The sequence below is a fragment of the Mercenaria mercenaria genome, chromosome 1 (assembly GCF_021730395.1).
Source record: "Mercenaria mercenaria strain notata chromosome 1, MADL_Memer_1, whole genome shotgun sequence".
In the NCBI taxonomy this organism is placed as follows: Eukaryota; Metazoa; Mollusca; class Bivalvia; order Venerida; family Veneridae; genus Mercenaria; species Mercenaria mercenaria.
The window spans coordinates 69,564,919-69,709,097 of NC_069361.1; the positions used below are offsets into that span (position 1 = coordinate 69,564,919).

The following is a 144,179-nucleotide window of genomic DNA, read 5'->3' on the forward strand; positions in this document are numbered from 1 at the left end:
GGGCGTCAATTTCAGTACGTTATGATGAAAATAAAATACTAAGTTTGCAACTCGTTCCTAAACAGTTCTACGAGTTTACAATACATTCTCAGTACGCTCCGTACATTTTAAGTATGTTTATTACGTTAATTCACAGTTCCTACAACGTCGATCCCGTCTGCAGTACAATTACAAAAGTTAGGGTATAAATACATGCCATTGCCGAACAGGTTCAAGATTTGGGCACAAGGTTTAGCCAAGTTTATGCCTTTGCTTTTTTTCTTCTTTGGTTTCTGACTCTGTCCTCCTTCCTCGAACTTGGAGAAAAGAGTCGTCAGTAGGTGCAGGGAATTAATTACGATGCTCATCCTCTCGACTTTCACATTCAGGGGCTGACTCAGGAGACTCTGTATCGGCTTCTGTGAGACATTGGTCTTTTACTGCGTTAACACTTTACACCCCGTCTCTGTTTGGCTTTGCTTTTCTTTGGAGTCATATTGATACTTGCCTATTGCTGTGGACTTTTTGTATGTGTGTGTGTCTTGAGAGGTTTAAGAGACAAACGAGAATGAGAAATGGGCGAAACGTGATGGCTTTTAATAGCCATCTGGCCAGAACGTGCTTGCAATTTACGTTCTGAACGTACTAGGGAGAGATGAGGACATATCCAGAACAAGTTGAACTGTCTGTGAACGAGTTGGTTGAGTTAACAACTAGTTAGAACGTGTGTCGACATACTCGGAACAAAGTAGCACTAGTTACGACTTTCTTTAATCTGATTACAGACGGACTTGGACTGCCTACAAACGGTGTCCACATGAGGTGAACGGGCATTTTTTTAGCTCGACTATTCGAAGAATAAGTAGAGCTATCCTACTCACCACGGCGTCGGCGTCGGAGTCACACATTGGGTTAAGTTTTTCGTACCAGTCCACATTTTGACAAAGTCTTTTGAGATAAAGCTTTGAAACTTTCAACACTTGTTTACCATCATCATGGCCAGTTATAGGCAAGAGCACATAACTCCATCAAGGATTTTGGCTGAATTATGGCCCCTTTTGACTTAGAAATCATGGTTAAGTTTTTCGTACCAGTTCATATTTTGACAAAGTCTTTTGAGATAAAGCTTTGAAACTTTCAACACTTGTTTACCATCACCATGTCCAGTTATAGGCAAGAGCACATAACTCCATCAAGGATTTTGGCTGAATTATGGCCCATTTTGACTTAGAAATCTGGGTTAATGTTTCGTACCAGTCCACATCTTGACAAAGTCTTTTGAGATAAAGCTTTGAAACTTTTAACACTTGTTTACCATCACCATGTCCAGTTATAGGCAAGAGCACATAACTCCATCAAGGATTTTGACTGAATTATGGCCCCTTTTGACTTAGAAATCATAGTTAAGTTTTTCGTACCAGTTCATATTTTGACAAAGTCTTTAGAGATAAAGCTTTGAAACTTTCAGCACTTGGTTACCATCACCATGTCCAGTTATAGGCAAGAGTACATAACTCCATCACGGATTTTGGCTGAATTATGGCCCTTTTTGACTTAGAAATCTGTGTTAATATTTCGTACCAGTTCATATTTTGACAAAGTCTTTTGAGATAAAGCTTTGAAACTTTCAACATCTGTTTACCATCACCATGTCCAGTTATAGGCAAGAGTACATAACTCCATCAAGGATTTTGGCTGTATTATGGCCCTTTTTGACTGAGAAATCTTGGTTAAGTTTTTCGTACCAGTTCATATTTTTTGTAAAGTTTAGACATATGGCTTTGAAACTTTTATCACTTGTTTAGTATAATAGTCTCTATCTGTAGGAAAGAGAACATAACTCTGTCATCTATTTTGGCTGAATTATGGCCCATTTTGGACTTTGAAATTGGTTCTTTTTCCATACAAGTCCATGTTTTGTCAAAACTATTTGACATATGGCTTTAAGACTTTGAACACTTGTTTATCATTATGATTTCCATCTGTAGGCAAGAGTACATAACTATTTTGACTGAATTATGGCCCTTTTTGGACCTTGAAATTGGCTCATATATTGCCATTTAGTGCAAGACTTATCGAAATCAAAGTAATACAGGAACATTGTTTGTCTAATCTATTTATTTCTTTTGTCTGAATATCCGTGGAAATATTTTGACACCATTCTTCAATCAATTCTTCGAATAGTCGAGCGCGCTGTCATCAGACAGCTCTTGTTTCTGATCTGAACTTACTATAAACGGACTTCAAACGTGATAAAAACGCGATGGACGTATCGAGAACTGTTTATGAACTAACTACGATCTCGTTATAGATATTTTCCGGCCAAAGTACAAACGTTCTAGCCAGATCGCAGCCTGTTTTACATTTTTTAGGACGGATTTGGATGTTTTGAGAATTAGTTTGGTGTGATGGGGGCTTAAAATACGCATATATACCATGTTCCAGCTGTTGCTTTTGAAGCACTAAAATATGCAGAGCATGGTTATCTATGGTACTCACAGATACCATGCTCCAGCCGTAGCTATTAAACTACGACAACAGTTGGGGCATTGTTTACAGTCCTGATACAAAACCATGCTTGTCTGCACTTAACTTACTCTTTCTGACTAGTTTTGAAAACAGTTTGTGAATGTTTACTCTACTAATACAGAGCAATTTTTTGTTATAAAGCAGTTTTATTTCAATTCACTATTGCAGTTAAAACCACTTATCAGCATACTTCATTACTTGTGCGGCTTCGGGTCTGACACTAGTGAACATTGCACTCTAACAATAATTTCTTTATTTACCTTCTAGACAAAATTGTCCAAACTGTTTTTCGAAAATGATGTACATGTTGAATATTCGAAGTCATCAATGATATTTTTTGCTTGTTCCATTGACACAATTGAACCATATTTTGAATCCCTCTTCCAAAAGAATTCCTCATCCCATTCCATGATGATCGAAACCAGAAACGAGCAAGTTATCTAAAAATAGACTTTTTAATGGGATCCTACGTACGGCTAATTTTAGATGGGCTATTTTTACACGATATTTGCACATGCGCACATTGCAACCATGCGCCGCCTGTTGTCGTTATCCCTCTCAAGTTGCTTTGCATCAGTGTTAAATTCTACTGCAGTGTTAAGCAGTTCTTGCTGATATTTCAATGACTTAGATATGGTTTTTCAGCATTCCTTACTGATTCTGTTTTACCATGTGTCAGAGGTCTCTGTTTTGCTTAACAGTGGTTTCTTCTAATGTTTGTATCTTGCTGCAACAACAATGTTTAAATGTTTGATACTAAGTCATATCATAATGGTATTTATCGTTTCACTTCAGGGAATTGTTTGTCTCAAGCGTACTATTATTTTAATAACTTTATGAATAAATATTAATTCATAAGCATCGTTTGTAGTTGCCTTACAAGAAGCGTTTTCAACAGCACTGTATGATTCCGAGCTATGTGCGTTGGAAGTTTCTGTTGTTAGTTCTAGAACTCGAGGACAATGTTTATTTTGGTCTTGCCCTTTTCCTTTTGTGTGGATTTGGTCACCTTTTCCCCTCTATAAGATGGAAGATTAGAATTAGCCAATGCACTCATATTTGGCACAATATGTTTGCAATTAAATAAGTCCAGAAATGTTTTTAGTCTGTTCTATTTGGAATGTTGAAAAATGCATTCAGTTATGGTTTCTTTCAATTTGACCTGAACTTTTAACACTGAGGACACTGAGTCTTATACACTTGATTATATAATACATCGTGGAAGTTGGGATTAGAGCTTTTACTATATCGTCTTCATTTTGCTTTAAATATGCTGCCTTGTGAAGTGTCTTCAGAACAAATTATTTTACTTTTTTCAGGTGAGATAGAGAGACTTCATGAATTTTCATTATTTACAACTTTCTTTCACATTTTTGACTTATACGGAAAAGAACCGTTTCTCTAGTTTTTCCTTTTACAATTTTGTCATTTGATAGTATCTGACTTCATTGACATGGTGTTCAGTGTATTCATCCAAATATCTGTGCTTGTTATTCATGTTGTCTTTAACTGTAGGCTTCAAATGTTGCACAATTTCCATTGCTGAAGTCTTCTCTGTTTCAACCCTCTTTACAACACTGTTGATACATCCATTGGCTTTTTGATAATACATTTTGAAAGGAAATCGTAATCCTGCCATTGACCTTATATCGGCTGTCATGGAAGTTTTATTGTCATGGAAGTTTTATTTCACTTTTGTATGTTATAAATCATGTAAAAAAAAAAGAAACTCCTCACCATTTGGATGTCTATCTACTCAGCTGTCTTTTAATTGCTTCTGTTTTTTGTGTCTGTAGTATATAAATCTGGTATGATAATAATCATAATAATAATAATGATAATGATAATAATAATATATCTTTGCAGTACTGTTTTGAAATATCAGAACTGATGTCAAGAAACTGCAATTTACTTTTGATATTATCTTTCATGTGAATATCACACAACAGGTGCTTTATACCAACAAAACATTGGTTAAAGGAGTCAGTTATACATTTCTCGCCATCACTGCCATACGCAAGCATCCTCTTACATAGAATTCCCAGCCGACCTTCAAATTGAAGAGCAAAGTTTTATCTTTAATTCCATTGGTCAGTTTTATCCAATATATCGAGGGATTCCAGCGCAAACCTCTCTAAATAGCGAGGGTGTTGCCAGAAAATATCATCGACGCACGTCATGATTTCATTATCGATACGCAGTGTTTATATCTCGCGCTTAATGTCACGTGACTGAGGCATCACAAAGGATATGATAGACTTGAATGATTTTTGTTGTAAGCATTTATTGAAAATGCAAATTCATACTATTTTCTGTCAAGCACCTGGCTCTTTAAGAGCCTCCTTCATCCCTACAAATTCTTCCTCAGTTTTGGCTGTGTCAATTTCTTCAATTTCTCCTCTTGTATTTACATTAGGACCAATACCACCTCCTGCTGCAAGACTTCTTATTTCTACGCATGATATCACTCTATTCTGGAATCCTGAAAATATGAAAATGCTTCATGACTTTTCTTGCAATTACTGTAAATCACCAGTCTTGCAAGGACCATGAACTATAAAACAAGCTTTATGAAACTATAGGTGAAGCACAAAATATTCAAACAATCCCATCACATGTTAGAAACATAACGTGACAAGGAAAGATCATGTAAATTGTATCAGCATCTAGTTATTAATGTCACATCTAACTAAATGGTTAAACTGCAGTCTAATACTAAAATTACTTAGCTTCTGGCATCGGATAGAGCGAAGGTTGAGGTTGGTGTTGTTCTCCCTCAAGCTCGAGTTCGAATATGGGTCATCTTGGGTCAGAACGTAGGTCACTATGTCAAATGCCACAGTTGTAACCAAATCTTTATGAAATTTAGTCAGAATGTTTGTCTTGATGATCTTTGGGTCAAGTTCAACTCTTGGTCATGTGGGGTCAAAAACTAGGTCAGTAGGCCAGATCAACTCTGGTGAGCGATGTATAGGGCCATGATGGCCCTCTTGTTCTTGAAAAAAGGGGCATAATTTGATGAAATTTTCTAGTTGTTTGAGTAAGCGACTATAGAATAAAATTCGTCCCATGGAATTTCTGCAAATTTTGTACAGTTGAGGGAAATAAAGTAACAAACACGAATTGGAAATCAAATAAAGTGTAACTAACCATTACCTTAGTTATATGCCCTTGAAAATGACCTAAAAAAGCAAAAAACTCGCATTCAGCGGCAGATAACTCAAAAGGTAGCATGGGGACCCCCAATTGTTTTCTCATAAATTTGTTTCTAATATGATCATGCAGAGTTTAAGAAAATTCTCTCTGCTTGGTAAAATTTTCCTTCTTTGCCTATATAACAACTCCCAGATACGTCTAAGTTTTTGTTTATTCTTTAGCATGCTGGTGGCAAGTGACCTAGATCAGTCTAAACATCCATTTAAGTTTACATGATTTTGAATGTCATGGTTTGAATAGAATACTTCAGTGAAAGTGATTTTAAAGAAATTGTTTAGAATGTAACATATTAACCTACATAATCTTGTAAGAAGCTCATTTGATAATGAAAATATAATTTGAATAGCTGCAAATAATGATTTGGACAACCTATGTATTTTCTTATTCAATGTGTAAGAGGAAATTTCATTGAATCATTGAATGTGTAAGCCACATAATGATCACAGTAATCACAAGTCCCATGTATGAAGTTATTGTTTTCTATTTACACATTTATAGATAATATGATAGTTCTAATGTTAGATAATATTCAGTTGTCTTTTCAACTGAAACAACTTGCACTGTCTGGATTGAACATTGCAAGCTGTAGTTGATAATTAGTTCATTGGCATCGCAACTGAAAAGAACTGATTCATAAAATCGGTAGATAAATTATGCATTTTGACATGCATCTTTAGTTACAAATAATACCCTATGATACAAAGTATTTTTGGGCTATTTTTTGGTCAGCATGTCCATGATCCCCTCTTTAACTTCAACAAGACAACATGCATAGTGCATTCTAATGTAGAAATGACTAATCTGAATATGTTATAAACATCACCAGAAGTTAAATCATAATGTGTCGGAAGTAATCATTACTTGAAGATTACAGCAAGACTGTCTTCTTTTCACTTAAAGTTTGTTGGGTCGGCGCCATATAACCTATACTGTGCTGGTGCGCCGTAAAACCCAAATAAATAAATAAAGTTTGTTGGTGTATACTTGTTACTCTGATTCTATGTACTATCTACAAAATTAGAAACTGAGAATGTGTGCCAATGCTTGCATAATCGTATAATTCATTTGATTGGTAAACTTTTTATATTACTCTTGTTGCTTTCACCACTCTTTCATTTTTGTCACTGTAGTAACACTTCACAAGGTAAATAATCTTACCGTCCATTTTGCATAATATTATCCTTTTCCTTACATGATAGTGTCTTTTTGCCTGTAAATTTACCCTTAGAAATAATTGCTTCTGCCAAAACTGAAGGAGATGAGTGTTGGCTATATATTCCTGAATCATCACACGTTAAATCTTATGGATCAACGTTTTTAAAATCCGCAGCAAAAAACAGCAATTCCTTTTGGTGATGGTACCTTGGAAGAATTTCTTGGACAATCTGGTACATTCTGTACACAAAGATTGATTATTTCTTTTACATCAAGTCCTACATGCTTTGTAGCATAAACTGGACAAGGAACATCTTAAAGTATACAGAAAAGAAAACAATAACGTCTGTAAAACTTGGGACAACATTTAAACCAATACTGATTGGGGTGTTCTAATTTATAGAAGTTTCAGCTGATTTTAATTGTGTAAAACCTGTCCAAAAGTGGCAATAATAAATATTAATCACCATTAAAAAGCTGATCTGATGACCCTACTTAAGGTACTCATTATCGCAGTTTGACCAGAATACTTACAGCGACTACCATGTACCCAAATAACTGAATGCTGTTTCACCTTTTGGTGTTAGTTTATGCCCCCCTTCGAAGAAGGAGGGGTATATTGTTTTGCAGATGTTGGTTGGTCTGTCAGTCGGTCGGTCTGTATGTAGACCAATCCATTTCCGGATGATAACTCAAGAACGCTTGGGTTTAGGATCATGAAAGTTGATAGGAAGGTTGGTAATCACCTACAGATGACCCCTATTGATTTTGAGATCTGTATGTCAAGGTCAAGGTCACAGTGACCCTGAACAGTTGAACAGTTTCCAGATGATAACTCAAGAACGCTTGGGCCTAGGATCATGAAAGTTTGATTTGGAGGTTGGTCATGACCAGCAGATGACCCCTATTGATTTTGAGGTCAGTATGTCAAAGGTCAAGGTCACAGTGACCCGGAACAGTTAAACAGTTTCCGGATGATAACTCAAGATTGCTTGGGCTTAGGATCATGAAAGTTGATAGGGAGGTTATGACCAGCAGTTGACCCCTATTGATTTTGAGGTCAGTAGGTCAAAGATCAAGGTCACAGTGCCCAGGAACAGTGAAACGGTTTCAGGGTGATAAATCAAGAATGCTTTGGCCAAGGATCAGGAAAATTCATAATGCTCTTATTTGTACACATTTGAGTCACTCTTGAGAATCTACAGTAAGTGTATCGTAAAAATTGTGATAGTCAACAGGAATTACAGACTTCAGCTGCTGTAAATGTGTGAACTTAGTACGTTTTATACTCTGTGCCCTCGTATAAAACCGAGGTATCATTTCGTCTACTGCCATATCTGCTTTCTTCCTCTGTGGTAAAGGAGAGAACTGATCTCCAAATACAAGTTTGAATTCTATATCCCCTTTTGGATTGTAGCTCAGACATGGTATATCAGTAACGACTGGGTCACCTACTCTATTGCCTGGTCTGATACTTTCATACGACTTCAAACTTCCAAAGTCCTTGAAGAAGTCATGCTGTATGTATTTCACTTTATAAGGCTGATTTGGGCGTGTTTCTTTAAAACATTCTACATAGTTTGCTGGAGAGTATATAGGTCTTTTTCTAAGTTTACGTTCAGTTTGACTATGAACTGCATCGACCTCCATTTGAGTGTGGCCTTTCTCTAAGTATTTTTGCAGAATTTTCACATTGTATTTTACAGCAAGCCTTATCAATGTCTTTGAAAGCATAACATTTCTGTTCTGGTAGCAACATCCATCACTAAATAAAACAATTTCCTGAATTTCACTGTTGCCTGCAAGAACACCTAAGTAATCATTTACGCAACTTGCAAAGGAATTAGCACTTAATCCTGCTTCCCCTTCATGCCATAAGTAACAGGTAACATCTCGTGTCGTAAGATCATACACCATGAAGTTGTGGCATGCAAGCTTTTTCTTGTAATAAAGTGCACTTGCTTGAAGACTAGGACTTAAAAGTACAGCCTGTACATCCATTGTAATTATGTCTCCCCCAGGAGACATATTGTTTTTGCCCCAGCCATCCGTCCGTACGTCACACTTCATTTCCAAGCAATAACTGGAGAACCATTTGACCTAGAACCTTCAAACTTCATAGGGTTGTAGGGCTGCTGGAGTAGACGACCCCTATTGTTTTTGGGGTCACTCCGTCAAAGGTCAAGGTCACAGGGGCCTGAACATTGATAACCAGTTCCGATCAATAACTTGAGAACCACTTGACCCAGAATGTTGAAACTTCATAGGATGATTGAACATGCAGAGTAGATGATCCAATCAATAACTTTAAAACCTCTCGACCCAGAATGTTGAAACTTCATAGGATGATTGTTCATGCAGAGTAAATGACCCCTATTGTTTTTGGGGTCACTCCGTTAAAAGTCAAGGTCACAGGGGTCTGAACATTGATAACCAGTTCCGATCAATAACTTGAGAACCACTTGACCCAGAATGTTGAAACTTCATAGGATGATTGAACATGCAGAGTAGATGACCCCTGTTGATTTTGGGGTCAGTCTATTAAAGGTCAAGGTCACAGTGGCCTGTTCATGTAAAATCATTTTTTGGAAATAACTTGAGAACCACTTGACCTACAATGTTGAAACTTAATAGGATGATTGGACATGCAGAGTAGATGACCCCTATTTATTTTGAGGTCACTTGATCAAAGGTCAAGGTCACAGAAGCCTGAACAGTGACTTGAGAACCACTAGGCCAAGAGTGTTGAAATTTAGCGGGATGACTGGACATGCCAAGTAGATAATCCCTATTGCAGCCAACCATCAGTGTCTCTTTGACTTTCGCTCCTGACCCCTATTGACTTCTTGCCTATAGGACTTTGCATTGGGGGAGACATGCGCTTTTTTACAAAAGCATTTTCTAGTTACTTTTATCTTTGGATCGTCTTCTGCCCTTTCTTTATCTCTTGCCTTTTCTGATCTAGCCTCTTTTTGCTTGATGTGCAACAGCTATTTATCCTCTGTGATATTTTTGGTTTCATAACCAACACAAATGTCGCATTGATCCTTTTTTGGCTGAAATACAGCTAGATCAAGTGACCGAAATATTCTAACAAACAGAGTTCTTCCAACAGGTTCATTTGTACAAATTGTACAAACTAGTCATATCTCTGAATTCAGGTTCAAGATAACTTTTGTTCAGCGTAGACCGACAATAATGTGATGGCATTTTTGGAAGTTTATTTAGGAATTCTTTTACTTTCATAGCTTTCTCTGTTGTGAACTTTTCTGTATTTTGTTCTTCGAGAACCTTCTCGCTCGGCAATCCATGCTTTGGCATATTGCAAGACAAATGTTGAAGGATTTTATTAAAAGGAATGCATCCATAATTCACTTCTTATTTAGTACAGACATTACCTTACTAATCAGAGAAAGCTTCTATAAAGACTCCAGCCAGACTGAAGTGACACCTCGGGCCTTTGTCGGTTTTGCTTTTGCGGTACTTGCTTCGCTTGGGAACTGAAAATATAAACAAAATCAAAAGTAAGAAAATTCATAATTGGCCATAACAAAGACTTTCGTTATGCGCACAGACACTTGGGGGTCAGCACCCTCATCCTCCAAGGCCGCCCCTGACAACCCTAAGTCAATAAATTTTCCTTTTTTACAACAAACTGAACACATGTCAATATAATTTCGTTTTTTAAAACAAACTGAGCACATTGTCTCGATCGTCCAACGACTTCTGTTTCCATTTCAACATGTTAAAAAAATTCCCATATTCTATAATTACTAAAAAAACTATCTTTATATGTGGCCTGGGAGGGGAAGGGTGCTGACCCCAAAGTGTCTGTGGTAATGCGTAGTGCACAGAAGTTTTTATGCAAAAACATCGTATAAGAATTTCTTAACGTCTGCATGAGTATGTGAAAAAGTCATATATCAAAATTGGGAGTTATCAACACCTCATATCAAGCTAGTAATAGCCTTAATCGTTAGAAATATGCATCATTGTCCGTTTACTGAAATATCTGAATCAAAAAAAATTTAATGAAAAAATGACAAACAGAATATCTGATTTGTTCAGTTCTACTAATCAGTTTAAAATTATCTTTAAAGCCTAAATTATGATTGAAAACAAGATATTACCATTGTTTATAAATGACGAAACACAATTTAATAATGCTGAAAGACTATTTGAAGCAAAAACTTACATTAATTCTCGAATTTGCAAAACTGTTCATTCCACTGAAACATCGACGTTGATTCTGAGTCCTATACAATATTTTCGCGTGACAAAATTTTAACCAATTATCATACGATATTTTCTCACGTGACGTTTTTCAAACTTTCTGATTGGCTATTTTAACTGGTGTTTTCGCACCATATACGAAATATCTACGAAAATGAATTAAAAGTTTTTCCGCCAAAATTCTGATACGACATTTTCGAGTGACACCGACGAATAACTTGTTCATGCATGTGAACTTGTACATGGTTTGTTCACCAACATTTTAGCTCACCTGAGCTAACAAAAAAAAACAACATTTTATTTGCAGTAACACATCCTACTTGTGAAAATCACTGCAACCCATATTTTTGGCCAGTCAGATGAAAATATTGTTTCCCTATAATATATTATGATTATATGCAAACAAAAAATAATTCACCTACCTAGGTACCCACACCAAAAATTTGGTGGCATTACTGCATACAAACAATTTTTCAGTTTAGCCAAGGATGAAAGGTTTTCCTCTTGAACAGATACAAGTATTCTTTATTTACCAGGTCACAGTTAGTTAGGCACTGAGACATCATTACAGTAATTGTTGTTGGGGAACTATTTCTTGTGGATTTCGTGTTTGCAATTAATTTTCTGTATATTTTTAGCAGTGTAAGTTAGAATTGTTTTCATAGTAAAAATCACATGGTAATTTGTTAACTGATACTGCACACTGGTGAATAATAAAATGCATCTTATTTTCACTTTAAATTGATATTGAAAATGTATGTTTTATGTTAACTAGACTGTAATATTATGCTGATTTTTATGCATGTTACTTAATTTTCATTAAAATAGTAAAAAGTAATTAGTGTTGTTCAATTTTTTAACTGTCTGACATTTGTTCCCATTTTGTTGGCCCGTGTCCATCACAGTCCAGTGGTTAAGCTCCTTGACGCAGTAACTTACTTGCCTCCTACTACTGTAGGCTTGAAACTCCATCTTAAATGGTCATGACTTTCTGGGTTGATATCCAGTAACATTCCACAGTAAATTTGAAACAACATTTCTAATGGCCAAGTGACATTAATGTTTGACAATCAGTAACTTGCCACGTAACACTAGATCCGATACCTTTGGCTACTATGTCTAAGCCATTTCATTATGTCTCTCACATGAAGTGGGGTTAGACGTATTAGGATGGATTTACACTGAAGTTCACTTGATTGATCTTTGCAAAGCTTAGTTATGCATATCTTGTGCATTTTCTGGTTCAATGTTTTTTTGGTGAGTTAAGTCCCTTTATTTATCAACTTTCATGTTTTGGCCACTTCTCTTCTATTATTTACCATTCCACCAAACCTTACAGGAGTGATCAGTGCCAAGCCTCATTGTACATATTGTCAGCATGTTCCAGTTAAGTGATTTTCAGGGGAGTTATGGCCCTTTATCTGTCAAATTTTATAATACTTTAACACTTCTCTACACCATTGGGAAGATTTCCACCAAATCTTAACAAGTTACCAAGTCTGATTATACAAGTCATATCATTGGCATGTTTCTTTCAATGATTTTCAGCAGAGTTATGGCCCTTGATATGACATATTTTACAGTGTTTACACCACAGATGTATTTGCTGTATGCAATAATTATAGGTTATTAGCTTTGTATCGGGAAATATGCACGAGTTCTCAGCGGAAATATTGCGCGACTTTAGGAGCGCAATATTCTTCCGCTGAAGAACGAGTGTATATTTCCCTATGCAAAGATAATAACCTTTTTATTACATACAGATCTACACGTATAAATATAATGTAAATATCATAAATTTGTTCGGTAGACTGAATAGGATTGACAATACTGAACTAAATAGAAAAAAATAGTGCAAGAACAAACACTGAATTACGTCACGCACTCGATATGGAATTCAGGTGTCAGTGTATGGAAAAATATTGACGTTTCCGGTACCAGTGTAACTTAACGGGGAATAAAAACGTGTATGTAATAAGGCTGAATTTCAGCAAACCTCCCAACTGATTAGTGTGAAATGTGATTGTGCATATGATCATAATGTTCTCATTCAATGATTTTCAGCGGAGTAAATATGCTTGATTTGTGTGACTTCTTTATCACTACTTGGAATTCAATCAAACTTCGCAGGATCCAAGTTGCATGTGTTATGATCGAAGTTTATCAGTACAAGTTGAAACCAATGCAACACAAAACTTCATGGCCATTTTTCCTGTAAGGTTGCATAAAAGTAACCTAGATGAGGGAGACATTGTTTTTGCCTTCGCCATCCTTCTGTCCATCAGCATTACGCAATGGTCAAAGTTACAGGTTACCCAGTGGTTAAGATCACAGATTGCTGCATGGTTAAGGTCATAGATTACCCAGTGGTGAAAGTCACAGATTGCCCAGTGGTTTAGGTCAGATTACTAAGTGGTCAAGGTCACAGATTTTAAGTTCACTGATTGCCCTGTTGTTATGCTCAAAGATTACCAAGTGGTTAGTGTAACAGATTACCCAGTGGTAAAGGCTGCAGATTGTCCAGTTGTTGATGTCTAATTATTATCCCCCGATGAAAGTCAGAGGGATATAGTTTTGGCGTTGTCCGTCCGTCCGGAGCCATATCTAGGAAATGGTTGGGAATATTTACATATTACTTCAAACACATGTTCACCACTCAAGTTTTTGCGGCCCGCCAAGTTTCAGTCAGATTGCCCTAGTAACATTAGAGTTATGGCCCTTAGAAGTTTCTAGTGTTAACTATATAGGGTACTATAAATATGGCAATTTCTGCATCATAACTTTTGATATATTTGATCTAGAACTATGAAACTTAAACAGACTTAAAATCACCATAATGTGGTTGTGTACACACAATTTCGTTCAGATTTATTTTGTAAATTAAGAGTTATTGCCCTTTAATTGTATAAAAATCCACATATTTGCACATAAACTTACCATTTGGTAGAATTTCATTAAATTTCTTTCATTCTTTTCCATGAACATTTATTGTAAACATGTGAAGTTGTGTACCGACACCTGGTCAGCCAGGTATCATAACTTAGTGCCCTCGGATATGATAAAAGAATATCTGAATGCAATGAATTTTACATTACATATACCATACGCCTACATTCATCCCGTAAGGCACATAAATAGCAAGACTGTATTCCAGCATCCTTTTTCATTATTATGTCAAAATAGTGTTGAATATCAGCAAACTGGTATGCAGACGCCTTCTGAAATACAGAGTCCGAAGCACAAAATGCAACCTTTCCAATGTGGTGTCAGTATCAATATATGCTCAAAAACAACCATTCACTTTGCAACCTGGAAATTATGATCAGTTTCAAAACTGCTAAAAACAACCATGCAGAATACAATTTTGACCTGGTCAGTTTCAAAACGTTACTCAAAAAAAAACCATTCATAATGCATCCTTGACATGGTCAGTTTCAAATTTTGCTCAAAAACAACTATAATTCAGATTGCAACCTTGCCATTAAGGTCAGTTTCAAAACTTTGCTCAAAAACACATTCAGAATGCAAATCTACCATTATGGTCAGTTTCAAAACTTTGCCCAAAAACAAATATTCAGACTGCAGGCTTGCAATGGTCAGTTACAAATTTTGCTCAAAATTTTTTTTTAAAAATATTCAGATAGAAACCTTGCCATTATGCTCAGTTTCAAAACTGTACTCGGAAACAAACACTCAGAATGCAACTCTTCCATTATGGTCAGTTTCAAAACGTTATTCAAAAACGACCATTCAGAATGAAACCATGACAGTATGGTCAGTTCCAGAAGTTTGCTCAAAGACAAATATTCAGAATGCAACCTTGCAATGGTCAGTTTCAAATTTCACTCAGAAACAACCATTCAGACTGCAACCTTGCCATTATGCTCAGTTTCAAAACTGTGCTCAGAAACAAACACTCAGAATGCAACTCTTACATTATGGTCAGTTTCAAAACTTTATTCAAAAACGACCATTCAGAATGCAACCATGACAGTATGGTCAGTTTCAAAAATTTGCTCAAAGACAAATATTCAGAATGCAACCTTGCAATGGTCAGTTTCAAATTTCACTCAGAAACAACCATTCAGATTGCAACCTTGCCATTATGGTCAGTTTCAAAACTTTGCTAAAAAAAAAAACAAAAACAAAAAAAAAAAACATTCAGAATACAACTCTGCCATTATGGTCAGTTTCAAAACTTTGCCCAAAAACTAACCATTCAGATGACTAGCAACAAGTTATACCCTTAATACAATCACAGAGCACTTTTAAAAATATGAGCAAGGAGCAAGTATTGTGAAATCTTCCTCAAGCAAACAAACTCGAAAAACTTAAATTTGTTTGTTGTATAAAGGTTGTTTTGTGAAGAGGTTTATTTACTGTATATTCCATTATAAATGCCCCTGGAGGTATAATTTTGCAAATTAGGGGTTTTATTAATTAAGGTCCTCCTTTTCACATTTTTTTCAAAATACTAAAAAAAAACTAATTTCTAATTAAAGTATTATCACCATTATAGCACTAGCACTACCATAGTGCCAGGATCCACTTACGACCTACAATAATACAATGTTGTTTTTTGTAGGGATGTTCATTAGGGAATATACATTACTATGAATTTTCTATAATTAGGTGTTTCTCTTCAGTTGTAATTAATATAAGTTTCAAAGTTTAACATAAATTCTGGTTTCCTAGCATTGCAGTAAAATGGACATAAAAGAAAATAGAGCAAATGACCGATTCAATTAGACCCAAACCTTTGTGGGTAAATCAAACAAGATTTCCCTAAGACACGTGTCATGAATAATGAAGTAAATATATTTTGTGGAATTTATTCATCAACTTGTAATACCATATCCATTAACAAATGAGGTCTTGAACAAAGCAATAGCTAATCAGGTAGTAAAAATTTAAATTCTTGCTGCATGTTTTTCACTGCATAGCACTTGACTGATGCAATATCTCCAATTGATGAGATTACTGACATAAAGATAAAGAAAAAAACCTGCCTCTGATAAGCTGATTGAAAAATCTCCTGTCAACAATGTCTTAATATATCTAAAAAAACTTACGTTTTAGGAGTGTATCTTCATCAAAACAAACAACATCTTTACCAACTATCTACCTGTCCATAACATGTTCTACCATAATGTCTCTTTAAGACTGGATACTTAAAATAGTCTCAAAAAACTGTTCCCAATTAAAAATGAATGCCATTTGAAAAGAAATAAATATAATTCTAACATGACCCGATTTGTTTTCCTAATAAACAAAGGAGGCTGAACACTGTGCTTTATTATTCAACAATTCATTTTTCCGACGTCACAATTATTAAGTCATAGCGTTAGACGGCATAGCAGCACGCTGGAAAAGAAATCAACAGAAATCAGGTAAATATTTGATGGATATCGTCAAGGACATACATAATAATCCTTGATAACGTGTTAAAATTTAAATAATAAGTCTTAAACAGTGATTCACACATGAATAAAATCACTGTCGTTCAGATGCGTATTACCGTATAGCGGGTTATTTCTGCGGTCAAAATATTCTGCGTTTTGGCCCCCAAAAATGTGAAACAAATTTCTGCGTGTTTTATTTCTGCGTTTTCACTTAAAATGGAAGAGAAATTTCTGCGTTTTCGATGCCAAGGAGGAGGTAATTCCTCGCATGATCGGACGTTGTGAGAATGATAGCGTATGAAAACAATAAGCTAAATTACTGTTAACTGCAGTAAAGTATCTTTGTATTTAATGAATACATTGTAGGATATAATAATTTGTGAAATGAAAAAATATAAGTCCAACAACAATAAATCATTGCACAAACAGCAACTGCAAAATACGGTATTTATATAACGGTTACACTTATATAAAGGTTAAAAACGTTTTCTGAAGGATTAACAGTTAGGACTTTGACTGACCATCACACCTAATTATCATGATTATACCACTATCGGTAATTGTTAGATGGCGACGGTAATTTTCAATAATTAGACCAGGCAATTGTGAACTTCGGATTACCTCGGATAACATAGCGTGAAACAACGTTGGTGAAATTAAAAAAATGCAGATTTTTTGAGTTTTAAATTTTTGCTGGATGAATATTCTGCTGGAAATATTTTTGCGATTCTACCGAGAGACCGCAGAAACGCAGAAATATTGCCCACGCAGAAATAACCCGCTATACGGTATTATATCACTCAGGCTGCACCTTTGTGGTATCATTCTTTTGCATCTAAACTCTAAACAATGATAAATCACTATTTGGGATATATTATTTCTTATACAATTTTCAGCACTGGGACATTACTGCAAATGCATTAAAACAAAGGTATGTAACATCAAATGGTGACCTTTTAAAGGCTTTGAACTGTCCAAAAGTGTGGCCCCTTTATGAAGTACTTTTCCTGAATTCAATACATATACCAGTAAATTGACAATTCTTTTATACAGCAACATACATGTTTCATATTATGCTGTTCAATTTTCATGCAAAACAACCCTTTATTTCCATGATTTGATTTTTTCTTATTTTTCCTGAAAACATGGGTAAACCATTAATTACAATTTTATGTCTATGGCATTTACTTTAAAAGTTTTCTCTGTGCTTTTATCAATGTGATACTACTGTTCCACAAAATATATAATTTTACAAATGAAACTATTGTTTCAGAAAATACTATCAATATTGCAAATTTGAGACTGGCATAACTTTGCAACTGTTCGTGCTCTGAAAGACATAAGAATTTAAGAATTTAAAGAAGCCAGGATATGTCCATAAACATGTACAGCAATCTGTCACAATCCTTAAAGCCACACTTCATATCATCAAATCTACAATCTACAGCTACATGACAAATTAATTAGTTCTTAAAACTGTTTTTCCCCACAGACTTGCACACATTTCCAATCTGATGTATACCTCTGAGCATTGTAACATTATAATGTTAATATCTAAAGCTTAGTAATTATACAAAATAACAGCAATTTGGAAATACCACAATTTTACATTAAAGTGCTGTTCAGTTAAATAATAATCTTCATATTTTTTTTCCCTTCAGTTTATGACTGACTTCAATGGAACTATAGAAATTTCCGAACTTGTTCTTTACAGACACCTAAAAATATGTTATTTTGATAAAAACACAAGAATGCCAAACTCGCCACATAAGCCCATAATACTGAATTTTGAAATACATATTGAGCAAACTGGTTGCCATTTTCCTCAATTTTGATTAATTCATGGGCAAGAACTCTGGAACATGCCTAGATATTATGCCCATAATCATTCTGACCAAGTTTGGTGAACACTGGGTAAGTTATTAAGTTTCGCAATTTAAAGAAATTCAAGGGCCCTAACTGGGACAATCTGACTGGTTAAAGAACTTGGCAAAGATTTAATGCCCATAAACATTGTGGCCCAGTTTGCTGAGCATTGAGCTTCTCAAGATAGAGAGCAGATACAATCTATTTTCCAAATTTCATGTAATTACAGTGCCATAACTCCAAAGTGACTTACAGGATCCAGCTATTTATCTAAACTGGCCGAGATATTATGCTCATAAGCATTATGACCCTGTTCAGTAAACACTGGAATTCACAGAAACATCCTGTTCAAAGAGTTATGCTATATCATTGCTAAGGTCAGCCCGTCAAAAGTTCCTTTAATCAAACTTTACATGTTTTCCTTTTCCTCCAGAACTAGTAATTACGGGACTGTCAAAGTTTTTCTTGTTAAATCCAGGATTCTTTCCAAAATTCCCGCCTTTCTTTTCGAAAGACCTATTTGGGGAATTTTGACCTTTAGGGAATGGTTTCTTTTCAAATTTTTTGAAACCAGTATTACCATCCTTTCCAAACTTAGAACCTTGTGTTCCAAATGATTTGTTTGGTGAGTTTGGACTTTTCTTGAAATCTTTGTTATTATCAAATTTCTTATTTTTGTTAAAACCTTCCTTCTGGAAACCTCCTTTCTTCTCAAATTTTTTCGGCGACTTCGTACCACTAGAATTATCCTCTCCAAATTTCTTATGTTTAGGAGTCTGACTGTCTACTTTATTTTTGCCAAAGTCACCTGACTTTTCCTTATTAAAACTATCATCAAATTTCTTTGATTTCTGTGCAAAATTATCTCCCTTATTTTTACCACCAAAGTCCCTTTCATTTTGCTTAGTGAAACTCTTATCACCAAATTTCTTAGATTTTGGCGTTTGTTTACTGCCTTCTTTATTCTTCTCAGCTTCTGCTTTTCCTTCATTCATTATTTTCTCAATGTCATTTTTCAAGGCGTTGCTGCCCTGTAGTTTTTTCTCTGCCTTTTCTCTCTTAGCTTTCTGTTTCATCATTTCAGACTGGTCTTTCTCTTCCTGAAATGGATTCTTGCTAACATTGCTTGGTGTTACCTTGTTCTTCTTTTTCTTTTTCTTCTTCAATTTATCTGAGTTCATTTGGTCAAGGTTAAACAAAAACAAACATGAAACATCATAGCAAGTATTATCAACATTCAAAATACGGTAATGCTGGCTCGCAGGTTTTAAGGTAAGCAAAATAATTCAGGGTACATATAACTATGTTGTTTATCTTTCTGTCATTTATGATGAAAAAGAAACGAATTCAAACATCGATTTTAGAATGAAAATCAGCTTGCGCAGCCATATTGCCTCAAGCTCTGTTAAGCTCACATGCTTGACAGAAAACTAACCCATCCTGTATTATAATGACATCTGACATTATTTGATCTCTGTCAGTGGGTATTAAAAATGGCCAGTCCATAGTTTGTGCTATTGACCAGTCTATTAGCTACAACTAGTCAGTCTCAGTTGAAAAGGACATACCTGCAACTTTTCGGAAGACACAAAAAAACGAAAATTCAAAAACTGCGTATCTGCAAACAGAAGTATACAATTTGAAAAAAAGATGTATTTGCAAAAAACTATCTTAAAAACCACACCATTCCACTGCATTAATATGATTTAGAAGAATTCCAAATAGCTTCATTTATTGCATTTTATTTTAACAAACACTCAAAGCTATTTACTTTTGTGCAAAGTGGCAATTCACTGCAAATACATCTTTTTCGCCCGCCAATGAAATTTATTTTATGTCCTTTCCTCACGTGACAATTTTTGACCTTAGCGATTGGCTATTGTATCCGATATCTTTACAAAAGACGTAGGAACACTCCGCCTTTTGAAAATGACTTAAAGATATTTTAGCAATGCAGGTACATCCTTTTCAACTGAGGCCGCTAAATGATACATTTTGCTGGGTAATGCCAAAACTTGAAAAGAAAAAAAAAAAATGAAAATGTAATTCTGATGTAATGCAATAAACACCTATTGAATAGCTTGTATAATAAAAGAGTAGTGAATGGTCAAAAGTATTTAAGATTTATGCTCTATAATTTTACCAAGAAAAACCCTACAACATGAAGTGTAAGACCCAAAATACTTAAAGCCAGACCTATTGCATTATTTACTGAATGACGCCCATATTATGCCTGAACTCAACAAAACACCTTTATGTATGCAAAAAGCATTATGGCTACTCAGTTTTGGTCTGGCTGAATACATATTACTACTGAACTGTTATTTAATACATTGGTTATATATTTTTCTTATTAAGCATATAAAAATACTTATTTCATGTGTACCATAAAAATCAATAACAATAAAGGATATTTTAGGCTTGGGTGACCCTTCTTCATCTGGGTTGGTTGTGTTACTTGGTTGTTTGTTCTTAGCAGCCTTGTCAGACTTCTTTTTTGATTTTTTACCCTCTGCACATTTTTCTATCCTCAGTTTCCGACCATTTAATTTACTCTCTGTTAATTTCAGAGCAAATGAAACACCATCACTTTCCTAGCAAAGAAACAAAACAAGGGAAAGTTGTTAGAAGAGACAAACTGTTTGTCTCGAGTCCCATAAAGTTCAAACTAACATTTTGACAAAACTGAAAATCGGGCATGAATTAACACAGACAGTTTTAACCCATACCTAATCAATTTTTGTTTGTGTAAGGTTAATCTCACCTGACTCATTACAAGACATACAGCAGCTTTCCAGCTTTTAATGATGGAGGAAAACCCAAAGTACCCCTCGAAGCATTACTTTAAGGCATGGTCAGGCACCCTGAGTAGAACCAGTGACCTTTCCAAATCCAACTAGATTGCTTCCCCTGATGAAAGAGTTCTACATCCTAAGCAAGGTCTTGAATCCACGGAGGTGAGATTTGCCAATGTGATTCGAAGTTCAGAACCTTAAACACTGTCACAGAGAGATCCTGTTTTCCCCACAAAATGCATAAGTTTAAATATTTATGTAATTGTAATTATTTGCAACATTGCTGTTGTGCAAATTCCTTTTTTTTCAGTTATAATAAAAAAAAATCGGGCGACTTGAATTTCGCTTTGATGTTAGATTAGAGCGAAGTGGGGAGCTACAAAGCGACTATTTCGCTCAAGTCGCTCCCTAGCTCAAGCCCTGACATATTCACAGGAGTTAAAAGTAATGACAATGTAACTTTCTGGTTCTCAAAAAGAAAATGTACTCCGAACAGATGCAACAAAGAATGAATTGGAAGTGTATTTCAAGGTGGCATTCAAATACAGATTATTTCTGGAAAGTAGCTCTGGTTCCTGACACTGGTGAAGTATTGGCTTCAAATATCATCAGAAACCACATCAAGTCAAAAGAAATCAAAAGTTCAGCTCACTTTCTCGGCAAATAATTTTATACTAATCTTCCTACTGTGCAGATGAAGATACATTTTTACCTTAAATGTAACAAAACCAAATCCTTTGCCAAGACTTATCTTCTTATCTCTGACAACACGAACATTTTCAATCTCTCCACAGTCATCAAAATGTTTCCTTAAAGCTTCTTCCTCTATATCTACAAATAAAATCATATCAAATAACACATCCATTCTGTAAGTTTTTGTTTTTTTTCATAAAGACAGAGGAAATGTATTAGAAATGCATCATTAGAAGATCTATACATGACAGTTCCAATTTCACCTACCACTAGCAGGCCTCAATCAGACAGCAGCATGTCAATGCCTGCAATCAGGTGTTTAAACAGAATAGAACAAGGAGCTGCGTTCAATAAACGCTTGATGCCCCCGGTGGCATCATTGTTGATACAAAGCAACCCAAGTCCAAAACGAGGTCAAGGTCAAACTGAGGTCAGGTGATGTTTGAAGATGAGGAATGGTCACAGGTTACATCTGTATTAGTATCAATTCATTTTTGTATGCGGTATTGATGCTAGACGAAACGGTCCCATTTGGTTAACCAAGAGATGGCCCATATAAAGCAAGTCCAAAATAAGGTCAAGGTCAATGTCAAACTGAGGTCAGGTGATGAAGATGAGGAATGGTCACAGGTTACATCTGCATTAGTATCAAGTCATTCTAGAAAGGGGTATTGATGCTAGACGAAACGGTCCCATTTGGTTAACCTCGTCATACGGACGGACGGACAGGACAATCACTATATGCCTCCCGCATCAGTAGATGCCGGGGGCATAAAAATTTGACTACATCACCAGACCTGTGCTTTACTTAAAGGATGTGAATACACTGCAACCTCTTCACATATACAACACTACAAAAACTAGAGATGCTTTTGAGAAAAGCGCATGTCTCCCACAACTGCCCCTCTGAAAAATGTTAGTTTCTCTAGATGTTTTAGACGAGTGGATCCAATTAGATGGTCTGGATGAGTGGATCCAATCAGTAATTCAAGGGCCATAAATCGAAAGTGCCTGGGCGGATTTGGCTAGTTATCGAACTTGGGTAAGGTCTTATGGCCAAACACATTTTGTTCAAGTTTGGTGAAGTTCGGATGAGAAATGTTCGACTAAGAGAGCGGACAAAAGTAAACAGACGGATTTTTTCGGTAATTCAAGTGCCGTAACTCTAAAATGCCTGAACCGATTTGGCTAGTTATCAAACTTGGCCGAGGTCTCATGGTCAAACACATTTTGTTCAAGTTTGGTGAAGATCGGATGAGAAATGTTCGACACAGAGTGCGGACAAGAGTAAAAAGGTTGATTTTTCGATAATTCAAGGGCCGTAACTCCAAAATGCCTGGACCGATTTGGCTAGTTATCGAACTTGGCCGAGGTCTCATGGTCAAACACATTTTGTTCAAGTTTGGTGAAGATCAGATGAGAAATGTTTGATTAAGAGTGCGGACAAGAGTAAAACGGCCAATTTTTCGATAATTCAAGGGCCGTAACTCCAAAATGCCTGGACTGATTTGGCTAGTTATCGAACTTGGCCGAGGTCTCATGGTCAAACACATTTTGTTTAAGTTTGGTGAAGATTGGATGAGAAATATTCGAATTAGAGTGCGGACAAGAGTAAAAAGACCGATTTTTGGTAATTCAAGGGCCATAACTCCAAGATGCCTGGACCGATTTGGCTAGTTATCGAACTTGGCCGAGGTCTTATGGTCAAACACATTTTGTTCAAGTTTGGCAAAATCGGATGAGAAATGTTCCACTTAGAGTACGGACAAGCTTTGTGACAGACACACACACACAGACACAGACTGGAGTAAATCAATATGTCTCCCACACCACTGTGTGGTGGGAGACATAATGACTTTGTCATAAAGGTTGTTGCTCTGAAGAGGTTAATGATGTTTTCTCAAAAGGAAGAAACTATCTGCCAGAGGTTATGCAGTAGAACCTTTTTGCAAGTCGGCTGATTGTCTTCATAACACCATCAATCATTCCAAGATTATAATCCACTTTTTCCTTACACCATCAACCCTGGCAAGATTATAAAATCACTTTTTCCTTACACCATCAACCCAGGCAAGATTATAAAATAACTTTTTCCTTACACCATCAACTCTGGCAAGATTATAAAATAACTTTTTCCTTACACCATCAACCCTGGCAAGATTATAAAATCACTTTTTCCTTACACCATCAATCCAGGCAAGACGATCACCTACGTCTTTCCAAAACCATCAATCTAGGCAAGACTATAACCTACGTTTTTCTTACACCATCAACCCAAGCAATACTACAGACCACAGGACAAGGTTCTGCGACTTGAACAGTTAGACCTCAGAGACTCTCTTCCACATTGTAACTTTTTTGAGATAAGTGACAGTGTACCTTTTAGACTACTTTTAAAATTAACCAAGAGCTATTATTGTGTATATAGTTACATATTTGTTCAATGGGATTCAATGTCATGGAATGATGACATCTATAAATATTTCTCCCCCATGAATATCAATGATTTCACAGTACACTGCACTGGCGATTTCAATAATGTAAATGCAGATGAGTACAATGGCCTATAAACAAAACTCCTGTTAGAAAAATAAAAGTTACAGTTTAACTGTGAAATATATATCTACAGAAACTTAACCAAAATTTTGTCACTTAGCGCCCAGGCATAACCTGTCTGGTTTCGGGCCTGTATGAAATTTATTTCCGCAAGCAACTGACAACTTCTCTACATGAATCTGAGGTAGAGGACCAACGAATTTTTGGTGTTGTCTTCAGTTAAATTTTATCTAGTAAGGGGCCAAACACAGGACTAGATATTTGTCAATTTGTACAATTATACCTTACCTAGAGGTAGATTTCCCACAAAAATTGACTTCTTTGGATCTTTCTGAAAATATGACAATCACACAAAATATATGTACTAAAACTTTTACTTGAATAGTCATTAATGAAATTATCCAGATTTAAAAAGTTATATGCAAGTTCAAAGAAGACACAGCAAGAAATGTTTACGAGAGCAATCTTTTCCACTATATAACTTGACTTACTAATAGGTCAAATTATGGACAAGTTCCATTAACTTAGGTCAAATTATGGACGAGTTTGGAACTTCCAATAACATCAAAAATTGTGGTGTTTAATATGTTAACACGAAAACTGCTACTAGGTGAAAATGGATTCAGAGTGATACAAAATAATTAGAAACCTGAACTATTATCAAATGATTTTATTGCACACTGTTTTTTAGCTCACCTGTCACAAAGTGACAAGGTGAGCTTTTGTGATCGCGCGGTGTCCGTCGTCCGTCCGTGCGTCCGTCCGTGCGTCCGTCCGTAAACTTTTGCTTGTGACCACTCTAGAGGTCACATTTTTCATGGGATCTTTATGAAAGTTGGTCAGAATGTTCACCTTGATGATATCTAGGTCAAGTTCGAAACAGGGTCACGTGCCGTCAAAAACTAGGTCAGTAGGTCTAAAAATAGAAAAACCTTGTGACCTCTCTAGAGGCCATATATTTCAAAAGATCTTCATGAAAACTGGTCAGAACGTTCATCTTGATGATATCTAGGTCAAGTTCGAAACTGGGTCACGTGCCATCAAAAACTAGGTCAGTAGGTCAAATAATAGAAAAACCTTGTGACCTCTCTAAAGGCCATATTTTTCATGGGATCTGTATGAAAGTTGGTCTGAATGTTCATCTTGATGATGTCTAGGTCAAGTTCGAAACTGGGTTACGTGCGGTCAAAAACTAGGTCAGTAGGTGTAAAAATAGAAAAACCTTGTGACCTTTCTAGAGGCCTTATATTTCACAAGATCTTCATGAAAATTGGTCAGAACGTTCACCTTGATGATATCTAGGTCGAGTTCGAAACTGGGTCACGTGCCGTCAAAAACTAGGTCAGTAGGTCAAATAATAGCAAAACCTTGTGACCTCTCTAAAGGCCATATTTTTCATGGGATCTGTATGAAAGTTGGTCTGAATGTTCATCTTGATGATATCTAGGTCAAGTTCGAAACTGGGTCACGTGCGGTCAAAAACTAGGTCAGTAGGTCTAAAAATAGAAAAACCTTGTGACCTCTCTAGAGGCCATATATTTCATGAAATCTTCATGAAAATTGATCAGAATGTTCACCTTGATGATATCTAGGTCAAGTTCGAAAGTGGGTCACGTGCCATCTAAAACTAGGTCAGTAGGTCAAATAATAGAAAAACCTTGTGACCTCTCTAGAGGCCATATTTTCCATGGGATCTGTATGAAAGTTGGTCTGAATGTTCATCTTGATGATATCTAGGTCAAGTTCGAAAGTGGGTCACGTGCAGTCAAAAACTAGGTCAGTAGGTCAAATAATAGAAAAACCTTTTGACCTCTCTAGAGGCCATATTTTTCAATGGATCTTCATGAAAGTTGGTCTGAATGTTCATCTTGATGATATCTAGGTCAAGTTCGAAACAGGGTCATGTGCGGTCAAAAACTAGGTCAGTAGGTCTAAAAATAGAAAAACCTTGTGACCTGTCTAGAGGCCATACTTGTGAATGGCTCTCCATAAAAATTGGTCAGAATGTTCATCTTGATGATGTCTAGGTCAAGTTCGAAAGTGGGTCACATGCCTTCAAAAAGTAGGTCAGTAGGTCAAATAATGAAAAAACGTTGTGACCTCTCTAGAGGCCATATTTTTCATGGGATCTGTATGAAAGTTGGTCTGAATGTTTATCTTGATGATATCTAGGTCAAGTTTGAAACTGGGTCAACTGCGATCAAAAACTAGGTCAGTAGGTCTTGAAATAGAAAAACCTTGTGACCTCTCTAGAGGCCATACCCTTGAATGGATCTTCATGAAAATTGGTCAGAATGTTCACCTTGATGATATCTAGGTCAAGTTTTTGAAACTGGGTCACATGCCTTAACAAGAGCACCGCCTTGCGGGTGCTGACGCTCATCTGATTTTTTTTGTGTAATAGAAATATTGTCCTACCCATGATTTTCTAAGTCTAAAAAGGGCCATCATTCTTGCAAAAAGCAGGATAGAGTTATGTTTCTTGATGTACAGTGTCCACTTATGATGGTGAAAAACTGTTGCAAGTTTTAAAGCAATAGCTTTAATAGTTTATGAGAAAAGTTGACTTAAACATAATACTCAACCAAGAAAATGATTTTCTAAGTCCAAAAGGGGCAATAATTATTGCAAAAAGCAGGATGGAGTTATGTTGCTTGCTGTACAGGGTCAGCTTATGATGGTGAACAAGTGTTGCAAGTTTCAAAGCAATAGCTTTGATAGTTTAAGAGAAAAAGTTGACCTAAACATAAGACTTAACCAAGAAATCTGATATTTTCTAAGTCAAAAAGGGGCCATAAATCTTGCAAAAAGCAGGACGGAGTTATGTTTCTTGCTATACAGGGTCAACTTATGATGGTAAACAAGTGTTGCAAGTTTTAAAGCAATAGCTTTGATAGTTTAGGATAAAAGCTGACCTAAACATAAAACTTAACCAAGAAAACTGATTTTCTAAGTCCAAAAGGGGCAATAAATCTTGCAAAAAGCAAGATGGAGTTATGATTCTTGACGTACAGGGTCTGCTTATGATGGTGAACAAGTATTCCAAGTTTCAAAGCAATAGCTTTGATAGTTTAGGAGAAAAGTTGACCTAAACATAAAACTTAACCAAGAAATCTGATATTTTCTAAGTACAAAAGGGGCCATAAATCTTGCAAAAAGCAAGATGGAGTTATGTTTCTTGCTATCAGGGTCAGCTTATGATGGTGAACAAGTATTCCAAGTTTCAAAGCAATAGCTTTGATAGTTTAGGAGAAAAGCTGACCTAAACATAAAACTTAACCAGGCAACGCCGACGCAGACGCCGACGCCGACGCCGACAACCGCTCAAGTGATGACAATAACTCATCACTTTTTTTCAAAAAATCAGATGAGCTAAAAAACTAGGTCAATAGGTCAAATAATAGAAAAAGCTTGTGACCTCTCTAGAGACCATATTTTTCAATGGATCTTCATGAAAATTGGTCAGAATTTTTATCTTGATAATATCTAGGTCAAGTTCAAAACTGGGTCACATGAGCTCAAAAACTAGGTCACTATGTCAAATAATAGAAAAAACGACGTCATACTCAAAACTGGATCATGTGGGAAGAGGTGAGCGATTCAGGACCATCATGGTCCTCTTGTTTGTTGAACTGAAACAAACAGTTGACAACCGAAATGTTAAGTTACCTGTGTCTGTCTTCCAACCATATCTACTCTGATATGCAAACCATCTACCTCTGTACCATTCCTGAAAAATTAAGGTTGATATAAAATTGCACTTTTAAAAAACGAACCTTTGTCTTTTTTGCATAAGATAAAATACTGTAAGGTAATTTCATTTTTCTAACCTTAAAAGTGTGTGTTTGATAACATTCATACAGCTTTTTTGTCTAAAATGAACAGCATACTATGAAATCATTTAACTTCCCTATCTAAAATTGTTTTGGTTTTTGCCAAAAAGCCTGTCTGGTTGAGAACTAAGTTTCTGGATTCCAAATTCTAAAGACCAAAATCAATTTATTGACATCTAATACCACTGATTAATAAAAATCGATGAAATCCCCCCAAAATTTACAACCATTCGTACTAAGTCTCAACCAGCATGCAACTTTAGTGCAAATTCTTACATCTAATTAAAAAATACGGTAAGATATTCATACAAGTTTAAAGGTACAAATGTACATGTCTTTACATTAGGTTAAAGTCTTTTTACTGCTAATGAAAGTACATTATTGTAAATGGTTGAGAAGTATATGCATACAACAAACATTTCAAGGTCAAACTCACACTTTGTAGATTGTATTGTGGGGTTTCAAGTCACACCAACAAAATTTAGGTTATATATAGCAACTTTTCAGATTTAAAGGCACTGTCTCCCTTTACACTAGGTAGTACATACAAGAATTCTACAACTCAAGTTGGTTCTAAAACCATCAGCAGTGAATGGCATGTGATCTTTACTCCTTAGCCACAGAGGCCCACTGGATAATTACTAGACAGAGGCTCGACTTAATTTTATGATGACAGATATCAAAAGTCAAATTCAAGCACAATGTAGCTGATTCAAACAAACCTACATTGACAATGCCTTCTTTGCCGACTCATCTTCCTCGAAACAGACATAAGCATTGAAGTTATTACGCTGCGGATGAAAATCTCTCCTGAAAAATTTGATAAAAGCATCAAAATTTGCTTCCAACATCCTTTTTTTATAATAAATTCTTCACTAGCATAAATAAAGTTGCACAAGTTAACACATTTTCAGAAACAGTATTACAAGTATCCATATCACCTACATACTCTAATGATGACATTTTGTATAATAACCTCTAATATAGCATCTGAGCATATTTTTCAGTCACACACTTATATGAACACTAACTGCTTCAAGTACTGATTACAATGAAACATAGAGCTGGCAGAAATTTTAGCAAGCTATCCCTCTGGCAAAGTAACAATTCAAAGCTGTTTAAAACTGTAGTAAAAGGTAGATTTTTTTCAGTAACTTAAAGCAAAACAAGTAGCTGCGTTCAATAAACACGTGACGCCCCCAGTGACATCCTTGTCGATACAAAGCAACCTAAGTCCAAAACAAGATCAAGTTCAAGGTCCAGGTCAAACTGAGGTCAGGTGATGTCTGAAGATGAGGAATGGTCACAGGTTACATCTGCATTAGTATCAAGTCATTCTAGTTAGAGGTATTGATGCTAGACAAAACGGTCCCATTTGGTTAACCTCGTACGGACGGACGGACAGGACAATCACTATATGCCTCCCGCATCAGTAGATGCCGGGGCATAAAAAAAGTCTGCCAATTTTCCTAGTATGTAACTACCTGATAAGTATAAAAATTTCAGAAATATACTGTTCTTCAAAATAAAGCCTTATAATCTTCCATGCAACATGTTACGCAACCAATATTTCTCATATGTGATACTGCTGTTACACAATATTTTGTAAGATTTAGAGCTTAAGTGACTAGGTTTAGTACAACTTACGTGATGGCAACGGCTCTTTTTGGCAATTTGGGGTCCTTGACCGGCTGAAACAAAGAGGTATTAACCCTTAGCCTGCTGGTGGCGATTGGTTGTGCCTTTGCGACCAGTGCAGACCAAGATCAGCCTGCACATGCGTGCAGGCTGATCATGGTCTGCACTGTTCGCTATTCAGTTAGTAAATTTTCAGTGAACACCCCTTCAAATACTAAATGGTATTGCCCAAATTGAATGATGGAACAGTCCATTTTAGAAATTTAGCAGGCTAAGGGTTAAACTACAGAGTATAACCTGTGGAAACTATAATACACTCATACAAAGGCTGTCATTTTGTTTCCAACTGAACTATGTAAATCACTGTCTGAGATATAAATAAATTAGGTAAATCACTGTTTGATGTATAAATAAACTATGTAAGTTAACCTCTCCTGACCAACAATATAATAATACACATCTGAATGAGGGCACAGCCAGAGTGATATAATAATACAACAACCAATGACTTTATCAAAGAGCAAATCACTATTTTTGATATAATTATTTAAACCATGTAAATTAATCTTTCTGGACTAACAACCCCTGTACAATGAACAGTTTTCAACAATTTTCAACAAACAATTTTCACTCTTCTAAGCAGTGCTCTGACACAGAGGTTGCACTGTACTAAGAAATCATTATTTGTAAGCGCCTAATATCTATGAGTTTTATTACTGGTTTGCAACTGACAAGTAAAATCCATTTTCATATTATATTTTGGCCTTCTGATTTGGGTTAAGCTTTGATTTTCAATAATATGTCAGTCATACAACAAGTTACAGTTAACCTTCCCTGTTCTGGATTCTGTACTACCATTAACCTGTTCTCTGCATGTAACTGCAGACTTCTCCCTATGAATCAGATGTAGAGAACCAAACATATTCATTTCTACAATAAAATTCAAGTTAGACATAAAAACTTACCACTGTTCTAAATCTCGAAGACTCGATCTCACCAAATGTTTTGAACAATCTTTCCAGTTGCTGAAATATACAAAAAAAAAATTATACCTAAATTTGGAAAGCAAAAACATATATTTTTCTATTTTGAGTTACAAGCAAATGCCTTTAGTTTATTGTTACTTGTAAGAATTCTCCTAGTTATACTTATAACGAATGTCTCAATGGTTCCAAATACAACCAACATTGATGACCTAGTTTGTATGAATACATTTAGAGGTATATATTAGGACACACACAAAGACACAATAATTAAGTAAATCATGAAAAAACATGAGGACCATGATGGTCCTGAATCGCTCACCTCTTCCCACATGATCCAGTTTTGAGTATGACATCGTTTTTTCTATTATTTGACATAGTGACCTAGTTTTTGAGCTCATGTGACCCAGTTTTGAACTTGACCTAGATGTTATCAAGATAAAAATTCTGACCAATTTTCATGAAGATCCATTGAAAAATATGGTCTCTAGAGAGGTCACAAGGTTTTTCTAATATTTGACCTATTGACCTAGTTTTTTAAGGCACGTGATCCAGTTTCAAACTCGACCTAGATATCATCAAGGTGAACACTCTGACCAATTTTCATGAAGATCCATTCAAGGGTATGGCCTATAGAGAGGTCACAAGGTTTTTCTATTTCAAGACCTACTGACCTAGTTTTTGATCGCAGTTGACCCAGTTTCAAACTTGACCTAGATATCATCAAGATAAACATTCAGACCAACTTTCATACAGATTCCATGAAAAATATGACCTCTAGAGAGGTCACAACGTTTTTTCATTATTTGACCTACTGACCTACTTTTTGACGGCACATGACCCATTTTCAAACTTGACCTAGATATCATCAAGATGAACATTCTCACCAATTTTTATGGAGATCTATTCACAAGTATGGCCTCTAGAGAGGTCACAAGGTTTTTCTATTTTTAGACCTACTGACCTAGTTTTTGACCGCACATGACCCTGTTTCAAACTTGACCTAGATATCATCAAGATGAACATTCAGACAAACTTTCATGAAGATCCATTGAAAAATATGGCCTTTAGAGAGGTCACAAGGTTTTTCTATTATTTGACCTACTGACCTAGTTTTTGACCATGTGACCCAGTTTCGAACTTGACCTAGATATCATCAAGGTGAACGTTCTGACTAATTTTCATGAAGATCCATTGAGAAATATGGCCTCTAGAAAGGTCACAAGGTTTTTCTATTTTTAGACCTACTGACCTAGTTTTTGACCCCATGTGACCCAGTTTCGAACTTGACCTAGAAATCATCAAGGTGAACATTCTGACCAATTTTCATGAAGATCTCATGAAAAATATGGCCTCTAGAGAGGTCACAAGGTTTTTCTATTTTTAGATCTACTGACCTAGTTTTTGAACCCACGTGACCCAGTTTCGAACTTGACCTAGATATCATCAAGGTGATCCAATTTTCATGAAGATCCATTGAGAAATATGGCCTCTAGAGAGGTCACAAGGTTTTTCTATTTTTAGACCTACTGACCTAGTTTTGGACCGCACGCAACCCAGTTTCGAACTTGACCTAGATATCATCAAGGTGAACATTCTGACCAATTTTCATGAAGATCTCATGAAAAATATGGCCTCTAGAGAGGTCACAAGGTTTTTCTATTTTTAGATCTACTGACCTAGTTTTTGACCGCACGTGACCCAGTTTCGAACTTGACCTAGATATCATCAAGATGAACATTCTGACCAACTTTCATAAAGATCACATGAAAAATGTGACCTCTAGAGTGGTCACAAGCAAAAGTTTACGCACGCACGCACGGAGACGACGGACGCCACGCGATCACAAAAGCTCACCTTGTCACTTTGTGACAGGTGAGCTAAAAACCATTGAAATGTAATCAGAAGAAACATTTTTAAAGAAAAAAACTTTCAAATACTTCTATTTCAGGAAATTATAAAGAATAGTTAAGAGTTGAAAAATTCTTAAAAATTCGGTTTGTTTTACCAACATATCCTTGCTTCCATTGTAGAGAAAAGAACTGCAATTTTCTCTCTTAGAGTCAATATATCATAGATCTACACTGTACAGTTAATCTATCAAGCATTTCAACAAAAATATTATTATTATTTAGGACAAAGTTATTGTTTTAACAATTTTAACAAAAAATACCTTTTTCGTAGTACTGTTTGGCAAGTTGCCAACAAATATGGTCCTATCATTTGTGGCTTTAGCCAATCTATCTTTCCTTGGCCTGGTTCCCTTGTCAGTTTCAGCATCATCTGATTTCATTTTCTTAGAGGGAACCATATCTTCATCTGAACTGTCTGAAGCTGGTTTCCTGGTGATTTTAAAAACACGACTGTGAAATCATTAATATTCGTGGGGGACCAATTTTCGTGGATTTCGTGGTTGAGTCAATCCACGAAATTTAATCCCAACGAACAAGTAAAATTCCCATTAATTTTATGTTCAAAAGTAGAAATCCACATCCCCACGAAATTGCCATTTTGACCAAAACCACAAAATTTCATGCCCACGAAATTAAATGATTTCACAGTATTGGTATCAAAATTTCTATTCTGATTCAATATATCATTTATAAAAGAAAATTTGGAAATAACTTCGACATCAGTTCTGACCATTAAATTAAGATAAAAGCATTTCAAGCATACGTCTCTGCAAATTTCTTGTTAAAACTGTATGAAGAAATCTCTCAATCCCAAGTATCAAGCATTATTCAAGTGGTATTCAGCAAACAGATTAAGAATTTTCAAATCTGAGTTTCTAAAGTTTCAGGAATATGAAATTATTAACGGAATTCCAGCTGGATCTACATCGTAGTACATGACTGTAGTAAAGATCTCACTTCTAATTTTTTTCTACAAGTTACTTTGAAATTCCTTACCTTTTTTCTCCCTTTTTCTTCAATGACTCATGGACGATTCCTTCTGGTGGACAAAACCCAGCTGAGTTGCCCCCTTTATGTACATTTTCTCTATCTGATGCCTCAGAGGAATCATCATCTTCTTCGTCTTCTGCTTCATCATCATCATCATCACTTGAATCAGAGTCAAGAGCTTTTTCCTCATCCATCATATTGGTATCGCGTTTATAACTAAGATCATCTTCACTCTCTTCATCACTGTCATCATCATCATCATCACTGTCATCATCATCATTACTGTCATCATCTTCTTTTTCCTTCTCTCCATCACTACCAGAACTCTCATCACTGGCAGTAGCTGTGTTTTTTACCATCTTTGTTTTAACCTCATCTTCTACACTGTGAACATCACTGTCATCATCTGAGCTTGTACTGTCACTAGAACCGCTGTCGTCATCACTGTCACTGTCAGAGTCCAACTTGTCCTGAACTTTTACTTTTTTTATATTTGGTTCTGGTCCTGCAGCAGAACTTACATTTTTACGTTTTCTGTTCTTTGAAACCGGCGTCTCTACTGCATCTTTTTCCATGTCATCCTGTTTCATCTTAGGTGTATTAGGACTACTTCCATTTTCAGCTTTGGTTTCTTCATCAACAGATTTCTTTCCTTTTGAGCGTTTCTGTTTTTCTTCTTTCTATGAAATGGATCAAAATAAGATTTTAGACTATGAAATATTCATCTGTTAGAGTTCTTAAATATAGTTAAAACTGAAATTCTAGCATAAAACTGCTGTTCTTGTCATTTTTCTTTGTCGTTTTACGAGAGAAAACGTGTGTTAACAGAGAGATTCTTGCCCTCACATGCAGTTAAAACACCTTTTTATATATACATGTATGCACGTTCTATGGCAAAGCATAAACATATTACGGCCCGAAAACAGATAATTCAAAAGGAAATGACGTCAACATAAAAAAAAAACTCAGATATTCCCGTGCATTTCATGGAAATTTGATGATGGGCACCAACCAACTCGAGCACCAACCAATCCCCCAGGATTCTGCTGAATGATGTTATAACATGAAAAAACATGCGTTATCCCTACAGTTTTATTCATCTGTTAAAGACTTCTTAAATATAGTTTTAACTGAAAGTCTATGTGTTTATAATCTTTAACCTTTACCCTGCTAAATTTCTAAAATGGACTGGTCCATTTTTTAATTTGGACAGTATTACTGGGGTTTTTTTTTCCCTTCTATAATTAACAGGCCCCTTTCCTATAGAAAATTTCTTTTAAATCATACATTTTCCCCCCAAATTGACTCTCCATCAGGTTTTTTATTCCTCTTTGCCCAAATACTGAGCTATTTTTTTCCCAAATCACAGGCCTGGGCCCTTTCCCCTCTTGGTAAAAAAAACCCCTGTCACTTGTTATTAAAAGGGGTGTTCACTGAAAATGTATTGACTGAATAGCGAACAGTGCAGACCAAGATCAGCCTGCATGTCCATGCAGGCAGATCTTAGGATTCACTGGTCGCAAAGGCAGAATCACTTGCCACTAGCAGGTTAAAGGTTAAAACATGAAAAACTAACAAATAAACTGAAATTTAAAATCCATGCAAAACGCTAATTTTGCTCATCTATTATTCAAGAATGATGCAATGCTTTTAAACACTTTTACATAATTCTACCAAAGACAGGCAGATACAAAGAAAATTATACATGTATATCCAAAAGCATGCATGCTAAAACACAAATTTGTCAATGCATTTGTAATAGGTTCTTTGTTTACTTATTTCTCAGTACTGTTTTTGTAGATATCTTTTACTTGAAGGCATTTACAATTATTAGTATTAACAAAAATATAATTACCTTTCTTTCTAGTCTCCTATAAAAGCCAAAAGAATGTCTTTTCTTCTTCTTTTTCTTCCCTTGTTTGTCAGGGCTTCTTTCAGAATTGTCCTGTTTCTCTACATTTTTCTTCACAATGTCTTGTTTCTCTTTCATGACTGATGGAGAAAAATTGCCAGCAATGCTTTTTCTGGCCTGTCCAACATTTTTATTAACAGAATCTTCTGTAGTAACTTTACTTTTCTTTTTATTACTTCCCTTCTTATTGCTCCCCAATGCCCCCACCTTTTTACTACCAGAATCATCTCCTAACTTTACGTTTCCATTTGGACTCATTACTTTATTCTTAGGTGTGTTCATCTCTCCCTTGGCAAAAGACTTGTCAAGAATGGACTCTCTAGCCTTCTTGTTTTTCTTATCTGAGAACACATTTTTCCCTGGGCTGGGCTTGGATGAAGGTGTGGCAGCTTTAGGGCTTGTAGAAGCCAGTAGCTTTGACAAATCTCCAGCTTTATACTCAGTCTTCATTTTTATCCTGAAGGAAGAAACAATTGTTTAACTATGGTATTATCATATATAACCAAGCCTTTTTGATACACAATTATTCATAATACTTGGCTGTCAAAAGGAATAATTTATAGTGTGTGCGTGTTTAAATCTATTATATAGTCTCAACCAGAAACATATGCATGGGCGACTCCTCCAGAAGACTGTAGAAAGATAGTGCAAGATAAAAAGATGATTAAATACCATAAGCTTCTCCGGTTCTTTAGTGTCCCAGGTGCAAAGCACCCATACACAGATGTGTTATCCTAATGTTAGTAACTTTTATAAAAAGTGCATTCCTATAGTCCCCGAAACTGGTTTTCAAACAGTAGGGGGCTAATAACCTCCTATTGGTCTTATTTGGAATCAGTCATCTTTACTGGCAACTTCAAAAAAGTTCTACTCGTTTGTTAAACATAACAAAACAGAGTTGTGGTGTAAACACCAGTTTAACTCATACCACCCCGGTCACAAAGGCAAACATTCTTAATAAACATGATAAACAGTTTGAATCTGTCTTTGCAAAGCCCCAACCCCTAAGCCTGAAACAACTCAGCAAAAAAGCCACAAATGCCAAATCAGCACCGAAGATGCCGACAATCCTCATAGCTATTGAGGGCATGAACAAGTTACTAATGGGGCTAAATCCAAATAAAGCCTCTGGTACTGATGAAATTTCACCAAGATTACTAAAAGAACTTCACCAAGAGATGGCCCCAATCATAACAAAGATATTATCTGATCGTGAACTTAGATCTAGAGAAAATGATGAACTAGTAGTACCTATGCCAAAAAAGGAATTTTTTCGCAAATCTTTGCACTATTCTGGAACAGTTATCTGGAATAACATACCTAAATATATACGTACTTCAGACACCCTGGAGAAATTTAAAAGATCGTACCTTCAGTGGCAATACTCTGACAGTACAATAAGTCATAATTGCAATTAAATGTCAGGAAATACTGTCTCTACCATCTCTCTCCATTTTCATTGTAAATAGTTACTTCAGTTGTTAAATTAGTGTCCTGTATTGTATATAATCTTTCATTCTCATATTATTTTTCTGATAACATTAACTTTGTGTGTTTTATTTTGTCATATTTTTATCCATGTTTGTATATAGCCATGTATATGTGGACCATATTGTAAATTGGCTTAGCCAAATATGTTATCCACTATAAATAAAGTCGTTATTATTATTATTATTATTATTATTATTCCAACTATCTCTTGAAACAGGTCAAGTCTCAAAAGACTGGAAAAGAGCAACCGTTGCACCAGTCTATAAGAATTTTCTGAAAGGTCCAAACTATAGGCCCATATCCCTAACTTGTATTGCCTCTAAATTAATGGAACATGTTCTTGTCTCAAATATAATTCCTACTTTGGCAGAAATGATCTCCTTAGCCAATATCAACATGGCTTCAGGTCAAAGCATAGCTGTAAAACACAACTTATAAGTATCACACAAGAGGTATTTGACAATCTTGAAAATGGCCAAGTTGCAACAAACTGACGCCATCGTAATGGACTTCAGTAAAGCCTTTGAAAAGGTTGACCACAAACTAATTAATAAACTTGATACCCTGGGAGTCCACCCATTAGTATCCCAGTGGATCAAGTCATTTCTCAAGGACCGATCCCAAAGAGTAGTTGATGATGGCTTCACCTTGGATGAGCTTCCTGTTCTGTCTGGGGTTCCACAAGGGTTAGTCATAGGCCCCTGTCTCTTCCTACCCTACATAAATGACCTCCCAGAGTCCATTAAAAGCAAGTCCGAATTTTTGCAGATGACAATATTGTCTATCTGATGGTTAAATCCTCCCTTGATTCCCAATCCCTACAAAATTATCTCCATTCCCTTGAAGCCTGGGAGAAGGACTGGTCAATGGAGTTCAATCCGGATAAGTGTGAGGTATTGAGGATTACTTGAAAGAAAAAACCTATTATCTACAATTATACTCTCCATAATATAGCACTAAAATCTACAGAAGAGCTCTGCAAAATACCTTTCGCCACATGAAGTAAAGATCTCAGTTGGTCAAAACATACATCAAAAGCAAACAATTCACTCAGATTCTTCAAAAGAAATGTCAAAACAAACAAAAGAAAAGTAAAAGAAACAGCTGACAACACCTATGTCTGCCCACAGCTTGAATATTGCTCTTCTATATGGCACCCTTGATAAAAATCCCTCACATACAAAACAGAACGAGTGTAACTACCTGCAGCTCGATACATTGTAAAAATTATGTCCAAACAAGCAGTGTCACTTAAATGCAATCCCTTGAACATCGCCATATCAAAAATTACCTTATTATACTTTTCAGAATAATTTAACAGGTCGGAGATCATCACAAATCGGTGTGTTATCTACAAATCTGTAGTTAACAAAGACACCAATCAATAGTTTTCAGTAACTACCGATCTGTAGATAAATAAGAATAAAAAAATAAAATACCCTTTTAATTTTGTAAACAAGAAAATCCGGGTGTTGAAGAACGCTTGCAATAAATGGTATCAACTTCCGCTATCGGAACAAAGTTATTTCAAACAGTTCTGAGGAACAGTATCTTCCGTTTTTTGCATTTTTCAAACATCATAATTTCAATTTTACACAAATGCAGCCATTTAAATCAATTGAAACCACTTTATAACGCTTAAATTTGCATTTAAAACACCTACAGCATTTCCATGCCGTTGATCCATTCTTTGCAGTGATCATGAGCGCTTTCCCATTATGCATTTTATATAAGGAGTTATTTTTGGATGCTGTTGCAAGTAAAAGTATGGTGTACAAACAGGAGCATACATTAGTAATACCTTTACAGTATGAAATACATCATTTATTTGATGTACAAGTTTTACATATAATAGTTGCAATGCAGTATTATCCACTGTTTATTTTTAAGTTTTGGGGGAATGGTGGCCGTGCCCGTAAGGAGGTGAAAACCGCGCCGTAACCAAAATAGGGGAAAACTTGCGTCGTGATAAAAGCAATATTTTTCATAGATATGTTGCACAAAGAAAGATAATTACAGTAAAACACCGCTCGCTCGAGGTCGCAATGGGATGAGCAAAATGCTCGAGTTATCCATGGTTTCGAGCGACCCAAACATTGACCAACATACGAAGAAAACTAAAGTTTGTTTTACCAACTGTCATTGGGACCGTTTGCAGAGTAAACGGTGATGCGTAATAATAACATACTTGTGACATATTTCAAAAACAAACGTATTACAAACGTTATCTATTGATAGACGTTTCAATATATAATTTGTAAATGGCACATGTGAAGAAACAACTAAGATTTTTTTATTCATCAGCAAGTGCATATCATAATTATCGTCTGAATTTTATGAAACGGCTATATTATTTCCTTCATTTGCATGCAGACAATTGCTGATTAAAATACTAAGATCTCATAACTATCTTCTCGATCCCGCAGACAAGATGCTTTAAGTAATCAGTAATTGATCGATATTTGATCAATAAAACTTTTCTTTTAGATTTTATCAATAATTATTCTCATCATAAGATCAACTATACCGACAAACAAACATTTAAGATATTCTGGGAATAGACTACGCAATTTTAACGGTGTTTGAAAATGTTTAATTAACTGACATATTCTGACCGCCGAAGGTGTGAAAAATTTTGACACCTCTGCTCGAGTTAGCCAGAAGTAACAAAGAGTAAATTAATACACAGGGACCAGGTGTCATGCTCGAGCGATCGAGTTATCGATGCTCGACCCAGCCATGGTTATATCACATAGAAATTAGAAGGAAATCGGCCGGGACCACATGAACTGCTCGAGCGAGCCCGGGTGCTCGAGTCATCGATGCTCGAGCGAGCGGTGTTTCACTGTATTTAAAAGTACATTGCCTCATGTTTTAAATGGTACAATTTACATTATCATGTCGATCTAGAAAGGTGGAAAGGGTTTTGGTGGTTGGGATAATATATGTATTTTTTTCAGTGGAATTTCTTTGAGAAATATGGGAAAGGGGCTATCTATCTTCCAGTGCTGTTGATGGAGGGTGGAGGGTGGGGCGGGGTGCAAAAATGGTTGATCAGTCGAGAAAAATTTAGACATTCTTGTCAATAAATATGGTATAAGAACCAAGTTACAAAATGTACCAATGCATTAAAATCCCAAGATGGCGGACATCGGATAGGAATGGAAATTGCAAAGTGAAAATAAATAAAATAACAGCTTTTTGCTTGAGATTTTTACAAGTAAAATGCATTAAGTAGTGAAACGTCAATTTATTTTCTGCTTCTGTATCTTTAATATTCGTTGTTGAAATTAAATTTAGACATATTATCGGAGACTTGCCTCCGATAAAACTTGTTAAAGGATAGACATTTTCCGGATGATGAAAACAAACCTTTGAAATGAAAATTTCTAGATTTATGTATTGTGTATCTACAGATCGGTAGTTACTGATAACTATTGATTGATGTGTTAACTACAAATTTGTAGATAACACACCGATTTGTGATGATCTCCGACCTGTTTAAGTACAGTCTTATTGCAGTTAGGCCAAATAAAAAAATATGCATGTTTCCGGTGACCCGACCGACCCTAATTTTAGCCCCCGACCCTAAACTTTTTTCGGACGAAAATTTGCGGGTACGAAAAAAATCATATGCTCTCATTTAGGAACATCGGATCGATGTACATTTACCAAGCTGTTTGAACAAGTCCACCCGCCGACAGGCAGTTTCTTGTGAAGGATCTTCCAGTTCTATATTCTTATTCATCGTACATCGACGAGTTAAATTCTGGATAGGACGAGTGGACTCCGCTGTATACTCTACCGATCGGGCGAGTGGTTTTTACGTCGTAACTTTACCAAATTCAGAAATTATATCACGAAAAAATACCTGGATTGACTGGAATTAACCCGCGAATCGTAAAGACATCAAAACGTCATGCCGGTAATTTTCCATTCGACGAGCACGTGCGACCTATCGTTATATCTAATTTACATCGCCATTACTTTTGTTTATCGACACGTACACAGAAAACGCGCTTAGTGCATTTATTTTTTAATATAATTGCTTCAAGTTTTCAACACCGCTTGAGAAGTAATACAGTTTGAATTCTATAATAATTTTAATAAGACATCGGCAAAAATGTAGGCAAAATTCTATAAAAAACGGCCGAATTTTCATATAATCACTTGTAAAATTTCAAACAGCACGATCTTAATTACTTATTTCTTTCTTAAAGAAAATAATCGATACATAATATGGTCATAAAATTCAGACTTTTCACCAGAAAGTATAAAAAACAGAATTAAAAAATCTTAAATAATGAAAAAGCGGCAGCAATTTAAATACAAGGAGTAAAACGTTTTTTCGCAAACAGATATCTGTTAGCACGGCAGAATAGGTTACGTGACCTCGTGAATGTAAATAGAAATGTGGCTTTAGAATAAAGCAGTATGATGTTGTTGTGGTTTTTGATTATTTTTTAAATGAATCTTCGTACAAGTATTATTTTTGACACGACACTTTGTAAGATATTCTTCTCTAACAATAATGTAACAATAATGTAAATTCTTTGAGGGCAAACAGGTCACAGAGGTAGGATCAGTATAATTGTTTGACACATTTACCTGTCAGTTCATTCGTGATTTTGTACATTCGCTTTTAAAAAAAAAAAAGAAGAAACTTATTTTATTGATTTCTTCTCAACAATTTAAAGAAGCGAGGTGGTACAATCAAACAGTGATGTTTCACATGGCGCGAAAACATGACGTAATGCCATGACAATCTCGGGCAACTATACCGTGCTTTGATCTCCACTTCAGATGCCATGATACCGACACACTTCTTTTAGCTCTTTGGAGGGTGTTAATTAATGATGAAAACAAGACCAATTACTTAGCTTATAAACAGAATAATTTCCGATAATTGTTTTTTTTTCGCGTTCCCAACGGGTGTGTGGATGATCATTATGTCCATATTTTGGGGACACTTTTCAAAATAATTATTTTCGGGAAATAAGTCTTGAGAAAATGAAAATAACTAAATATTTTATGCTGTCCTAACACTTTAGGAAAATACGGTAGGGGATAGACTTTAATTATTATTAATATCGCTGCAGTTGTTTTGGAGAGCAACTGGCTGGTGCTGCTGACAAAAATAGAGGAAAGAAAAATAAAAATGTCTGCTGTAAAAAGGAAATTTAAAAAGAACAAACATGCCACCTTAAAAAGGAAATATGGTGTACAAGAGAACAGTATTTGTCTACTGTGTGTTTCATTTAAAATTTACTTATTGTACATGTATAATACTCCTTTCATTAAAGTGACAATATTAAACATGTCAATTAAAAGGACAAGTGACTGTTCACTAAGTGCGAGTAGATTTTAGTGGTTACTAGTCCTGCAGGGCGAGTGGTGTGAAAAAAAGTTACACCCCTGCCTTAAACTTGACATAAAAAAATCATGATTTTAACTAGGCTTGAACCAACGGAAAACCAAAGGTGCATCTGTCGAAATATTCTGAAGGCATGTATTTAATAATTTGACTAAAAGCCAAAGGGTATATAAAAAGCTGTGTATTTAAAGTGTATAGCATCTACCATCTAGTACAGACATATATTTATTGTTAAGACAATAGGCAAAAGCGAAGACAAGGGAATTCTACTACTGTGAAGATGCGTGTTCTGCTCTATCCTAAAAAAAAAAAAAAAAAAAAAAAAAAAAGAAAAATCGACCTACCTACCCTATTTTTTTCTGGCATGTCACAGGAAACATACATATATTTTTTTTTGGCCTTAGCCATAACCATCTCATACTCACAAGGAACCTAAACTACTTGATCCCACAATCTCATATGAAATACCACTCCAACACCTATTTTCCAAGAATGATTTGTTCCTGAAATGGTCTCCCCCTATACATACAGTCCAGCCCCAGCTTGATTCTATTCACCGAGACTAGAGTGAGAGGTTGGCAATTAACTGTAACATTCTAATCTATGTATTTAATCTTAGTAAATGAAGTTCTTTTTTAACTTTGCACCTAATGAGCTTGCTTGTCTTTTAACAGTCTGTCCCAGACAAAGTGCCTCCCAGTTATAAACAGTATTGATTCTTGGGCAGAACACTGTAGATGTACACTACAAGATATCCGAATTCTTCATCTATCCGAAAAACAGAACACCAACACACGTGTCAAATTTATGACTTATCGATCAACATTTGCAACACAACCTACTTGCAGTAAGTGCTTATTACCATACCTTATTAATAAGAGTTTGTAATTGTCTATCTTTTTTTCAATAAAATGAAAAGTATAGATTTCTCTCAGCTCAACTGTTTTTCCTAGTTTGTTGTTGTTGTTGCAGGTATCAGTACCGAATGACTTCATCTTAGCATCGCTGTCGTCATAGATGCACACACGGCTTGCACAAGACACAAGATACCAGATACAACTTTTATTTAAAGTCGGTGTTACATAACAACATTAGCTATGTATAGCGATTGATCACCATCTGCGAAAGAGTAAATGTATCTATCTCAAAGATGTATGCTAGGACAGAGCATTAGTACCAAGTGTATGTTTTTCATCAACTCAAGCTATATCAGTCGAACTTCCGAGATACTAAATGTTAAACTATTGCGCTTGGAATTCGTTGATCCCGATGAATCTTATTTTGACCCTTAAGTTACATCTTAAAATTATAACTAGACAATCATTTATTGCAATTACATTTTTATTACCTACTCATCCATTTTATAAAGCTTATGATCAATATCTGATAATATTTGAAACTTTTGTCTGTGGTACCTAATTCAATTGTTTGTCTTGTTTGTGTTATGTACTATGTCCTGAAATAAATAAATAATAATAGATATTAATCTAGTATTTAAGTTACAAGATTAATCTAGTATTTATGACTTATAGAAGATTTGTAGTAAGTTCTGTTTGTTACAAATACAAAACCCGGTTACAAATTTACTGTTGAAGTGCAATAAAATTGTCTCAGATTTAGATGTGCAGCTTAAATAACATTCCAGTCAAAATATATATACTATTATCAACCGGTCGGTTATATTATAACTGGTGATTTAGAAATTATTGAGGACAAAATAATGTTTTTCTTAGATATAGAATTACTTCATGTACTTTTAGACATGTCTCTCTGAAATAACCCAGTCAGTTGATGGCCGTGGTAGCAAATGGTGACGGAAAGTATCCAAGGCATTAACTAAATGGAGTTTTTTTTTAAAAAATAACCCACACTCACATACAACTTAATGTATCAAAACTTTTCTTGTTACCTCCTAAATCCAAGTTCACTCCGAATATCAAATATATATCTCAGTTCCATGCAAATCTTATTTTTAGCTCCTGTAGATTAATCATCAAGCAATATTACCATAACAACACAAATACATTACAAAATGAATTGAAAACATGAAAAGTTATCAGTTATATTTTGGGAGACCCTGTACATAAATACATCAATTTTAAAGGCAGAAATGATAACGACCAAATAAAGCTCATAACTACTGTGTCCCAAAATTACAAAAACCCAATATCAAAATCGGTACTTTGCTTATTCAACGTTATGTAATACTATTGTTTTGACTTTGTATAATGCTATAAAAGACCATGTATAGGTGTGCATGTATGTATATGAGAACACTGTGATGTAAATCCATTTTTGTCCCTTATGACTTCCAACAGTGTTATCAGAATACTACTTAACAAACACTACAAGTGTTCAATTATAAGCACGTACCATTTTTTCTATCTGTTACACTAATTCATCAGTACCACACAATCTCGTAAAATTATAACTGATAACTTTAACTCAGAAATCATTTGCAAGAGAAAACTCGAATTACAAATTTATTTGGCATGTAATGAAACGGGAGCATTTTTCTAAGAGTTAATTTAACACATAAATTGTGGTCTAGTGATCAGACACGTGAAACGTAACGGTTTCTATTAGATTAAATATTTACTAATTTAGCAATAAAACACCTACGTAAATAACTGGTGTCCCTACAGGAACTAGCAGCGCTCAACTCATTGCTGATTTATTGTTTTTGTACCATTATGACCGGGATTTCATGATTTATCATTTAAGACCCAGTTTGACTTGACGTTATTGAAGTTTTTAATGAAACCTGAAGGTTACTTGATGATATTTTTAGTATAGACAATTTACATTTTTCGAAAATGGTGAAACAAATTTCTAAAATGATTGCAGCTTATCATTTAAAAGTGCAATGTAGCAGGTGGTTAAATGTCTCCATGTACTTGGATTCAGTGTTGTTATATTTTCTTTTCCTTAGACATTAATAGAAATCCGCTTATGCCGTTGCTAGGAGGCGTACGAGGTGTTGCACTTACCATTTTCTCTCATGAATAGACTCAATCAAATCGAGCCTGCTATTATATTTCTTGATTGGTTGCATGATATGCTTCCAAAGGAACTTCTTATAGATTTTATTTAATGTCACAACAATTTTAAAGTGTTGTGTGGTGGCTGTAAAAACTCTCCCCGAACTTGGATTCAGTGTTGTTATATTTTTGGTTGTTTTGGATCATGAAATACATTGATTATCTATGTAATAGGATTCTGCTTGAGTCGGTGCTAGGGGCGTGGGGTGTTTCACTTTCCGTTACCCCTCATGAACAGATTAAATCAAGCATAGACTGCTATTATTTTTCTTGGCTGCATTCTATGCTTCCAAAGGACTTCTTATACATTTAATATCTCTGAATTAGAAGCGTCATTTTCCGACTTGCATTTGACAACTGAGCCGCGCCATGAGAAAACCAACATAGTGGAAAAATTTGCGACCAACATGGATCCAGACCATCCGCGCATCGGGTCGATCAATCTGCTCGCAAGGGTTTCTCTAATTGCAATGGCTTTGAAAGCGAACAGCAGGGATCCTGCCCCAACTGCGCAGATCGCAGAGCGCGGGCGGGTCTGGATCCATGTGGTCGCAAACGCCTATGTTGGTTTTCTCTGTGGGGCTCAATTGTGAATGTATCTAGATACAAAACTAACTTAAAAACAGAGACGATTTCAATTTTGAAATCCCCACTTCCCCTTTTTGGGGCCGAGATGTCCCTGAGTAACATCGCACTGTGTCTATGAATCACAACTATTCCGTTTTTCAAGAGCTTCCTCAAAGTTATTTGGGTACTTTTTTGTGGAAATTGTTATATCAAAAAGAAGTTTTTACAACAGGATTACCATGATCACAAACTACGGGTGGAGTGTTGCACATTTCATTACATCTCATGAAAAACTTAGTTAAACCGAGTCTGCTATCATTTTAACTGGCTGCGTTCTGTTCGTAGTTACAAAAAGGTCGTCTTATAGATTTTATTAAGCATCACAACAGCAGTCGTTAAGTGCCGTGTAGTAAATGTAAGGAGTTCCTCGTAATTGAACGCAGTGTTGTTATATTTTCTCCTCCTATTTGTCCCGCTTATGGACCATAGCTGTAGAGGTCCTAACTTAGCTAGGTGGTTTTTATAGCGTCCTCGCTGTAAATAAAACAAAAGAAACAAAAACAAAAAAAAACACTTTAAGGGAACATTTTGGGACCCCCCTTAACATCGTGATAAAAACCCCCTTGGTGGTTTAAATCGGTAACGCAAAAAGTCCCACACAATGTTCCAAAATTACGGGACAGAGCGGGTAATGCTTTGCGGGCAACAAATCCATAAAAAATTTAAATGAAATCCAAACTGCGTTTAAAAGATTCCGTGAATTTTGTTTCGGTAATTATTATGTGTTTTTAACATATTTGGTCAAGGGAATTTTAAAAATAATTTTTTATTGAAAGACAGTGGTTGTACATTCGTCAATAACTTTGCCGCCCAAAAGGGGGGGGGGGGGACTAAAGGGTGTTGCTCTTCAAAAAACTTTCCAGTCAAATTTTTTGTAAAAAACGCCTTAAAGGCATAGTTCTATAAACAGTGTTTGGAGAGCCAAATGCTTTTTCTTATCGTTTATCAAAACTTTTTTTTTTGATAATCATAATTGACAACAAACGTTTTAAATTATAAAAAAACAAAATCAAAGACACAAAAATATCATTATTTTGCTTTTTAAATTTTTTGAAGTTGTTAAAAAAAAATTTGAAAAAATCAAGCTGTAATTACATTCACCCGGGTAAAAGGTTCTTACTTTTTACGCAAGAGCTTTTTAAAACGAAAAGGAAAACACTTACAGTTGCATGCACCCCACCATGCAAGCTTTAGCTCCCGATCAATGAATTATTAAACTACGGGCAACCCCAATGACCACCAACAGAAAAGGGACAACATCTGGTTGAGGGGCATACGACTCCTAAGAAGTACATTCATTGGTTTTGTTTTGTATTTAACGAAAACGTGCATTTGTTTAAAGAAAAAAAAGATTTATACCTTTATAACGATTACCGTGTAAATAAATATTCACGAAGCGATAAACATTCGACAGATACTTTTGTTTTTTATTTATCTAACAAAAAAATACTGTTTCTATCAGTTAAATTTTTTCATATCTCTCACTCCACTGGAAAAATAAAACCTTTTTTTACATGGAGAAAAATACTCCGCCCTCCATTCATTGTGTATGAATTTTAAATTATTTTTTTTAAAACAGGATAAAATTTTAGTCGCACTTTGTTTTTTAATTATTTCGATTAAAATTTTTTTACTTAAAAAAAATTTCATACCGTTATGCAGCAAAAAATAAAACAAATGGAAATTTTTTTTGTTGCATCGTTTTTTTTAAATCACAACACTCTACTCTTCCGTTACGCGCTCTGTTTCCCCCCTAATTAAATATTTTCAAAAAGCACATCTTAACGAATGGGGCATAAAAAAAAAAAAATTTGTTTTGTTTTTTGTGAAAATGGAAAATTCTCACCTCGAATGGAAAATTTTTACTTTCACTCGGCTACGCGCTCGTGGAAATTTTGAAAATTTTTTCACTTCTCATGAATATATTCCATATTTTACTCAAGACAAACAAAATCCTCATTTATTTTACTAAAAAAGCATGGGAAAAAAAAAAAAAATAAAACACCTATTTTACAACTTTATGGTAAAGTTTTCATCATTTCCACACGGCCCCAACTTTTAACACGCAACTTGGGGGTTATTACATATTTCCCCTAATTGATTACTTACAAATTTCTTCGATATTTTTTTCCAATTACAATTACATTTTATATTAAATTTTCACAGTTATTGATTACATTTCAAATTTAAATTTCAATCTAGTAAACATGATACATTTTATTACTTTTCAAATAACCATTTTTTTACGACAGAAATACAGGGAAAAATAACTAATATATGGGGGTTTTAAATTTTACAGATTTTACCATGCAATTAATGATTCTTTAAAGTGAAACGAGAAACTTCATTTTTGGGACGTCTCTCCTTAGGGTATCATGCACCTTATTTAAGCTTGGGAAACAAACTAAAAACATAATTTCCTTTTTTAATATTCGGTATTTATGCTTCCAATATTTTTATATAAAATCAATTTCATTTTGTAAAAGCTGTGTAAAAACTTACTTTAAATGGGTGAAAAGTTAGATATCAACAATCACCCACAGAAATTATGGATGGGCACACTTTACGGGCCCCGACAACCCCTTGGGTAAAAGAAAAATTACACCCATTTTGACATCTTTCAGCAAAAGGGTTAAAGGAAAAGGTTGTTGCTGATAGGACTGCTCACAAAAATCTCTGACTGCACTGAAGTAAAATTGCCTAAAACTAATAATAAAATTTGATTTCAATTCAGGGTGTCTTTTTCTTTTCCCAGGTGCATTTTTAAATTTTGGTATATCAAAATGCCAAATGTCATATTTTCCACCTTTCCAAAACCTGAAACCGCTGTAATAATGTAGGGACACAGTGGGTTATGATCCTTAAAAGTTAAACATAAAAAGATGGGAAACTGCATTTATCATACCTCTCAAATTTTTTAGGGATAATAATGAAAGAAAAGTTTTTGAATACATTGAACTTATTTGAATATTCCAATGAAAAGTCAAGCATATTAACACTTACATTTAAATTTATATATTTATACCCTGGTTCCTACATTTCTCCATAACAAGATAATCAAAATTTAAACATAATTACAGCAAAAATTCACTGTAATTTTATTAAATTACATTACATTAAACAGATTTAGGGTAACAAATACATTTGAATACTTGTATTTGAGTAATCAATTACAGGTGATTACAATACTGTATTCGATTACCCCAAGCCTGAACAGGCGCAATCAAACCAAGCCTGCAACATGTTCATGTTTGCAGTCTTGGGCAACCTGGGATTTACCAACCTCCGCGCAGGAATATTGTCAAGCAATCTGCTGTCCCGATAGGGGAAGTAACACTGTGTTTGTGTTTGGGGATTTACATATTTTATGTATAACGAAGGCTAAATCTGAAAGCAATATGATAAAACAATTTCTATCGATAACTGAGTCTTTCTTATATTTAAACAATGTGAGTGTGTTTTCACTTTTTCCATTTAACTACACTGACTAACAATTTTCAACTTACGGGTGAGTAATACTAATTAAATAGTGAGGAGTGTATACTTAAAGTAACTAACAGGTAAACAATAACTGATTACGAATTTATGCCAACCACATATCCACTTATTTATGTAGACAATTTTTTCTAAAATTGTCTGTCATAATCACATATCCAGCTATTATCTGGCAAGTGGCAACATTGCGTGTTATCCAGATAATTAATACAATGTATGTTAACAGGACAAAACTGCCTGTTACTGCCATCCACATTTTAACATAAATAAGTGGGTTGTTAAAGTCTTCTTGATACCCAGTTAATATACGTATTTAAATTGCCGATTCTCGGTTAGACTTTTCGTAACAATTGTTCTCAAAATGAACAAAGGGTCATACTTATTTAAATTTCTTGACAGTGGTGTTAGATGTTGGATCTCTTTACTTTTAAGCATCTTTCATGTCATTGAAATGCCTTTTGATTTTAACAGTTTCAGAACAATTTTCTCAAAATATGAAAAAGGCCTATAAAACTTCCTACCACCATTTCCTTTTTATCAAGAGAAATATTTACACAATCAAACTGTTTAAAAATATCTGCTCTTTCATTTCAACTTAATTTATTTCAGAAAAATCTGTGACAACATTAAAACGGTTTTGTTTTTCGTCAGTTATCCATTTTTCTATTTTTAGGGTGTAACATATAGGGTCATTTTTATTTTTGCTTTTTTTGTATCTCCACTTGTCCTATTATACATCTTACTGGCATATACTGACTGCGAGGTACATTTGTGGTGCATGTTTGTGGTGTTTTCTTTCACAATAATCTCATAAAAACCAAAGCTATCTGCTGAGGACTAAATCAGTGAGTATAATATCAACGGCAGGCAAGCAGTGTTCAAAAGCATTTGGAAGAAATAAAAAAAAAAGCTAACTGATTTGGGAAAAAATATTTATTTTATCCTTCTTATTTATATACAAAAACATCTGTCAATGTAAATTGTTTTCAGTTTTCATCACAATTAATCAAATAAAGACCAAAATTACCCATTTTAAAAATCAGTGTGTATTTATAAGCAATGACAGACAGTGAAAATACGTTTATTTTGAACGATATTTCAGAAGCTGGATGTTTTACAGAAAAGTATTTGTTATTCTGATTTATAGTTAGAATTCCTAATATATCACATTTTCTCCAGTATTTTACAAAATGATTAGCAGCAATTGCAGCCGCCATCAGTGCTTTGAGCGCTTTGATGTAGAGGAGGACCGAACAGTGTTTCTTTTTAAATATCTTAATCATAACTGACTAACTGACAAAAATCAAGATACTTAGTTAACGTAAGTGAATATGTGGATTGTAGTAATGGGCACTAACAGGTAAGGAAGATACTTAAGTGGTAAGTTTTGTTACTTGCCAGAAAAATGTGTACGGATTTAAAACGACCATCGCGGGTTTTAGAGTAAAAAAAAATCAACGAAATATATAAGTTACTTTATTCTTTTGGTTGCAGAAATTAATAATTGGTTAAATTCTAATTACAAATTTGCGTCAATTGAATCTAAATAAATATGTTTTACACTTAAATTCTTTGGCTCGATGTAAACTATTTCGTTTAAATTTACCTGTATGTCGCCACCTGGTGGCTGAGGGTGACACAAAAGCCCGGATGTAAATCACAAATATGGCGTTTAATTGACAGGAAATTGGGTCAAAAACATCTTTTAATTTTACAGTATCAGGTAATTTATCTGCCACTTAAGCCATATCTGTTTATATATCCGATACATAAAATGATTAACCTGTTGAACAAACGTGAGATTACACCTGAACGGTGATGCACACCTGTACTGAGGTAGGGCTCGGTGACCGGGTGACAAACATTGACAGTGGATTTGTCATCCTCATAACTTTAAATCCTGTGCCTGTCTGCATCAATCGGGCATTTTTAATAGTGTTTGAATGCACCAAATACATCACACCTGGTCTGTAACATCAGTATCAGATAGTGCCAAGAACCAACAGGTCTGTTAGTCAAAAATTGCTTCACTGTCAGAATATATAGAGTTGTAACAGCACAGATTTTGAATGAGTTCAAAAACATTTTGACAATTTTGTGGATGACAGTAAATAGATAATATGAAAACAGTTGTTGCCTATCTGACTGGAGATGTACTTGGTGTTGTGCTTTCCACATAATTTTTTCTTTCTGTTATACTAAGTAAGTGGATAGGGGTCCAACCTATTTTAACAGGGTATAAGGTAATTGTTGGTAAAAGTTATGGTTAGTTGTCATAAAGTTGCTGTTACAACATTTTTTTTGTAAGTATTTTACATGTATAGTGAGCTCTCACTCTTGGTTCGATGCATATTGAATATGAAATTTTAACAGCGGTGACTGGCGGTACTCATTGTTTTTTATTTTCTCAAACAGTAAAACGAATTTCATAATTCATAAACGCAATCCATATCTTAAATAATAAAGAAAACAAATTATTAATGAGTTTATTGCTTTAATTCATCAGTCCCGAGATTAACAAGAGTTTGATAAAAGCTTTCAATTACGGCGTACAAATTGCTATTTATTATTATCAAATTTTCAATCTTAATTTTTATGGGATTAAAGAATTGTACATATTTTTGTTTCCTGTCACTTACAACGTATTTAAAATTGCGACAAAAATACGAGAGCAAACTTTGAATTCGTCTTCAGTTTTTAAAGATAAATTAAAAATAATAGTCTCATCTTTGTAAGTACCATTCTCAGTATTCGTATTGATGACCGGACCTCTAGACAGCCCTGTACAGGTTGCCTAAAGGTCTGGTTACCAGACCCCTAGCCACTGCCTTTATTCAATAAGCTGCATGTTTCTGCTGTTGTTAACTAGTGTTAAGAAAATTAAGCATATACTTAGGTAAATCTTTCACAATGTCAGTGTTCTTACTTCATTTTTTGGCCAGGGGTGTTTCCACCTCCAGCCAAACAAAACTGGGGGTGAATCATGAAAACTGGGGGTGACAAAATTAAAGTGCTCAAAAAAAAAGAAATAAATGATTTTCTAAGTATATCATTTCTTGTTTATCACAATAATGTGTAATAAGAAGTGTTTGACATCACTGACTAGACTTCAATGAAGGAGAGGTCATTTCAAGTGTTTCTGGATGCTTTACTGTTACACCCTTGGTCATTGGGGGCAGGGGGGGGTGGGGTATGAGGGTTTGCAGGTCAATTTCGTGTTGATGGACATTCCCACTCGCAGTTCCAAACTTTTCAGAATTTTTTCGCTGCGCCATTTTGTTGCAGACAAATGTGGCCTCAGAATCTCGTGGACGTAAGTGAATAATTTCCGTACATTACTGATACCGCATTATCGAGTTTTAGTACCAGTCCACTACATCATGCAGCCGGGTTTCCAAAATGAATTGAAAAAGAAAGTAAACTGTCAACTCGCATCAGAATTGAATAAATATTTATGCCCCCCTTCGAAGAAGGAGGGGTATATTGTTTTGCAGATGTCGGTTGGTAGGTATGTAGACCAATCCGTCTCTGGATGATAACTCAAGAACGCTTGGGCCTAGGATCACGAAAGTTGGTAGGGAGATTGATCATAAACAGCAGATGACCCCTATTGATTTTAAGGTCAATAGGTCGAAGGTCAAGGTCACAGTGACCCAGAACAGGTAAACGGTTTCCGGATGATAACTCAAGAACGCTTATGCCTAGGATCATGAAAACTGACAGGAAAGTTGGCCATTACCAGCAGATATCCCCTATTGATTTTGAGATCAATAGGTCAAAGGTCAAGGTCACAGTGACACGGAACAGTTAAAAGGTTTCCAGATGATAACTCAAGAACGCTATGGCCTAGGATCATGAAAGTTGACAGGGAGGTTGGTCTTGATCAGCAGATGATCCCTATTGATTTTAAGGTCAGTAGGTCAAAGGTCACAGTGACCCTGAACAGTTGAACAGTTTCTGAATGATAACTCAAGAACACTTGGGCGTAAGATCGTGAAAATTGATAGGAATGTTCATCATGACCAGCAGATGACCCTTATTGATTTTGAGGTCAGTAGGTTGAAGGTCAAGGTCACAGTAACCCGGAACAGTTAAACGGTTTCCGGACGATAACTAGAGAACGCTTGGGCCTAGGACAACAAAACTTGATAGGGAGGTTGATCATGATTAGCAGATTACCGCTATAGATGTTGAGGTCAGTAGGTCAATGGTCAAGGTCACAGTGACCTGAAACAGTTAAACGGTTTTCGGATGTTAACTCAAGAACACTGGGGCCTAGGATCATGAAAGTTGTTAGGGAGGTTGATCATGACAAGCAGATGGCCCTTATTGATTTTTAGGTCAGTAGGCCAAAAGTCAAGGTCACAGTGACCCGTAACAGTTAAACCATTTCCGGATGATAACTTGAGAACGCTTGGGCCTAGGATCACGAAACTTAATAGGGAGGTTGATCATAACCAGCAAATGACCTGTTTTGTTTTTTTTAAGGCCAAAAGGTCAAAGGTCAAGGTCACATTTACCCAGAACAGTAGAACTTTTGTGTACAGTGACCAAAAAATTTCTGTTCCTTGTGCAATTACTGAATGCATCAAGGAGGGCATTTCGTGTTCTACGAGCTCTTGTTTAATTAGTGACCACAACAAAGGTATACGACGGCGATATTAAGGAAAATTGATTAAGGACAGTGATATCTTTTTAGCTCACCTGAGCAATGCTCAGGTGAGTTTTTCTGATCGCTCGATGTCCGGCGTCCGTCGTCCGTCATCTGTCAACATTTAGCTTGTGTATGCGATAGAGGCTGTATTTTTCAATTAATCTTCATGAATATTGGTCAGAATGATAACCTTGATGAAATCTAGGCCGAGTTCGAAAATGGGTCACCTCGGGTCAAAAACTAGGTCACTAGGTCAAATCAAAGAAAAACCTTGTGTATGCGATAGAGGCTGTATTTTTCATTTAATCTTCACGAATTTTGGTCAGAATGATAACTTTGATGAAATCTAGGCCGAGTTCGAAAATGGGTCATCTCGGGTCAAAAACTAGGTCACAAGGTCAAATCAAAGAAAAACCTTGTGTATGCGATAGAGGCGGTATTTTTCAATTAATCTTCATGAATATTGGTGAGAATGATAACCTTGATGAAATCTAAGCCGAGTTCGAAAATGGGTCATCTCGGGTTAAAACTAGGTCACTTGGTCAAATCAAGAAAAACCTTGTGTATGCGATAGAGGCTGTATTTTTCAATTCTTCTTCATGAATATTGGTCAGAATGATAACCTTGATGAAATCTAGGCGAGTTCGAAAATGGGTCATCTCGGGTCAAAAACTAGGTCACTAGGTCAAATCAAAGAAAAACCTTGTGTATGCGATAGAGGCTGTATTTTTCAATTGATCTTCATGAATTTTGGTCAGAATGATTGCCTTGATGAAATCTAGGCCGAGTTCGAAAATGGGTCATCTCGGGTCAAAAACTAGGTCACTAGGTCAAATCAAAGAAAAACCTTGTGTATGCGATAGAGGCGGTATTTTTCAATTGATCTTCATAAATTTTTGGTCAGAATGATTACCTTGATGAAATTTAGACCAAGTTCGAAAATAGGTCATCTGGGGTCAAAAACTAGGTCACTAGGTCATATCACGTAAAAACCTTGTGTATGCGATAGAGGCTGTATTTTTTCAATTGATCTTCATGAATTTTGGTCAGAATGATTACCTTAATGAAATTTAGACCAAGTTCTAAAATAGGTCATCTGGGGTCAAAAACTAGGTCACTAGGTCAAATCAAAGAAAAACCTTGTGTATGCAGTAGAGGCTGTATTTTTCAACTGATCTTCATGAAATTTAGCCAGAATGATTACCTTGATAAAATCTAGGCCGTGTTCGAAAATGGGTCATCTCGGGTCAAAACTAGGTCACTAGGTCAAATCGAAGAAAAACATTGTGTATGCAATAGAGGATGTATTTTTCAATTGATCTGTATGAAATTTGGTCAGAATGATTGTCTTGATGAAATCTAGGTCGATTTTGAATATGGGTTATCTGAGGTCAAAAACTAGGTCACTAGGTCAAATTAAAGAAAAATCTTGTGTATGCGATAGAGACTGTTTTTTTCAATTGATTTTTATGAAATTTGGTCAGGTTGATTGCCTTAATGAAATCTAGGTCGAATTTGAATATGGGTCATCTGAGGTCAAAAACTAGGTCACTTGGTCAAATCAAAGAAAAAACTTCTGTATGTGATAGAGGCTGTATTTTTCAGTTGATCTTCATGAATTTTGGTCAGAATGATTGCCTTGATAAAATCTAGGTCGAGTTTGAACATGGGTCATCTAGGGTCAAAAACTAGGTCATATCTAAGAAAATGCTTGTTTTATCGCAAGAGACCAACTTTTTGGTCCAATCTTAATGAAAATTGGTCAGAATATTTGTTTCCTTGAAATCACTAGGTCAAACATGTTTTACACTGTTATGGAGTGTTTCTTAGGTGAGCGACCTAGGGCCATCTTGGCCCTCTTGTTTTATTTTTCTGTGTGTGATTTCACCCTCGGGAGACTTTTTCATTATGTGGAATGTGAAATCTGTGCGTGTAACATGTACATATTTACGTGAATGGGAACACTGAATGTAACTTAATAAAATGAACATCAGCTTTTGTTTTTAGCTCACATGTCACTTTTTGACAAGGTGAGCTTTTGTGATCGCGCAGCGTCCGTCGTCCGTCCGTAAACTTTTGCTTGTGACCACTCTAGAGGTCACATTTTTCATGGGATCTTTATGAAAGTTGGTCAGAATGTTCATCTTAAAGATATCTAGGTCAAGTTCGAAACTGGGTCAAGTGCATCAAAAACTAGGTCAGTAGGTCTAAAAATAGAAAAACCTTGTGACCTCTCTAGAGGCCATTTATTTCATAAGATCTTCATGAAAATTGGTCAGAATGTTCACCTTGATGATACCTAGGTCAAGTTCGAAGCTGGGTCACGTGCCATCAAAAACTAGGTCAGTAGGTCTAAAAATAGAAAAACCTTGTGACCTCTCTAGAGGCCATATATTTCATGGGATCTGTATGAAAGTTGGTCTGAATGTTCATCTTGGTGATATCTAGGTCAAGTTCGAAACTGGGTCGCGTGCGGCCAAAAAGTAGGTCAGTAGGTCTAAAAATAGAAAAACCTTGTGACCTCTCTAGAGGCCATATATCTCATGTGATCTTCATGAAAATTGGTCAGAATGTTCATCTTGATGAAATCAAGGCCAAATTCGAAAGTGGGTCACGTGCCCACAAAAACTAGGTCAGTAGGTCAAATAATAGAAAAACCTTGTGACCTCTCTAGAGGCCATATTTTTCATGGGATCTGTATGAAAGTTGGTCTGAATGTTCATCTTGATGATATCTAGGTCAAGTTCAAAAGTGGGTCACATGCCGTCTAAAACTAGGTCAGTAGGTCAGATAATAGAAAAACATTGCGACCTCTCTAAAGGCCATATTTTTCATGGGATCTGTATGAAAATTGGTCTGAATGTTCATCTTGATGATATCTAGGTCAAGTTCGAAACAGGGTCATGTGCGGTCAAAAACTAGGTCAGTAGGTCTAAAAATAGAAAAATCTTGTGACCTCTCTAGAGGCCATACTTTTCATGGGATCTGTATGAAAGTTGGTCTGAATGTTCATCTTGATGATATCTATGTCAAATTTAAAACTGGGTCAACTGCGGTCAATAGCTAGGTCAGTAGGTCTAAAATTATTAAAATCTTTTGACCTCTCTAGAGGCCATATTTTTCAATGGATCTGTATGAAAATTGATCTGAATGTTCACCTTGGTGATATCTAGGATAATTTCGAAACTGGGTCACGTGCGGTCAAAAACTAGGCCAGTAGGTATAAAAATAGAAAAACCTTGTGACCTCCCTAGAGGCCATATTTTTCATGAGATCTTTATGAAAATTAGTGAGAGTGTTCACCTTGATGATATCTAGGTAAAGTTCAAAACAGGGTCACGTACCTTCGAAAACTAGGTCAATAGGTCAAATAATAGAAAAACCTTGTGACCTCTCTAGAGACCATATTTTTCAATGGATCTTCATGAAAATTGGTCAGAATTTTTATCTTGATAATATCTAGGTCAAGTTCAAAACTGGGTCACATGAGCTCAAAAACTAGGTCACTGTGACAAATAATAGAAAAAAAGACGTCATACTCAAAACTGGGTCATGTGGGAAGAGGTGAGCGATTCAGGACCATCATGGTTGTTACCATAGTTATGATCCTTTAATAGTTTTGCTATATAGAATATAGAGAAAAACCTTGTGTGTCCAACTCCTCAGACACAATATTGAAAGGATATGCTTGAAAGTTTCACATTGATGTGAAGATGACCTAAAATATAGGACTTTTTCTTTGACTATTTTTTTCTAGAATTATGGTCCTTTCTTAATTTCACAAAATAGGCCATAGTGAAGAATTTGCTGTGTTCAACTCCTCATACACTTCTTGAAGGAGTTCAGATGCACAACCTTATCTGAATATAGCCATAAAGGTTGGGCTGTGACAATTTGCCCATTTGTTACTTTCACTGTATAGAGTATAGTGAAAAAATTTTCTGTGTTCAACTCCTCATACTCTTTGAAGGAATTGGTTCTCAAAGTTGCATCTATAGGTGAATTATTTAGACCCTTGATATGAAATTGTACAGTATGTGGCGGGGTTAGCGGGGTGGGGGTCCTAAGCTGGGCACAATTCTAGTTTCAGTAAAAGTTTGCCATGTTAATTCACAATTTTTCATTGCAAATTAACATTGTTTAAAAATTGCAAAACTTAAATGCTCGATTATGCCAATTACCAACTGAGGTAAGAGTCATAGAGTAAATGCAGACAAGAACATAGATACATTATAGGTGAAGGGAAAAAGAGTTGTGGTCCAGCCAATTTCAGCTATAAGGGAAAACCAGCCCATCTAGGGTGCTGAGTCTTGAAAGATGCTAGAGAACAAGCTATAGTATTGGATGATGAGAAGTCTGTTCTAGATCAGAATGGTACTGGGTGAACCGCAGGGCCTTCTCTGCCATTCGCCAATGTTGCCAAATGCTACAAATTCAAAGAACTGGCTACAGGTTTTTGAAAGTGGCTACAAGAATTTTATTAAAATTTTACCAAATTCCAACAATTCAACTTCAATTTGGAAGTTTCTTTCAAAAAGTGGCTACATCTTTCTGAGGGCAAGTAGAGGCCCTGGGTGAACTTGGATAAGTGTTGGAAAAGCTGTTACAAGTCGTGAAGTCATTTATAGGCATAGAGAAAAGCAGATACTTAAGGGGAAGTTAAGGCTGTGACCAGTCCTTGAAGTTGATTTTGCCAAGTGTTGGTTTGGGTTGATGTCATCAATGTTATTAATGACATTGAAGTTCAACTGTTACTTAGCTTAAATTCAGGCTATAAATTATGATAGGCTTCCTTTGTCTTCATATGCTTCAAAACTTTAAAGCTGGTTCAGCGTGTTGTAGAAGCTGCTTGTGTTGTGATAGATGTTAGAGGCTGTATAGCACACATAAAATGCTACCTTCCAGTTGATCATAATTTGAATTTGTAGTTTTCCATCAGGCAGAAAACAGAGGAACAGAAAATGGAACATGAAATTAAGGGTTCTTGATAACTTTACCGACATTGATACTAGCTAGAATTTTGGACTTCATTTATTCAGCTTATTTAGATATCTGATGTAAAAAGTGGTATTTGTACCTTTTAATCCTGCAACAGCAGAGTTGTGGCCCTTGCAATAGTATTTTGAAAAAATGTGTCAAAAAGTATGTGACCTAGAGACATGAAACTACAAAAATGTTTAATCAGCATGACAAAATTTAATGTAAAGGTGTTCTGTTTTTTTTTTTTTTTTTTTTTTTTTTTTTTTTTTTTTTTTTTGGTAACTGCAGAGGTACATGGTGTTTGAGCTTATTGACACATTAGGTATTTAGTATTGTAGTATTAAATTCTTTGGAAAAATAAAAAAGAAGCAAAATTAAATATCTGCCTTTGAGATTTTCTAAGAAAAAAAGTGATTGAAACTTCAGGACTTTGAACTAAAATAATGGTAACTGCCAAACACCAGAGCTCTTTAATGCCCATTTATTTACATATTTAATGATGTTTTGGAGTAAAGGATGTAAATTTCGTATGATAAAAGTGCACTATTACTTTGCACCTGGTATGTAATTGCTCATCTATGTTCAGCATGCCTCAATGAATATTTTGCCAACAAGAGAGCAAAACTGGTCTTAACTGGTTAAACGGAAATACCCAAATATAAAATAGTACTTAAACTTTGGAACTAATTCTTTTTACAGGTACAAGTTTAGAAGGGCAAAATTATCTTTCTAGTTTACATTGCCATTGACTTTTCTAGCGTTTAAAAATCTGTATTAAACCAATTTTTTAATGTCATTCTATAGACATGAAGTTGGTCTGTATGTAAAACTAAATCCCAAAGGTTTCAGACAGAAAGTCTGTTTTGGCATTGTACAGATTGTGGCATTTTTGACTGTGTCTTCATTGCGTTTTCATTTTATTCATAAAAAATTAAGTACATTATAAGGGCAGATTAGAAAACTTTGTTTAGTATAGTGATTGATCAAATCTGTCAAAATGTCTGGACCCATTTTGTTTAAATTAAACTTGCAGTGATTCTTTAATAATGGTTCCATTTTTCTGGAATATCATGATTCTGTGTAACTTTTGATCTCTTACCATTTGCTTAGACTCAAAAGAAAATTATATATTTATCAAAAGCTCCTAGAACTGCAATAAGTTGAATGGCAGAAATAGTTAGAAGTTCTCACCTGGTCTGCCAGTGGTGCCAGTGTATCTGTGATCGTTTCATATTTCAAGTGTTATTGCAGACCCAAGACAGCTGCCAGCCTCATAGAGAGTAGCATCTGGTACCTCTTCACATACTTGTACATTATACCTTTATCCTGATTTATTGTACAATGTTTCTTTCTAAATCTCTCTCTGTCTACCTGAAGTTCTGGCCTTTCTTGCATACCTTCAAGTAGATAGTTTAGAAAATGGAGCTGACAGAATAGATAAATCTCAGTATAGCTGATGGTAATAAAATCATGCTGAGAAAGAAAATGAAACAGTTAAATTCTTAATTTTTACCTATTTGAAAATCCAAGTTTTTAAGTGGAAGAATAAAATCAGAAAGATCTTATTACTTTTTTATTCACTTTAGAGTTTTTATAATGATTTGGTTATCATTTTAGATAGTAATCTAAATAACAGCTTTTCTTTTTTGTCAAATCATGCAATTTTTGGCTAAATTTGCTTGGTAGAATGTTCTGTTTAATCGAAATAAATTTCTTTTTATTTTATTAATGTTAAGACCAATGTATACCTGCTCTATGATATTGGTATTAAGGATGTATATAAAGAGCCATTGAGTGGACCTTCCTTAAAAGTGAACATTTTTCTGTCACTGATGTAAGATGGTACAAATGGAATCGAATTGTGGACAGACTTTGTTGCAAGGCATTCACATCAACATAAACTGTTACCATTTAGTTTGGTGAAAAATTTTATAGTCTGTATTTCATATTATATAGATCTACTTTCATTCAATTTCTTGTATTTAATTACATTTTAAATTATATTCCCTGGAGTTCAGGAGCATTTTTGATGAAAAAGAGTTCAAAGTTGCAAGAAAAGGAAAAATAAAAAGGGATTTTCATTAAATAAGATGATGCCTAGCTGTCTGCTGGTACAATGATTGAGTATTAAATCATTGTTTGTCTTTCCACTAAATACTGGTATTTTTAACAAGCTTGAATATTGATGGAAAGTCAAAATTACATAAAGTAACATCAAGGTGACATTTAAGGCACTTCTTAAATACTTCCTTTGCTTGTGTTCCACAGTGATTTAATAGATTGTTTTAATGTATTCATTTTGGTGTTTTTAATATTTTTTTCCATTATTCTACAAAAAAAAATGTTATATTTGCTTTCTTGTAGCAAAATATGTATGTTAATTTTGCTATTGTTTCAAGTGTTCAGAAAAGTGTATGTTTACTTTTTTCTGATTTATCTATATATGTCATAAAATTTTATCTAGATGGCCATCTTAATGACCACTTGACTGTTTCTGTATTGATAAATTGACCTTTTACTCCGTGTATAAAGTGATTGATAAAAAACCTTATTTGGCCAAATAGCCAACACTATAAATACATAAAAATTCAACATTACATAGACAGGTTGCGAACAGTGAAATTGGCGCAAATTTTGGGTAATTTGATTATGATTTCTGTTGTTTACTTTTTTTACGGTTTGATTGATTTAGGTTTAAATGTCTTTTTTTCAACAGCAGTTTGGTTATGTATTAGTGGTCATTTAACATAACTAGTATGCATCGATTTCTCACCAGTGCTGACAGCATGTTCTCCCCAAGTAATTGACAACTTCCCTACTCAATCAGGAAAATAACACCTGAAGTATCACATTGTCATAGATCACCATGCTGCACTGTATTGAACTTGCAACCTCATTATTAAGTATGTAGTGCTTTGTGCACTAAGCTTAATGGCTATGCACTGAGGTGTTTTTTAATAATTCTGAAGCCTTCAGAAATCTCTTGTTCACTTTTAATTTAAAAATCAGTTGACAGTTTTTAAGACCTGTGTTAAGATTTTTCAAACAAAAAAATTAAATAGCACACTCCATTATAAAAAAAAAATCTCCAGATAAAAACAACACACAAAAAAACAGAACACGGTTATCTCCATGTACAATTAAATGAGTAGGACAACTGATTGCCCTAAGCACCTGTTGTCTCTCTGAGAGTGTGTTACTATAGCTGTGTGAGGTTTGTTTAGTAAGTGGGATGTTTTCTTCCTGTCAAGTTCATTTCCTTCTCGCTGAACTGATTAAATCTGCTCACCCAATATTAGATATTTTTTTTTGTTTTGATAACTTATTATCTCTCCTGCCATTGTAAACTTGGATTCTGAGCTATGATTAACTGGTGTAACTTTGTGAACTTGCAGTGGAATTAAGGTGTGGATAAGGGCTTGTAGACGAAATATTGAATATTTCGAAGGAATAAATCCTGTACTGTTTTCGGAGATTTAATTAGTGTCTCTTGAATGTAAGGTATGAGTTTTGCACATTTTATAATATTGAAAAATAATACTGATATTTCATATAATATTATTTATTTTAAATTACACATAAAATATTTTTAAAAATATGACATTAAATATAGATCAAGTGTACTCATTTTCTTTAAAGTTAAGATCTATCCTTCAGAATGTGGAAATGCCTCTTCTTGAGTTTTTAAACCCTTTATTATTATTTTGTCAAAATATTGTTTATATTATGGGAAATGATATTCAAACTTGGTAATTCAGATACATATCTATATATATGAAATATAAATTCATACAGGACTGGGGTACAATTGTATTATGTATGATGAAAGAAGTGTTTTTTAAGTTTACACAAAACTGAAGCACAGCCTTTGAAATACCATTAAACTGGGTTGTGAATAATATTTGTTCAAAGTTAGAATGACTTGCATTTTCAAATACATAGATGTTAAACCTATTGATGATGTTTATATAAAATAACTATATAAACATGCAGTCTGATCTTTAATGATGCATGTTATTACTGTGGTATAGCTATACGGCCCTCATATCAAGAAAAAGAATTTGTTTATCTATTTGGTAAATTGGGAGGCTGGGCATTGTCAAGCATTACAATGCAAGGTGTGCAGAAAAAAAATCCAGATAATTGCTTGTTGAGATAGAATGAGAGTTGTAGTACACAGAGTCTGGGATTAAATATTTTAATGAAGTCTGATAGGTTGTTGCATGTTTTATTCTATAGTATACCATCCTTTTTATAGATGTCCAGATGGTAGGTCTTGCATTTTTGTCAAAGCAGAGAAACCTAAAGAGACCAATTTTGTTAAATATTTGTAACTATAAATGGGTCCAGATTCGTAATATGTACAAGCTGAAACAGTGTGAGCTTGTCACTTAGGATTTCAATATAATTTCTTCATCAATTGAAGTCTTGATTAATAATTAATTCAGGTTTTACATATGCACTATGGCCTATTATTATTATAAGCGTGTCCAGTTTAGAGTTAATTGACAGCTGAGACATTCTTGTGGCTACATTCCATTCATTACTAACATAGATAATTCAGTACCAATTAACCAAGTACATTTATAAATTGTCACAATTTACTAACATGAAAGAAAAGTTCAATAGTGAAGCATGAATACGAAATCAGCTTAACTTTGTATATTGCCATAAATAAATAAATAGGGCAATTTGTGGTTGAAAGAATATAAGCATATTTGTAATCTTTGTGGGAAATAGAGCTAAAAGGCAAGATTGTATATTGTGTCTGTACATTATATAATTTTATATGTATGTACATAAATATATACTGTATTGTTGTTTAACCCAGCCTCACCTGTGGTGAGATATATTTTTTTTCAAATCTGATATACTTTGATTTCATTTTATCTATTTATTCACTGCTTTTTTGGGGGCTTGGGGAATGTGTAATATTTGTAGCGTTGCATCTTCAGTATAATTATGCTATTTTAACAGTATAAATTGCATAATTGCAAGAGAAATTTGCTATAAACGTGTTTTGTGCCAGTGCCAATGTGCTTACTATAAACAACAAATTCCAAGTTTTGAATTTATGACACAGGTCGTGTCCACTTCACAAAATTATACAAAACATATTGAATAAAAAAAAAATCTTCAGCTTTTATAAGTATAAAGTATTAAGGAACAAGAGGCAAGCTATGATGAAATCAAACTATAGTTTGTCAAAGGGTTAGGAGTTGAGTCACTGTCTGCAGTTTGACAAGGAAGCAATAATTATACTGTGAAATAATGTTAAATTGACCACTTACTAGACTTAGTCATTTACATGCTAGATTTCTCATCCTTGTGACTGTAAGGCAAATGTCTGATGCTGCATAAAAACTTGCTTGTAGATTAGTTCAAGGTAAATTTAACTAGTTAATATGTTATTGCAGTAATTGCTATGAAATTGGAATCTGTCAGTGCTCATTTCCTTTAAATTTATTATGCTTGTTTCAAGTTTGATCAACTTTCTGCAGACATAATTCAACTGGTCTGCAATTTGCCTCAGGAGCAGACTTTGCAGTGTATTGATATAATGTGCCATTGTTGACTGATATTGAACTTTCTTGATAAGTTTCACAGGGGGACATCAGATATTTTGCTGAAATTTCGATTAAAGATAGTCTTCTTTATAAAGAACGGGCTTCATTAATTATTGAAAAAGAAGGTGGAAATTGTAAAGTAGAGGGGGATCTGGGGTTCTTTAGATTTTTAGCAGGGGCTTCAGGCAGCATTTAATAGCAGGGTGAAATCCCGGTCCTTGGCCTTTAATGAAACCCATGAATGAATGCTGAAGTTAAGACTTGGTCAATAAAATTTATAAATATAGGTCCAACAGTGAAATAAATTCATGAAATATGAAAAAAATTGCTAGGGGTAGAAGGATAAAATGTTATTTCAGATGCAGCATCAGCTGATTGGTATCTTTAATATGGGTACAGTAAACACAGTTTTTCCCACAATCAAAATTACCCTATTTATAAACAGTATAATATTGATGTACTTTCAGGTTGATAAAAAATGTTCAAAAAGAAAAAGAAGCCAGAGATATCTGGCCCCATCAATTTTGAGCATCGTGTTCACACTGGGTTCGATCACCAGCATGGTCGCTATGTGGGTTTGCCCTCACAGTGGCAGGGAATCGTTAGTGCGGAGACTACAGATAGGAGACGACCCATGATTGACCCTTCCAGTATCACACCAGTAGAAATACAACCTCTGAAGGTATGTTTTTAATGTCTTTTAACCCATATATTTTAGATAAGTTTAAATGGTATTGGTTCGATTTTTAGCTGGCTTCATGGAAAAGTCATACATATCCGATAACTCAGAGAACATACATGTAGTTTCCCTGCTTAGGTTTGAATCTTTAGTTTATACTAATTTATTTTAGCTCAATTGTGATTAAAGGGGGATAATCAGATTTTGGCCATGTAACTGATTTGTTCAAAACTTTAGCATCTGATCATTTACACTCGTTTATTAGCTCATCTGATTTTTTGAAAAAAAATGATGAGTTATTGTCATCACTTGAGCGGTTGTCGGCGTCGGCGTCGGCGTTGCCTGGTTTAGTTTTATGTTTAGGTCAGCTTTTCTCCTAAACTATCAAAGCTATTGCTTTGAAACTTGGAATACTTGTTCACCATCATAAGCTGACCCTGTATAGCAAGAAACATAACTCCATCTTGCATTTTGCAAGATTTATGGCCCCTTTTGTACTTAGAAAATATCAGATTTCTTGGTTAAGTTTTATGTTTAGGTCAACTTTTCTCCTAAACTATCAAAGCTATTGCTTTGAAACTTGGAATACTTGTTCACCATCATAAGCAGACCCTGTACATCAAGAAACATAACTCCATCTTGCTTTTTGCAAGATTTATTGCCCCATTTGGACTTAGAAAATCAGTTTTCTTGGTTAAGTTTTATGTTTAGGTCAGCTTTTATCCTAAACTATCAAAGCTATTGCTTTGAAACTTGCAACACTTGTTCACCATCATAAGTTGACCCTGTACAGCAAGAAACATAACTCCATCCTGCTTTTTGCAAGATTAATGGCCCCTTTTGGACTTAGAAAATATCAGATTTCTTGGTTAAGTTTTATGTTTAGGTCAACTTTTTCTCTTAAACTATCTAAGCTATTGCTTTGAAACTTGCAACACTTGTTCACCATCATAAGCTGACTCTGTACAGCAAGCAACATAACTCCATCCTGCTTTTTGCAATAATTATTGCCCCTTTTGGACTTAGAAAATCATTTTCTTGGTTGAGTATTATGTTTAAGTCAACTTTTCTCATAAACTATCAAAGCTATTGCTTTAAAACTTGCAACAGTTTTTCACCATCATAAGTGGACACTGTACATCAAGAAACATAACTCTATTCTGCTTTTTGCAAGAATGATGGCCCTTTTTAGACTTAGAAAATCATGGGTAGGACAATATTTCTATTACACAAAAAAAATCAGATGAGCGTCAGCACCCGCAAGGCGGTGCTCTTGTGTTCACTTGACACTTAATACAAATTAGATTTTCACTGGAGGTATTTTTAAAATTTCATTTCCTATCCTGGTTGCCCATCCAAGATAGAGTTATTTTATCATAAGTATAAATTTGATAAACATACTTTGCCTAAGGAAATGTATAAATATTAGACATATTGTAATATATTTGTAAAATATTTGCATTAAAAATTATGTGTTTAGATGGAATTCATTAGAAATGCAAGTTTGAAAAATTATTATTACCTCCCTTTGCCTATCTTGGTTGCGCAACCAAGATAGATTGGAAATAAATGAATTCAGAAGCTACACACAGCTTTTAAACTTGCATTTTGGTTCAGATTGTTCAATAGTTGATATGTCTATCAAATGCAAATGTAAAACTAGACATTGTATCGAAATAAAAAGAAATACCCAGCTTTTTATATACTTTCATATTAAAGGTGAGTAATTACAAAATTTTATAAAAAAAATAGAATATACATTTCAAATAGGAATCTAACTCTGTGTAATCGGTCTTTTTGTTCCTTAAATAATTCTCTACCAGAATATACAAAAAGTAAAAAATGTCATTAAATGTTGTTTAAATGTGATTGACCACCTTTAAAGCCTTCAAGCTTATTTGAACCACTATTGAGTCCACTTCCTGGAAAAAACAGTACTGGTGTCATTTGAGAGGGTGTGGTCCTAACCCCAGTGGTGCTCAAACCCAAAACCCCTGGATTGAGCGGCAGACACTTTAAGCAATAGACCACCCTTAACGTTTTACCACTAGATCACCGCGGACCCCTTCACACTTGGAACAAATTTTTATCTACAACAGAACTGCTGTTACACTTGAACTGCTAGAAAGTAAAACAAATTTGTCGTTTTAATGCAATGAAAGCAGCAGAGTAGGAAATTTTGCAAAAAGGATGAACATATTTTCATGTATCCGAAATGTTCCAGTGTGTATTTTTTAAAGTGACAGATTTTGGTCAGTGACCACCAAGGTTTTAAGTTTTGAAAATAATTCTAATTTTTGATTAACCCTTAGCCTGCTGCAGGTGAATTTAACAGCCGTTGCAAACAGCTTGGAACCAGATCAGACGCCGATTAAATTGGCGTCTGATCAGGTTCCAAGCTGTTTGCTACTCTGACAATATTTCTTCCAATTTTGGAGCAAGTTGATTGAACTTTACAATTTTGCTGACAATATTTCTTCCAATTTTGGAGCAAGTTGAATGAACTTTACAATTTTGGCAGACGACATTTCCAGCAGACGACAATTTATCTAGCATGCTAAAGATTAAAATATATTGAGCATTTAAGATAAAGCTGGTATGATATAAAGTATTTTAGATCATTTGCTGTCTGAGAATCTTCAAGGTGATGACAAGCTATAATGTAGTTATCTGGATTCCTTCCCAGCCTCCATAAATCATGAACATATTAAGAATTCCTGCTTGATTTTATGTAGATAAAAGAAATTTAAAAAATATTTCATCAGATAAGTTTCTCAAGAAATCAAATTTTTTGCAGTGAAATATTTTTAGTGTTTCGAGAGGGGGTGATGGAGATTATGTTATTGATCATTAATAACAAAGCATAATTTATTGGTGTATCAGTAGACATATGGAATTTGAATCTTGTCCAGCATCAGAAATATTTCATCAGTGCTTGTCTGAACTTGTCCAGTTTCCTGTCGGGACATGATCCAAGTCTGGAAGGCAAATTATCTTCCAATAAAATTCTTCCAGGCATACTTCCTTGGTGTGATTCATTGATCTGAATGTTTTGTAATGAGGGAATAAGATGAAATGATTCTGAATCCAAGTTGGCCAGTTGACAGTATTAACGTTTGTCATTACTGCCAAGTACATAATAGTATTGATCTGTTATCGTCTTTGTTTTTTTTTTTCAGACAATTATCAGAGGAAATTCCATGATGCAAGTAAATGGTGCAAATTCCAATGGTACCTTTGGAGGTATATCAGTGGCCAGGTCAAACTCATTAAGAAATACCAGTCCACCGTCTCGCCGGAAATACCAGCCAGACCAGAACTACCCGCCTGTGCCAGAAGATGGTCATATGGGCCAAATGGGGAACAGAGGTCCACAAGGGGGTCCACACCCTCAGTACCCAGGGCCTCCCCCATATAATAGAGAAAACAGGGACCCGCATCAAGAACAGTATAATAGACGTGACAATAGGGACCCTAGAAACTCTAATATGTATCCAGAAAAAAATAATCATCAAAGAGACATGAGGGATAACCATTATCCTAATGACAGATCTGATTTCAGAGATGGATACCCAGACGGAAGATTGCAGCCACCAAGGGATGATTATCGGGGTTCACACCCAAATAGTAGGGACCAGAGTTTTGAACAAGATAGACGGTCCGAGGACTCCTTTAGGAGACTTAATGACTCTCATGATAGTAGAGATATGATGATGAGGAGAGATCCTCACGAAATGTCACAGCCTCGGCACAATCAAATGCCCCCTGGCGGGCGGAGTCCACCACACCAACAGATGCAAGGTTACCCTGACGAAAGGTTCAATCAGCAATACCCTAATGGAACGTTACCACGGCAGCCACCACATCAAAATATGCAGGGATATAATACTATGCCTAAAAATCCACAACATCAGTATGATCGGGTAAGTTTTTAAAATGTTCTTATTTTGTACATATACAAGATGATTTCACCATCAGACTTGACTGGTAAAAGGGTTGGTGAAAATGTGGTTAAGTTCTTTCCCCTTCATCATAAAATCTTTGTTTTTAATCAGAAGCTGTTAGTTAGAGAAAGTCAGATTAACAAAAACAGAATAAAAACGCAATAAATTGTGTATTGTGTCCAAATATATGTTTAGATATTTAAACTAATGTTTTTTAATGTTACTAAAATGGCATAAAGGAATACATTTCCATATGATGTGTATTAGCACTTGACTATCCCAACTGTAGTGCACAGTTTATCTAGGTTTCTGTAAAAATTACCTGGATTCTTCATTATACAGTCTAGCCTCAAAGAATACATGGAACAGCTGAATTGTTTCTTTGGTTTACTGTGAATTCATTTAAATTCATTGACATAAAGTTTTGTGATTTTGACATGTACGAAAATTAGTCCCTAACAAACATTTATGATTTTGTAGTATTTTAATATTTACAATTTAAAATGTGGTTTTCATTGTACATCAGGAAAGTTAAAACAGTACATAATCAGTGCAGTTGGCATATGTAGTTGACATTTTATATTGTCCTACACTCATAATTTCAGTCTATTTATTATCGGAGAAGCTGCACAATGAAAGGTTACTAAGTAATATGGCCTGAAAATCTGATTGTCATCAGTGACATTCAGAAGTCTTTGTTTGCAAGAATTTATTTACTTATTTGGTAATGTATTTGTTTTAGGGACCAGGAGGTCTGCAGCACAGCCCTGGTGGTAAAATGTCCAATCTACAGGTACCTGGAAACCAGTATCAGCAGCAGCCCCCACACCCTGGCCCCAGAGGCCAAGGACCCCAGACCCCACCTAAATCACCCCAGCACAAACCTTCCCCATCACCCGGACCATTCCCAGAGCAACAGCGCCTTTCACATGAACAGGTAAGATAGCATTCCATATTTAGAGTTACAACTTGTAAAAGACGTCAGGTAAGCTCAAAATGGGTGGTTGAGAGGAAGGTGGCAACAGATATTTCCACTGAGTGGTTGTAAAAATCTTGTGTACATTTATTTCTGATTGCAAATCTAAGTTGATTTAAACACCCTTAGTTGATTGCTAAGGGCATGTAGCGATACATGTAGGTAATAAAAGACTTGACCTTCAGAACAGGGTAAAAATTAATGAGGCTAAGACAGTAAATTGGTTTTAATAGTAAATCAGAGGTGTGAATTTTGTTCTGAAATTTAATGGGTTTTTAACGTAAAATGGGTCTATAGTAAGTACTTTAAATTGTTATATATTTCTTTTTAAGTGCTTATAAACTTGTAAAATGGCAAAAAATAGGGCTGCCTAATGTCTTTAACATACATCTCTAATACATTTCTTCCTAACCATGTATTCTTTAGCATTTATGCACTATGTAACAACTTTGTAAATGCTACATATGTTGAATTAAAGTATAAGATTTCTCATAGTCAACATGTGGTATACATGTTGATATAAACATGAAAGAAGATACAGTAATTGGAAGTTATCATTTTATTAATCTAATATTCAGTTTTGAACATCTGTTGTTCTACCCTAGAGTTGATTAATGTTCAAATGTATTGAGGGAATATTGTAAAGAATTTATGATATAAACTTATTTCTGTCTATAAGTTACAGGATCTGAACTGGTGTAACCATTATTCAGAATATCTCTGTAAGGCTGAACCATGACATACTTGACCAATGCTGTAGTGAAGATTTTATTTGCCTTATTCCTGCTTGTATATATATACCTGTCTTTTGGAAACTAGACCTTAGAAAAGATTATAAAAATATAATTATAGATATGGAGATCACTTCCCTGTATTGTCTTTCGATTCTTTTCTTCCAAATAAAACTTAATTTTATTTGAGCACTTGTCAAACTAGATCTCAGGACTTCTATTCAGTTGTTCAGTCATTTGAATTTTCTTTCTTACACAACTTGATTTGTTTACCACAGCACTTAGTCATCTGGAAACTGTTAAAAAGATACAACTTAAGTCATCAGCTGTGCATTGTATCATCACTTAATTAACAGTAAAGGTGCAGTTGCGCAAATAGTTTTTGTCTGGTTGGTTATGTGGTTCTAGCAAAGAAAAAACATACAGAAAAATGTAAACTTAGGTGCACAACTGTTGCAAATTGCAATTAGTGTCAGTTTATGCAAAAACTTTTGAGTTTGGTGCATGTAAATGTAGAGATGATGAATTGCCAATAATATATAATTACCAGAAAATGTTTTTCACAGTGCAGCTATGCCTGTAAAAATGCTTTATTTAGTTGTGTGAAAGATGAGAGTAAATACTACTCCTAATATATAGGGAGTGATTGAAGTGTCTTTAGTACCGACAGTCACACTCATTGTTTCATTACTTTGGGGTATATTCATCAGCATTCCAACTCCGAAATAAGATCGCTGAAGAAATCATGCTGCCATAGTTTCTTTGAAAATACATTTACACTGCTGAAAGTTAAATAAAAAAAAACAACAGCAAAATCATGAGTCTTAATTTCAGAAAGTTTCTGACATGAAAACTTGATTAAGACAAGCTCAGTTTCTATTTCGACATCCAGAGGAATCTCAGTAATGCAAAGAACCTATTACTTTTACATAAACTATTCAGATTAGAGAATGTTAAGCCAGGAATAACTTTACCTTCAGTGAAAATCATTCAAAATGCACTGTGTAAAATTTGTTGTATTGATAAATAGATGTCTAATAGACATCTAATGTTATTAACAAGTCTTAACCTTTACCCTGCTGAATTTCTATAATGAACTTGTCCATCGTTCAATTGGGACAGTACCATTAACTGTTAAAAGGAGTGCTTACCGAAATGATACAGACTGAATGGCAACAGTGCAGATCATGATCTACACTGGTTGCAAAGGCAGAATCAATCATGTCCAGCATGGTATGAGGGTTAATCATTTTAGTCAAATTTAATGAATTGGCATATTAAATTAGCTTCAGATGAGCTTTATCCCTGTTATAGAAATGAGACAGTTGGCCAATTTTTGATGATTTTGTTATTTATTACAGTTCAGAGCAGCATTACAAATGGTTGTTAGTCCTGGTGATCCCAGGGATAACTTGGACAATTTCATCAAGATTGGAGAAGGTTCTACGGGCATTGTATGTATAGCAACAGAGAGGAATTCTGGGCAGAATGTTGCAGTTAAGAAAATGGACTTAAGGCGGCAACAGAGGAGGGAACTGTTGTTTAATGAGGTAAATATTGAAGGTTAAATGAAATTTTGATGTGACTTCAGATAATTTACATGTTGCAAAGATTTATTGGTTGAGTTAGAATCACTTGCCCCTTATTCCTGTGGGTTGGAGCCCCACTTTGGTCATTGTGCATGGAAGCCATCAATCTGGCTTGCAAAATGTGAGTGATTTTACAGCCATTGCCTGAAGTAATGCAAGGAAGGTAGGGATATAAACTAGCCATTTTTATTTAGTGGCCCAGACTGTCAAAAATAAATGTTTAACATTAGGTATATGGGCATTTTCTCCAACAATTTAGGGGCCCAGCCCAAAATCTAGGGCCATTGGCTACTGGTCCACCTCCATCATTAAAAGCAAAAAAGTGGCCATATCACTTAAAATTGCATGCATATCTAAGTCTTAAAAATCCAATGCATCAAACATACTATGTTACACCTGTATCTTTCGACATGCATTCTCTTTGATTCATACTGGAAAAAAAATTAATAGCTTGATCTCTCCTTGAATCACAGATTATGTATTTAAACTTGTACTGTGTAATCAAGTTTCCTTGCAAACAGTGTATGAAATTCAGACATATCAGAAAAGAATGTGAAAAACTGTTCCTTACATAGAAGGATAAATCTTCACTCAGTATATCTTTGTCTTACAGTATATAGTTACAAATACAGAGTTGAAATATATTTATGATGTATTATTTAGGTTGTGATAATGCGTGACTACCATCACCCACATATTGTGGACATGTACGACAGTTTCCTCGTTGGTGATGAACTTTGGGTCGTCATGGAGTTCTTACAGGGAGGAGCACTCACCGACATTGTTACACATAACAAGTAAGGCAATGATGGAATCTTTTTGTTTAAGATGTATAAAAGCAGTGCTGAGGCCGAGACTAGAGTCTTGCCTAATGGAATGAAATGTTTCAACAAAAACAGTAGTGTTATATTAAGAAAGTGGCATAAAAAGGGTGGTCCCAATAAAAATGCAGAACCTATGTGTTGGTGTGTGTCTTGAGTATGTTATAGAATTTATTATATAGAGGCCATTCAGTTGGCTTCAGAACATTGTTACTTCTGTCAAGGATCATCAGATATGCCTTGTTAAGCTGGAAAGTTGCTATATGGCCTAAAATGTGTGAATAAAAAATAAAAATCAACAAAACGATTTTTGAAATTACTTTCTATACTGAATATCATTATTTGTGGAAATAGTTTTACCTTCAGTAATATAGAGTTGGAAAATTACCATGCATTTCAAAAAAAACTGCAAAATTTTATACTTTTAATAATGGATTCACTGTATTTGTGTATTCACAAGCACTGTGTTTTCAAAACTTCAATTAAATCTAAAAGCGCTATGAGGAATTACTTGTAAATGCTGTTGTGAAAAACTTTATTTAGCACTGTTCAGTTGATATCTTTGTAGCATTTCATTACATGTATGTTAACATTATCAATATTTTTTTTCAGAATGGATGAGACCCAGATTGCCACTGTTTGTAAAGCGTGTCTGAAAGCCCTTGCATTTTTACATTCGAATGGAGTAATTCATCGAGACATCAAGTCAGATTCAATACTCCTGGCGCATGATGGCAAGGTAGGTTTACACATGTCTGCATTTCATTCTTTATGTCAAATCTCAGGTTTAGGATGATTATCGAGCCAACATGAGTGAAAAAATCTGAATCCAGTAATGTGAAACAAGTATTTTTGCGGTGGGTTAAAATGAAGTGAATAGAAGTTTAACTTTTAAGTGTAAATTTATTCAAATTTCATCTTTAAAATTTGAAGTCACAGATTTTTGCCCTGAGGAGTGTGTGGAGATTATGATCTAGACATTTGCCCTGGATGTCATATGTGCACAACAGTTTATCATAATCAGTCCTTAGTGCTACCACATGTTCTGCAAGAAAGTAAAAAAAGGCTCACTAAAAATGGTGATCAAGGACTTAACAGTCTGAAAAATAAAAAAGTATAACCTAGAAGAATTAATACCAACCATGCATGTGCGCAAAAATGGCAGTTTCAAACTGTCATGTCTTCCATTCATTTACTATAGTTTTACAAGTAATGAGAGAGGTAAATGTATACTTTGTTTCTGCAGGTAAAATTGTCCGACTTCGGATTCTGTGCACAAGTATCACAGGAGCTTCCAAAGCGTAAATCACTTGTTGGTACTCCATATTGGATGGCTCCGGAGGTCATTTCAAGGTTACCTTATGGACCAGAAGTAAGCATTTTAGTTTATACCATAATATGCATAGATTGTAGATAAATTCACAAGTTTTGCATTAGCTTTGGTGGATAAAGGCTTCCTTGAATTCTGACCAGCACTGGGACAGACTGGGTTGAACCTAAAACATATGGGTCAGGAGTCTTTAACATTCAGCCTATTGAGTAGAAATCTAGGCTTGATATTCCTGCAGCAAAATTACCAGTCCAGTTTTCCTTATGTATGCCTTTGTTCTGGAACAAATAAGATGTAAATTTTGCTTTGTACTTGTAGGTATCTATTACCATACCAGCTTTAATCTTCCAACAAAATTGTTGTCATGTCATCATGAAAGAGAAATGTTTTGAAGTAATTTAATATTTCATAGGCCTGCTAAATGTCAGTGGAGACAAGAGGAAATTTATGTCCCTTTTTCCGAGACATTTGTAACATTAATCTGTAGCATTTTAAAAGCTTCCTGTTTGTTGATACTACAAAAAATACCTTCTGTTTAGTTTAAGTTTTCACAATGATCACAATTGTTTTGCTGTTAACTCCAGGTACTCAGTATGTATTTCTTAGTATATTTGTCATATTAAATCCACTGTACATGCAGTGACAGCATTAGTGAAAGAGAATAATTGTATGTATTGAGCAAGTTTTGCAGGGTTCATACAGTCTTAAAAAGTCCTATTCTTAAAAGTCCTGAAAAAGTCAAAATGTCCTGGAAAGTACTTAATTTTATTCCTGACTGTTTAAGTGCTTGAAAAGTCCTTGAAAATCAGACCTCTGATTCATGTGGGGAAATGGCAGTTACATGCAGTGAACAGGTTAGTACTGGTACAGAATCCAGGAAAATTGGTTAACTGCACATCATTACATAACAGAAATACCGTTTAAAAAGATGCTTAACTAAACATTTTTATGCCCCCGGCATCTACTGATGCGGGAGGCATATAGTGATTGTCCTGTCCATCCGTTTGTCCGGACGTACGAGGTTAACCAAATGGGACCGTTTTGTCTAGCATCAATACCCCTTACTAGAATGACTTGATACTAATGCAGATGTAACCTGTGACCATTCCTTATCTTCAGACATCACCTGACCTCAGTTTGACCTTGACCTTGACCTCATTTTGGACTTAGGTTGCTTTATATGGGCCATCTCTTGGTTAACCAAATGGGACCGTTTCGTCTAGCATCAATACCCCTTACTAGAATGACTTGATACTTATGCAGATGTAACCTGTGACCATTCCTCATCTTCAGACATCACCTGACCTCAGTTTGACCTTGAACTTGACCTCGTTTTGGACTTGGGTTGTTTTGTATCGACAAAGATGCCACCGGGGGCATCAAGCGTTTATTGAACGCAGCTTCTTGTTTTAAGCTAATTTTAAGGCATAATTTGGAATTCTTATATTTTATCTTTAAAAAGTTAGCAAAGTTGCCATTTCTATGAATTGACACACGGGTTGCCATTAATTGGTAGGATGATTTTTGTTAGCTCACCTGTCACAAAGTGACATGGTGAGCTTTTGTGATCGCGCAGCGTCCGTCGTCCGTCTGTGCGTGCGTGCGTCAGTCCGTAAACTTTTGCTTGTGACCACTCTAGAGGTCACATTTTTCATGGGATCTTTATGAAAGTTGGTCAGAATATTCCCCTTGATGATATCTAGGTCAAGTTTGAAACTGGGTCACATGCCTATAAAAACTAGGTCAGTAGGTCTAAAAATAGAAAAACCTTGTGACCTCTCTAGAGGCCATGCTTTTCAATGGATCTTCATGAAAGTTGGTCAGAATGTTCACCTTGATGATATCTAGGTCAAGTTCGAAACTAGGTCAACTGCAGTCAAAAACTAGGTCAGTAGGTCAAATAATAGAAAATCTTTGTGACCTCTCTAGAGGTCATATTTTTCATGGGATCTTCATGAAAAATAGTCAGAACGTTCATCTTGATGATATCTAGGTCAAGTTTGAAACTGGGTCACATGCCATCAAAAACTAGGTCAGTAGGTCAAATAAGAGAAAAACCTTGTGAACTCTCTGAAGGCCATATTTTTCACGGGATCTGTATGAAAGTTGGTCTGAATGTTCATCTTAATGATATATAGGTCAAGTTCGAAACTGGGTCACGTGCGGTCAAAAACTAGGTCAGTAGGTCTAAAAATAGAAAAACCTTGTGACCTCTCTAGAGGCCATATATTTCATGAATCTCATGAAAATGGTCAGATGTTCACCTTGAGATATCTAGGTCAGGAGTTCGTAAAGTGTCAATGCCATCAAAACTAGGTCTAGTATTCCATGACAGAAAATTACCAGTCGTTTTCCTTATGATGGCCTTTGTTCTGGAACTATAAAGATGGTTAAATTTTGCTTTGTGATATGTAGGTTCTATTCCGAATACAGCTTATCTTCAACAAAATGTGTCAAGTATCATGAAGAGAATGTTGAAGTAATTTAATATTCATAGGCCTGCTAATTCAGTGGAGAAGAGGAATTTATGTCCTTTTGTCGAGAATTGTTCATTAATCTGTGCATTTTAAAGCTTCATGTTGTTGGATCACAAATACCTTCTGTTTAGTTTAAGTTTCACAATGATAATTGTTTTGCTTTAACTCAGTACTCGTTGTATTCTTAGTAATTGTCATATTAATATGTACATGCAGGACGCATTGTGAATGAGAATATTGTATGTATGAGAAGTTTTGCAGGTTATACAGTCTTAAAAGTCATGAAATTTGATGCTATTCTTAAAAAAGTCTGAAAAGCAAAATGTCCTGGGAAGTACTTTAATGTTATCCTAAATGTTTAGTGCTGAAAAGTCTGAATCAGATATGTTCACTGTGAATGGCAGTTACTTGCAGGATCGGGGTTAGTACTGGTACAGAATCCAGAAAATAGGTTAATGCATCATAATAACAGAAATACTGTTTAAAGATGCTAACTAACATTTTTATGCCGGATCTGTGATGCGGAGGCATATAGTGATTGTCGTCCATCTTTGATCCGTTCAGTCGAGGTTTCAAATGGGTCACGTTCGTCATAGATCTATACCCCTACTAGAATGAACTTGATACTATGCGATGTAACTGTGACCATTCTCATTTCAGAACTGGACTCGTTATTTGACTCATTTTGGACTTAGGTTGCTTTGATGGTATCTAGTGGTTAACCAAATGGGACGTTTCGTCTGCATCAATACCTACTAGAATGCATGTATAATGCAATGAAAACCTGTGACATTCTCTCATTTCAGAATCTACTGACTCAATTGACTTGAACTGACCGTTGACTTGGGTTGTTATGTATCGACAAAGATCACACGGGGCCAGCGTTTATTGAACCTGGGTTTCTTTTTAAGTAATTTAAGGGAAAATTTGAATTCTTATTTTACTTTAAAAAGTTAGCAAAGTGCCATTTCTATGAATTGACCCGAGTTGCCATTAATTGGTAATGATTTGTTTCCAGATGCTGGGTTCGGGCTTTATTTTACAATTTACATTTAAATGATGTTACGCGGAAACTTACAGTTTATCAAAGTTACAGAACTAAGTGTACATTTATGGTAAAATTAAATGTGTTTGTTGTACAGAGGTTGTTGCTTTTGTCATGTTTGTTTACAAAGAATTGGATATACTGTGATGGGAAAGGTAATATCTTCCTTCATAGAGAAACTTTTTTTCACCACAATGGATGTGTTTGAACCACAATATATAGTAGTTATTTGTTATTGTTTCCAGGTAGATATTTGGTCCTTGGGTATAATGGTGATAGAGATGATAGATGGAGAACCTCCTTTCTTCAACGAGCCCCCACTACAGGCCATGAGGAGAATCAGAGATATGCCCCCACCGAAAATAAAAAATGCTCATAAGGTGAGAATACAGTTTCTTTGTCCCAAAATTTATGCATAAGTTCTCAATTAGTGATCAGTCTCTGTGGCTGAGTGATAAAGGTTGCAATTTAAAGTAGTGGATATATACCAAGGAGCCAGTCGGTACTGGAAATAGTGTCTCTTAAGGCCCCGTTTGTATTCTATCACTGTTGAAAGCTAGATAGTCAATCTACGACCTGAAGTGTGTTAATGTGACATTTTTAACCCAACAGCAAATGTCAGGTTATGAATTGTTTCTGTTCCTATTCATGAAAAGCTGTCCTGATTACAGTTATTTTTAAGTTTTGATATATGAGTCATACCAAGACACTTTGCTGATCAGTTAAATTCACAATTTTTTGGGCTTTATGCGTCTAAGCATTTTAAATCAAACCTTTGTCATCATCATTAGTTGTTCACTATGTTTGTTCTGTATTTCAGGTTTCTCCACGACTACAAGGATTCTTGGAAAGAATGTTAGTGCGAGATGCCTCTCAGAGAGCTACTGCATTTGAACTTTTGCAACATCCCTTCTTGCACAACGCTGATAAACCAAGTTGCTTGGTATCATTAATGAGGAATTTTCGAAACAGCCCTTGCTGATATGCTTTCATACATGTGACACTTTCGGAAAAAGCTGAAAACGTTCAAACATTGTGATGTTATGCCAGTATAACAGACTAGCAGATAAACATGTCACTTCACAACAGATATGAATTCAAAATTATTCAGGACCTAACTCTTATACCCTGCAGCAGTTGTAATTTCTAATCAAAATATCAGGAGCGTCCAAAGCATATGTTTGTGTATCAAAAGAGCTACAGTAATCATCAGAAATTAACATAATGCTACTTTCGGTATAAGCGGATGATAGATGACAAGCTTGTTAACATGACATACATTCATTCGGAGCTTACAAAGGAGTTATTTTCATCAGTTATCCATTCCATGATTTTTCTGTCGGAGAGTTTTTTTGTCACATCCACTAAACATTTATGACATTGTCAGTGAAAATAACAATTAAGTTCGTATAATTTCACTGTGTTTCTACATTTGGGCAATGGCTCCAGGACAGTCTTTCCATACAATTATAAAAGAAGGATTGAGTGAAGCCTGGCCACTGTAAGACTTCATAATGGACATCTGAGGATAGAAACAGTTCCTGTATGCTAATCAAGAATGGTGCTTATTTCAATCATATCGAATGTGCTAACATATCGCAATACCATTCTTGCTTGTAATTTTAAGTTTTTTTTAATGGGAATTCTTGTCTTGTACATTTTGCTGCAAAAGCAGTGTATTCAAACATTCAGTCACATTTTTTACAATCTTTATTTCAGATTAATATTATTGTGAAACTTGATTTTATTATTTACCGAATTTTGATATTTTTCTTTTCGGCAGTTGTGAACCTCGAGTAAATTTTTCAAATCGGTTAGTGTTCTAACAAAACCTTCAGACTCCCTAGTGGAAGACTGTTTCGCAAGGTAGACCTTTTTCATTACTCTAAGTTTGACCATTTTAGCCAATGATCTATAAAATATAACCTAGCAAGGGTTTTCATAAGATAATGGAATGAACTCTCCTAAAATATCCAGACAACCATATGATTGGGACATTTCTGCACTTTACTAATAAGCGTCTATGCATTTGATATATGTTTTCAAGAAAAAACAGCCAGTTTCGAAATCATTGTCCAACATTCCTTTTCGTTTTTTTGGGGTTTTTTTTTGTGCAAAAAAAAAAAGGTTGGGTACAATAGGGTTGTGAACAACTTTAAAAAGGTATTTATTAACAGGTAGATCATTTGATTCAGTTAACAGTGTTTTTATGTACTTTAAACGCTGTGATGTCCATTGTTAATGTACAGAATTTTGCATTTTATTTTATATTTTTTATTATCACGTTTTCATTGTATATATCATTTTCCATTGTATATTCTATCATTTGTAAATACCAGTTAGTTCTAAATACGCATTCAAGTTATTTTTTATATACAGGTCTGTCAGTTTTTGTTATAGATTCTTCCTTGTCTGTTTTTATCCCTCATACTGTTGCCTAATTATAGATTCTGCTGTTTGATGTTGTGTTTTAACTTGAAACATATCAAGTTGACAACAAAAAATCTCAGTAATTGCACATTTTATACATTTTTTAGACAAAAATCTGATTTTGAATTACCTCTTGCAGAATTTGTATTGATTTCCTGATTGTTTTCTGTTAATTAGGAACAAACAAATACCAGATGCTTTTCTTTTTCTCTACACCATTGCATATGGGAAAAATGTTACAAATTCCACTTATTTGGTGAAGAACGCTGCTCCACATATTTGATTGTCAGTTTGACAAATATTATAGTTTTGACATCATCTGACAAAAATGATTACCTTGTTAAGTTATTAGAAAACAAACTCGAGCAGTATGTAAGAATAAGTACACTCTGCATAACAACTGTGTTCCGAAGAACATTTTATGTTTGAGTTTTGGAATTTTATTTTTATTTTAACGATAGTTCGTGTTTTGTGTGTGTTTACGACCTGTTCTCTGTTCAGATTGAGAACTGATATGGTATTAAAGTGCTGTGTCTTTAATGTTTTATTTAAAGTAGACAACTAATTTGTTACACCAATGTGTAAGATATGTTGGCCATGAAATATATTTCGTTTAAAAAAAAAAAACATTAACCTTTGTGTGAAAAAAAAGAAGATTAAACGGTCTATGAAATTATTTAAGTGTATTATGAGACATCATTTTATTGCTTTTAAACATATTTTTTATGCAAATAATACTGCCAGTGTCTTGGTAATAATATTTCTTAGAAAGCAGATTTAATTGCCTTATTTATTAAAAAATCTCACTGTGTAATGTCTAGTAATATCGAAGATTGTTAAATAGTTATTTGTTACTCTGATACGACTAATTTACTAACTACAAGGTTATAAAACTTGAGTTTTGGAACCAGTCTCAAAATGCAAACATGCTATTGGTCAGTTTCACTGCAGTGCTCAAAAAGAACCAATCAGAGTATTAAATTTTAAGACTGGTTTTAAAACTAGCTTTTATAGCCTTGAATCATGTTTGCTCACAAATGCATAATTGGAAGAAAAACTTCATTTATTTCAGTGTATACATATAACTAAGTATCCTGTCCATAGTTAATCCCTGCCATTAGATGTCTTATATCGATGTTGAAGCGTTTTTCTGTCACTGTAAATATGTACAGCACCCAACGTGGCATCTAGAGATATTAAAAGCTTATGATGAACAAATTTAGTAGTTTCTGACCAAGTTTTTGTAAATAGAAGTTTATTTCTTTCTACTTTATTACAGATATATTCCACGTCTCATCTTAGTTTATAAGTAGATAAGCATTTAATGTAACTTAAAAGTAACACATTTTAGGTGTTTTGCTTACTAGTTTTATTTACTACACTGCTTTGCATTGCAACAGAAATGAGCATAAGTTGCACGTCAGCCAGATTGAAAAATTAACTGCTTGATTTTTTTTAAAGACACAAAGGCATCTGAAGGGCTAAAAATACATTTTCTCAAAAAATAATTATATCGGTGATATATTAAAATGTTACTCAGTAAAAAATAAAAGTTTAAAACAAACCAGTAAATCTTAGCTGGGACTGTTAGAAAGTAATAAAATGGCTATGTCCCAAAATATATATATCTGAAAATGGTTTTCTTGATAATTGTTTTCAAAATCTTATTTTCTTTTGCCCAAAATTATACTACCAAGATTATAGGCTGCAGAATAAACGAAAAGGCTATGGCTTAATATTGAGATGTAAGGGTAGTTGAACTTAAATGTAAGGGTGAAGATGGGGGGTATTTAATTTTATTGATAACACTTGAAAGAATATAATTAACCCAGTGTTGCAGTCGAGTCAGCTTGAAATTCAAAGTGAACCCCAAGTAGCGAGGAGCTGTAGAAGTTTTTTAGGCTTCATGTAGTGAAGTTATACTTTTGACAATTCTTCACTGTGTTTCTTAAAAGATACACGTTATACTTATTTTTATTGATTTATTTAGTATTTAGGTTGAACTTATCATTTTGGGAGAAATTCATACAATACATACAATGTACCAGTATGGATTTCAGATCTTTATTTATTGGCCTAACATTGTGATAGTAACAATATTATAATTGAGCCGTGCCATGGGAAAACCAACATAGTGGCTTTGCGACCAGCATGGATCCAGACCAGCTTGCACATCCGTGCAGTCTGGTCAGGATCCATCCTGTTCACTAACGGTTTCTTTAATTGCATTAGGCTCTGAAAGCGAACAGCATGGATCCTGACCAGACTGCGCGGATGCGCAGGCTGGTCTTTATCCATGCTGGTCGCAAAGCCACTATGTTGGTTTTCCCATGGCACAGCTCATATGGTATGCGGAAAAAAAATACTTATATTTGACTTGTTACTCATGACTACGTACTAATTACACTAACTTGGTTAAGGTTAAGCAAAGCAAAGTTTTTGGAACTATGATTATGTATTCACCACCCGAACTTGGTTGAAGGTTAGGTGATAGTTTGAAGCAGTGACTAGGTACTAATCCTACTAAATCAATTAACATTTCATGAGATGCAGTTTCACATTAACTTCTCATGGAATATGGTGTAGCTCATTTGATAACATACTTAGTTTAAATGGATTTCTTATTATTACACATTAGAAGGTTATGAAGAAAATTTCTAATTAAAGGTATGTCTTTCTTTTTTCTAATGCCGTATTTGTCAACTCGGCGCAAAAAGTGAATAAATGCTGAGTTACGTTAATGCAGTTATCCCGTTTTTGTGCTAACTTGATGAATTATGATACATATCAAGCTTCCAGTTATATTCTTCTTCCTTTAGTTTTATTAATACCATATATAAACAGGTTGTTATTTAGACAATTTGTGTAGCCAGCTTTGTATGCAAGTTGTCTTGTTAAACCAGTTGTGGCAAATTTTATATTTTAAAGCTAGTAGTGTTGAAAAATGTTTTTAAGCATTCCAGGAAGACCATTTGTATTTTTTATGTAAATATATAAAACTCGTTTTATAGAATCACATACATTGTATAATTGACATTATACATTATGTAAAACATAACTTTATATACATTCTATACCAGATGGTTATGGAAAAAATAAATATTTTATAGCAATATTTAATCTTTTCTAATGATTTATTTCTTTGTTTTTTTGTATGGCCAGCACATGTTACAAGTCTGTTCCACTGATACATAACAACCAATTCCCCCCAGAATTGTTTACTATACACAGATACAGATACAAAATTTTACTTAAAGATGTACATATGCAAATGTATTATTACTACAGTCAAGACTGTATAAAGACCATGATTCAGAATCGCCTACATTTGTGTGTAAATCCGTAGTTTCTTGTATATCATGGGGTACACAAGAAGCAAGTGTTTTTATTTAGTCATGATGTGGTCTCAGTTCACAGATGATATTGTACATGATTAAACTACATGAGCAAATATATATGCCTGAAAGAACATGTTTTATGATTGATCCAGTAATCCATCTTTCTTTTGGCAATTCAGTTTTCCGCTATAACATAAGAATGCTTCGACATGTTGATGATCCTCAGATTTGGTAGGCTCATTGCTGATGAGCATTTAATGCCCAATATTGATGTAGAGGTCAAAGGTCAAGGTTAACTGTACCATGCACTAAGTATCTTGAGAATTCTTTGACTTGTGATTCTAAAACATTGTAGCTGTATTGGTCATGGGCAACGGATCATCAGTATTGATTTTAAGATCAGTGGGTAAATGCCCAAGGTCACCGTGACTGTTAGTGCAAAAATCATTTCCACGAGCGCCTTAACATACAGTCTTTAAATTTTGGCAGACATATTGCTCATGGGCATTGAATGACCACTTTTGAGTCAAAAGTAGTAATCGCAGAGATCGTTAGCACAAAAAAACCCAACACATTCACCATGGGCTCCTCTTAGTTATAAGTTTAAGTAGAAGGTTATGGTCACTGTCTTGTTAAAAGCTCAGATATCCGTTTGTCTGTTTTAGAAATTTAGTTTCTGCTCAATGCCTTAAGAATGCCTGGACCAATGATCCTCAGACTTGAAAGGCGCGTTGCTGATGGACATTTGACCCATGCTTATGTTAAAAAGGTCAAGGTCATAGTCAATGCCAGTGCACCGTAAGCAGGTACATTGCTGGTGAGCAGTGGATGGACCCTATCAATTTTGAGATACTAGTTTTTGCATTGCAAAAATTTAAACGGTTTAAAGTGATCCAATATCATTAATATAGCTTCTTTTGAAAACTAAACCCTGGTGTAGAATATTTCCTAAGAAATCGGCGCCTGTGTGGAAATGTTTCCGTGTGAGCATTTTAAGGTGAAGGGGAAATTTCCCGTTACGCGACCATTATCAACAACAGTAGCCATTATTTCCAAGAAAATTCTTTAAAGTATAAATACACAGTACTTACTTCGTATTTAATGCATTCATCATTCTCGACTTCATCTTACTTTCATTGGACACAGTATGTATAATGAAAGTCTGATATGCCATGGATCTGTAATTGATGACCATAACTTCATATTTTCTTCTACCTGAACAATACAAAAAAGGAGGAATTTTGTCCGCCTTTTATTAGCTCACCTGAACAATGCTCAGGTGAGTTTTTGTGATCGCTTGATGTCTGGCGTCTGTCGTCTGTCGTCTGTCTGGCGTCTGGCGTCTGTCAACATTTAGCTTGTGTATGCAATAGAGGCTGTATTTTTCAACTGATCTTCATGAAATTTGGTCAGAATGATTACCTTGATGAAATCTAGGCCGAGTTCGAAAATGGGTCATCAGGGGTCAAAAACTAGGTCATTAGGTCAAATCAAAGAAAAACCTTGTGTATGCGATAGAGGCTGTATTTTTCAATTAATCTTCATGAATTTTGGTCAGAATGATAACCTTGATGAAATCTAGGCCAAGTTCGAAAATGGGTCATCTGGGGTCAAAAACTAGGTCACTAGGTCCAATCAAAGAAAAACCTTGTGTATGCGATAGAGGCTGTATTTTTCAATTAATCTTCATGAATTTTGGTCACAATGATTACCTTGATGAAATCTAGGCCAAGTTTGAAAATGGGTCATCTGGGGTAAAAAACTAGGTCACTAGGTTAAATCAAAGAAAAACCTTGTGTATGCGATAGAGGCTGTATTTTTCAATTAATCTTCATGAATTTTGGTCACAATGATTACCTTGATGAAATCTAGGCCGAGTTCAAATATGGGTCCTCTGGGGTCAAAAAGTAAGTCACTAGGTCAAATAAAAGAAAAACCTTGTGTATGTGATAGAGGCTGTATTTTTCAATTAATCTTCATGAATTTTGGTCAGAATGATTCCCTTGATAAAATTTAGGTCAAGTTCGAATATGGGTCATCTGGGGTCAAAAACTAGGTCACTAGGTCAAATCAAAGGAAAAGCTTGTATATGCGATAGAGGCTGCATTTTTCAATTGATCTTCCTGAAATTAAGTCAAAATGATAGCCTTAATGAAATCTAGGCTGAATTTGAAAATGGGTCATCTTGGGTCAAAAAGTAGGTCACTAGGTCAAATCAAAGAAAAACCTTGTGAATGCGATAGAGGCTGTATTTTTCAATTGATCTTCATGAAATTTGGTCAGAATGATAGCCTTGGTGAAATCAAGGTCAAGTTCGAATATGGGTCATCTGGGGTCAAAAACTAGGTCACTAGGTCAAATCAAAGAAAATACTTACTTATTTTTGCTCCAGTTTTAATGACAATCGGTCAGAATATAATTTTCTATGAAGTCACTAGGTCAAACATGTTTACTCTGCTTAATATGTTGTGTTATGGTGTGTTTCTCAGGTGAGCGACCTAGGGCCATCTTGGCCCTCTTGTATAAATTATCAAAATTGAGAAGAGGGTGGAGCTGTTCTATATCCAATAGTATCAGATTTGACAGTCTAGCCACAAATAGTTTGAAACAAACATGATGTCATTGGCACTTTAAACCATTACAGGAGTTCTGAAATTACTGTCTCAGAATTCTACTTTCTCCAGTTAAAAAGATTCAGAGTTGGAGATAAAAATGAAACTACGAAAGTACTGACTGAGGCAAATGCCTCTGTTTGTCTCGGTGCAGTTACGGTTCACTCTTACAGCGGACCAATTTATACATTTATTGAAACAATTTGAGTATGGTCTTTGGTAATCTGGCTACCGATTAGAATAAAATATCGGCGACCTGGCTTTTTAGCTTTTTGTGATCGCCCTGTGTCTGTCGTCTGTCCGTCATCCATCCGTCGTCGTCAACAATTTGACTGTTAACACTCTACATGTCACAATTTTGGCTCCATCTTAATGAAACCAGGTCAAATCAAAGGAAAAGCTTGTTAACACTCTGGAGGCCACATTTATGATGGTATCTTCATGAAACTTGGTCAGAATGCTAATCTTCATGATCTTTAGGTCAAGTTTGGATCTGGGTCAAAAACTAGGTCGCCCGCCCGCTTAGCTCAGTAGGTAAGAGCGTTGGTCTACGGATCGCGGGGTCGCGAGTTCGATCCTCGGGCGAGGCGTATGTTCTCCGTGACTATTTGATAAACGACATTATGTCTGAAATCATTAGTCCTCCACCTCTGATAATTCATGTGGGGAAGTTGGCAGTTACTTGCGGAGAACAGGTTTGTACTGGTACAGAATCCAGGAACACTGATTAGGTTAACTGCCCGCCGTTACATGACTGAAATACTGTTGAAAAACGGCGTTAAACCCAAACCAAACAAACAAACAAAAAGTAGGTCACCAGGTCAAATCAAAGGAAATGCTTGTTAACACTCTAGAGGCCACATTTATGACCATATCTTAATGAAACTTGGTCAGAATGTTAATCTTGATGATCTTTAGGTCAAGTTAAAATCTGGGCTCAAAAACTAGGTCACCAGGTAATATCGAAGGTAAAGCTAGTTAACACTAGAGGCCACATTTATGACTGTATCTTCATGAAACTTAGTTAGAATGTTAATCTTGATGATCTTTAGGTCAAATTGGAATCTGGGTCTTGTGGGTCAAAAATGGGGTCACCAGGTCAAATCAAAGGTAAAGCTAGTTAACACTCTAGAGGCCACATTTATGACCATATCTTAATGCAACTTGGTCAGAATGATAATCTTGATGATCTTCATGTCAACTTTAAAGCTAGGTCAGGTGGGTTCAAAATCTAGGTCACCAGGTCAAATTAAATGTAAAGCTTGCTAACGCTCTAGAGGCCACATTTATGATAATATCTCTATGAAACTTGGTCATAATATTAATCTTGATGATCTTTAGTTCAAATTCAAATCTGGGTCATGTGGAGGCAGAAACCAGGTCTCCAGGTCAAATCGAAGGTAAAGCTTGTTAACACTCTATAAGCCACACTTAGGACTGTATATTCATGAAACTTGGTCAGAATGTTAATCTCGATGATTTAGGTCAAGTTTAAATCATGGCCAGGTAGGATCAAAAACTAGGTCACCGGGTCAAATCAAAGGAAAAGCTAGTTAACACTCTATAAGCCACATTTATGACTGTATCTTAATGAAACTTGGTCAGAATGTTAATCTTGATGATATTTAGGTCAAGTTCAAATCTTGGTCAGACGGGGTCAAAAACTAGGTCACCAGGTCAAATCAAAAATAAAGCTTGTTAACAATCTAGAAGCCACATTTATGACTGTATCTTCATGAAACTTGGCCAGAATGTTAATCTTGATGGTCTTTAGGTAATTTCGAATCTGGGTCATGTGGGGTCAAAAACTAGGTCACTAGGTCAAATTAAAGGAAAAACTAGTTAACACTCTAGAGGCCACATTTATGACCATATCTTAATGAAACTTGGTCACAATGTTAATCTTGATGATCTTTAGGTCAACAGGTCAGGTGAGCGATACAGGGCCTTCATGGCTCTCTTGTTTAATACACCCCATGCTTGTTCTCAATAAAACCATCTAGTTTTATAGGAAGGTGGAGCCTGGGGGTACAAACATATGCTATGTTCCAAATCCATTCCAATGTTAGTACTTAACGTCCTTTTTCACAGAAAAGAAACAACAAACAAATGTAAAATAAGCCTTAATTAGAAGTAGGCATAGTAGTTATAGTATAGGGAAAATACACGTTTTATATGCATTTACGTCTGCAGAAGGATTGCTATGGTGAACGATACCGAATTTACAAGACAGTTATACAGGATACCTAATAATATGAACCGTGGTGGGGACGCATTCCCGGCGACAAAAGCACTATACTGCCACCTTGCAACACATGTAAACTGACATGCAATCAAATAATAAAATAAAATTTAATATATTTCACATAGTTTCAAAAAGCCATCACGAGTATTTATAGGTTGAAAACGTGTGTAATGATATTGTTTGGTCTTCGAACAATATTTTCGTCACCTACTGTTCCCGTGGGGTCTACGATTTTTCTTCGAGACTTGCCATTTATATTATTCAAGTAATTTGCTCATACCTTTATTTTAAATTTGAGATATGTGGAACATCCGTTTCAAACTGTATGTGTAAAAGAGACACAATTATTATGAGATTGCTCTATATTGATTTCTGCAAGATTAAAATATCTCTAAAAGGCAGTAGCCAATCCTTGACGATGAATCATATAAACATTTGCCTATGTTTTGGCAAGTATTTATTCCGGGACTACATTTCTGTTATTTTAGTCAGAGATACTTTCTACTTCAGACTACGATTATGTCAAGATTCTCACAAAAGTAACTGAAAAAGTATGGGAGCCAATGTTCACATGGACACAAACTATGCTCAGAAAGATAAAGTTCTTCCGAGCTTTCCAAAACCGTGGTGCTTACTGAACGTTTCGTGTTTTGTTCCTTTCGTGTTCAATTGAAATTTGTTTAAAATTAACGAGGTTACTGCATTTCTGTGACTTTGAAATGGGACGGAGTTGTAAAATTAGTGAAGTTATTTGATGGCCTAGATTTATCTTATTTAAACTTTTTATGATATTACGATTATTTAAATGTAAGTGAAATTTCAGAAGTGTACTTCATGTGCCGTTGAAGAAATTAGTAAACTAGAGCTGTCATTGTAAGCAATATGTGCATCCGAAACTGAATTTACTGACACAAAAGCCTGATTGACTTTGACTTGACCTACTGATCACCAGTTTAATAGGAGCCATCTGTTCTGGCCAAGCCTGCCTACAAATTTTGAGGTTCCTGGACCAAAACATTTTTCAGTTATCAAAGCAGCTAAAGATCACCACGACCCTGACCTTTGACCTGCCGACCTCAAAATCAATAGGGATAACCTACCGGTTAAGACCAACCAGTCATTGAAATTTGAGGTTCCTGAGATGAAGCGTTCTTGGCTTATTTTCCTGCTAAAGGTCATCGCGACCTTGACCTTTGGGCAGCCGCTTTTTAAATTGATAGAAGGCATTTTCCGGTCACGGCAAAGCCGTCTACTAGATTTGAGGTCCCTGTGCCTTTAGAAGCGTTCTACAGTTATCAATCGGAAACATATTTTCAGCTTAAGGTTACCGTGACCGTAGCGTTTGAGCAATCGAACTTAAAATAGAGATCATTTGCCGGTCACGACCAAGCTGTCTACCAAGTTTAAGCCGATTCATCCACAGTGATTGATGGGAAACCGAAGGATACGGTCCGTTTACTATTTGTATTAGTTTGAGATGTCTCGACTGAACTGTTCTTGGGTTATCGATCGGAAACCAACGTTTAGCTAGCTCAAGGTCAGTGCGATCTTGATTTTAGAGCAATAAACTTCAAAATCGATAGGGGTCATCTGTCGGAAACGGCCAACCTGCCAACTACGTTTGAGGTTCCTGCGCTGAAGCATTCTTCAGTTGTTGATTGGAAACTGATTTTCAGTTCAAATTTGCCGCGACCTTGACCTCTGCGCAACCGTCCTCAAATTCAAATGCACATACAAGCGGAATGTTATCTGAAACTAACCTAAAAGCTTTTTCCATTATTTAATATATTTAGCATTTCTTGTCGAAAACGAAATCAGGTTTTGCTGGATTTCCTTTTGCGTGTCTGACATATTTATAGCAGGGTGGTTGTATTATACAGTTTTTTTCTAAACAATATGGCCGCAATTTTCAATATGGCCGCCTGAAATAAGACAACAGAAAATATGGGACTGTTGAAGCTGTCCCAAAAGAAGACCACATACTCTTATAGGTAGGTACTTCCAAATACAGTGTAAGAGCATAATGTCTCGTCAGAAGTAGACCCAGTAATATCTAAATACAAATCTCATTTGAATTTTTAATTTTATCATTGTGTTATGGCATTACTGTTAAAAGTTCTGAATAATATAGGTGTAGTCGATGGCATAAGTGCCTTTCAGAGTGCAAAAGGCAATTTCGAAAACAGAAGCTGTGTTATTCAAAGTGTTATCTGTTTCCAAATGCCCATTTTATTCACACATTAAAGTTTAAACAATTTTTTCTTTTCTTGTTTTCTTTTGCAGTAGCAATTGATTTTTTTGAAAGATGTTAGGTTGTCAAATTTTGACATTCTAGGAAAATGAAGTGTAGGGCTGTTTCTGAAGCGTGGTTTCAATGAAGATATATAAGGCAAGCATTTAGTGGTGTCCAACCTGATATGAAGTACATTTAACTCTTAACACATGTTTCTATCAGAAATAAATATACATACGGATGAGATATAGCTATCCAAACATTCATATCATATCAGCTTGCATTCAGTGCTACAGTTATCTACAGTTATAATAGTTTCTCAAGCAAACATTAATCAATTTATGTAATGAATTATTATCAGCATAATGTTCCGTGAATGCGTCTATTGGAAGTGCAGCAGCGTTTCTTTGGAAAGCTACTCCTTGTTATGTATACTTCTACCAGTAGTCTTCAGTCGAACATTTTGAAAAAGGCGAATGAATGGTAACTACTGCTTGTTTTAAAGAATAGTTTATCTGTTCTGTAACGCACCAGGTGTCGTAACATGTGGCTAATACTGTTGAACAACTATGTTCAACTTGACTCAAATCCATTTAATGATAAATGAAATAGAGTAAATGCGCATCAAATATTTTACCTGAAATTCAAACTAAAAAAAGAACGGGATGAGTCATAAAATATTAGTGCAAGAGTTGTGGGCCTAGTGTCAAATGATGTGGTGACGGGTTGAAACAATTATTTTATACATTTAGTAATAACAGAGATAGAGTGAAAGTGTACTAACACTTATAAATGAATTCTAAATAATGGGGGGTGGGGATTAATTCATGAAATATTGATGTGATACTTGTGACCCTTGTTGTCATAAGATATTATTTTATGATGAGGAATAACTACTTTAAAATCGAAGCAAATCCATTAAGTAATAGCAGAGAAAAAAGTGAAAGTGCATCAAATGTTGAACCAATGTGTGGAGACGGACGCGGGCGCCACAATGAGTTGCATAGCTCTCCACATCCTTGTATTGTCTAGCCAAAAATGCTGTCTTCCTGATAAGAAAGAGCTGTGGTATCAAAACATTTATTTTGTTAACAATGCAACGTGTTTATTTAAAAACAACCGATTATATGTGCATCAATGAATATTTAGTAAAATGTAACATATTCTTTTGTAAATTAAGGTTTTATTTCTGGCGGCCATTTTGAAAACGGTGGCCATCTTTTATCTTTTCAATGAACTTTTATTTTTCTATTAATAACTTGACATATCTAACCTAATTACTCATCCAGGCATTTCGACGAACTTTGCCGGAGAGCAGTATCCAACAAGACTCCGGGTAGTCACGTTCGACGACCATGACCGAACAGAGCCGGATAGCAGTATCCAACGAGACCCCAGGTAGTCATGTTCGACGACCATGACCAAACAGAGCCGGATAGCAGTATCCAACAAGACCCCAGGTAGTCATGTTCGGCGACCATGACCAAAAGCGAGGAGGCTTTCACTCATCGAGGTTCATTGAATGAGGTCGGATAGCAATATCCAGCAAAATCCCAGGTTATCATTTTCGACGACCTTGACCGAAGGCGATGCTTACAAATCATGACAGTCCGACGAACTAGGTCGGATAGGAATATCCAACAAGACCCCAGGTAATTTTGTTCGACGACCATGAACGAAGGCGATGATAAGTTATTGTGGCAGTCCGACAAACTGCGTCCATAACGGTATCAATTGTTCAATTGTTAAAGCATGCTAGCTTAGATTCGATAGACAGTCGCTAGTATGTGAAAACATATCTGCGTAAGCGGCATCATAGTTGAATAAATATACCTTTAAAGTACAACCAGTGGGATAACAGTTTATATATATATAATAGAATTATACTTTGAACAGTTTTTCAACAGAATGATGACCTAAGACTACATTGACAAGGTGAAGGAAAATGGAAAATTCCCTAGGTATCTCTAATTGGATATACACATTTAATTCATATGAACATAAGTTTCGTTTTGAACATTGCGCTTATTACAAATAAAGATGCGCCACAAAATACTTGTATTCTTTTGTATTTCCATGGTGGTCTTTAAACATGATGTGCATGAGAAAAAAACAACAACAAAAAAAACAACAAAAAAAAAAAACAACGAGAAATACAAGTACTGTGTTTACTGTCTAAATATTTCATGAAATGAATGTGTCAGTATGCACAGTACATAATGTATCAAGTTAAGTTAAAACCACACATTGTTTCCACAGGGTAAAAAGATTATCTAAATATATTTTTCAACTGTGCTGAAAAGAGACTGACTGAATAAATTTTCAGATGAAGTTCAGGAAGGGTCTAAATATTTCATCTGTCATCTTGTAATATAGGTATATTATTACAGTAATATCAAAATGATTTTCACGAAGTCCATGTTGGAGAAAAAAGTAGGCCACTATAGGTTGTGATGGGCCTTTAAGAAGAGAAAAAGCAACTAATCCGAATATTATAAAGATTTTTAATAGGCTGGTTTAAGATATTAATAATACCTGATACACTTACTCCTCATAAAATAAACAAACGTGTTTGTAAACATGGACGGTTGCAAACTGAAGGGGACCCGTTCTAAGAAATAATGACAAAATACAATACATATCGCATATCCGTAGCTCTGACCAACCTATAAACCAGGCCAGTATATTTTATAAGTACAACAACACTGTTGACCCATTTAAACGAGGAGTACCGATAGTTCTGATATAGTGAGTTTTATTTGACCTGGCGGGGCTGAGTTCATCTCAGGCTTATGCAAATAATTGTAATCTAAAAAAAAAGAGCAAAATAGGTAGAGCTACAGTGGTTACAGTGTAAGGTAGCTATAGATTGCCACTGAATAAGAAATCAGGTTTTGTTTGTTTGTTTTGGGTTTAACGCCGTTTTTCAACAGTATTTCAGTCATGTAACGGCGGGCAGTTAACCTAACCAGTGTTCCTGGATTCTGTACCAGTACAAACCTGTTCTCCACAAGTAACTGCCAACTTCCCCACATGAATCAGAGGTGGAGGACTAATGATTTCAGACACAATGTCGTTTATCAAATAGTCACGGAGAACGTGCGGCCCGCCCGAGGATCGAACTGGCGACCCCGCGATCCGTAGACCAACGCTCTAACCTACTGAGCTAAGCGGGCGTGCTGCCGAATATACTACATATCCTATATGCATGAACTTAGCAAGAGCAGCCAGAGTAACCAGAGTTTCTAGGATTTTAACATGTTCTGGCTACTCTGGTCAGCCAGAGTAACCAGGATTTCATTTGCTAAAATCCTAGAAACTCTGGCTATTCTGGCCAGACAGAGTAACCAGAGCAAATGAAATCCTGGTTACTCTGGCCACTCTGGCTGACCAGAGTAGCCAGAACATGTTAAAATCCTAGAAACTCTGGCTACTGTGGCCAGCCAGAGTAACCAGAGCAAATGAAATCCTGGTTACTCTGGCCACTCTGGCTGACCAGAGTAGCCAGAACATGTTAAAATCCTAGAAGCTCTGGCTACTCTGGCTGCTCTGTTTACCTGGAGCGTGTAAAGTCTGGATATTTTCACGTTTGAAGCACAGTATTCCGTATTTCAATATTTTCAATAAAATACTTCAACATACTTCCAGTAAGTGCTTGAATCATATACGGTGGATTGCTACTTTCTAATGATTTATCTTAACAGTGAAGTATTGCCTAAATACCCTACTGTAAGAATATAGTGCTCTAAAGCAAGTCATTTGTTTGATTTCATTTAGTTGTAATTTACTGAATATGACAGAATGACAGACAAGAAAGAAAACAAGAGCTGTCGGAGGACAGCAACGCGCTTTGTCTATTGAATGAATATAAAAGTACACAAAACGGCATAATGTTGTAAAAATGCAAAACAGGGTTATTGAACCTGTACAACGCATATCCGCTCATGACAGTAATTTTCAGCGCATTTCCATCAGTATGTACTGAGATACCAGCTTAACCAAAAACTGTTAAGTCAAAAAGGGGCATAATTGAGTAAAAATGCAAAGCATAATTGAGTAAAAATGCAAAGTAGAGTTATGAAATTTGTGCACAACATGTCAGATAATGATAGTCTATGGACAAGTGTGTGAAGTGTCAATCCATTCCCATTAGTGGGTGCTTAGATACCACCTTACGTACAAAAACTTAACCAAAAACAGTTTAGTCGAAAAGGGGGCATAATTTAGTTAAAAATGCAAAGTAGAGTTATGAACATGTTGCTTTAATCTACGTGTAGCTATAGTCAATCATCAAACATTTATTCTGAATGAACCACCTATTTAATAATTCTGCCTTTAGAAAACGCATTCCACACATGTCCTAAACATCATCAAATATCATCGGATGTGACCTTCGGATGAATCCAGGCAAATGATGTCCTGTAGTACCATATTCTTTGTTTCCTTTAATCGCATGATACAGCCGGCCGACAGAAATATCAAAACTCCACAGGTAAAATACATGGTCCCGGGGTAAAGTCCATCCTGTTGAAAGACAAAACAACATTGATATGTGTGCGACATAGCTCTGCATTCATAGAAATAATATGTTAAGTAAAATGACAAAGAGGAGGCGAATTTATCATTACAGCCCATGAAAAATAAAGTTGGAATATATTTCCCATGAACTTAGACTGGGGTCATTGTAGTGACAATAAAGGGGTAGGTAGCACATACTGCATTACAAGAATTCAATCATGTTTTTATTGTAAATGTAATAGGTAGTAAGCATGACGCCGACATACATATTTTGGATGAAACAGGTTGTAGTCCAACTTAGAGCGTTATTATCTCTTTCATCTCATCCAGTGGCAGGGACCTCCGTGGCTGAGTGGTTTAAACACTTGCCCCTCACCGTTGTGGGTTTGTGTCTCACTTTGAGCGTAGAATTCTTTTTGCGAGAAAGCCACCCAGATGGCTTTGAGTAGGTATGCGATTCTACCCAGGTGCCCGCCCGTGATGGAATCAGGCCTTCATCGGAAAGTCGCCACATGACATTTGTCGGTGTGACCATAATTCATAACATAATTCCTCAACAATTATTTAGTGTCATATGACTGAACAAGAGTGTCATGATATTCATGTATCCTTCTTTCTAAATACATGATTTTTTTTATTATGATTAAAACATGAATTCAAGGATCCTACAAAAATGGGCTTCCGAAGTATTATCCCAGGTACCTTTTAAAACGCTTTATTGCACTTGAATGGTATGTCCAATAGCCAGTGATATCCGTTTATTTCGTGCAAATTGCTTTTCAAATGACCGACTCATTTTAAATTGAAATACATGCAGTCATATACACTGACCAATTCACTTGTCACATTGTAAGATGGACGAAAAAACTGAAATTCGTAGCTACATTAAATGCTGCATCAGGCTTGATATGGATTTAATCCAGATATTTTATAAATTGTATGGTATATATGGACCTTTCTGAGGTGGGCTAAAGCTTTTAAAGCTGGAAATTATCGGTAGAAGATGATACCCGTTCTGGTAGACCTAAAACCTCTGTTACCAATCGAAACTTTGAAAACATACAAAGGCTGTGATAGTCGGGTCATTTCTAACTTGCTAAAAGGTGACGAAGCCTTGGTGCACGTGTTTGAGCCAAAGACTTTTTTGGCTTCTGAAAAGGTGGAAGTTGTAAACCATACTCCTTGTTCACATGACCTGAGTCCCTGTGATTTATTTTTATTTCCAAGGCTTAAGAAAATGCTTTCTTGAAAGAAATATAAGTCCAGAAGTTCTCTTGGCAGCGCCATTAATTAGTGTCTTTATCAGATACTAAAAGAAGACTATCTGCTTTTCGCGATTGTGTAAAAAAGGTTATAAAAATTTGTTTCGGTAAAGGGGGAATACTTTGAAAGTTTGTAATAATACAATTTTGATAAAACGTAGCACTTAAGAAATCCGAAGCCAATGACAGAACTTTTTGTAGGACCCTCGTATTCCTTTTTCGAATACATATTGCATGTCAATTTTGTATGGATGCTACCTTGAGCCAGCCACGACGTAAAATGATAAGATATATTCGTAACACATCATCGCACGTGATACCTGTTGCAACCAGAAATATCGTGTAACCATGAACGTACCAGATGGATGAGGAATGGAACCGCAACCGCTCCAAGTCTTCCAACTGTTGCTTGAAAACTGTAACCTATTGTCCTGAAATATGTTATTAGATATTTTGGGAAGTTTATCAATAATGAATGCTTTCAAAGACATACGTTTATGACAAAGTAAAAACTGATTTAAAAGTCTGTGTGAATTTTGCGACATCGTACATACGTAATATAATAGTTCTCTTCGGGTAAATACTAGTATTCACCTAGAGTAAGCACAAATAGAGCTGCTCTGTTCTTTTTGATGTTGAAACAGAAACAAGACTACATCCACAAAGAAAAAAGATATAAAAAATGGACAAAACAAACTTAGAAAGGAACACAGTGGAACACTGCCTTGGAACTGTGAGAGGCAATATCGCCACTGGCGAGTTTATAAAGGTAAATGATGCAGACCTCATTGATAACTCCAGGCGTGTTTCAAAGTTAAATGACAGTGTAGAAAAAAAGAAGTACCCGCGACAGGTGAATTCCTAATACATGCAATGGTAACAAAATATGTAAAACACACAAAACAACTGCTCACATAAATAACTGGTAAAAGAAAATCGCAGAAAACATAGCAACAAGAAAAATACAATTACGGACACCAAGAAATAAAATGCAGAAAACAAGTATCACAGCAGTTTAGTCTCCAGTTTGCTTTAAAGAGAGACTTTCGGGGAGTGGTCAACCTTTTCCTTCAAACACAATTAAAGATGAAGTGTTACGCCCACCTAGAAACGTGTGTTTAAAACAATCGGATCAAAACCACCTTTAATTAACTATTCTACAATTTTGCAGAAAAAAGTGCTCGCATAAATAAATGGAAAAGAATATCATAAATGTATCAACTCCGTGCTTTCGCAGAAAGAATAGCAACAAGAAAAATACAATTACGGACACCAAGAAATAAAATGCTAGAAGACAAGTATCACAGCAGTTCAGTCTCCAGTTTGCTTTACAGAGAAACTGTCGTGGAGTGTTCAACCTTTTCCGTCAAACTAAATTAAAGATGAAAGTGTTACGCCAACTTAATATATAAAAGGTTTGTAAATAACATCTACATAAAAGGCAGATTATGATATATCTTGTCGTAGAAGTGTAAATTCTTTAAACAAGAAGTAAATTTTCACAAAACATCTCTGCAGTCTACGACAACAGTAGCTTCTCTGAAATAGTCAGGTGGTCGGACCACCTTCGTCCACCCCAACCAAAATTGCTTACACGTTTACACACTCTAGCAAAGTCTTCAAAATCGAAGATAGCATGATAGCACATGATCAAGTAGCTCTAAATGGCTGAAAGACGTTCCTAAGGAAATATAAGTCATTATAATACCTAACTACTGTAGGATACAATTCCGTTGTATAAATAATTAAGCAAATGTCTGCCGCGGTAACTGTCATTTTTGCCAGCAAGGAAATCACCAATGTGGCCATTGTGAGAGACTCAGAATTGTGTGAAAGTTTATCTGTAAATAAAACAATGTTCTATCAAATAAGAAAATACACTCCATTGTAATGATAAACATTATATCGTGGATGCATCAGTGTTACTTGATAATTGTAATTCATCTTAGACTGTGTTGTTAATGACGAATAAATTACAATATAAATAATTTTGTTTCTGTATAAAAAGAAAGAACGTTTATTTCTAAAGAATATCATCTATTGTATAAAAGTAATTCTGAAAGAAAAACTCAATGTTTCTTACCAAAATATTGTAAAATGCCGGAAACACAACTTAGTATACTGGACATACCAGCTGTGACATAACAATACTTCCTTCTACCAAATCTGAAACCGATTGACATTTCGTTACACATTCCTGTCTTAATAATGCTCATGAAGGTATATTAATACTTAGTCCCGTCAGTAATACAAATGAAGAGATTTCGGTTTATGTAATGATGACCATGTCGGAATGTAAGGTGGACTTTAGTTCTCACCGACTGATTAATTCATCTGGACTTCCGCACATCAAATCACCGAACAGTCAAGACAGAAATATGGTAAATTAGAACTGGTAAGACGCTCATCGAGAATTAAAATGGATTTATTCACATATGGCAGGGGACGTCACTCCTTTAAATGAATTCACTCCTTACAAACTGTATTTGACTTTGATTTACATATTGTTACTTCAAAGGGTAACAATTGCTTGTTACAGTAAGTAAAAGTAAAGCGACTATTAACAATAACAAAATTTTATTCATAAAAGTAACTTTAAATACGTTAAAAATGTCAAATAGCAATAAAACCCAATCTAATGTGCAAACATAATCAAAATCATATACTTGTCAAATTTAAATCCAATGTAGAAATTACACAATATTTCAAAATTGAATTGAATTTAGTTCATCTAAAGATGATAAATCCTTTCTTCGAAGATAACTTTTAAGTCCACTCGTACAAATATTATATATCCAAACTGGTAATATTTTGTTATTAAGAAATACAGGAACATTTTTAATAATATCTTTAACTGTAGATTCAGCCAGCTTCCTATTTAATGTATCATGGAAGGTTCCAAACTTTCATGTAACACTAAGAATAAAAAGAATATTCTAGAGAAAAAAAAACAAGAACAATCCAGACTTCAAATACAATTGTTACATCATGTTTATCAGTATTGTCGTAGAACATTCTGGATTGCCTTAGAATTAAAGGATTAATTTACATGATGTCTCAAAACTAGGTCAATAAACAATAACTCATCAATAAAATAGAGCATACAGGGGAATGACACATGCATGGCACCTCCCCACCTAAAGAAAAATAAAGTTTTATGTTAATTTGACAATATAATATAGATGAAACATACACAATGCATGAAAAAGAAATTGAATGCTAATTTACAATTACACTTATAATATTTTTTTAGAAAGTGCAGCCCTTGGTTCAAATCCTGGATAGGGTATCTGGTATGCGGTTATCTTTGCTGGAGTAAAAAACTCCACCTGAACAATCTGATTTTTATTTTTCATGTTGTTAATGAAGGTGAGATGATTATGGTCTCTTTTTTTCGATAGTAGTTTAATTTGATGTTTAATGAACTTCTTTGAGAATTAACATGAGTATGACCTTCACTTTTTTTTCAAATGATTTTTAACATTGATCATTCCAGCTAAATTTTGACTTATTTGTAAGTAAGTTCGTTAAAGGTTCAGCAACTGCAGAAGAAAAAAAAAATGACTTTTTTTTCTGTAATATCCAGCCATACCGAAGAAACGGATAAGTTGTCTTTTGTTACTGGGAACTGAAAATTAGAGATTGATTCAACCTTCGCATCATTCAGTTTTACTTGACTCTGTCCCACAACTTAACCTAAGAAAATAACACAGATAAAAATAATCAGTTTTTGATAAATTAATTGTCAACTTTGTCTCACTGACTCTTTTGAAGAAATCCTTGATTGTCTGCTGATAACTTTGCTAAGTGAAACAGGTTTTGATAAATTAATTGTCAACTTTGTCTCACTGACTCTTTTGAAGAAATCCTTGATTGTCTGCTGATAACTTTGCTAAGTGTCGTGGTATATGATGACATCATCATTGTATCCATCACAGGTCCAGAGATAATGGAATTTACAAGCCGTTGAAAAGATGGAGGTGAAATTTTCATTCTAACTAGCATGATTTTGTACTAAAATAATCCTTCAGGTGTAACCATTGCCGAAATTTGTTTAGCTTTATCAGTGAGAAGAACTTGCCAAACTCCTTTTAAAAAGTCAAATTTCGTTACAAACTTTGCATGTCCAATTTTATCAATACAGTCGTCTACGCTTAGGTATTGGACGCTGTTAACTCTCCTGTAATCTGTACACACTAGATAAGATTTGTCAGGTTTTGAGAAAAGAATACATGGAGAACTCCAGGTACTGTTACCTAGCTCCATGAAATCATTGTCCATCAAATATTTAATTTCTTCTGTTAAATGTTAATCTTGTGTAGGGTTCATTCAGTATGGATGCTGCTTGATTGGAATATAATCTGTAAGTTCAATGTCATGAATTTTTTTTATCAGTTCTGGTAGGTTCAACTGTTCATATTCATGAATAAGTTATTTCAGCTGTTCTTTTTGCTGAGGCTCCAAAAAGAAAGTTTTTAATTCAGGTGTGGTAGAATGTCTGAATTTTAAAGTTTTATTTGACCATGGACATTACAGTTACCATGTTCAATATAACATACACTTGCATTTTCAATTGTCTCACTAACAGGTAAAATTACACTTACAGGTTGTGGGACAGAGTTATTTTTATATGGCATAACCGCTTTTGCTTGCGCCACCCATGAGCGTTTATAATGTAATTCAGTTCACTTCAATTTCAACAGTTACATGAAAGTGTAGAAAATATGATATCTAGCTTGTAATGGTTTACCAGGGATAGGTAAAAGTGCCAAAAACTCTATCATCTGGTTTAAAATTTCATTCTTCGGCACACTGATCATATCTTGATTTCATTTTGCTTCGAGCAGATTGTATATTTGAACGTGCCAATTCACAGGCTTTTATCAACTTATTTCTGAAATCAGAAACTTATTGAAACAAATTAAAAAATCTATCATCTTCTTATAGAAATTTCTCTTTCTGTAATTTTAAAGGTCAAAGGACTGGATTTGACTTAATGTTTCTTAAAGGAATGGCTAAAATCTTGTTGAAGCACACATAATTGTTAAAAGGTACTGGTTCCCTGAATTGGTTTTAGGCAAGGGACCAACACAATCCACTATGATTCTACTAAAAGGTTCATCAAATGCCGGTATTGGCTGAAGATGTGCCAAGTATGTAGGCTATATATATAACCTGCAATATACAGCGATATACAGCGATATACATTGGACATTTGTCACCATAAGTGTCATATAATCAGCTACAAACATATCAATCCTTAAAAGCACCGCGCATTTAAAACGAAATCAGAACATCATATCAAGGCACCAATGAAATTATGCTAAAGATAAAAAAGACGGAGTGTATTACTTTAGTTGTTTAGCCATCAATATAATCTATTTTAAAACAAAAACATTTTTGTAAAAAGAAATCAATAAAGGAAATGAGTGTATCTTGTTTACCATATGAAAATAAAACAAGAGGATTATTATCTGAGGAAACATTGAACCAATGTTCTGAGTACATTTCTGAAATTCTGCATGTTTTAAGAGAAATGTAGGACGGAAGTCAACTGCGTACTAATGTTTAGGATTTGATTAGGAGTAAAGTGCCATGAAGTTCATCTGGCAATATCTTTCATATCACAAGAATATTTCTTTTATATTTTATTTTGTAAATTCCCCTTACTATAAGACAAATTTAATGTTAATCAATGTTTTAAATGTCAGCAAATTCGAGTCATGCAATGATATTATTCCGATCATTTTACAAACTGCTCATTTTAAAGCATTACACAATTCTCATGAATGTTTGTTTTTATTAAATGTACAACTCCATCAAAAAGAATGATTCTGAGATCAAATATCAAACTAACTTACGTTTTCTCTAAAATATGGCAGAATAAAAGATAATAGGTAAGGGTAATTTTGTTTTAATTCATGATTTTCGTGTCATATATCAAAATTAGTTCGTTTGTAACTTCAAGGGATTGATATGTATTTTTGCAATATCTAAAAAGTATGCTGAGTTCCTAAAATGAATAGAATGATATTATAACATTGCATTTTTACAAATTTATTGACAACAAAGTTCTAAACATGTGAGATAATTTATAAATATGAAAGTAAATTCCCAAAATATCGAGGGTGTATCAATTCATAACGTATATATGCTTGAAAAGATATTACTTTACCTGTTTATTAAAGGCCCGGTAAGCGATCTAGCAGGCAGATCTACTAAATTAATGAGGAATATTGTCAGATAGATATCAACAGAAATGCTCTCCATTCCGAGAGTCATACCGTACCAAGCAGTGTTTACTGAAAACCTGGAAGAAGGGGAAAATAAGCGACTATTGATATATTGGATAGTTTGGTTTGAAAATATTCATTCAACATAAATGCAGTTGCTATAATGTTACATATATCAACATAGAGGATTGAGTAGGAAGCTAATAGCTTTTTAGAATCTCTCCCCCTTGTATGTAATAGTTATTGTTCGAAGAATAGGTCTGCATTGTATTTATAGACCTGTGAGGGATTTGTGAACCGAGCGAGCGTAGCGAGCGAGGTTTTCAAATCTCCTCACTGGTCTATAAACACAATGCAGACCTATTCCGAGAATGATAACAGGGGCCGTATTCATAAAGCATCTTAAGTATAAGTTTTGACTTAAGTTTAAGATTTTACTTAAGTTTGTGGTGATTTCAACTTAAGTCTAAGTAAAAACTTAAGTTCTAGTCATAAAACAGCTAAAACTTAAAGACACTGATTCTGGTATGCCTGGTATGTGGCCTATGGAGATCATAAGGTCTGGTATTGGCGATAAGGGCCAATACACAAGTCAGGACCATTGGTAGCCTTGCTTCTGTTTATCATAATAAGCTACTGTATAGCTACTGTGCAGTAAATAAATTGCAGGTGATATTTCTCACCTTTATAGAAAATCAGTTCTCACCTTTATAAGGAGTTTAGAAAGCTTGATTGAATTAGGGCTAAATAAACAAAGTAATAAGATACAACAGTGTTTTATCATATTTTTAATAAAGTAAGTTTTTTAACAATTACATCTCATTATTGCTGTTTTTTATTATCAAAAATATAAAAAATGCATTTAGGCACATAGCTTTAGAAGTAATAAATTATTGTGTATTTTGAACAATGATATATCTTTATTGCTGGATTTTATTATACATAAAAGAAAGTTAACATTATTTAGACAACACAAGAGGAATTAAGCATTTTTAATATATAACATCCTTCTGTCTATATACCTTCTTTATCTATTAAAAATGCAACTGAACGCTTCTTTAATTTCTAATAAAATCCAGCAATTATCTTTTTCTTTTTCGTTTTTATTTTGTTACTTTTGTTAAAAAGATCATAATCATTGAATAAACAAACTTATAATTTCTCTTATTAAGTTTTGAATAATTATTTTATAGTGAGAAATGCTTTGCTATAAGAGTTATAATTTAATTGGCCATGACATTACTCAACATGACTGAGCAATCAAAATTAGTATCTTATCAATTAAAATAATTTTGTGTACATGCTGAAAAAAGACTAAAAAACAACAGCATTTCAATTAATAAAATGCAAAACACAGGAAATAACCAATTTACCTGTAGGCAATAAAATTTATGATTCTCTGACAATAATTAGGCTACATGTCAAGTCTACAGGGGTTTTATGGACCCTTATCAGACTGGACCAGACAGGATCTTGTATATTGGGGATTAAAAAGTCTGGTATTTGGGGGGGGGGGGGGGGGGGGGGGGGGGGGGGGGGTCACTTATATAGGAGATTTTCTTTGCCTTTAAGATACGTAAGAAATGACTTAAGTCAGAAAATAAAATAGCGTGGTGAGTACGATTAAAGTGTTGTTTTCAGATAAAAGAACTTTAAACATAATTGTGCATGTTGTATCTGTCTGAAATTAATGTTGTTTTTTTAATGCTTTCGTCCACAATAAAAAACAAGAATTACTTATTAAATTGTTTTATGAATGACAAATATACTTAAGTAAAATAAATTTCTAACCTTAGTAATACTTAAGTAAATAATCAATTTCTTATACTTATACTTAAGATGCTTTATGAATACGGCCCCAGACTTACCTACATGCTTCTTTGTTTTACATAGTTCAGATTGGTTTCGGATTTGAGGAACGTTTGTAACGTGTATGTATGATAAAAATAGTTAGAAGAAAGAACAAGACAATATGTGTCACAATTTATTTGATACTGTTGATATATCATAATGCCCAACGTGCTACGAACCTGTAAAAATATTTGTCAGCAATTAGGACATTACATTTTGTATTGCATGAAAAATCCGTGCACATTTGGGAAATAGTCTCTCTCTGAGATCATCAATGTGTGTCTAGTCAATCAATCAGAACTTTTTGACGCGAATGGTATTTTATGTTGTCGTTTTTTCGATAATTATTTAAAAAAATAAGTTTATTAGCTCTTTAATTTGAGACTTAAATATACATTGCCGTATAAAAATGTATTGATATAGATTATCATTACATTATCACAAAAAATGCGTATCACAATATACCATGATTTGGCACACGCCAAAAAGACACAATGAAATGTGCTAAAAACTGCGCGGATAGCATCGAGAAGATATAAAAAGCTTCAGTTTTCTTGACAATGAAAGTAATGAGTACAACTAATTAAGATGTTTGTAGTTAGAGGCCTCCGTTTTGATTGACATGGCAACGATTTGAATAAACATTATATAGTTTAATGTCGTTTTGTTTCTCCGCACCTGATTCACGTGTAGAAGTTGTCATATACTTGTGGATGTCAATACAAGTATAGAATCAGTGAAACCTTGTACAGTGCAAAATATCTAATAATACGTAAAGGCATAAAATGTCAAATTTTAGTTCGATATGAATTAAAGACATTTAGCAAATTTAGAACATTTTTCAGAAAACAAGAAATGTACTTTAACCAGTTTCCCATCAATTTCCACTACCTAAAAACTGCCTTTAAATATGTTTAATCTGTCAGTCTTATTTCAGACACGCTCGGAATGTATGTTCCATGTTAATTGTACAGAAAATCGTCACAATTTTCATTAGCAGACTATTAATTAACTTGGAGGAAATGTGTGTAGTTTGTAGTTTTTGTAATTATATCATTGTCAAAATTTTTCTATGTAAAATAAAATGTCCTGTTTCATGAAGCATTCTTCACTCTGATGGAAGAGTATGCCCGTTTTAACTTTCTGACAAATATCAAGACCTCCTTATAATTGAATGTTAAAATTTTACAGTAAAGTCATGTTTAGATCAATTTTCAAGATATGTAAAACTGGTCGAAATATTTTTCACTTAAGGGGACGCAGACTTTGAAATTAGAAAAAAGTAGGTGGGGTATGATAAATTTTACCTGCAAAAAAGTACAAAGTTTCGGTACATGAAATGAATACTGTTTCAACTGTTATAAGTACACAAAGGATTGCTCACTAAAATAAATATGAGAAAAACTGAAACAAGAAAGTTTTTGTTGAATTACATACGACTTATTGTGTACATTCAAAGTCAGCAATTAATATTTTTTTTGTGTGAAAATAATAGTGCTTTACCATGTCCAAACATTTATCGATATCCTACAGATTCTAATTTAAAGAAAAAAAGTGAAATAAGTTCACTGTCTTTCTTTTCATTTTGCATATGTAAGCAAAAACATATTATTTAGTTTGTTTACAAAGTAGTGCATAAAAAAAATATATGGTGGTCAAGGAATGCCCTTATATTCCCCTTAATACATTAAACATTTATCGTTACAGAGTGGCTTACAATAAGGGTCTAGAAATGGTTCCATTATTAATTTTCAACTTGGTATTCATGAACTACAATGCACTTAAATATCAAAACACATTCAACAAACTTTTGAAAACGTACTTTTTGATACAATTGATACTATATTAACGGAGGCAATCACGCGTTCACCTTAAATGTCATGCACGGACCTCTCATGATTCTACTGCATTGTTTCGGTCGCTTATGCATAACTTTAAATTTAATCTCTGACAAGTGCGTAAGTGTGTCGACAATTTGGCTCAGTGGTTAGAGCAGTGGACTAGCATCGGAGCGGCGACTCGGGTTCGATTCCCGCTACAGGCACTTGAGATTTTTGTGTAGACAGTAGAAATAGGACAGATCTGGAAATGCTTACAGACCTCATAAGCGGTCTATAAGGTATTTATAGACCTCATCGGAACAAAGAAGCCGGTAGGTAATGATGGATATTTGCTTGCATGTGTCTGTTTGAATGAGTTTTGCTGAATTTAAATAACGTCGAAGCTATTGTACGCAGTTTTTAGTATATGTATTTACTTTGATAGCGACAGAAAAGTCCTAGAGCATGTCGCAAAACTTTTAAGTTACACCCTAAATTCTCTTTTAAATATCGATTTTTTTGTCTTTCTCAAGCCAGAACGTGGCAACTAAAATGAGTCTTCTGTAAATTCTGTAAAAATTATGGCTGAATGTACTGAGAGTGTTAATCAGCTTAGAGTTTCTTTAACGGGATGATATTATATATATAAACAAGTATTTGTAGTCATCTTGTTTAAAGTTAAGTTGTTTTAATTATCTATAACCATAAGTTTTTAATTATCTATAACCATAAGATATGTATCGTTTTGCAAATGTTTCAACATTAAATATTTTACATAAATCTCCTGCTTTCTCCGGGACCTTCAAAAGAGAATATTCCAGATACTTCCTCGATGTCACAAATTCTTTGTCTTTATTATTATTATTATTGTTATTATTACACCCCCATAAATGAAGTTTGAGATGGGTATATAGGAGTAAGCATGTCCGTCGGTCGATCTGTCGGTCTGTCCGTTGGCTTTCGTGATATCTGGAAAATAACTCATAAAATGCCTGACAGATTTAAATAGTATTTTTTTGTATTTAGTACATAGGTTTATAGAGGAGTAACATCATGTAAAGTTCGATTTTGAGGTCAAGACCAAGGTCACAATAACTCGGAACAGTTAAAGCGTTTCTGGATGATAACTTGAAACACTTGGGCCTAGGATAATAAATTTTGGTATACAGGTGTAGCATTATAAAATACAGGTAAAGTTTGACTTTGAGGTCATTTGGTTAAAGGTCAAGGCCAAAGTGACTCGGAACAGTTAAACCGTTTCCGGACGATAACTTGAGAACGCGTAGGCCTAGGATCATGAAAGTTGATAGAAAGGTTGGTCATGATCAGCAGATGACCAGCAGATGCCCCCTATTGATTTTTAAGTCAGTAAGGCAAAGGTCAAGGTCACAGTAAACCGGAACAGTTAAACCTTTTCCGGACTATAACTTGAGAACGCTCGGGCCTAAGACCACTAAATTTAATAGGAAGGTTGATCATGACCAGCAGATGACCCCTGATTTGAGGTCAGTTGATCAAAGGTCAAGGTCACATTGACTAAAAACAGTAAAACTTTTTTTCTGAAGAGAATGCTTTGGTCTAAAATCACATTCGATACAGAGGTCACTTACGTACGAACCACCATATTTTGACGTAGTTGTGGCCCCTTTCCAACTTAAAATTTGCCGAGCTCATGGTTTCCGGACTCATAAAAAAGGTTGACATGTTTAAATCATTTATGATACTCAGGTGTAATATCATAAAATAGAGGACAAGTCGGACTTTGACATTGGCTTACTTCTGTGACAAATCCGTATTGTGGGTGTATAATTCGTATTATTAATTATTATTATTATTATTACTATTATTTTTATTATTATACAGATATTGCAGAAAAAATAAAATACTACTTGCCACAGTAAAGCCAATGGTAGAGTCACATTTCTCAGCTCTTTTGACGTCCATAGTGTGGCAACAGTGTACACAGCATTTCTGTTCGATGTTGTATTTATTTCTTGTACCGCCGTCTCGAATATATTCTTCAGATCAGGTTTATGCACTCCGTTTACCTTTGCCACAAACTTGATTTCCCTTTCAGCACGTTCAAGTTTCAACTTTGACACCAACCATCTAACACTTTCGGGAACAAAGCTGCAATATGAAAGAAAAAGATGTCCAGACACTGACTACAACAAAGTCAAATAGCAAATTGGAATTTGAAATAAGCTGAAGAAAACTATTAAGTGTGTGTTTTCGGGTTAACTATCTTCTTAATGCTGAGCGCCAAACGAGGAAGCTACTAATACCATTTTACCTCTTTTGTATGACTCGGTCAGGGATCGAACCCGCACTCGAAGCGGACGTTCCACCACAAGGCTACCAAGGCGGTAGAAATTATTGAGATCAAACCCCCAAAAAACGATCAAGCTGGCGTTTTGATTGTCAGAGATATTCTTTAAAGTAAAAGACAACGTAACCTTTAGGAATATGAGCTCTTTCAGTATCACACAGTTATCACAATGTCATATACATGTATAATATAATATTTGTGTGATGTACATTGCTGCATAAACAATGCATAGACAAAATACATTTGGAGTTAGAACTTACTAAGATTATGTATTTCGTGCAAGTTGTCGGAAAGAATGTTTAATGTCGTAAAAATATTATATATAGATTAATATAAATGTACGTAACAACTATATATAACATTGTGTAATACTTACATGCACAAACGCCTGATCAAATTAAAATACTAACATTTTTGATTCAGAAGAAAAATGAGATATAACTTAAATAATATTATTTCAAAATAATCAGATTTTTTACATACTAATCCTTAATTTTTGTGACAGAAGCAGAAATGATACCAGGGAGCATAGTATAAAAAGTTTATTTGTGATCGTTCCAAGTGCATTTGTCAGTGAGTTAGATCATTTTAAGCATTGAACATTTGTTTTGAACGTCAAAAAAGATAGGACAGTAGTAAAAGTATAATCTACATTTTATGCTCAGCATTAGCCTGAGAATCCAGTCTGACAATTTTTAACATTTTTTTCTACCTGCAAATTGCCAATAATATCAGAAACAGGATGAATGTCAATTAACACTTATTAGCGCAAATTAATCGGGATCTTTAATGGATAGATATTAGGTAGATTTCTTCTGACAAAGCAAAATATTATCAACGGCTTCCCAGGCTAGCTCAGCATAGGAAAAAAGTATAAGTTGTTCAGAAGTTCCACATTATGAGACGTCAGGAGATCCTAGAATTTCGAACGATATGGACTGGGAGTCAATCTTATGCCTTAGTGAAGCCATTTTTGTAAGAAATAGGAAATGAATGCACCCGTCTTCCTTTCTTTTGTGAATTTCCAATGGAGATAAAAGAATTGATCTGAATGTCACAATGACTCATTACTTTACGCTGTGCCTGCAGCTCCTATATTAGACAGACATAATTGAAAACTGAACCGACAGTACAAAACACAGTCTTCTGGTAAATATTACTTAGGAACACGGGTGAAAAACTCAGTTACTACTTCATGTAATTAGAAAATCGAATCAAACACCGTTGATGTGTCAAACGTTATTACGTAATATATTCACAACTGGGCCTACTCCACCAAGGATGAAAAGTATATTCGTGTTATTTGAAGTCATCAGAACAAAAATTATTGACTAGCCTCAAGGTCATTTTAACTTTTATGATATATTCACAGAAATATGTTATATACATTTGTATTATATCACTGTTTATAGAAATAGTTCTTTTTAAAATTTCTCGATGTAAATAATGTGCTATATTTTGAAAGATTAAAGGGTTATTTTAATATAATATATATTAATATGTTCACGTAGCTGTATAGTGACCATATGTCGTCTTACTGCGAATACATGTAGAACTGGTCATTCCAGTTGTCTTTAAATCTCATTAAAATGTAGTTGTTTGTTAAAGCAGGACAGACCATACGGATTATTGATGTTCATAGCAAAAACTCACGTTGCCTTAACATAGAATAATAAGACAAAATGTCCATATTTGTCGTTAATGTATTGTGTGTATTACCTAAACTAACGTTGACATACCATTGAATAATTAAAAAGAATAAGCCAAGGAGTGCCTTCAGCAGATGTATTCTTTTCCAGTCATGTAACCACCATGCCACGAGTGCAAAAAGCATAGCAACGACTGGTCCGGCAGGGATACACACCACCAACGGCCGCCATAGCGATGGTACGAATTCTATCATATGCGTATATTGTACAGTAGAAAAAAGTCCAGCTCCAATACCAATAAAGAAACGAACAGATGAATATGCCTCCCAAGACTGAGCAAAAAGTCCAGCAAAGTTAAAGAGCATCACTGTGGAAATGCCTGCTATCATAGTTGTCTTGCGGCCAGTCGAATCCGCCATCTGCCCAGCGGTGATCGATCCAACAAGAAATCCTGCCATCTGAATCGATGTAATAAAGGAAACAATCCATCGTCTGTCACACACAAGGTTCCACTGGAAATGTAACAGACAAAGATACATACTTTAGTTTTAAGGAAGAACAGAGTACTGCATTAGGGGCCTCCTTGAATAAGTGGTTAAGATCATGGACTTCAAATCACCTGCCCTGCACCGTTGCAGATTCGACAAGAAGATGCTTGTATATGAGGAAGGAACTTCTACCCAAGTGTCTGATCCTGCTTGAAATAATTCCCTGAGGATCACCTTGAATCTTCCGCCACCATCAAAAGGAGGAGCATTTCCTTATGACCTATCCTATGCCGATGTGACTTTAATCTCAACGAAACAAAATCATCAAATGGAATATAGTCAGGATTGCAATCAGACGATTTGTCCTTTGACCCTTGTATGTTATTTGCTTTACATAATCATAAAGGCAGTAAAATGTCTAAAGCCATAATATACGTTAATACTCTGTAAATGACAAATTGTTTTAATTACTAAAGTCTAGAAACGGACTTTTTGTGACACACGTACACTGAAGTAGAATACATGTACATTGAAACAATAGAATAGCGTAAATTGTGAGTAAAATGGCGTGCATTTGCGTAACTTTATCTTGCGAAGGTATATCATATGAAACAGTACCTCTGATACGACTGTATTCAAGTCCTGTGGAAATATGTAGGAACTACACATTGCATTGGGTCCAATAGAGCACAGTCGGTTGACGGATAGGTTACTAAGGTTTAATGCAGAAAGTGAGGAAAGCTTCACGTTCAGTGTGTGACAGGTAAAGCCAGGATCGTAGCCGATAAACGCCATTGCGAGTGTGCTCCAGTATATAACGGTGCTCGAAGTAAGTATGATTGCACATAAAAGTTTTTGCATGAGTCCACATCCTCCAAGATCATTGATAAGATGCTCAAGTTGTGAACTGTAAGATGTCATTCTGAAATACTTCAAAAATAGAAGCAACTGTTCCAAAAATTTACCTAGACAAAACTAACTATAATAGAACTGATCTTTGAGGTTTTAAAAGTTTTTCTTGTTTCTAAGGTATTATGATTACTATCATACCTATTCATGCCATGAATATACTACCACTTTAGATTCCCTACAATTTGTTAACTCAGCGCCGGGTTATAGTGATGAATACAGCCAGTCTACCTACCCTCTGACCCGTTACATTTCGTGCAAAGCATAGTTGTAAATACATGTACAGTACTGACTAGTGCACAAATTAAACCAACTAGAGCTAATGCGGTTTAATATATTATGGTATTATAAAGTTATTAAGCATATATCTATCTCGTGAATTTTAATAAAAACATTTGATAATTTTAGATTTTTATTTATTTATTAATAACTCCCTTACAACTTTAAACGATGTTTCAGCAAATAACTTTTTATTTACACTGCAGTAAGTTGTTTGATTTTTATGCCCCCGAAAGTGGGCATATCAAAATCGCACTGTCCGTCCGTAGCTTTGTAAATTCTTGTCCGGACTGTAACTCTACCATCCATGAAGGAATTTGAAATAGCTTTGCATAAATATTTACCTTAATGAGACGGCGTTTCACGCGTAAGACCCAGACCCCTAGCTACAAGGTCAAGGTCACACTTAGAGTTCAGATGTTAACAGGGTCTGTTTTGTGTCCGGTTCATAACTCTGCCATTCATGAAGGGATTTTGAAATATCTTCATATAAAAGTTAAACCACAATCAGACAATGTGTCATGCGCAAGACCCAGATCCCTAGCTCAAAGGTCAAGGTCATACTGAGAAGTCAAAGATTAATAGGATCTTTTTCGTGTCCGGTATATAACTCTATCACCCATGAAGGGATTTTGAAGCAACTTGGCATAAATGTTTACCATAATGGGACAATGTGCCACGCACAAGACCCGGACCCCTAGCTCCGAGATCAACTTCGGGTCACACTTAGAATTCAATTCAAAGGTTAATAGGGTCTGTTTCATGTCCGGTTCGTAACTCTGCCATTCATTCAGGGATTTCGAAATTACTTGGCATAAATATTCCCCATAACGACAAAACGTGTCATGCACAAAACAGACCCCTAACTCTAAGGTTAAGATCACAATTAGAGGTTAAAGGTTAACATGGTATGTTTCCTGTCCGTTCCATAACTCTTCCATCGATGAAGAGATTTTAAAATTACTTGGCATAAACTTTCCCTATATTGAGATGACCTGTCAGACACAAGACCAAGACCCCTTGCTTCAAGGTCAAGGTCACATTTAGAAGTCAAAGTTTACATTGTATGTTTCTTGTCCGGTCAATAACTCATCAAAGGATGTTAAAATTACTTGTCTCAATTCTTTCCTATAATGAGTTGGCGTGTCATGCTCAAGACCCAGATCCCTAGTTCCAAGGTCAAGGTTACCTTCGCAGAACTTTTTTTCATTTGGTTACAAAATGATTCATACCTAAACTATTTTGCGCAGACAACTAGCATTCTTGGGCACACTTCGGGGCGTATGTCACTGATAGTGACAGTTCTTGTTTGAGGGTCAATTTAAAATACTTAGTATATTTTAATAGATACTGCAGCTGTGCAATAGAAAAAATCATTCGAAGGAATTTTTATATTTGCATGTTTTAAGAAGTCTGTAAAATATAGTATTAGGTGCTACCAATTGGTTAAAGATGCTATACAATTTTAGAAAATATAGATAAAACGATAAAGTTTCAAGAGTACTTCCTTGAAATGTGCATTAATAATTCAATTTCTAATTGATTACATTCTACCAATTCAATTCCTTATTTATTTCATATTAATAACAAAACATTCAGACCTCATTTTCAGCACTTCAGAGCATTTCAATGATAGGAAAACCATATATGGTCATTTAGTATAACATGTCTTCTTATCAAAAATAGAAAAATATTGACATGTTATGTTGTATATAAGAATAATAATCTGTTCTGAGAAACATCACCCTCTAAAAATGCCCCCATGAAAACAGCCGTTTAGCAGTTACGCGTAGGTAGGCATTTTTCGCAAAGAATAAAACTTATTCCAAGATATTTACAATGAAAATGGTCTAGATCTCATGTCACTCATTATACCAGATTTCATCCATAGCATGGAACTACATTTTGGACTACTTCACATGTAACACTGAGTAGTCACTTCCGGTTTGGTGTAATCCGTCCTAAAGGAATCATTTTAAAACTCGAAACAAATTTGTAAAACACATACATACGCACGCACGCACGCACACACAATATTTACACATTTCTGTAAACATATTGCTATAATTTGTTAGTGTTTTGAGTCTCACTGACAAAATTCAGGTAATTTGGTGAATTTTCCAGCTATGATGGTAGATGAAATTCGAGTTGAACCTCCGCATTGTTTCATGCATGGGGCCACATAAGCTGAACCAATTACCTTCCATAAAACATTCAGATTCCTCTTATGACGAATGAACATCCCGAGCGAGGTTTCGTACCAATATCGGTAAGGTGTATGCGCTCCAGAGAACATAACCACATGTCCACAACTATACATAATGTTGAATTTTATGCCATGAATTCCCAGACCAGTACTACCACTTTTCTCATCCTTATTTCTCGCAGTAGCGTACTATGACAATACTATATCTGCATGTTGTTCTCGTGTGGCTATCAGTGTGTAACATTAACGTATTCGCATTAAAGCCCTGCTCCGCGGCTATTCAAATTCTATTGTGTATTAGTCTGGTGGTTTTAGTGACAAAAGTGCTCTAGAAATCATTTTATGAGGGCCGGCATGTTAATGCCCGAAGACAACATATTTGTTGAAGCTTGAACCTTACCGGTTACTTTGATAGCTGTCTCCAAAAAATATAACGATGTTTTATGTAAATTAGAGGGGTCAAAAGGTCATGCTATGAAATTCTGATTTCCCCCGTTTTTGTGTAGCTTTTTTTTTCAATGATTATATACTGGCAATTTTTCTGGAAAATTGTACCCTAAATGTATTATGAAACTATTTTTATCACGTAGAATTGATGCAAAGCTAAAACAGAACATGACAAATAGAAACAATGTCTGAAATTAGGGTCAAAGGTCGTGCACTTTATCTATTTACGTTGAGACAAGTCATCTATAGATACTATTAATATGTTATCCAAAAGTGATTAATGGAATTCATTCAAACTTCATACAAAGATTAAGAACATTAAGGAAAAGTGCTTTGTACAAGTACAATAAATTTATCTAGCTTACTTTTAGAATTACCTCCCTTTATTAAACTTACATATAACATTTCTTTTCCAAAGAATAACTCTAAATTTAACCAATCATTTTTGTTGAAATTTCACACAACGATAAAGACCACTGAAAGAAACTGAAGTGTATTAAATGAGTCTATCTCGCTCATTTTTTTAAATTATCTCCCTTTATAGAATGTAGTTGTCTGAACCATATTGTTAAACACTAAATGACATTACATTCTATTCAGTGGTCTAAATAGTACTTACGTTACTGGCATCAGTTGATCGTTACAAAGCTTTTGTCAAAAGGTTTGTGGTACCCTACTTGCGTAAGGGATTGTTCAATTATATAGAAAACATATCAGCAGATGTTCGCAATCAATACTATAGACATAAAGGTTAATATTTACCGTGTTATGTACTTGTTAAATCAGACCTCAGCTCGTTGGCACTTATGTTATCATCAATATATATCATGTACAGCACAACATATGATCTTTGATAGTTGTATATTCCCTTTGTCTGCATATTTAAATGTTTGTATTTAATTTAACACAGATATCTTAAGCATTGTTATAGAATATGGGGTTCCTTTCTGGCTCATTTGATTTTGTGCTCGATTATACGAAGTATAAGGAGAGCTATCCTACTCGACCAGGCGTCGGCGTCTTTCCGCGTCCCAACTTTGGTTAAAGTTTTTGTTTTTTACACTTTCTCTTTTTTCTATTTATCTCTGTAATTACTTAATTGATTTGATTCAAAATCAAAATAGTTATTCCTCATCATCACCCACATCATCTGACCTAAGGGTCATAACTCTGGTACCAATATTTCGTGATTTGTCCCCCTTTTCACTTAGATTTTCAGGTTAAAGTTTTGATGCACTTTCACTCTGTTTGTGTTATTACTGAATGGATTTGATTCAAACTTAAAATAGTTGTTCAACATCATCACCCTCATCATATGAAGCAAGGCGAATAACTCTGGCACAATTTTATCATGAATTATTTCCCCTTTTTACTTAGAATTTCAGGTTAAAGTTTTAAAGCACTTTCACTCTATCTCTGTTATTGCTGAATGGATCTGATTCAAACTTAAAGTAATTGTTCAACATCATCACACAAATCATATGACACAAGGTGCATAACTCTAGTACATTTTTTCATGAATTAAGCCCCTTTTACTTAGAATTTAAGGTTAATTTTGATGCATTTTCACTATATCTCAGTTATAATTATGAAATACATATGTAATTCAAACTTAAAGAAATTGTTCCACATCATCACCCACATCATATGACACAAGGTTCATAACGTTTGCACCAATCTTTAATTAATTATGCCCCCTTTTTGCTTAGAATATACTTATATAGTGTTTGATACACTTTATCTTTACCTCTCTTATTACTTAATATTTTTGACTCGGGCTATTGTGCAATATCTTCATCCACCATTGGAATCACTCTTGAGACAGCTCCAGTTTCCTCAGATATTCCAAGTTTTATTATCAAGCATCGAAATAGTCAAGCGCGCTGTCTTCTGTGACAGCTCTTGTTTGAAAATTATTGTCATCTCTTGATCGTCATCGACCTTGGCGTTGCCTGGTTAAGTTTTATGTTTAGGTCAGCTTTTCTCCCAAACTATCAAAGCTTTTACTTTAAAACTTGCAACACTTGTTCACCATTAATAGCTGACTCTGCACAGCAAGAAACGTAACTCCATTCTGCTTTTATGCAAGAATTATGGCCCCTTTTGGACTAAAAACATCAAATTTCTTATTTAAGTTTTATAGTCAGGTTAATTATCTCCTAAACTATCAAAGCTATTGCTTTAAAACTTGTAGCACTTGTTAACCATTAAAAGCTGACTCTGTATAACAAGAAACATAACTCTATCCTGCTTTTTGCAAGAATTATGGCCTCTTTTGGATATAGAAAATATCAGATTTCTTGTTCAAGTTTTGTGTTTAGGTCAGCTTTTCTCCTAAACTATCAAAGCTGTTGCTCTAAAACTTGCAACACTTATAAACGATCGAAGACTGGCTCTGTAAAGCAAGAAACATAACTCAATCCTTCTTTTTGCAAGAATTATGACCCCTTTTGGACTTAGAAAATAACAGATTTCTTGCTTCAAGTTTGCGTTTAGGTCAACTTTTCTCATTAACGGTCAAAGTCATTGCTTTAAAACTTAGAGCAGTCAATCGCCGTTTAAAGCTGCAAGTACAGTAACTCTACATTGTTTTTTGCAAGAACTACGACCCCTTTTGAACTTAAAATATCATGGGTATGACAATATTTCTATTACACAGAGACAAAAAAATCAGATGAGCATCTGCACCCGTAAGGCAGTCCTCTTGTTTTATTTCAGCATGCTTTCATGGTAATATATGTACCGATACTTTTATTTACTTTTGAAACAATGTTCTGCATAACATATGTATAATTCGATTTTATTTATATTTGTGAGTTCTTATTACAAGTCGCTTTTACATAATTTTAATGAATAAAATGCCTTCTCTCACAATTTACCAAACTTTTAGCAATGACTGTCTACCACTGAGTACTAGTATATCATGCTTTGTTTATCGTACCATTTATTTCACCAAAATATACGTTACATTAACACTAAAGATTGGCAAACTTTTCAAAGTTACACAATGAGTATTAGATTACAGTGCTTAGTTAACAAGCATCTTAAAATGACTTTTGAATAATTCTTTATGTAAATTACTTTAAAGTGCATTAATTCTTTCGCCAGATGCAGCTTATTGGTACATACGTTACTTAATTAGAGTATGTCCTTTGTGCATTTAAACTGTCTATTGATAGAGAGTGAGTGGCGCAGAAGTTAGCAGACTGGGCTACAGCGATCCGGGTTCGATTCAAGGTTGCGGCTGATATCCAGACCAGTGTTCAGTACTGGTACTTCTTCCAGCACTATCGGTCTAGAATGTATGCTGGGAAGGTAAATATCACACCTGCTGTGGGCTCCGCTGGAAATAAGTTGTTCCATCCATTACAGGTGGGGACTTTCATCCACTACCCACTTTAAACAAGAAATTTTACCTTTTTAAAAAGTTTTATATCAAACCAAGTAAATGTGTTATATACCGATAACCTAGATGAGTTTTCATATAGGAAAGCAGTTAAATATTTCCGAATGTTTATATGAACTCATTGCTCTGTGCTGCTATTCTGCTAATTTCATATTAAACGAATTATTTAACAATACTGAATATTGTTCTGTAATCATGAGTTTACAAGTACCGGTACATGTACATGTTTTAGAGACTCCCACATACAGCAGGCATCATCCTTACATGATACATATATTGGTTTGCAATTTTTGTTGATATATTCCAACGACGCCACTTAAATATTCACCATTATAAACAATATCACATGTGCAAAGGTCAAGGTCACATGCACCCAAATTAAGTTTCCTTTTTGTTTGAAGATGAAATTACTTCCCTTTTATATCATATAGTATAATAAATATGTTTTTCTTCAGTAAATCAGTTTTAGAACTAATTCAAAAATTAAATTACGATTGGTTCTGATAGATATATAAAAAAATTCACATAAACGAATTATTTAACAATACTGAATATTGTTCTGTAATCATGAGTTTACTAGTACATGTACATGTTTTAGCGACTCCCACATACAGCCGACACAAGGTCACATGCACCCAAATTAAGTTTCCTTTTTGTTTATAGATGAAATTACTGCCCTTTTATATCATATAGTATAAGAAATGTGTTTTTCTCCAGTTTTAGAACTAATTCAAAAATGAAATTACGATTGGTTCTGGTAGATATATAAAAATGCTATTAACAATATTACATTTCCAGAATATGAACACAGATGCAAGTCAGAACTTAATTGAAAGAATATTCTTTTGGCAAAGTTTTTTTTTTGTTTTTTTTTTCAAGTATTAACGTAATTGAATGGTTTATTATTAAAACATTGACGTAGTTGATAAATAATACCCTTTTATATGCAAGGTTATGCATCTTTTCAGTAGGCAATATGATCATGTTTATTTATACTTCATAGCACTTACTGCGACCTTTGGATCTTTAAAATATATTTGTGACATTTAAACCGAGAAGCATATGTATGATCAAACTGCATTAGTTAGATAAAAGAAAATTATCTTAACAAGAAATCAGAAATATTTGGTTAAGTAGTCTCAACCCAAATTAAAACAAGTCAGAGCTGTCCGCAAGACAGCGCACTCGACATTTTCTCATTGCTTGACTCTAAATTAGAGTTTTGCCAGTAAAAACTTTATAAAACTTTAACCAAAAAATCTAAGTTAACAAGAGGCATAACTCTGTAAAAATTCAAATCAGAGTTAGAGTTTGTTTCTCCTGGTGTAGACTTTGATAATAAATAACCATTTTAAGTTTCAAGTCAATAGCTTTGATAGTAACAAATATATTTGACTTAATCAAAAATTTTAACCAACGGCGATGCCGACTCCGATGCTGGGGCGAGAGCAATAGCTCTACTTTTTCTTCAAAAAGTCGAACTAATAAAGCAACGAAATGAAACATTTAAAACTTTACAATATGTCCTGCCGGAAGGTGAACTTCAACAGTATTTCATGATAAAATGTATGCAAATATTCCATAAAGATTTATTGGGACGTTTATAATCTGTAAAATAAAAGCTTTCCTAAAATTGTATATAACTAATATATACTGAACAAAATAGCTAAGTGCCCTTATATTTATTGATAATATCTTAAAAAAAATAACATAAATACTTTTGAATGTAATGTACACTCAGAACATATGTATTGATAAAATGCGAACTTACAACAAAACCAAAACACGTCTTCAGAAATAATATTCATTCATTTTACGATTTAAACCATTTTTTGACAGGTCACAAAAAGTAAACAAACATGTTAACAATGTGCATGTACATACTAAAAACGAAAACGTATTTTGGGGAGATAATGAAATAACTTCGTTAACTTGCTTTTTCTAAAAACAGCATTCACCATTTGTGTCATATTTAACCATTCGCTAGAAAAAATGTTAATATGAACAGTTCTTATTCTTACAAATAGTATTCACTTGTTCACTAAAACATAGCTTTTATGTGTTTTTTTGACTTTTTTACAAATGGGTGAGTTAGTAAATTGAATAAAATTTATATGTTGGCGTCACTTAATATTTTTGAAATTTTATTATGTTATTAACAACAGTTTGTTCTAAAAGTACGCTAAATTTCAAATTTGTATTTACAGAATTTACAAAGATATTGGAAAATTAGCAAATGCGTTTAGCTATTTTGTTCTGTATATATACCCTGTGACCTTTAACCTTTATATATGAGCATACAATATGTTCTCGGGTGCGAGTCATAATTTATTAATTGGATACAAGTGTATGATTTATTTAATCCTAATATTGTAAATAAAATCCTGTATAATGAGAAATTATTCATGAATCATTGCATCAGTGCCAGAAATTATGTGAAAATATCAGTTTTAATGCATGACCTTTTGACCTCTATAATTTGCATATAGTGGTCATATATTTTTTGGAGACAGCACCCAGATGAACCAGGGATGTTTAAACTTTAATAAAGTCTTTGTCTCCAAGCATTAACATTCCGGCCCTCATAAACTTTTTTCAGGGGCTAAAACCACCAGACTATATATGCAACCCATGATTACAATAGGTAACAGTTAACGGCCACGCGCCACACTTTAGCACGCAAAACCACAGGTATTTTATATGGAATTTTATATAAAGTAGACTCTATTTTGACAGGCGTCACTGTCAGGATTTTCATGCTTTTTCAGTGACAGGTAGGACTGGAGCAGGTCTTAACCGCTACTAAATAGGCTTTAGTATTTAAGAAATAATACGTTTCCAAGTATAGGATAGACAACGAGTGCCGTTGTCTACGGGATATATACAACGAGCAAAGCGAGTTGTATATATTCCGTAGACAACGGCACTCGTTGTCTATCCGACTTAGACCACGTGACATAAAAAATGCAATTATTGAAAACTGTCCCACGCGTTCTATAGAAATTGGGATTAACGTGTTTTTATAAGAGTGATATTATCTTTGTACCGTTAGCGCTTATTTGTCAGTAGGGCATATGAAAGAATGCAGGTTTTTTTTTGTATAAATTCAGTTTTACTCAAATACCGGATTTACTAAAATTTGACGTTCATTAACACTTTGAGTCATTTGCAATCGTAAATGCTTAACAGTTAGATATGGATTTCTCAAAAATACTTAAAATTAAACTGCTGAACAATTAGTTTTTGTGAGGAGTTTGCATGTTGGCGAAACACGATGACAGATACGTTGATTCAAGAAGATAGCCAGGTTCCGAAACTACAAAAAAAGGCTGACAGCAAATCGGAGGTAAACATGTTGAATAAAAAAAAATACTGTTGTTTGAAGTAATCTGGTATTTTAAGTATGGCCTAGTGCTTACTGGTAATATACGTAATCACATACAAATTATCCGAGATTCTATTAGAAATCACATTTCAACAATCGGTATAAAGTGACAAAATAATTATGGTCATATTCATTTTTTGTCCTTATAAAAACAAGAACCAGTGTCGGTGTTTATTTATTTATTTATTTTGTTTATCAGGATATAGTTAAGGTTTCGATGGAGGCCTTGAGAAACAAAAATCAAACAACACCAAATCATAGAAAGAAAGAGTTGTTTGACATGAAAATTGAATAGCATGTAAAACATGTATATTACTTTACGAAACAAGTGTCAGTATACTGATATAAACATTGAATTTCGGAAAAGAGCTGCCCAAAGGGCTCCACTTCCGGACAGTTAAACGCCTTTAAAAACTCACCATTTTCAAAGAACTGTTACACATGTTTGTTTTGATGCATTTGCAATAGCGTGCGAGTGGTGAAATTTCACGTAACAAGGTGGAACATAGTTTTCAGCAATTGTTTATCTTTTTTTCTTTACAAATGGCATTCATTTTCAAAGGGAGACAACTTTTTCTCAAAGATTACTTAGAATAATCGGAAAAAGTTGTTTCCCTTTGAAAATGAATGCCATTTGTACTTAAAATAATCGGGAACAGTTGTCTCCCTTTGAAAATGAATGCCATTTGTAAAGAAATAAAGATAAACAATTGCTGAAAACTGTGTTCCACCTTGTTATGCGAAATTTCACCACTCGCACGCTATTGCAAATGCATCAAAACGAACATGTGTAACAGTTCTTTGAAAATGGTGAGTTTTTAAAGGCGTTTAACTGTCCGGAAGTGGAGCCCCTTTAGGCAGCCCTTTTCCGGAATTCAATGTTTATATCAGTATACTGACACTTGTTTCGTAAAGTAATATACATGTTTTTCATGCTGTTCAATTTTCATGCCAAACAACTCTTTCTTTCTATGCTTTGGTGTTGTTTGATTTTTGTTTCTCAAGGCCTCCATCGAAACCTTAATGCGTAGATGCTCGTAGGACTACGAACACTTTTTACTATAGCGTGCCTTTCTTGTAAGAATGATGTAGTTGTTCTACTTTCTAACAGGGCCCAGTTGTTCGAAACTTTAACGGGCTGTTAGTTTAGTTTAGTTTAGATTATACTAATTTGTTTTAGCTCGATTGTGATGAAAGCTTTAAGCTTATTGTAACCCCTCTCGAGTCCTCTTCCTGGGAAAACCAGTACTGGTGTCATATGAGAAGTCATGGTCGTGGCCCAATGATGCTCGAACCCACGACCCCTGCATTAAGCTGTTAAACTAACCGCCTTTTAAATTTCTATTCAAGATACTAGTCTTGGCGGGTGGGAAACACTAGTATGATGTTTTAATTTTGCTGTAAAGATGATTTAGTGTTTATAATCCTTAACAAGTACATTTGTTTTTCTAAGTTTTCTAAACTGTCGAAATATACTAATAAAGTTAATCGACCGTTAGCTCAATCGCCTGTTAAAGTTTCGAACAACTGGATCCAGTTGTTTGCAAATGTAAGGATCGTGCTGACAAGTCTATTTTATAACCAGTGAACATAAAAAGTTACAACTGTTGAAAACGTTTCAGTGAATGTGTAAATTACGTATTTACCCAGTTGGTTCTACATTACAAATATGGAGTTTCTTGTAATTCAATTTGATTTTTATATGTATAGTTATTCCAGTCTTGTATTTCAGTCATGTGAACCCTTTTATTGATATCCAATAACATGGGGTCATTTTTACGATATTATTATTTAGACGTTGTTAACTGAATTTACCTCCAAGTCAATCTTATTCTTTATCCCATTGATAACTGGTGAGAATATTGCAAGGTCATTTAACTCCGGCGTTAGCCTGTATTGTTATATGGTAAATTGACACGAAATTCACGCGTTTTTTGCCCAAGTTTCCCCCGATATATATACAACGCTACTGTTGTATATAATATAGACGGGTACAAGTCTGCTTTGCGATTGGCTATTTACGGATTATCGTGGTCTAATCGTGGTTTATCGTAGAATAACCCGTGTTTTGAGTTCTTATGCGTAAGAATATATCACGAAGGCCGCAGGCTTGAGTGATACATTGTTTCGCACATGACCGAAAAACTCGGGTTATTCTACGATAAATCACACTTGGGAACTTGTTATTTCGATTCTAACACGACATATTAGTATCAACAGTGTTAGAAAAAATGGTAACTACTTTTTACGACCGTGCTACGCACCGGAATCGGATGACGTCATTACACGCGCGTGGGTTAATGCAGAGTAACCCGGGATACTTTTTGCTCTACATGTATGTAGGTTATTTGCTGGTCGTGTTAGAACTATTTTAACCATCGGTATCAATCTGACTAAAGTACAACTCCAATTACGCTAAGCTTAGGATCTGAAGACATGCTATTGATAGCCTCGTTCTGACTACCCTTCCGCTAGCCAATCAGAGCCTTACTTACAACATTTTATATGTGAGAGTAGAAGTTTAAAAAATCTATATTTAGCCGGGTTTTTCATATTTACAATTCGTATGACGACCACATCGCGACTACGCCCTCCCGTTTTGGGAGAAATCATATGTCAAGGTACGGACTTGGTAACGTAAGGTGTCAGGCAGCTAGTTAGCTCAGTCGGTAGAGAACTCGCCCTGTAAGCGAGGGGTCCCGGGTTCGAGCCCCGGACTGACTACACATTTTTCTTACCCTTTGACATCCTATGTTATTTTGATGGTTCAGCCAAATGATAGTTGAAACGAGTCTTCTGATTGGTTCAAATGAAAATAGATTTGCGAAAATAAAAATAGCAATTTCGGAAATCAAGAAAGATGAAGGCAAATTGGTCATTCTCATATCTTCGTTTAGAAGATCAAGTACTTTAGTTAGATTGCCTTCGGTATTAAAGAAATTGCTAGAAGTGTTAAAGACCAACCACGAACTAATGACATGCATTATCCTCCCACATGAACTTGGTGCAAATAATTCTGGTAATACTGGTAAAATACAGCTATTCGGTGAAAAATTTAGGCCCTGGTTTCAAAATTTCATCTGCAAACATAATTATTCAATCATTCCTTTCTCAGTATAGTTTTATAAACATAGAATAATAACTATCTTACACTGTAGAAAAAAGTGTGGTCTAAACTCACCTTAATACATGAAGTACCTTGCATACTACTACATTAATTTAACAATATATTTAGACATTAAATACATTGTCTTAGCCTTATATATGTCACTGTCAAATTGCAACTAGACACTTGTCATTTTCTCCATGCAAAAAATGTATAATTACCATCATGGAAATACAAAAGATTAGAGTTGTCTTGTGGTGCGTCTTTAAGGCAACTTGACAAACAACCACTACTGACCTTAACATTTTATAGGAAAAACTACAAGTATATATAACTCTTTAGTCTTTACTGCAGTTTAAAGGTCCATTACTAAAACCCGAACGAGTATTATATGAAAACCAGAGTTTGTAGCTGAGACTTCCTATTTACTGAAAATATGGCTCACTGCATCAGATCTGACCAAATAGTCATGAATATGTTCAAGAATAACTAACAAATAAACAAAAAATGTTGCCTATGTCAAACCGAAAGTATGTTTTCCGACTGCTTACGAACCCGTCGAGCATCTTCGGATTTTTTCGGAAGAATCCTCCGAAACGAGGCTATAATTTATAAATAGATGCAAAATATATTATATGCCCAAACGATAACGTGATTTTTACAAACTTAGCACATGGAATTCACAATTTTGTAACTCACAAAACCTTCATGAAAATCATTCTTATAATACAGGTAATAAACAGCTATACTATACTACAAGTTTGCGGAAGGACAATTCAGGCCCTTCCCGAAAAAAAGTGTTTTTACAACTTCGTCTGCAAACGTTTTCAGTTAATCTCTTTTCAGTATAGTTTTAAGAATATAAATGAATAACTGTCTTACACTGCCGAAACAAAATGTGATTGAAATTTACCTAAATACACTGATTTATGTACATATGGCTACATTAATTTAATAAGATTTTAGACATTAAACACATTGTCTTGGCCTAATATATCACTGTCAATTTTAAACATAAATTTTGTACATTTCCTATTTTTCGTGCAAGTTGTGTATAATTACCATCATGGAAATACAGTTATTTTGTCGCGCGTCTTTAAACGGATATTCGTTTGAAACAATTTTAAAATCACATGATCCCGAAGAATTTCCGACCGATTACGGAAAAACGATAAACATGAAAGTAGGACAAAATGACCCCCCATGTCAGTCTAAGAAAATACAGAAACAATCATTTGTTTCTCTGTTCTTGTGTTGATTTCAAGGGAATATTGCACGGCTATGATAATGTTTAGTACTATATTACAAAATGTGTAGTTTGTTTTTTTTTTAAGATTTATGTCTGTCTATTCATTTCATTTGTCTTTATTTTGCACCTTTAAATGAAGTAGGGAAGGATGTATGTTTTTCATATTTGTACTCTGTATACATTTTGTTATTAAGCATGAAGTGGAAACCAGATATATTTCTATAATAATGGTATGAACGAGTGAGGGATAGCTTACTTAGAAAATGCAAGACAACAGTTAAAACAATGTACGTGTACATGCAAGGATATAAATATGTAGATACATGGTACACCGGCTGACATACTCACATTTTCTTATATTCAATTTGTAAGATAAGACAGCTTTCCCGCTTAAGTAAGGAAAAATACCTGGTTTTATAAAATCACTCCGGGAGTACTGCGTTATAACATATGTCATGTCTCAACGATATCATGTGACAACATCTCAACGGCGGCTGGTTACGGAATCGCTCAGTATGCCAAAGCTGATATAATTTTCATATATAATAATTATGTCTCCCCTAGGAGACATATTGTTTTTGCCCTGTCCGTCCGTCCGTACGTCACACTTCATTTCCGAGCAATAACTGGAGAACCATTTGACCTAGAACCTTCAAACTTCATAGGGTTGTAGGGCTGCTGGAGTAGACGACCCCTATTGTTTTTGGGGTCACTCCGTCAAAGGTCAAGGTCACAGGGGCCTGAACATTGAAAACCATTTCCGATCAATAACTAGAGAACCACTTGACCCAGAATGTTGAAACTTCATAGGATGATTGATCATGAAGAGTAAATGATCCGTATTGATTTTGGGGTCACTCCGTCGAAGGTCAAGGTCACAGGGGCCTGAACATTGAAAACCATTTCCGATCAATAACTAGAGAACCACTTGATCCAGAATGTTGAAACTTCATAGGATGATTGGTCATGAAGAGTAGATGATCCCTATTGATTTTGGGGTCACTCCGTCAAAGGTCAAGGTCACAGGGGCCTGAACATTGAAAACCATTTCTGATCAATAACAAGAGAACCACTTGACTCAGAATGTTGAAACTTCATAGGATGATTGAACATGCAAAGTAAATGACCCCTATCGATTTTGGGGTCACTCCATTAAAGGTCAAGGTCACAGGGGCCTGAACATTGAAAACCATTTCCGGTCAGTAACTTGAGAACCACTTGACCCAGAATGATGAAACTTCATAGGATGATTGATCATGGAAAGTAGATGACCCCTAACGCTTTTAGGGTCACTCTGTTTAAGGTCAAGGCCACAGGGGCCTGAACATGGAAAACCATTTCCAATCAATAACTTGAGAACCTCTCGACCCAGAATGTTGAAACTTCATAGGATGATTGTACATTCAAAGTAGATGACCCCTATTGTTTTTGGGGTCACTCCGTTAAAAGTCAAGGTCACAGGGGCCTGAACATTGATAACCAGTTCCGATCAATAACTTGAGAACCACTTGACCCAGAATGTTGAAACTTCATAGGATGATTGAACATGCAGAGTAGATGACCCCTATTGATTTTGGGGTCAGTCTATTAAAGGTCAAGGTCACAGTGGCCTGTTCATGTAAAATCATTTTTTGGAAATAACTTGAGAACCACTTGACCTACAATGTTGAAACTTAAAAGGATGATTGGACATGCAGAGTAGATGACCCCTATTTATTTTGAGGTCACTTGATCAAAGGTCAAGGTCACAGGAGCCTGAACAGTGACTTGAGAACCACTAGGCCAAGAGTGTTGAAATTTAGCGGGATGACTGGACATGCCAAGTAGATGATCCCTATTGCAGCCAACCATCAGTGTCTCTTTGACTTTCGCTCCTGACCCCTATTGACTTCTTGCCTATAGGACTTTGCATTGGGGGAGACATGCGCTTTTTTACAAAAGCATTTTCTAGTTACTTCGATTACATTTACTTGTGTCTTTGCATGAACATGTATTCAGATTCTAAAAGGTATCGCATAAATTGAATAAAACATTTAGAGTTTAAAATCATTCGTCTGTTATTTAGTAAAAAGAAGTATTTTGCTATTTTCCAGATTTAAAAAAATAATTTACACGTTTTCAAAAACAAATTTTATAGACAGTCAATGATCAATTAAATGCAATGTCAGCGTTAATCTTAGAAATATATTTCTGCAACTGCTTTTGTATTAAAACACTAAATATTTATCTAATATCATGTTTCTCACTCTTACTGATGATGTGACAAACTCTCAACGGGAACAAAGGCAAGCGTTACCGACACTCAACGAAGTCTTGCGGCTAAACACATTACTTATATTCGAGTAAAACATACCAGCAAATGTGATTGAAAATTCAGATTTTGTTCAAAGTGGGTAGTAATTTGTTTTGATCTCGTTTTACCATTAAACGGTTTCCCCAAGATGTCTTAGTCAAAATGAAAGCAACTAGTACGCGGTGACACAGAGTTGACATATACTATTGCGTTTGTACATCTTAATTATAATTAAGTCTGTAAAAAGGTCCCTTTGAAGCACAGAACGCAACGAAGTAACATAAAGTGAGCAAGTAATTGTAGGTTATTAATTTTGTACAGAGAAATATGCAAGAGTTCTGCAGCAGAAATATTGCGCGACATTTAGGAAAAACGAATGCATATTTCTCGATGCAAATCTAATAATATTTTTATAGCATACACATACTACACGTGTAATTATTATATCAATGATATGAATTTGTTCTTTTGTTTGTTTGTTAGTTTGTTTGTTTGTTTTGGGTTTAACGCCGTTTTTCAACAGTATTTCAGTCATGTAACGGCGGGCAGTTAACCTAACCAAATTCTTGGATTCTGTACCAGTACAGACCTGTTCTCCGCAAGTAACTGCCAACTTCCCCACATGAATCAGAGGTGGTGGACGAATGATTTCAGACACAATGTCGTTTATCAAATAGTCACGGAGAACATACGCCCCGCCCGAGGATCGAACTCGCGACCCCAAGATTCGTAGACCAACGCTCTTACCTACTGAGCTAAGCGGGCGGGCTGAATTTGTTCTTTAGCCTAAAGATGGTGCAATATTGCGCATGCGCAATTGAACAATATCTCTTATTTAAGTTATTGTACAACTACGACTGTTGTCAATACAATTGTTTAGTAACAATAGCAAAATAAACATTTTTTCATGCTCAGTAAAATGTTATATGAACCAATTTAAAATTCATCCTGTAAGCCGCTGGAACATATGCGCAATTTTAAAAACTACTGCCTTTATACAGTCCTTGTTGCAAAGTCAAAGATATATCTTTTGTAATTATCATGACAGTAAATATTATGTACTAATCACCCTTTTTGCATATTTTGCATTATCTTTCATAATACTAGAAGTACACATATTGAATTTCTCAAACTTTTAGAAAAGTATGTTATTTATGAAATATTAACATTTCAACAAAATCAACTAATGCTATGATATCATTTTTTGTATTTTATGACCTCGGCACATTTCTTTTAGAAATCATTAAAATACACATAAATGATAGTAATGTTCAAATGAGTAGATTTTGGTATGAAAGGGAAAACGTGATTTTTATCTTGATAATCGAAACAAATTTAAATAGATGTGATATTTAACAATATATCATTGAAAATTGTACACATAAACATAGTATCCTTGTAAATGATAAGTGCTCGTTTTAAGAAAATAATCATGCAGTTATAGTTTTGTGAATTTATCAATTGGCGGCAGTCGAAAAATATTATTTTTGTACTTATGGCTATGATAAATTGTTACATGCTTTTTTACAAGAGATTTATCTAAACATCTTAAACAATTTTTAAATGGTCTATTTAATACATTATCGTGAAAGATATTGCAAAAATTATAGAGAGTTTAACGAGAAGTTTCGATTAGAGCATGTTTACTTGTTTTGCACTGTAATTCCGTACAATTTCCTCTTACGTCTTGTTTTTCAACGGTAATTAAGTTTAAAGAAAAGTATCCATCTTGGTACAACACAACTGAATATGAAATGTACGAATTTCGATTGCTCTGCGATTATGGGCTACTTACAACATTCTTTGGTAGAAAACTTACTCTATCAGTAGCCGACAATGTAAACTAATTCAAAGAATAGTGTCTCTGTGATCGGCAGGTTAAGGTCGCTGTCGCTGAATCACAGCCCTTCGCAACTGTTGGTTCGAAACCTCGTTTGGGAAATATTTCATGTGAAGAAGCACTCGACATGGCTGGCTTATGTCAATGGTTTTGCCAAAGTATCCTAAGATATCTGAAATATTGCTCAGGGACAACCTGAATACTCATCATATAAAGCTAGAAAAGTAGCCATGTGACCTGTAATTATGTCGTTGTGACACTAAACCCAATACAAAAGACATAAACTTAATATCTGGAATTAAAAAAAAACGAAATTGATATCAAAATGCTAAGGTAAGAAAACAATATATATCCAAACCTGGAATTCGTCTGTATACAAGCTAGGAATTCTCCACACTGAGCGTATATGATTGTATTTAAAACTGATACTTATCATTCTTTCTAAATTTCTAAACCTAATATTATTCTCATATAAATATTAATTTTCATTATGATGATTTTATACAATTTAATTAGATTTTGCACTCATAACAGTTTAGCACGCAAAAATTACATCAACATGCATGTATATAGCCTAGGACCGTGTAGTTAAACTCAGTTATTGTTATATATCTTTATATAGTACATAGCTGAGGTCAAATGTAAAATTTCGTCCGATTGTTCAGTCTGTCAACTAATTTTCTTTTCTATTTTTGATGTTATGTTCTACTCTGAGCTTACAAAGTCCAAGGTATTTCATTGGTTGTTTTTTGGAATGCATTATGTAAAGCACTTTTGAACGTGTATATTTGCATGAAAATGCTATATTAATGTGATGTAATAATAATAATAATAATAATAATAATAATAATTAATTATCCCCCATTTTTCAATATGAAAAAAACTTGCTTTAACGGAATAACTCGGTCGGTATGAAATTTGTTTAACAGAACTCGGCTTTGTTTGAGAATAATAGATTTTCAGACGGCCAGCTAAATTTTTAATCACATACTGTCAGCATTTTCCTTTATATAAATGAAATGTTGATTTGTCTAGACATTTAATGATTTCTGGGATATAACAGGAATACCATCACATACTGACGTGATTACTATACCATAATACCAATATAGCATGCGAATATTTACATTAGACCGTTTAATTGTGCACAGACCCTCTCAGGTTATCGCCACCATCTTACAAAATTACAGGACAATATGTGTAAAAGTAATCCGCTTCTGTTTTAAAACTCTTGTACTTTTTACTGCCATTCTTATTCCAGTACCTTTCCATACTCTAAACGTAATACTTTCATACCCTATCTTATAAATTTACATTAGCTAGAGGAGAAATTTTATTCAATGTCGTATTTTTACGTCAAAATTCAAAATGACATTATCCTGTACCAACATATATACAGTAGTGTGTCGTGGAGAAAATGATGACGCCGGTAAGTTTTTAGCTTTCGGAATTACCATGATAATAATATTGTATTAATATTTTATGAGATGTATCTTGTACATGAAAATGTTTCTTGATAAATAAATATATTTACACCAATATACCTATTATTTATAATATCCACATCAACAATCTACTGTTTATTCATGTATTACCAAATGGCTAGCTATAGGAAGATAGTGGTTCAATCCTGGTATCCAGTCTGCTTACTGAAACCGAATGCACTCCATGTGAACCAGTTTCACTGAAACACAACTTTGCATTCAACAGTTTCTGGTTTAAAAGCAAATTGTTGTTTTGTTTGTTTGTTTGTATTGGTTTTTACGCTATTTTTTAATAGTATTTCAGTCATGTAACGGCGAGCAGTTAACCTAACCAGTGTTCCTGGATTCTGTACCAGCACAAACCTGTTCTCCGCAAGTTACTGCCAACTTCTCTTCATGAATCAGAGGTGGTGGACGAATGATTTCAGGCACAATGTCTTTTATCAAATCGTCAAAGGAAGTGACACTTACTATATTCCTAACAAATGTGAACATTTTCGTAAGTAACTTTTGCAGGTTTTTCAAATCAGATTTATAAATTCCGTAAGAGTACTAACTTGCTTTTATCAAGAAACTAACAACAGCTCCATATGAACCAGAAGTGGCAGACCATTGGCTTCAGACAATGTGTGAAATCTTCAATATGAAAAATTGCCTAGATCCCAGACCGAGCTTTCGACCTTTAGTTCTATAGTCGTAGACCCCCTTTTCTTTGGTTTGAATTGCTACGGAATCAGGACTAATGACACCGCTTCAAATGTATAAACATTAAAAGTAAGAAAGAAAACCCTGTACTGTATACATTGTAATGATTTGATATCAAAATAGACGAGTTTAAGCACGCAATCATCTACTGCTGCTTAACCTGTAATATGAAAATGTAATTACTCTGTAAAACAAACAAGTCCAAATTATTATCAAATATTATGAGATATATGTTTATGTGTTATGTTTGATAAAGAGTTGTTGCTATGTATCAGTGTTGAAATATAAAAACGGACCTTCAGTCTGTGTGGATATTTCCTTGCCTGCCTAAAAAAGTCCAGGTAGGGACCGTTTGATAATTTCCTCATCTTTTACGTTAAGGCCACACCAAATTGATGTCTTGTTCTTCGGATTTTGTTCAAAAATATTTGAGACGAGCGACCGAAAAAAAATTTTTTTTTTTCAAAACATCATTTTTTAAAGCGAGCGAAGAGCAATGAAATAAAAAAAGAGTAAATAATCACTTGTGTCATATTTAACACCAGATCAAGTGTGTTTCTGTTCATAAGCCGGAAAAACAAATGTGTGTGAAGTAACATTCAGACAGCATTGTCTTTGGAGCATTGAATTTTCAATGTGTGATACATACAATAAAAAGTAAACAATATATCAGCGCTATTATTATTCTGAAATATCACTAAACAATTTTCTCTACTCGTGACATTAGACCTCTTAACCCTTAAAGTGCTGGATAACATGTATCTATTACAAATGCAGATCACGCAGTACTCAACTGAACCTGCTAATCTGAGGTGGTACTATTCGGTGCTAAGTGACTAAGTCAGCAGTCAGTCAGAAATCAAATGAAAACCAAGCACTTTGAAGGTTTAAAGGTACAAAGTATACAAAAACAAATGTTGACACTTTTGAGTGACATATAAGCAAATGTCTAGAATTCCTGATGTATTACCATGTATCATCTTTAAACAAATAAAGAATGTTAAAACAATCAACAAAAACAAAAACCCGCGTTTGAGAAACACATATGCCTCCGGCGGGTTTTACGTGGAAAGATTCATCTTATAGTACAGCGCAGCAACCCTAAACAACTCTGTAAAACTGCAGCTCTGGGAAATCTCAACAGCTGTTGCTGGAAATACTTGCAGACATAGGGGGCTGCCATTTTGTTATGCCCGATTTTTAAAGCAATCGAATATTACAAAAATTTAATCGAATAAACTGATTCTACCGAGGCCTTCTATGCGGTAGGTAGGTAGACTACGTAGTCGAATCGGTGGCTATTTCAGAGAACATGTTCTTCCGATGTTCTGATAAATTACAAGCAAGGTGCGTTTAAACTTCGGAATTTCCTCCTTTTTTTCGTTCCTAAGAATTTCGACCCAGCGCAAAAAATACGCCAGGTGCGGGCGGTCAAAAAAAATTAAAATATTTTTTTTTTATTTCCCGTCAAATTGGTGCGGGAAATCCGACGAACAGGTAATCACTTTGGCGTGGCCTAAAGACGTTTTTCGCAATTATTGCTAGTGGATCTATTTTTCTATAATTTTGCATTTTTGTAGACTGATGTACCACAAGTTAAGATAGAAAAGAAAATGAATAGGTATCCGTGCTTTTGTCAATAATCAACGTTTATTAGGAGCACCAAATTGGTAGTTTTTGTTTGTAGAAACAATACATATATACATATCATAATAAAGCAAGCACAAACAGCTATTTACTTAAAACGTCATTAATTCATTCTTATGATATTGTGTTACATCACAATCAATCAATCAATATATATATATATATTCAAATGCCTTTTCCAACAGTACTTAATTACAAAAATACAAACTAGTTTCGCTTATCGGTTCATTAGTGTACATACAAATGAAACGTGACGCGACGTCAATATAAAGGACGTAATTCTGACTTAAGGCGTAATTATATTGTAATTGTTTTTGATTATGCAGATGTCACTGCACTGTAGTCTGTGTGTTGTTAAAATTTCTTAGTCTCATGTGAATGCATTAATATTACTATATGCCAATTTAATATGTCTCTCACACATTTGATAGAGGCTTGGCCAGAATGAAGCTTGCGCCGCATTGAGACTGTCTGATGAAATTGTTCGTGATGAATTCAATTGCTGAAGCTCAATGCTGACAAAACTGAGTAATGCTATTGACATCAAAGCGTAACTCCAAGTACATGATACGTTTCTGTGAAGGTCGTGATTCTGTGATAAAATCCACGAAATGTTAGGAATCTTGGAGCAGTATTTGACAGCGGTATGGTTATGGAACAACAAGTCAACTCGGTGTGCGGGCTGGTAGCACAACTTCGCAGAATAGGTCACATCAGACGTATTCTTACCAGTGATGCCTACAAAAACCCTTATAAACAGCCTGGTTACTTCACGGTTAGTACTGTAATGCCTTGTTAAGTGGTATACCAAACAGCACACTTAACAAGTTGCAACATGTCCAGAACACTGCAGCTCGCGTAATCACTAAGACGCCCCGTCGCAATCATATAACACCGGTTCTGAAGGAGCTTCACTGGTTGCCAGTGAAATACAGGGTGCAGTACAAGGTTCTGACCCACACCTTTAAGGCGTTACACAATCAGTCCCCTGCCTATATTAGGGATATGCTAGAAGTGTATAAACCGGTCAGGACCCTAAGATCGCAAGACACGCTGTCACTGGTTATGCCAAAATCTAATACCATGATGTATGGCAATCGCAGCTTTTCGTGCACTGCTCCAAAGCTTTGGAACTCTCTTCCTGTCAAAATCAGGGAAGCTGACACGCTAGCTGCTTTCAAAAGCCTGCTCAAAACCCACTTTTTTGTACAATATTTTGTTAACTGACCGATACATTTATTTTTTTTTTATCTTGTTTTTTTTTTTTTAAATTATACTTGTTTTCATTCATGATTTTTGTTAATGTGGAATGCATTATCTTTGTATACGTATTTGTTTGTATTTTTGCAATTTATTCTGTAAAGCACTTTTGAACGTGTACAAGTGCATGAAAAGAGTGCTATATAAATGTGGTATAATAATAATAATAATAATAATTTGTAGTAACATACTTTTCTCATATTTTGTATATACAACCGCCATCGATTGTAGTATGGCGATAGACATTGTAAAATGTTTGAGCCAATAAAAATCTTGAATCTTGAATCTTGTTACATATGTGATTAAATTATATATATTCAGGCACGTGTCCAGGTGGGTGGGTGGTGGGGGGTGGCATGGGGCCCGGGCCCCCCAGCTGGCTGGCTAGTTACGATTGTTATTACTATGGGCCCCTCAATTAACAAATTTATACACCAGCGCAATTGGCTTGTTTTGACAGCAATACACAGGCTAAAGAGCCATAAAACCGTGTCCGGTAGGGGAAATTGACCAGACGCCAGGCTCCGCCTACAGGTCACGTGGTACCACAAAATTCTAAACCTTTGACATTTAGATCGATAATGGCTGCTGCTGCTACTTTACGCGATATTTCTGAAGAGATTGGCAAGAAATTTCTGTCTTATTATGTGTCTTTAAAACATTTAGATGAATTTCGAGAAAGTACTGTTAGGAGTCTTACATTGATAGTTTTGGGATTTTCCGACATTCGGGGACGGAATTAGTTGAGAAAGCATGTATATTCAGAAGACAAAAGAAGACGGAAGAAGGCTACACGACGATAATTACTGATGATATTTATTGTTGAAAATTTTGTGTTGCTTCTTTAATAAATCACTGACAAGTTTATGTGTGTTTTTATTATTATAAACATATTTGTTTATCATTCAGTTTGATATTTCCTTAGTATTTTCTCGACTTGTACTCTATCAGTACTTATGCCCCATGTGCAAAACTGGAAAAAGTGCATTGAAGGATAATGATACATTTACATTTTAGGTATAAATAGCCCTTCTCCCTCAACCTAAAAAGAATTCACATCACCGATGTCTTTCCACATACATGTTGATCGAGGCAACTGAAAAGTTTGGGCACGAATAATGTAGCACTTTTAGTTCATATTTTTGCTACTTGAACATTTTGGCACTTTCTCTGCACAGTTTCTCGTTATGTGAATGCCCAATAAGAAGTGCTATGGCTGAGAAATAAACCAACAATGCCTAGTTTATCTATGGCCTACGATGTGTCTGCAGAACCCGTAGACTGCCCGTGTCCTCCTTTCTGTGTGACTGCGGAGGCAGTGGGGTGGGGGGGGGGGGGGGGGGGGACGGCGGTATGGATGTGCGATTTTCGTACGGGCTCTGCAGCCTCTACGACTTTGTTTAGCGAAAATTTATACATATTTGAATTAATTGAAAGCCCGTAGACCGTAGACATGTCGTAGGTGGCATTGCACAATCTCCGCACAGGCATCGTTAGGAGGCCATGCGCTGATCGTGCAGCCAACGCACGATATTCCGTGGACAAAGTGCCTAAAAGAAATCGTACGGAGATTGTAGACACCTGAGACCTTCGCACGGCACTCGCAGAGCTGCCACAAGGTTCCTTTTGCTGCAGTACTGAATGAAATCGTATGGATATTGAGCAATCATCGCGCGGCCACATCATTTCCGTGCGGCGGCCTTTATATGGCATAACATTTTTCAGATGGTTATATATATTGGTCATCTTCAGCACGTAAAAAAAAGAAGATATGGCACGATGCCCGTATTTAATGTGAACACATACACCGTAGCTCGTAGCCACCTACGATGCCAAATTTAGACTAATTTATCGCACGGCGCCCGGGTCAGATGTGAATTAAGTGAAAGCTAGATATATTAATACCATTGTATAAACAAATATGTGGTAGTTTCCGTCGATTTTATCCACTTTCAATTGTCTGTGAGGACGTCCACAAGTCTTAATCCAGCGAAAATACTTCTCAAAACTTTACTTTGGTTTTGGAAAAGGAATAATCTAGGCGTTCTGGGAAGCGACTATCGGACTTGCAAAGTCCCTACTGACACCTTTTTACCATTTCTAATAAGTTTACTTGTATATATAATCATTTTCAAAAGGAATTTATCAGTTATTTTTATCGGTGTCGAGATCGCAATGTCGGAGGGTAATATTTACATTAACACCGTCTGGAGGTGTGCGTCGAATCAAGCGCATTGATTGGTTGATCGCTTATCCATTTATTGGTTTTATTGACAGCCGGCGTCTGGTCAATCAGCCCCAGGCATGTTACAGGTAAAAGTTTATCTGTACATGCTTCATTGATCGCTTGCTTTTTAAACGCGGTACTTGATTGGGTAGTGGGTATATAGTATTCATTATATTTGCTTAGAACACAAGAAATGCAGAAAAAGTTCAAAAAATATTTTCGTGTTTTTATTTATTTTATTATTAATACTTATTTGTGAACGTAGTAAATCATTTTTCTACAAATCATGTCATTTTGTATATCAATTTTGAGCAGTTTTTGATAACTTTCTTTTTAGTGAAATTACACATATTATTTTTTTAAAATTTGATTAGAAAACATTTTTTTTATATTATAATTGAAAGAAAAGAGTAGAAAGAATGAAAATTTATTCATTTGATTAAAATGTAGTATAATTATTGCTGACAATCATATAGTTTGTTTTGTTATGATACATAAAGTTGATTTTCAAACCACCAGCTTCTTTATTACTAGTAGCTGGTTATACATTGGATTGATAGATATCAGAGCCAATACACTGAGACCTGGGTATCATACAGAAAAATGAAGTCCATACACTGTGACTGTACAATCACACATACATTCAAAGGCTTGATGAAATGATTAAAAAAATAGACTTTTCCTTAAATACATTCATGCATCCTTAAAGGTGTTTCATGTAGCAGGAAAATGCAACTTTTCATGTACCATATTAAAAAATTTTCGACATCGGGAGGGGATACCCCTCCAGAACCCACCCCAAGTTGGCCCCCACCAAAAAAATGCTGGACACAGATATAGTTTTATCCAAAAATATGAAAAATCCAGCGGACGGAATTTTGAATTATGTAAGCTAGAATTAGGACAAAAATAAAAAACAGAAAATAAATATCAACCCGTGCTTGTTCTCAAGAATATTAAAAATGTTGACCCTACCCACAAAAAGTAATCATATCATTACACCACCCAACTAAAATATCACGACCATTTTGTTTTCTTTAAATTTCTTACACAACAAGTTGCACAAGATTATTAACAGTATCATATTTAATTTTCTTAAATTTCAATGACTGCCACATGCTGAATAATTCTCGTAAGGGTTCATACAACTAGATAAATATACCTTTTAAGATACAAACGTTAACGCCTTTTACGCATGTTTTGCCTAAGTCAAGGACCGTAACTACGGCATAACTGAGTAAATTCCTAAACAAAACCCCATGTGCACAACCTCACATAATAACATACCTACAACGTGACTCGATTCTAGGTCAAATATAGAGATTCACGCGAGACAAACTTTCATGTCTTTACGCATATCTTTGACTAAGTCAAGGGTCATTAATCTAGTTATACTGAGTGAAATCTCAAATAAAACACCTGGTGCACAACTTCACATGCTGAAGTGTAGTCCTGTATGCTTTCATGGCTCTAGATCATATAATTTTAAGATACATGCGACAGAAACTTTAATGCCATTTATGTACATTTTTACTATCAAGGGAGATTACTCTGGTCTTACTGTGTGAAAACCAAAAAGAAAAAAAAAAAAAAAAAAAAATACCAAAACAACAACAACAAATAAAAACAGGTGCATAACTTCTCATGCTGAATAACAATCTTATGATGTTTAATGACACTAGGTCAAATACTTTTTGAGGTGTGCACAACACAGATTTGTACTGATAAGAGCAAATTTCAGTGCACACCTCTCTCAAAACAGTCTAAGGGGCGGGGCGTTGCACAAGAATACCAATTTTGAACCGGTCACATTTGAAATTGAAGGCGATACATTACGATTTTTCGAAATTTAATGTGACTGTGGTGTGAGTCGACTGAGTCATTACTCAACGAAATACATGTAAAATGTAGTTGAGCTTTGCTGTCCAAAACGGTTTCGATTCGTGCAAGTTTATTTCCTGGACAGGAAAATTCCTCAAACGACTACTCCTCCCATAAAAACTATGACACCAATAACTTCAAAAGGCAAAATTTGCACGACCCAAATTGTCAATAAATAGTTTTTATGCAAGAACGTTGCATATCCGAAAACTAGCACAGTCAGTGGCATTTTCATGAAAAATGCTCACGGTAGTTATCGCTTGCTGCGCGATTGTGTTGCGCACAAAATGTTTCGATGAATCATTTAAATAGCAGCTTTAATCAGACTTTGTTGAATTTAACACAAACTGCCATAGTCCGTAAACATTTATTTTGTTTCAAAGTTTTTCCCACGAAATTTAGATAGCAATTAAATCGGTACTTAATTTATTTTCGTATTTTATTAAACAGCAAGTCGTAGAAATAAACATTTTAATCAGTTTTGTAAACTGCGAGAAAAAGTCTGAGATAAAGGATTTAAGTAAACATAAAATGTTTAAGCTAATATATCTTACTGAAATGTTTCCAATAGATACGGTAATAAATGAACATGATATATTAGTGATGGGAAATGGATGGGGGACAGATAAAGTGGGGTTATAGAACAGTTGTTTTATTCTCACTTCACCTCCTATAGAATGTGTCACATCGACATGTGTTTATTTATAAGGAACTTCTTATGAATTTCAGAAATGTCTTACAAGTCTTAACTTGAACATCTGATTGAAGAACTCGGTGGATGTGGAATTATGCAGAAACTTACCTATATAATTATTCACTCTTCGAACATCGTATCCGTCAATGTCATTTATAGGCTACAATCCTGGCTTCAATTGTCATATACTGAACGTTAAATTTTCTTCACTTTGTGTTTTTAACCTGAGTGAATTGTCTACAAATCGGCTTTGTTCAGTCGGACCAAATGCTACGTTATAAAACAAATACCACCGTATCCGAGATAAATTTTGTGTAATACTTTGTAATCATGAACTTATAACTACCGTTGGCTGCAACGTAGATTTATCTGATGTGCTGGAATCTACCGGCGAATGGAAAGCTCCTATTTACGACAAACCTGGACGACATAATAAATCATTACTTATCACTTCCTGCTGTTATATATTTATAATCTGTAAAGATAAACCATAACTGATAAGTATTCATATTTTCCCTACATAGTATTCGTGATTATACTGTTTTCTAACATATACGAGAATACATCGTAAAAATGATAAATGTCTGTGTTGTAATTGTTGTTTGCTCATCCCCTTTTCACTATCATATATATTATGTCATTTGTAATCAGTTATACATTGAAGTTTTAAATTCATACTTAGATAAATGTTAATTTCAAAAATTAATTTTATCAATAAGTTTGTCGTCATTGCCTTGTGATAATGTTAGATAAATAGTCAAGGTACAAGATCTTTTCAGCTTTATCTTGGGGGTTAAAGGTCGCGGCTTTGTGTACCATTTAGACTTCTCAGGTTTGTCTTCCCATTGGCCGTTCTGTGGAAGTGCACCACTGCTTCCTTTGTATGTTTATTTTCTCTCTCCTGTCCGTCTATTATTTTGTGTGTATTGTTTTTCCATAGAGTACACATCCATACATACACCGCTATATGGCATGAGGGGGGTGCATTCTTGGAACATGGCTGTTTTATTGGATTTTTGTAGTTGACTTTTTCCCTCAGGAAAGACTAATCTTTTATATCATATATAACTCACTGTTTCTTTTTCTGGTACATTTTCAGTGGAACCTTGTGTGAGAAAGGCGATGGACTGTAGCGTTTATCACATCAATTCAGATGGTAGGTGCTCTTGTAGAAGCGATCGTTGCTGGTCAAATGGCTGACTCGGCTGGTCGCAAACCACATGCCATGAATATCCTACCACTTTAGATTTCATACAGTTTGCTGGGTTTTAGTGATTAATATAGCCAGTCTATCCATGACATTCCGTGCAAAGCATGGTTGCAAATTCATTCCGTGCAAAGCATAATTGTAAATTATCTAAATACATGTACACTGCTAACTTGCGTACAAATTAAACCAACTATCAGACAAATCGAGTCTGCAATATTTACTATTTGTTTTGTCCTCATTGCTTCTGAGGGATCTATTTTTCAGATTTTGTTAGGGCCTAATATATGATGTTGTTATTAAGTGATTAAGTATATATCACATGATATCTATTTCAAGAAAAAAAATAAATAAAAGCAAAAACATTAGATAATTTTAGGATTTTATTTAATGATAACATCCTTACATCATTTAAAGATGTTTCAGCAAATAACCTTTTATTTACCACTCAGTATGTTCTTTGATTTTAATGCCGACCGTAACTTTGTAAATTCTTGTCCGGGCTGTAATTCTGTTATCCATGAAGGAATTTTGAAATAGTTTGGCATAAATATATTAACCTTTATGAGACGACGTTTCATGTGTAACACTCAGACCCTTTCTACACTGTCAAGGTCACACTTAGAAGTCAAACAGTCTGTTTTGTGTCCGGATCGTAACTTTGCCATTCATCAAGAGGTTTTAAAGTACTTAGCATAAATATTTATCAAATGAGAACCCTAGCTCCAAGGTCAAGGTGTTAACAGGGTTATTTTTGTGTCCGATCCATATTTCTGCTATCCATGGAGAGATTTTGAAATATCTTGGCATAAATGGTAACTATAATCAGACAATGTGTCACGCGCAAGACCCAGATCCCTTGCTCATAGGTCAGTGTCATATTTAGAAGTCATATCATAATAGATCTTTACGTGTCCGATATATAACTCTGTTATCCATGAGGGGGTTTTGAAACAACTTGGCATAAATGTTTACCATAAGGAGGCAATGTGTTACGCGCAAGACCCAGACCCCTAGCTCCAAGATCAAGTTTACACTTAGAAGTCAAGTGAAAGGTTAAGAGGGTCTGTTTCATATCCGAATCGTAACTCTGTCATTAATCATGTTACAATCTAAATATTTTAAGATTTTGTACCAATTGCAAATTAGCTCAGTGGTAAAGCATACAGTCCATGTTAAACAGATCTTTTACCGTGTGGGTTCGAATCTCACCATCGACATTATTTTTTTTTTCTCGTAAACATTTAGATTCCTTCATGAACTATGTGACAACACAACAGAGAAGTATCATAAGCCGATATGGCAGATCAGAAAAGTTTACCATTATATCAAAGATAATATTGACTAAATACATGCATTTAAGCCATGCAAATTATAAACATACTGTTGTTTTATATAAAGGCATACATACAAATACAAACCACCAAAGAAAGAAACAAAATATGGGAATGAAAATGAAAACATTAAAAATATTCCCGATAACGAGAAAACGTGTCGTGCATAACAACCAGACCGCTAGCTCCACGATCGCTGTCACATTTAGAGGTTAACGGTTTACATGGTGTGTTCTTTATGTCAGTTTTGTCAGTTCCATACCTATTCCGTACGGTGAAAAAAATTTAAAAAAAATTACATGGCACATAAAACGTCCCTATCTATAAAATAAGGTGTATGACCAGTTCAAAATCTCTGTTTGAAGTCCAAACTTTAGTTAAAAGGCAACATTTATGTGCTCTTTCACAGTCATAACGGCTTGCCAAATACCAATCGAAACGTACTTGTCACAATGTTTACTTTGAATTTATGTGTCTGTTCAAGACTAGACCTAGCTCAATCGTAAATGGTTACTCTGTCAAAAGGAAATTATTTTCTTTATTCGACAAAATTGTCATAACGTAACTATTCTGCATAAAATTTGCAGACTCAATCGAAATGTCAGACATTCATGACAAACTGCGTTTGTTATCAATAGACTTCTGCTTGAGCTCAAAACTTGAGTTACATATATTTTACTTATCACTTAAAATGTCACGGTTAGCTGTGGCTATTGTCTTGCACCTTTCATAATACAACATAGCACTTAACTGAACCTTTTGTATTTCCAAATGCTAGTCTGACTTAATGTATCAATTCTATTACGATATTAGATTAGCGGATCTGAAACGTGCTATTTGATTGCTCGTTTGTGAACGCAGTTCCGTACAGAGATAAAGCTTCTTAAACATTTTGTTAGAACTGCGAGAAAAATCTGGATAAGGATTAAGTAAACATAAATTTGAAGCTAACATATATCTTACGAAATGTTTCATAGAATACGTAAAAATAACATATATATTATGAGGAAATGGATGGGACAGATAAAGTGGTTATAGTACATTGTTTATTCATCATCACCTCCTATAGAATGTGACATCGACAGTGTTTATTTATAG

At 34.9% G+C, this 144,179-nt stretch overlaps 3 protein-coding genes across 4 annotated transcripts; 1 reads left to right on the plus strand and 2 right to left on the minus strand.

Moving 5' to 3' along the window:
- Positions 1–15,930: 15,930 nt before the first annotated feature.
- LOC128559108 (uncharacterized) lies at positions 15,931–43,552 on the minus strand. Its single transcript, XM_053550223.1, has 12 exons — positions 43,426–43,552; positions 35,637–36,150; positions 33,788–34,461; positions 33,052–33,220; positions 30,861–30,920; positions 29,905–29,948; positions 28,984–29,067; positions 28,094–28,154; positions 24,713–24,755; positions 21,888–22,006; positions 20,795–20,974; positions 15,931–19,555 (listed from the first exon to the last, which is right to left on the minus strand). The coding sequence occupies exons 2-12, from the start codon at positions 36,141–36,143 to the stop codon at positions 18,779–18,781; spliced, it is 2,718 nt and encodes a 905-aa protein (XP_053406198.1). The 5' UTR covers positions 36,144–36,150; positions 43,426–43,552; the 3' UTR covers positions 15,931–18,778.
- Positions 43,553–51,317: 7,765 nt separating this feature from the next.
- On the plus strand, positions 51,318–84,059 carry LOC128559110 (serine/threonine-protein kinase PAK 4-like). 2 transcript variants are annotated; one of them, XM_053550226.1, is made up of 10 exons: positions 51,318–51,444; positions 65,390–65,604; positions 68,781–69,524; positions 70,288–70,482; positions 72,614–72,802; positions 73,505–73,638; positions 74,275–74,401; positions 74,909–75,034; positions 78,760–78,894; positions 79,335–84,059. In XM_053550226.1, exons 2-10 carry the CDS (start codon positions 65,401–65,403, stop codon positions 79,494–79,496), a joined length of 2,016 nt encoding a protein of 671 aa, XP_053406201.1. In that variant the 5' UTR covers positions 51,318–51,444; positions 65,390–65,400; the 3' UTR covers positions 79,497–84,059. The 2 variants fall into 2 exon arrangements, with proteins under 2 accessions (XP_053406201.1, XP_053406204.1); XM_053550229.1 differs by lacking the exon at positions 51,318–51,444 and adding an exon at positions 62,713–62,856.
- An 11,527-nt stretch (positions 84,060–95,586) lies between these two features.
- LOC128559860 (solute carrier family 22 member 4-like) lies at positions 95,587–112,443 on the minus strand. The gene is made up of 8 exons (XM_053552680.1): positions 112,141–112,443; positions 111,125–111,546; positions 108,950–109,186; positions 103,328–103,462; positions 99,236–99,318; positions 98,861–98,993; positions 97,511–97,583; positions 95,587–95,896 (listed from the first exon to the last, which is right to left on the minus strand). Exons 1-8 carry the CDS (start codon positions 112,441–112,443, stop codon positions 95,750–95,752), a joined length of 1,533 nt encoding a protein of 510 aa, XP_053408655.1. The 3' UTR covers positions 95,587–95,749.
- Positions 112,444–144,179: the final 31,736 nt, after the last annotated feature.

Coding starts and splice junctions, on each gene's coding strand:
- LOC128559108 (XM_053550223.1), bottom strand. CDS start 36,143: ATGAAGACTGAGTATAAAGCTGGAGATTTGTCAAAGCTACTGGCTTCT. Junction 29,949..30,860: donor CTTCGAGATTTAGAACAGTG/GTAAGTTTTTAT, acceptor TCTTTGTTTCAG/CCGGTCAAGGACCCCAAATT. Junction 19,556..20,794: donor AAGGGTCACCCAAGCCTAAA/ATATCCTTTATT, acceptor GACCAAATGAAC/TCAGATAAATTGAAGAAGAA.
- LOC128559860 (XM_053552680.1), bottom strand. CDS start 112,443: ATGACATCTTACAGTTCACAACTTGAGCATCTTATCAATGATCTTGGA. Junction 103,463..108,949: donor CTACCATTGGCTTTACTGTG/GCAAGTAGTATT, acceptor CCCTTCTTCCAG/GTTTTCAGTAAACACTGCTT. Junction 95,897..97,510: donor TTCCATTCCTCATCCATCTG/GTACGTTCATGG, acceptor GTCTTTCAACAG/GATGGACTTTACCCCGGGAC.
- LOC128559110 (XM_053550226.1), top strand. CDS start 65,401: ATGTTCAAAAAGAAAAAGAAGCCAGAGATATCTGGCCCCATCAATTTT. Junction 74,402..74,908: donor TCCTGGCGCATGATGGCAAG/GTAGGTTTACAC, acceptor TTGTTTCTGCAG/GTAAAATTGTCCGACTTCGG. Junction 75,035..78,759: donor GGTTACCTTATGGACCAGAA/GTAAGCATTTTA, acceptor TATTGTTTCCAG/GTAGATATTTGGTCCTTGGG.